The following is a 129,671-nucleotide window of genomic DNA, read 5'->3' as shown; positions in this document are numbered from 1 at the left end:
GCAAGAAAAGGCTGATGTGCTGTCCTCCTCCTGCAAGGACTCCCTACTGGAGTCTGCCTCCCACACTTTTTCCCAAAGCAGGGCACTGGACACGAGGCAGTGAGCAGGCAGGGACAAACATGGCAGTTGGTCTTGGGCTGGACCAATTTCTTGTCCCAATGCCACCCTGACAGGCTGTTAGCACACCCCCATGATGCCATTTTCCCTCTGCCTCCTGTGCCAGCCACCTGCCCGTTCACAGGTAGAAGAGCCGTACACACCCGCTTGGGTGAAACCCTTCCAACCCAGCCTTCCAGTGTGCCAAGTGCCTGCAGCTGGGCATGGAGCAGGCTGCTGCAAGCCAGGGGACCACAGCTGTCACAGAGCCCTGCACGCATGCCATCACCTCTGCAGGTCTCAGAGCCCAGCAGGCCAGGTTCCCCACAGGAAGGAGAATGGGCACGTGTTTGTCTCACCTCTTTCCGGCCCTCCAAAGATTTCAGCTTCACTTGGGACACATGAGCTGGAGATCCACATTTCTGTAACTGGACAAGAGAGGGGAACAGGAATAGGGTTAGGGGATGGAGTGGCATCTACAGTCTTCCCTGGGAGCAGCCTGTACCACCAGAGAGCAGCTACCACCCAAATCCACTCTTGGTTTGTCTGGGGCATGGGACAGCCCTACCAGGCAGCAGGCTCTGGAAAACTTGTGGAGGAGCGTGGGAGAGAAAGAAGGGGGCACAAGCCAATGCCCCAGGGCAGAAAGACAGCCAGAGGGACAAGACTGGAGTGGAGGCCCCGTGCTGCCACCCCTGTCCCGATGCTGCCCTTGTCATCTGCTCTGCTCTCAAAACAGCTTCCTAAGACCTTATTTGATCATACAGGAGAAACTTGGAAACCTTCTCTTGGAAAGAGAACAGCGAGCAGTCCCCCAAGGATCGCCGAAATGAGTACCCAAGTTGCACTTAAACTCCCCCCACATGCTCCCCCACCAGCAGCTTCAGCGGCGCTGGGAGCAGCTCTTACCAGGTGGACATTCTCTTTGCTGACTCGCTCAGGCTCTGGTGTAGCATCCCTGCTCTTCCTCTCCAGGATAACCGGGGTTCCCAAAACTTTCCGCTGCCGTAAGAAGAGAGGGCTGTTGGCTAGTGCTTAGAGCACAAAGGGGAAAAGAAAAGGAAGGAGCAGGATGCATTGCTGGTAAGCACTTGAATGCTGGGAAAGAAAAAAGGAAGCCAAGCTGGGACAAAGATTGCAAAGCAGAACCACCTGAAATACCATGCCACTAGGCTGAGCCTGCCTGATCATAAAGGGTTTGGGAGCTGACCCGAGGCCTGGCCGGGAGCCCAGCCTGGCAGAAGCAGGAACGTGCTGCTGTAAGGCAGCCTCCGGTGTGCTAACACCTGCGCTAACAGGCTCGACTACACAACCTGCTCCCCATCGGTCCTCATCTCATCTCAGGCAGCAGCCAATCCTTCAGAAACATGCAGAGATCCTACAGACACGCATTTCATAGATAATTACACTTTAGAATAACAAGGCTTATTCTCACTGTGCTGCTTTTTCTGTCCTCAGTGGATCTGTGTTCTTTGGCAGCCAATACTTTGAACGGTCCCCAGCTTTGACGGCCTCATTCAAGCCAGGGCAAGGCAGAAGCAGAGAGCAAGATCAGAGTCTCACAGCAGAGAGCATGGGTCAGAGGCTGCCTTTACCTTAATGAGGCCGCTGAAAGAGCGCGAGCGGGTGCGTCGTGGTGCTGGGGATGTGGGTACATCAGAGCCAGGAGTGAGAGCTGTAGGATGCTTATTAAACTAGGAGGAAACAGGCGGGCAGTATGTTAACATGGTTACTGTACAGTTACACCCCTCCCTTGCTACTGCGTGCTGCTCTACCAACTGCCCACTGCCTAGACCGCAGCTTGGCTCCTTCACACCCCAAGAGGGAAGAGCAGCTCAGAGCTGCAGGGATTCATAGATTCATAGATTGGTCCAGGCCGGAAGGGACCTCCAAAGGTCATCTAGTCCGACCTCCCCGCAGTCAGCAGGGACACCTCCTACTAGACCAGGTTGCCCAGGGCCTCGTCGAGCTTCACCTTGAATATCTCAAGGGAAGGGGCCTCAACCACCTCCCTGGGCAACCTGTTCCAGTGTTCCACCACCCTCATGGTAAGGAATTTTTTCCTAATATCCAATCTAAATCTCCCCTTCTCCAGCTTAAAACCATTGCCCCTCGTCCTGTCACTGCAGGCCTTTGGAAACAGACCCTCCCCAGCCTTCCTGTAGCCCCCCTCAGGTACTGGAAGGCCGCTATGAGGTCTCCCCGGAGCCTCCTCTTCTCCAAGCTAAACAACCCCAGCTCCCTCAGCCTATCCTCATAGGAGAGGTGCTCCAGCCCCCTGATCATTTTGGTGGCCCTCCTCTGGACCCGCTCTATCAGGTCCATGTCCTTTCTATATTGAGGGCTCCAGACCTGCACACAGTGCTCCAGGTGAGGTCTCACCAGAGCAGAGTAAAGTGGCAGAATCACCTCTCTGGATCTGCTGGCAACACTTCTTTTGATGCAGCCCAGGATGTGATTGGCCTTTTGGGCTGCGAGAGCACATTGCCTGCTCATGTCCAGCTTCTCGTCCATCAGCACCCCCAAGTCCCTTTCCTCAGGGCTGCTTTCTAATACCTCATCCCCCAGGCTGTATTTATACTGAGGATTGTTTCTTCCCAGGTGCAGAATCCTGCACTTGCTTTTGTTGAACCTCATGAGGTTCATCTGGGCCCACCTCTCCAGCCTGTCCAGATCCCCCTGAATGACATCCCGTCCCTCCGGTGTATCGACAACACCACACAGCTTGGTGTCATCTGCAAACTTGCTGATGGTGCTCTCAATAAGAAAACAGAGGAGGGCCACATCTCCCACCCAGGATTACATGGAGCTCAGGTGTGAGGCTGCTTTGTGCTAGCTACCAGGTTAGCCAAAAGCACCAACTGTTGGAGCAGAAAGGGGTTTGGACAGGAGCTGGAGGCTGGCAGCCAAGACTGGTGCTGACCATGCTGCCCAGTCTCTCTGGAGCAGCAGGTTGGCTGGGAACGCTCACCGGACCAAGAGGAGACCAGTTTGTCCACTCCCCACAGGCAAGAGGGAACAGGACTTTTCCCTTTCTGAGGGAGGAAGCTCAACAAGGCCACGATCAATACTGAGGAACTGCTGGCTGGCAAGTCCTTGGCCTGGAAAACAGAGAGCTCGAAGCACAGGTTGGTGCAGCAAGCTCCACTGTCAGCCACATCCCGGATAGGCCTCCTCCTCCCCTGCCTTCTTACAGCTCTGCCTCTTACAAAGCCCACTCTCCCCAGCCTGCCCAGGACAAGGAGCAGCTCTCAAGCAGGCCCTGCCTTTAGCCCCGTGCCCAGGATTGTGCCCCAAAGATATCTTTTTCCTCCCCACACTACCTGCCGGATAAGCTTCTTCTTCTTTGCAGAGTCAGGCATATTGTGGACATGGCGGAAGAGCTCCTTCAGTGCCTCCTCCGTGCGCTGCTGGGTCTCCTCCTGATGGCAAGTGTCCAGCCGGCTTCGCTTCTGAGACTTGAGGGGCTGCAGCTCTTTGGAGCTAGGAGACGTCAGCAAATCCAGGTCGTCCTGGGAAAGTGGAGACAGCAGTCGTTTGCCATGCTTTAATCCAAATGAGCCACCCATCTGAGCCAGGCTGGGAAGAGTCTCGTGAGCTGCCTCAACCCCAGTGAATTCTGTGCTTTCCCTACCCCTCTGCAGCAGCACTGCACCAGCAGGCCCTGTGCCAGGAAGAGGTGACAGCAACACAAAGGTGACCCCATTGCTTCTTCCCTCCCCTCCCGGATGCCAGCTGCAGAAGCCCTTCCAGGCTTGAGAAGGGTCAGTGCAGCTCCTTTGCAATGCATCTTCCCTCTTCTGCATCTTCCCTTCTGCAGGGAATCATTTGCTGGCAAGGCACAGACAAACCTTGTCCCGGTGGCAGCAAGTAGCCTTTATCCCAGCCCCTTTTCCAAGCAGCCTGGCCACGGCAGCAGGCGCGTCTGTCTGTTTGGAAGGCAAACCCCATGAAGGAGCAGGTGCTGCATGTACTGGGCACAGGGAGCAGGTTTGCTGCTAAACAGGGACTGGTAGCTTTCCCTCTGCTTTTGATTAACAGATGCTTCAACTCTGCCCAATTTCCCTAATGCAGCCGCCTGCACTACCACACCATATGGTTCCCTCACTCCTGCTCTCTGACAGATCCTATTTCGTGACTTGGTTTGTTTTCAGCTTCCTTCACTCACAAGGACCCCTTCATAGTAACATCGCCTCTGCCCTTTCCTGGAGGGCAGGCGCAGCATTTGCTGGCCTTACCTTTGATGTATGCGCTCTGGATCCCAGATAGTGCAGCCTGGCACACTCTCGGATGTACGCTGGGGCCTGTGAGGATGAGCAGAGAAATGCCATGTGTACGTTTAGAATATTTGGCCCAGGGGCAAGAGTGGTCCCAGCAAGAGCTGCTCTTCAATCATACCACACAAGCCATTTCCATCAAGACTCATCCGGTTAGGGCAGACAATGGGATTTCATGTCCCCAGCGCAGTCCCTGTTCATAGTTTCCCTTTGACGCAGGCAACCAGCACAAGTGGAACACAGAGTAAGAGCAAGATTCCACGGGAACTTTTTCTGAGCAATTCCCCCAGCTCTGAGCTGACCAAACAGGGGCCTGACAAAGAGGGCAGGAAGGGAACCTTCTGTGGGAGCACTCTTTGCAGAGAGCAGATGCCTACAGCCACCAGGAAGGCCCTGCGAAGTCAAGAGACCGCCTGTTGCAGAAACACTTTCTTGGGAAAACTTGCAGACAGCCCCACACACCCGAGAGCACCCCACTCTGAGCTAGACAGAAGCCCAAGACTGCAGGCTGTGCTTGTAACCGCCGTGCGTTGTTTACAACTTGCAGAGAAGTTCACAACAAAATGACCCGCCGTATAAGGTATTCAGCTCTTGGCAGTACTCATCCAGGACAAGCCCCTTCAGTTTCCTTACCCTGCCGGAACTCGAGGGCAGCCTGGTGGCTACCTGCCCCAAGGAGCCAGGTTTCCCAGGCGGGCAGTGGGTCCTGGGTGCCCAGCAGAGGGTGGTGTTACACTGCACCGTGCTTCTCCTGACCTGCCCAGGCAAAGCCACCTCCAGGCTGCCTTCCTCCTCCTGGGCCACCTGCCCAGCAAAGACCTCCTCCCTAGTCACTAAAGGAACAGTTTCTTGTAGAAATCCTCCTTCTCCTACCGCAGAAGAGAGCACCCAGAATACACACTGGAAACCTGGGAGCTGTCTGGACAAGAGGCATCCAGTCTCCTGCGGAAGGGGCAGGGAGAGCAAGACCACAAAGTGCACTTACCTTGAAGAGTTTCTGAGAGTGTTTGATCATGAAGGTCACTCCATTGTTTAGCTTCGTGATGTTATCCTGAAGGTCATTTGCTGTCACCTGGCAAAGGGACACAGCCAAAGGGGCAATGGTTAGGAAGGGAGGAGGAAGGGTCTCTGCTGCCCATCCCGTCTCTGGGACACAGAGACACACAGTGCCTCAGCTGGAGACCTGATCTGAGGAGACAGGCAGGCAGGGCTCACAGCACACCAACAAGCAGAGCTCACAGTCAAAGCTGCTCTGAGAAAAGGACAACCAGACAACTCTGGGTCCAAACAGTTCATCAGCTGCACAAGTAACCTTGCAGAAAGACCTGCAAGGTTTGTCTGGTGTCGTGATTCTTAAAAGAAGTTGGACTGTGCTGCGCTTTCAATTTTACTGAAAAAAGATGAAGCATCAGTTGCAAATGAGACCAACGGCAGGTCTGGACTGAACACTAGGACCGAGTCCTGCCAGGAAGCTCCACCTCACCATCCCAGCCTCCAACCTCACATCACAGTATCAATACTTAGTCTTCCCATCTCGGTTCTTCCGCTGCTGGCCTGCCAGCCCGCTGCTTTCTGCCTTGCAATATCCCACCCGCAGATACTGAGGCATCGCTCACATTTCTGGGCCAGAGGATGTGGGGTGCAAACATGAGGGCAAGATTGTGGGCAGACATCTTGTTCTTGTCCTGCTTCTTGGCGGTCTGGTAGAGTAAGTCCAGCAGCAGTTTGAGCAGACTGCGGTTGGGCGCAGGGAGGATCAAAAACAGCAGCTGGAGGGCTTCAATTTGACGCTCTTTGTCTGGAGTGCTGGTCTTATTCCCCTTCTCATCAAACAGCGTCAAGTCTGCCAAATCACAAGGCAGAACGTGAACATACATGATCTTCCCTAACAGCAGCCTACTGCAACCAGTTACCCTGCCGTCTCCATACGGAGATCTCCTCCAAACTCCTGCATAGTTCCTGACCCTTCGTCTCCCTCCCACCAGCTCCCCGACTCCCCAACTGATGCGTTAATCTGTGGTTCTCCTCCCACAGGACAACACAGAGTTGTGATGGGCTGAAGGCAAGACGGAGGAAGTTCACGTAAGGTAGTTTAATAACAGTTATTAACTACATAGAAACCACACCTCAGCTCAGGAGACCCCCCAGGCTTAAAACAGATGGACACCCAGGTTACCCTGCCTTTAAGTATTACACTTCTGCAGCCCAGCGTGCAGCTTTGTAGCATTACCAGCTTTCTGAGAGACTGGCTCCCTTCCTTCTGCTCATCACTGCCTCTTGTTGCTCACTCACCTGCAATTTTGAGGTGGGCATGGAAGTGCTTGTGTGTCAGCAGTGGCTCTGGTAATTCACCCAGGAACATCTTAAGCAGGGTGGCCACATCATTGGAATGAAACTCTCCGGAGTCCAGGTCAATATCTGTACCACTGTTTAAAGCATCCTTTAGGATCTGTTGCCTGATGCTGTTGCCTGGCACCCGAAACAAGCCTTCTGCTCTTAGATCTGCTCGGCAGAGGGAAGAAAAAAGGCCACTGATTAATCAGAGGCTGATTCCCATCTTCTTAGTAAGGAAGTTCCCTCCCCTTTCCGGAGCTTGACAGCAAACCTCAGTGAGCTGCACTGCGAGACATGACTTCAAGCTGGCTCCCATCAGTAGAAAAAGTCCATGCACAGAGGGAAAGAGATTAACATATCTGGTAGGCAGTTCTGGGGAACAGTTGCCTAGTCCAGCCCCAAACTCCTGTTGCTGGAGAGCTCAGAGCTTTTCACTTTCTCTGCACCAGAGACCTCAGGTGGGCCAGAAAGACACCCCTTGGGACAGGAGGGCAGAAAGACAGAGGTACTTACTTTTGTGCAGATACTCGATTAGCTGAGAGACCTGCGCAATGCCTTCTTCTGTCAGTGGTGAGCCAAACACCACGCCTTTCTCTGCAGAACAGAAGATAACGTGTTCAGGCAGCTCAGACCCCAACAGCCAGAGGCAAGTGATCCAAAGAACAGGATCTCAGCACGCAAAGACCAGTGCCCCAAAACGCTAAGGGTGCAGGTCACAAGGACCCCCACAGATGTGAAATATCACAAGCACTCCCAAATAAGTCGCTGCATCTCACCATGCTGTACTTACAACGGCTTCATCATCCTGCTTCTTACCTCAGCTTAATTACAGTTTTTATAGAATCATAGAATGGTTAGAGTTGGAAGGGACCTTAAAGATCATCGAGTTCCAACCCCCCTGCCCTGGGCAGGGACACCTCCGCTAGAGCAGGTTGCTCAAAGCCCCATCCAGCCTGGCCTTAAACACTTCCAGGGATGGGGCATCCACAGCTTCCCTGGGCAATCTGTTCCAGTGCTTCACCACCCTCACAGGAAAGAATTTCCTCCTAATATCTAATCTAAATCTCCCCTCTTCCTATTTAAAACCATTACCCCTTGTCCTGTCGCTACACTTCCTGACAAAGAGTCCCTCTCCGGCTCTCCTGTAGGCTCCCTTCAGATATTGGAAGGCTGCTATGAGGTCTCCCCGGAGCCTTCTCTTCTCCAGGCTGAACACCCCCAGCTCTCTCAGCCTGTCAGCTAAAGCAAACATTCTCTAGCTCCTGAAAAGAAAACAACACCAGAACAGAGGCTTCAGTTTTAAAGGGCATGCCATCTGCAAGCCTGGACCTTACGGAAACAGCAAAGTGGGAAAAGCAGATGTGATAGCCTGGACTACCCAGCTGCCACATTTGCACATTCCACACCTGGGATGGAATGTCCAGATTAATCCTCACTATGGCCTGACATGGAGAGGAGCAGAAGGAAGATGTGCAGCTATGAGACTTACAGGAGAGGGAAACAAGCACTAGTGGGGAGAGCAGACATGATCCAACCGGCTCATGCTGTCCCCCCTTTCAGGGATGGGTAATCCCTGGAATTCCCTAATTCCAGTGAATCTCTCTTCCATGCCAGCTGCCTTGGCCTGAGCACAATAAAGTATGAAAGCTGAACAAGGAAGAGCTAGAAAAAAAGAAGAGTGGCAAAGAAAGGAGCTGGGCCCTTCTCCATATGGAGCACTGACAGCTCCTCTCACTCCTGGAGTTTGCTTTCATCTCATGGGGCTGTTACAGATCAGGCATGAGCTGCCAGCTCCAGAACTCCATTCAGCACAGGCTACAGCCCCAGAAGAAGATATAAGCACCTGAGCTGAGATCCTTGCATGGAAGGAAGCATTAGATGAGAAGCCCATTTAACTGAAAGGCACTTGTTGAACCAATGCAGAAAACTGTTCTTGTTCAGAGAGGGAATTCCCAGGTAAGAGAGTGGTTGTCCAGCAGGACGGTATTTTCTAATAAATGGAATCTTGCTGGTGAGTGGCTTTTCCATCAGACACATGCAGCCAGCAAGCTCTGTCCCTCAGAAAGCTAAGGCAACTCCCAGGGGCTTCACTGACAACAATCCAGAGCAGTGGATGAATGCATGTTTTCACTGCAGCTAGAGACAAGATGCTGGATAGACCGTACCACAACACGCTGACTGGGACTGAGAACTGGAACCAAGTAGGGAGCTGGTTTGCCCTGCTCTTGCACTTAGGCTTCAAAGAGCCAACAGATTTAAGAAAAGAATATTCCTCTCTTCTCCATGAGCAGATTGCCAGGAGCATGGGGCCACTTCTGAGGTCAAGCTGGGCATTCGCACCCCAGCTGTCTGTGGCTGAAGGTTTCCCTCCTTATTGTTATAGCCGACAGCCCAGCAATCCAAGCCGTGCATTGGCTGGTCTGATAAAAGTTATCTCCCCAACAAGCTTTCTCTTGCCTTTTTTTTTTTTCCCCTCATAGCACATTTTGATTTTACAAGCTTTTGGTCTGTTGTACTACAGATCTTACTGCTCTGTGGTGTTGATTCTCACAGCATGTGGGAAAGACCTGGTTAACCCTGTGCAGTTCTCTAGCAGCCTTCCCATGCAACTAAATTTATTCCGCCTGAAGAATGTTCCGCTTTCTTCCAGGACTTCTGAAATATATGGTAAGCCACCAGGAACTCCAGCTTCCCGTTAAATCAAGAACTTTCTGACCTCCCTCTGATAAAGCGTGTGCTTCAGTCTTGCAGAAGAAAGGAGGGCAATGTGACCTCTTGATCCACACGTAAGATCTGAAAGGCTTGAGTGGAAAAGGAGAGAACAGTTGGCAAAAGATTCTTGTCCTTGAAGAAAACTAAACTCATTAGACATTCAACAGATAGAATCAGTAGTGGCCAGGAAGGGAAGAGGAAAATACATCTTGAGACATGCAGGGCCTGACAAATTCGATTTACTTTTGAAGTCAGAAGTTGATATCTGAATGAGAATTTGATTCTCAAAGAAACTCAAAAGAAGCGTCTGGAGAATGGATGCTGAGTTACGAAGGCTTAGATGTTATTGTACAATTGCTTCTGAAACTAAGCAGCAGCATGAGATTGAGTTTCCTGATGCTCAAAGGAGTTGTAAGTATTTGCAGTTCGATCAGCTCTCGGCTCTATGGTCCTTGGCCTCTGGCTTTGAAGAAATAAAACCTGTTTGTTCTAGCTGGTCTATAACATAAAGAAAAACAAATGATGGCTCCAAGATGAAACACGCAGTACATGAAACTGATTTTCTCTGTAGGCACAAACTACTTTTTCTCAGAGTTTGGCCAAGGAGTTCACAGACAGTGCCTGTCAATGCAGGGAGACACTGCCATTGCAGCCTGGGAGTGCAGCCAGCAGACTTGGAAACATCTGCTAGCTGTAGCTGTAGTGAGACACATGGCCATGGAGAAGTCTGAATGGGGGAAGGCAGAGCCCTTGGGGAAGAGAGCTTGCAGGAGACGTCAGGTCTGATAAGAGCAGTGCTCCAGCAGAGTACAGATAATTAAAAAAAAAAAAAACCCAAGCCAGAGAAGGCTCACAAGCCCCTGCTAGAAGGTTTTGACAAGAAGAGGGAAGTTTCCAAACATGCTAGGAAAATGCTTTCAACTTGGTTACTCACTCGCTTCTGTTTGCCAAGTGGCAAGTGTCTGAATTTAAGGTGTCCTGCTACTCTCCTGGAAGAGGCACAGCCTAACCGCAGTTTGGGGGCAGTGTGAAGACCTGTTATTATGGACCAGCAAGGTAAGTCATGGCAATATTGATTAATTCTCACCTAAGGAAGCCGAAGGACTTGATTTGCAGTACTTTCTTTTCCCTTGCAGTGCTGTCCAGCCCAGGGTGAGTGTATCTACCAGGGTTTCCACTGGATAGAGCCAGGAGTGGAGGGCTGAAGCCAGCAGCAGACAATTCAGTCTGAGCAGTGGGGCTGCAGAGCTTGTCCTTACGGAACACAATGGAGGAATAGGTTTGGCAGAATCAAAAATACTTAGAGAAACTGTATAAAAGTTGAAGATGAAAAAAGCTGTATTCGGACATAGCGATAGCTCCCTTCTCAGAGATAAACACCATAGCGGAATTGCTCAAAGGAAGGGGAAGACTAATTAGAAGTGTTCAACCTCAGGCTGCCAACATCTGAAGGCAGCTACCCACAGCTTCTCTGCCAGCAGAGCCAGTCTAGCTAGGAAACCAGAGCTGACGAGGGATGTGAGAGGTGCCCAGATGGAAGCAGTTTCTGTCTAGATAAGTGAAAAGGTTTAACTGAACTTTTCAGGAGAACCAGGCTCCCCTTGAATGTGGGCAGAGGTGGGAGAAGGCAAACATATATCTAGAACAGCCTTTTGGTTACAAGAAAACAGTGGTAAATACCAGCCAGTGAAGAGGAGAGGATCTGAAGACAACTGTGTTCGAAAGCGTATCTCAGACTTCTGAGAAGGGGCCTGGGGCTAGTGTTTCATAACCAAGACAGCTGAACTTGAAAGAGAAGATAAAAATTGTCAGTTTACTGGAAGAAAACTCCAGCTGAATGTTTGTCTCAGAGAAAAAGAGAAATATGTCATCTCCCAGCTTTGCATCTGGGCTTGGTCAGAGTCAGCCTGCAGAGCTTTGTCACTGACTCACTGGATCGGGATGCGGATCAGAGCGGCACTGGCATGCGGATGGACGATGTTTACAGATTTCTGAGCTGCACAGACAAGACCTTCCAGAAAGCTGGGACAACAGCTGAAGGAGACAGGGGACACTGACTGAAATCAATGGCCTGGAAAACCTGGGCATTATTGTTCTTCATGGAACTTGACGCTCTCAGCCTTTACTGATAGTCCATTGCTAAGGAAAACGGAGTATGGACTACCATGGACACAAACAAGCAGAGAGACAAGGACACCTTGGTGTGTACTGGAAGAACCTGCAGCTTGTTCAGGCACCCCTCTCCAGCTCAGCGCTACCCACAGAGCCAGACCAGAAACACCCAGGGACCAAAGCTGTGTCTCTGGTTTGTGCTGCACTGAGCACAGCGAGCAGCAGACCCACCAAGGCCAACCTGACATAAACCACAGCAATAACCTCCAGAAGCAGGGTACTGTAGAAGTGGCAGGGCATTTCCTGGATGAACCTCCTGGCCTCTGTTTTGCTCCTTTCTAGAGCTGGCATCCCCAGAGATTACAAACCTACAGTATTATTATTATTGGAGTACTGTGTCCAGCTCTGGAGTCCTCAGCACAGGAAGGACATGGACCTGTTGGAATGGGTCCAGCGGAGGGCCACAAAAATGCTCCGAGGGCTGGAGCACCTCTGCTGTGAAGACAGGCTGAGAGAGGTGGGGTTGTTCAGCCTGGAGAAGAGAAGGCTCTGGGGAGACCTTATAACGGCCTTCCAGTACCTGAAGGGGCTACAGGAGAGATGGGGAGGGACTCTTGATCAGGGAGTGGAGCCATAGGACAAGGGGTAATGGTTTTAAATTGAAAGAGGGGAGATTTAGATTAGATACTAGAAAGAAATTCTTTGCTGTGAGGGTGATGAGACCCTGGCCCAGGTTGCCCAGAGAAGTTGTGGCTGCCCCATCCCTGGAAGTGTTCAAGGCCAGGCTGGATGGGGCTTTGAGCAACCTGGTCTGGTGGGAGGTGTCCCTGCCCAGGGCAGGGGGGGTGGAACTCGATGATCTTTAAGGTCTCTTCCAACTCTAACCGTTCTATGAATTCTATGATTAAGCATTCAGCACAAGCTCAAAACAACAGGTCTACACTGAAAGTTTTGTAAACTATGTGTAACAGATGATGACAGTCAGCACCACCCTAAAGGTGGACACCAGACCTCGTGCCATACTCACCCTTGCGCTTCAGAGACATCAGAGAACGAAAAAATCCAGCGGCTGTGCCGTTTGCCCCAGGCAGCTTTGGGTCCTCCTCTCCCATTAGCTGGGCCAGCTCTGCCCCAGGCAAGTCAATGAGCCTGGTGATGTTGCTGACTACCAGCTCTGTGAACACCTCTGGTTTTTCATGGCGTAGCTTTTCCACAAAGAAGTCAGGATTGAAGATGATGGGTTGGCTGCGGAGGGAGGAGTCATTGCAAATGACAAAATTGCAGATGGCATCTCTGGAAAAAAAGGGAAGGAGAAAAAAAAAAAAAATAGCGTAACTCCTCATTGCTTTGTTTTTTAGAGCCAGCTGGTCTGCCCTGAAGGAGACATCTGCTGACACAGGAGCTACCAGTCTACACCATCAGCACTGTCTGTCTGCAGTGGGTGTTCAGCACAGCGCAGTTACATTTCCCTTCGGAGGAAAAACATTTCTGGCCTGTTTGTACAACACAGCCCCAGACTAGCACTCTGTAACGTGATGGTAACATATGCAACACATGACAACACCCAACTAAAACCTTCACTATATCTACATCCTACTAGCTCAGGCAGCTATGACATCCAATATTTTACATTAACTTACCACTCTCAGTCATAAATAAGTTTGGTTCTGTCTCCTTTCCTCCCCAGAAATTCAATCCCCATGACCTGAAAGTCTAAAACCCAATCTTTTACACTCATCAGTTCCCATTGCTGTTGCATCACCACCTTCCTATCAACAAATAGAAAGTTTCAGTGTCCTGGGACTTTGTTTTTAAGATCATAAGGGTGCAACACCACCGACCTGCAGTTCTGCTGGGGATGCGGTCAAACGCTCACAGGCGACAAGCCACCAGCTCTTGGTCACTGCTCTCTGCCAGCCACGATGACTGCCCAGCTATGCAGTCTGAGTCTGGAGTGAGTGTGAACCCACCAGTAATAGCACAAGCCACGCAAGACCAGTCCTTGAGGAACTGTTAGTAAACTTCCTCCTAATATATTTCTTTTTGGCTCATCCAGTTCTCGCCTCTTCCTCAGGCTGCCCCTTTATCCGACCTCCCTATTCTCTGCTGACACCTACTTTCTCCATTTCACAGCTTCTCCTGTGGCATGGGAAAAGGGATGCATCTGAGACACTGCTCTGCTATGGGTTATTTATGACAGATACTTAGCCCTATCAGAGGTTAGGTAAGCTACATTTACCATGTCTAAAATCAAAATAAAGAGTTATCAAAGAGAGAACTCAGGTTAATCAGTGCACTTAATGCTCATACTTAAAGCTTATCCCAGTTTCCATTTACCTCTAGGTCTTCCATTACCATCTTCCCACCACTGTTTCAAAGAAGCTTCTGAAGTCAAGCCCACAGGCTACAGTTGCCTAGCTTGCTTCTCCTGCCTCTCTTTTACTTAAATGTGAGGATTAGTGTCATTATTCCCCAGTCACAAGTTACTGCCCGATGTCACACTCAGCTCAGAAGAGCTGGCCCAGCCCTGTGAGTTGGTGTGCCAGTTCTTCCAGGGCTCTGGCTGGAGGCTGCCTACCCACCCAGCTTGCACACACTGCGTGCTTTCACCGCCTGACATTCCCCAGTCCTTTCATCATTCTGGAACTCGTAGATAATACTTTCCTTCCCACTGTTTCAACACCCCTCCTCAGCTGTGAGCTCCCACTGAACTCCGTTTCCCAACAGCAGCTGCCAAGCGGGCAGGTAACAGAAACGCTGTGCTCCTGCATCAGGGATGGCGTCAGTCCCTTCCGTGCGTGGTGGCACCCGGGGGGAAGCACGCTCATCACCTCCAAGGCCACCAAAGGCTTTCCCTCCAAAGCAGGCTCTCCCACGGAAGACCAGAGCACCTTCCTCTTGTCCTCTCGGCTGAGGAGTGGAGGCCACGTCACCGTGTTGGGACCACGCTGGGCATCCATCGGGTCAAGAAACAGAGAGCTTCACCTACTAGTTCAGAGATCTGAGCAACTTATTGTTCTGATGTGAAGCAACAGCAGCTAAGGAAGGGGAGGATATCAAAGCACATACTGGCAAGTCGCCCAACTCCAGCCCACCTCCATGCAGGATCTGTGAACCCAACAGTTATCCCAGATACTGCCGTACATCTTTGACCTGAAAGACCACCTTGGCGTGATTTCCAGGACGCGTGATCAGAGTTAAGAGAATGAAAGCTGGCACTCAGACTACACAAGGAGAAAGATTCTTGCGGAAGTCAGAGGAAACCAGGCTCTCGGCAACACCCGCATCGTGAGAATCCGTACAAACCCCCTCTCCCCTTGCCACTGCTCTCCACGGATGTCAAAGACTTCTCCAAGAGGATGGAGAGGAGGAAGGTCTGCAACGCAGACTGCAAGGCAATCTGCCAGGCCATCTAAAATTTTAGAAAGCTCTTAAAGGCTCCCAGCTGCATGGCTCAGAGTGGCCTAGCGAGCATGCCACTGACTCCAAATGGGGGCCACATTTTCCCGCGTACCTCCCAGTCGGATTTTCAGCAGTTTGTTATCTGCAATAAATCAAGCCCGAAACGCCACAGCTCAGCATCAGCCGCCAAAAAAGCAACTGCCAATCGATCTGATCATATTCGCATCGCATTGCAGAGGGCTACAATGCACAAACAGAGCGCCAGCTCTGCCCATAATGTGGAGCAAGCCCTTTGCCTGAAACCCATGACAACTGATTCGGTGGCAATACAGATCCTGAGAAGGGTTAATAGCAAGTGTATGGGCCCAGTGACCCTGCCTGCAATGATCCGTGCGCTGTTATTCACTCACTAGCAGTTTTGTTTCCCCACAGAGAAGATATGCAAATACTTTGCAGCAGTTACATCAAGCATCACAGATTATCTGCTCCCTCTGACAATTAGATATCTAGATTCAGAGAAAGAAAATTAAACAATTTCATCAACTAGAACTGACTGACGTGACTTCTCTGCACAGCCAGCCTTACAAGTTGCACAAAGTTTAACAACATTTAATGCAAAAGTAAATAGAAAAAAAGTAAATTTCTTACATGAGTGCTGAGAGCTTTTGGAGAGGCATTAGGAAGCAGAGACAGGGAAAAGAACTTGCTCCTTGTTTCCAGCAACAAAAGAAACCTGCCTGTCCCAGCACAGCCTATGCAAATTCCACGCATGCTACGAGACACAAGGGCGCATTATTGGGTCTGAAAGGCCCCCTTGGCACACACTGGGCATCAGCCTTCACACAGAGACAAAACAGAAAAGAAAAGCTGGACAAATTGATTCATGTCTCTTGCCAAAGGCTGCGTAGCTGGAGTTTAACGGCAAATAATTCCTACATAGAAACCGGGGTTTTGAATTAGGACCAGCGTTGTATTAAGTGCTCTCCACCTGTATCCAAGAGGAATCCACAAAACAGCCCCAAATCTACCCTGTGTTTACCATGAGTAAAGCCGTGCAAACACATTCCCGACAGCATCCAAGCACAACCGATGTTTCGGCACCGGCAGGACAATAACCAAGTCCCTTAACTGCACAACCCCGTGCTTAGAAACCTCGCTAGAAACACTCCCTGCCCTCGCCTTTCATACTTTCAGATCCTTTCAGAGACAAAGCACGTAGATGGGACTCTCCAGAGCTGGAAACAGCACCTGGGCATCGGTCTTTGCTACCACCATGTGCTGTTCAGACACTCCAGGTTTCCCGTTCCACGTTTCTCTGGATTCCCACCCAGTTTCCCTGCCTTGCCGCAGCTGGGACCAGCCTTGAACGCTCTTATTGTGGGATGGCCCTTCAATGAGCTACTTAATTTTGAAAGGTCACTTTATTAGCAGCTCCTCCTCGCACAGAAAATTTGCCTTTGTATCATTATCGCTAATCAAAATGGAAATGTGAAGCAAACCCCTATTTCTGAGCAGAGAGAAAGCCCCCACTGGCTTTACACACAATAACCCTGCCAATCCTCGCTGCCGCACGCGCTATAACCTTCAGAGAAAGCCATGTGCCCCATCTGCTGTTTTCCCGTTAAAAAAGGAAGATGGATGTACTCTACCTACACCCACAGTTTATATAACAGCGGCAAAGGGGACACAAACACGTATTCAGGGAATTTATTGCCTTTCTTTTTTACTTTGCTTGCAATCACAGAGTTATATTTTCTATACGCTGTGATCTCAGATTGCTTCATGACACCATCAAAAGACGACAAAATAAAGGAATAAATAGCTTCCTCCCCAATCCCATGAATAAAATCAAATCCCAATGAATAATAAAACCTTGTACTAATAGGGTTGCGATTAAGACGGCAGATTCAAAAAAAGTGGGTCCTATATTGTGCTGAGATTCTTGCCATTCTAGTATCTTTTAGGAGCAAAGCCTGTGATCCCAGCCAAGTCACAAAGAAAGCTGTCTGTCACACACAACGTTCTTGCTTCAGGCATGACAGCCCCATCATTTCATGGGGAGTGGATGGTGCAGGAGGTCAGAATCATGATGGATCAATTAATCCCTAAGGTAACTAGATCCGGGCCAGGGAAATGCCTCGGAAACTAGGGCAAGAAATGAGACTTTGACTGGCAAAACCCGGTGATTGAACCTGTGGTGTGAGAGCTGCGCGAGCAGGCGGATTAGCCCATGTGGCAGCAGGCTCGCATCCGGAGAGGGGAGACCGAACTCCTTTAGTGGCTTTTACAGATTTTAGATTGTTCTAGCTCCACCCGTGCGAAGGCAGAAGAAACAGGTTCAATCACCACGAAATAGAGCATAAGGAGAACACAAGTACGCCGAGAAAGAGCAGGAAGAGGTACCTTTGGGGCAAGGCATTAACCGTATCTGGCTGGGAAAGAGGAGAAGCCAGAAGCTGCAGGTTTCAGAGGAGCCTGATGTACCTCATTCAGAGGGCAAAACCCATCTCTGGTGCCATTTTGCGCACTTTGTATATTGTCACTAAAGAGCTAACACTCCAGACACACCACAGCAGACGAGTCTTACCATACGGGAGTAAAAGGATTACAGAGCTTTTGAAAATAAGGCAGATGATGGAAGAAAATCTCCTTCTATAACACCAAAACCTTTAGACTGTGAGAAACAGCCAGGCTACTACCAACTACTGAGAGCAGGGCGATAAGCAGGCAGTGCTAAAGAACACAAGACGCCAGTGATTCTTCGCCTGGCTAAGCACAAAGGGAGACGGGACAGATGCAGGCAGGCTCGTATTTCCCCAGGGAGAGAGAAGGAGCATCCTTTCCTACGCTGTACCGGAGTAAGGAATCAATTAACGAGGACGTCTGAAGACAGTATTTCCAGAGCCAGATAGGAGCCATCCCAGCTTTTGCAGAGAGATGAAAGAACCGTAATGGAATTCTGTGGAATCATTTTAAGTACAAAAGGACTAGAAGACAAATTATTTCCTAGATTTAAAAAAGAAAAAAAAAAAAAAAAAGGATTTACAGGAGTGTAATGGGAATGGACTGTGGAGACATTAGAAGTGACTTCACAGTTAAGGTTGCTTTGAGGACTGTACTTCAGACCGACATTCTTGTAAGACAGCGTAACAAAGACAGCATTCAGGCCTCAGATTTAGCGCTGTGACTCTTCACAGGATGACCGATTTGCCTCTGAAAAATGTCAAGAAAAAAAAAAAAAGCAGGCAGCAATTTTTGCCTCGGGTTATACTCCTAAGGTCTTTAGGGGCAGAGAGAGTCCTTTTACGATGAGTACACAGCGCTTAGCACCGTGGCTGCTCATCCCTCACCGTGTCTCTAGATTTAATACAAATAAGCCCTACTAGATAACACTGCCTTTTTAATTTTTGCTTTGCTTTCTTCACATTTAAACTGCGAACACAAAGTGATTCAGCCTTTTTGGCTACGGGAACCAGATAATAATATACAATTTAAACAGCAAGAAGCTGGGGAAGAAAGCTGCTATTCTGCCATGGCAGCTTGTGCTGGACAACCTGGAACTACCTTAACACCCGGCCATCTTTTGGCCATCAGGTAAACTGGATATCCGAGTCACAACTGTATTACAAGAGTTGAAATTCTCTCTCAGTGAAGGACTCAAAGCAGACCTCGGCAACATCAGCTGCACATCTGTGATGTGGACCTGGAGACAGACCTATCTGGGAAGATAAAAGGGTTGGAAGTGGAGGAAAGCGTGCTTTGGAAGAAACACAAAGTACAACATACTACCAGCGTCAAAGAAAACTGCGGTAGCAAGACAGCTTGATATATGCGAAACGTCAAAAAATTTGCATTTCAGCATGAAATTTCTCAAGTTTGACCTCAGTGAATTCTTGCGTGATGTCTTTAATAATAGCCACCGGCATATTTTAAAGTCAACAAAGCAGCGCTTCGATCAGCCACCACCACAACATCAGCATATCCAGATGCCTTCTAGTGCTAGAAAGAGGAGAAGGACTAAGAGGCGCCGTAGAGAGGAGTCGCATGTTCCCTGCCATGCTCCTCACCAAGTCTCCTTCCCACAGCTCCGGGTGATCCCACGGCGTGCGGCGGCTCAGCCTCCTACCCGAGGCTCTGTAAAAAAAACGCAGAAACACAGCTACCGCCAGAAAGCCAGTAATTTTACATGAAAGATCTGCAAGCTCCTGTGTCTGCCTTCACATCAGGATAACGCAGTCTAACGGCACTAAATAGCAATGCCGCCCCGATTTCCATGACTTCCAACGCAGTCTGAAGTTTGTGTCTTTTATTTTAATATAAACCCCTACTGGGAGCAACAAGAGAAGAGGAGCCTTACATCCAATCCTGATTTCACTGAAACCAGCACCAAAACTGAATCTTTTTAGATGGCAGCAGCTGCCTCTTCTCATTACGGATCTATTCACTTTTATCACTGTGGCATTGGGAACCTCGGTCACAGCTGGGGACTCCGCTGTGCTCCATGCTGTACAAACACAGAACAAAGGCAATACCCTGTCTTTGGAGGGCTGATAGCTAAATCTGAAATGAATGCTGGAGGGACAGAAAAGAGGAGGAATCCCAAGAGAAGAGGCAGCACTATCAGTCAGCATGACTGATATAACTGAACTCCGCCAGCTTTGCTGTAGACACTATTAAAAAAGGAGGGCAAGGAAGGACAGGAAAAATAATCAGGTCACACTGCAGATATTTAGAAGAAATCCAGCTTCTGCACAAGGGGCGGCATGGGACCGAGCACAAAGGAGCTGGTTTGAAAGCTATCAGGCAGGGACGGCTGGGACGCGGGGCTGAGGAGGCAAGAGCTGAGCTTGGGGCGCTGGCCGGGAGCCACTGGCAAGAGAGGGAGAAGAGGCCAGCAGAGCCCGGGAGCCGGAGGAGCCTGGTGGCACCGCAGGGCACTGTGTGGCTGCATCCAGACCCCCACAGCAGGGTGGGAGGGTGGCACCTGTAGTCACGTCCCAGCACCCAGAACACGCCGGGCAACCATGCTGCCTCCCTCGGGAGAAGGTCACCAGGGCCGGGGGGCTAGTCTGTATAAAAACTAGATTGATGTATTTTCCCTGCCCCGGTCATATAGTTATAATCATGACAAAACAATGCTGTGTCCCATGTCTAGGAAGGGATTCTGGGCCTTTTCTCCCCACCCGCAGCCTTTCACTACAAGTCAAACTAGCAAACTGCAAGGGCACCTCCTCTTTCCATGAACCCTAACACCTTTCTTGTGTAATCTAAAATTCTTTACTGAACGTCTCTCCATGGGTTGTCACCAACTGACTGCTCTTCAGCTTCATTTGTATCCCAGGTAGGAAGTTTCTTCCCACTTTCTTCTGTTTGGTCCTTAGCTGGGTGGCCTGCAAGGTCCACGCGTGTCTGCTCTGTCCTCAAAGGGTGCACGGGTACTTTCCAATCATCAGTAATGATAGCATTCCCTTACTCTCCTCATTTTAAAATGTCTTTAACTTCTTTTCTTCCCCATTTTGAGTGTACTGAAGTCAATAAGAGGCATGGCCCAGTCCTACCTTCACCTCCTTGGCCTCTAGCATGCAGAAATTGCTGTATGCACCTCTGATTGTCACCCTTACACTTGAAGATAAGAGCCCTAAGGCATCCTTCAGTGGCAGGGAAAAATGCAATTCAGAGGCAAGCAAAGATACAGCATATGGAATCATAGAATTGCCTGGATTGGAAGGGGCCTTTCAGATCATCAAGTTCAACCATCAACCCAACACTGACAAAAACCATCACTAACCCATGTTCCTCAGCACCACGTCTGCTTGGCTTTTAAATACCTCCAGGGATGGCGACTCAACCACTGCCCTGGGACGCTTCTCAGTCCAGTAGCTTCAAGCCAGCGTCCAGGCGAGAGAAGAATTACCGTCTAAGAAGAGGAGCCCCACAACAACAAGGCTTACTTCTGACATGAAAAATCGAGCAATTGCACAGCACAGCAAAATTAACAAGCTATTGTAGCAACTAGTCTGGGAACTTAGGGTTGATGATGAGGGGCCAAGAACATCTCTCTGATGAGGAAAGGCTGAGGGACTTGGGTCTTTTTAGTCTGGAAAAGACTGAGGGGGGATCTGATCAACACCTATAAACACTTAAAGGGTGGGTGTCAGGAGGATGGGGCCAGTCTTTTTTCAATGCAGCCCAGTTACAGGACAAGAGGACATAAGAAGTTCCATCTGAACACGAGGAGGAACTTCTTTCCTGTGAGGGTGGCAGAGCCCTGGAAGAGGCTGCCCAGAGAGGTGGTGGAGTCTCCTTCTCTGGAGACATTCAAACCCCACCTGGACACGTTCCTGTGCAACCTGCTGTGGGTGGCCCTGCTTTGGCAGGGGGTTGGACTAGATGATCTCCAGAGGTCCCTTCCAACCCCATATCATTCTGGGATTCTGTAACTCAGAGCAAACCACCAAGGAAAGAAGGATGTTTTCCTCCAGTCTTCCCACAGGATGATAATCACTCAAAACTGGTAGTACCAGCTGGAGCTCAGAACACATTTGGGAACCCCATCCCACCACCAGCTGTCAGCGCTCGGGCAGAGCATCGACATTTGAGTATGGTGTGCTGTAGCACTCACAGGTTGGCTGGACTGCTGCTGTTTTTTCAGGACCAAGGGGATACCAATTCCTGAGTCAGGACCCACAGCCAGCTCCCAACAGGACTGTTGGGGGAGATGCTGTGGTCACAGCCTGGCAAATACAGAGAACAAAGGTACTGGGGAAGTCACAGCTCTTGATTTTGTTCATTACATTTTGGTTAACTCCACAAGGCTCCTTAGCTCTTAGCCTGGAGGAGCGTGTATTTTGTATCATGGTGGTGTCTGCAAAGGATGAGAGCGCATCAAACCCCTTCCCACCAGCAATCCTCCGAGGACACCACTGAGTATGTCAGAGGCCACATCCCATGTTCCAGATGTGTAAACTCTCACAAGCTGGAACTGCAATGAGGCGCACCTGGACGCGGGCCAGCATTTCAATAAGCTGGTGACATCTGGTCAGGGCTGCCGAGGCGCAGGGATAAACAGGCTGGGCCGACCGCCGAGCAGCACAGCGTGCGGTGCCAGAGAGACAGCGACGCACAAAGCAGCCCAATTAACTCACCAAATTGAGCAGAATGGGAGCTTAGTGCTTTTGAAAGGGATTTGGGCAGGCTAGGATGTCAAAAACTGGAATATCGTACCCAGATACCAGAATTTGTGTGATAATAACCCATAATGTCACCTTACACAGCTCCCCCATACCTATCAGAAACTGCTTCTCCCCTCATCCCGCCTGAGAGGTCATCCCTGTCTGGATTCACCCCGTTTCCCTGGTCGACATGCTGGAAGGAAGGGATGCCATCCAGAGGGACCTGGACAGGCTTGAGAGATGGGCTCATGCAAATCGCATGAAGTTCAACCAGGCCAAGTGCAGGGTCCTGCACCTGGGACATGGCAATCCCAGGCACAAATACAGGTTGGGCAGAGAATGGCTGGAGAGCAGCCCTGAGGAGAAGGACTTGGGAGTGTTGGTGGATGAGAAGCTCAACATGAGCCAGCAATGTGCACTGGCAACCCAGAAAGCCAACCGCATCCTGGGCTGCATCAAGAGAAGTGTGGCCAGCAGGTCCATGGAGGTGATTCTGCCCCTCTACTCTGCGCTTGTGAGACCCCACCTGGAGCACTGTGTCCAGCTTTGGAGTCCTCAACACAAGAAGGACATGGACCTGTTGGAACGGGTCCAGCGGAGGGCCACGAAGATGATCAGAGGGATGGAGCACCTCTCCTATGAAGACAGGCTGAGAGAGCTGGGGGTGTTCAGCCTGGAGAAGAGAAGGCTCCGGGGAGACCTCATAGCAGCCTTCCAATATCTGAAGGGGCTACAGGAGAGCTGGAGGGGGACTCTTTGTCAGGAAGTGTAGTGACAGGACAAGGGGTAATGGTTTTAAATAGGAAGAGGGGAGATTTAGATTAGATATTAGGAGGAAGTTCTTTCCTGTGAGGGTGGTGAAGCACTGGAACAGATTGCCCAGGGAAGCCGTGGATGCCCCATCCCTGGAAGTGTTCAAGGCCAGGCTGGATGGGGCTTTGAGCAACCTGGTCTGGTGGGAGGTGTCCCTGCCCAGGGCAGGGGGTTGGAACTCGATGATCTTTAAGGTCCCTTCCAACTCTAATCATTCTATGATTCTATGATATACTTACAGGCTGTGCCAGAGGGTGCGGAGTGGCACACGTGTGAGAGGAGACCTCCCGGCACCCCTGAGAGCTGGTGAAGGATGTCCCCTAAAAAAGGCTTGACACTCCCCAAGGCACGGCCAGCCACAGCACGCGGTCTCCCGCTACGTGACAGCTCACGAGTGGGGCTGGAGGAACGACCCCGTGCAACTCCCAAATCCATAAAGCCACGTTGCAACCTCGAGTCTGTAACTCCAGCAAAACAGAAAAGGGAAACTAATGCCGGGTCCCCCGAGAGCTTCCTGCCTCTGAAAAATCCGAACGGCCGCATTACCGCTCGAGAAGAAAGGATGTTTTTGGCCGGACTCCAAATTATTAGAGCTTTATAGGCCAAAAGCAAACATATTAAAAGTTCTTGTAAGCCAGCTGGCAGGCAATTATTTAAGCAGCTTATCACATTCCCCGCTATCTGCGGTTTCTGAAAAAAAAAAAAAAAAATTATGAGGAAACTTTAGGTAGCTTAATTACAATCACCTAGCGTAGAGGTGAGAAAGGCCAAGAGCCAGGGAGCGAGGCTGTTGCACCTCGGAGAGAAAAGGGCCCAATGCTCTTGTCAGAGATGGCATTAAGTGTAACGCGTCGCTGGGATGAGAGGGCAGGAACGCACCAGACTTCTGAACCTCTGAAACAAAGGGTCGGCCAAATTTATCGCACCCCGGGGCTGTGGTTCTTCCCATTTCTCTCCCCAAACTGGCTCCAAGACCCCAGGGACCTGGGATGGGGGAACCCGCAGCGTCACTCCCCAAGGTCACAGCGTGGGTTTGGCGAGAGCCTGCACACAAAGAGCCCAGCAGGTCCATGCCTGAGCCCAGCAGAGCACAGAGCTTGGAAAGGGCCTCGGCTCCCTCTTCTTGCCTCCAGCTAAAGAGCGAGTGAAAATGAGATCCTATAGAAAGAGCCAACTCTGAAACAAGAGGAAAATACAAGGCCTCTCTGGGCTGTGCCCAGGAGCCGAACCCAGTTTACAGAGGGACAGCATTTCCGAGAGGAACCCGACTTCAGTGCAACCATTTAGATGTCAGCCACCATTTCCACGCTGCCCCGTCTCCTCCCCATCTGTTCATGCCACTTATTAAACCGACACACACTGAAGACCGTTGACCTTTAGGACAAGGAATTTGATTTCCCAGCAGCGTCCAGCACTCGGCGCTTCGGTTCCAGACTGAGCTGAGGCACCTTTAAAGGAGCGATAATGAAGCCCAGTGACATTTTCGTACCCACGTGAATGTGCACACAGCAACAAGGCAACCACCGGGCCGGCAAAGAGACCCAGACGCGGCTTTGGGCTACGTGGGCAAGCAACACTCCCCCTTCACACAAACAGACAATAAACTGAAGCGTAGCAGAACAAGGATCCCGTTGTCCAAGCCCATCCCAGGCCCTGGATGAGAAGAGGACAGGGTGTTACGTGCAAACATATAAAAATACTGCAAATGTAACACAGCCTCGAGTTCCGGGCTTGGATGTGCGGCTGATGGGGCTTGGACTGAGCAGGGGGTTAAAGGCAAGTCGAGGTCTCAAAGATTTTTAGTGAGAGCTGTGGAGAAAGGAATGTTTGAATAAGATTGTCCTCTGCTCCAGGCTATCTTCAGAGAAAAGTAGCCATGTGTTCAAACTTGGCTCTAACGCTGAAATCAACCGTTTTTTCCTGCGTGACCCTCAGCAAGTCACTCTGACTTTTTGCCTTTAAGTCATGTTTACAGTGAATCTTTTCCTATTTGCAGTAAAACATAGATGGTAATTGTGTCTCCTTTCATCGCCGGTTTACGACGTGAGCTCTCCCTGTCCAGTTGTGCAGTTACACTCTATCAAGCCATTTTAGCAAGATGCTTTCGTGCCTTTTTCCAGCACATCCTGCCTTCCAGGCACATTGCTTTTTCCTCATCCCACTCCTGCCATGTCAAACACGTTGTGAACACCGAGTACCGGGCAAAGCGTTTAGGCGCTGCTTGAATTGAACATTACATACATTCATTAAACAGACAGATGTTTCTCTTCCGAAATAGAGCGCTTGGGCACGCTGCGATCATCATTCTCTGTTATGAAGAGTCAGGCAGAGGTTAGAGAGACCACAAACAGAAGAGAGACCCACACAAAACATCTTTTGTCATGTTCGGTAACATTTGGTAAAGAGGTTAAGACAGAGTCAGCACGCTATAAGGCCACACACATAGCACGCGAGCTTTACTGGTAACTTGTGCTTCTCTCCAGGTGAGAGGAAAGAGGGGCAAAAGCACAGTTGTGACACATACTTTACAAAAAAAAATAAAGAAAAAGCAAGCTCTGCGGTGTTTGTGGTAACAGACCTGCAAAGCAAGAGATCGATTTGCCAGCGCTACCTGTGGGTGACAAGAAAGCGTTGGGGTAAAACTTACATTTCAGGCATTGCTTTAACACAATCGCTTGAGGGCAGGAGGGTGGGTAAAGGGCTGGGGGATTGCACCCTAAGGCCAACTGTGAGCCTGTAACAAACTCGGTCATTTGGACTCCATTCAGCCTGGAGAGGGGAAGGCTCCGGGGAGACCTCATAGCAGCCTTCCAATATCTGAAGGGAGCCTACAGGAGAGCCGGAGAGGGACTCTTTGTCAGGAAGTGTAGTGACAGGACAAGGGGTAGTGGTTTTAAATTGGAAGTGGGAAGATTTAGATTAGATATTAGGAGGAAATTCTTTCCTGTGAGGGTGGTGAAGCACTGGAACAGGTTGCCCAGAGAAACTGTGGATGCTCCATCCCTGGAGGGGTTCAAGACCAGGCTGGATGGCGCTTTGAGCAACCTGGTCTGGTGGGAGGTGTCCCTGCCCAGAGCAGGGGGGGTGGAACTCGATGATCTCTAAGGTCCCTTCCAACTCTGACCATTCTGTGATTCTGTGACTGATCCGGTCACATTTAAAATGCTTTATCCAAGGGTGTCGTAAGGATCAGCTGCACGGAGCATACTCATTACCAGGTCCAGCATTTTAGGCACTCCCTGCTCAGACATGCCATGCTGAGCACCATCTCTTCATCCCTCCTTCCACAGCAAGGCTCTGCCCCAACCCAGGCACCACAGCAGTTCCCCCGGAGAAGCACAGCAAGTGCCGTCAGGATGGGTCCCCCCCAGCAGAGAGCAGGGCAACAACACCGTGAATCAGGCTGGGCATCAGCCCTCAACTGAATTTATTTTGCAAGTCCACAAGGATTACCACCCAAAGGGTACTCAAGTTTGCAGCTCCACGTGCAGGGAGAAAAAAAAAAAAAAAAAAAAAAAAAAAGAGGGAAAAAGAGGAAGAGGTATAAGAGGTATTACTGTTGCAGCGAGATGCTCATGCAGTCTCCAATGCTCTATAGGCAGCAGCCACACAACAGTCACGCATCTAGAAGTGCGTGCGCTAAAAAAATTAATTACAGAATCACAGAATCACCTAGGTTGGAAGGGACCTTTTAAGATCATCTAGTCCAACCGATTAAACAAACAAAAAAAAAAAAAACCAAAAAACAAAACAAAAAAAACACAACAACAACAACAATAAAAAAACCACCAACCACCAAACCCAACAAAAAAAACAAACAAAAAAACACACACAAAACACCACCCAACACTAATCCATATCCCTGAGCACCATGTCAACTCCTCTCTTGAATACCTCCAGGGATGGTGCCTCAACCACTTTCCTGGGCAGCCCATTCCAATGTCTGACAACCCTTTCAGTAAAGAAATATTTCCTAATATCCAACCTGAACCTTCCCTGGCGTAACTTGAAGCCATTGCCCCTTGTCCTATCATCTGTAACTTGGGAGAAGAGACCGACCCCCGCCTCTCTACAGCCTCCCTTCAGGTAGTTGTAGAGAGCGATAAGATCTCCCCTCAGTCTCCTCTTCCCCAGACTGAACAACCCCAGCTCCCTCAGCCTCTCCTCGTAAGACCTATTCTCCAGACCCCTCACCAGCTTCGTTGCCCTTCTCTGGACCCGCTCCAGTACCTCAATGTCCTTCTTGTGGTAGGGGGCCCAAAACTGGACACAGTACTCGAGGTGGGGTCTCACCAGTGCTGAGTACAGGGGGACAATCACTTCTCGGGTCCTACTCCCCACGCTATTCCTGATACAGGCCAGGATGCTGTTGGCCTTCTTGGCCACCTGGGCACACTGCTGGCTCATGTTCAGCCCACAGTCGACCAACACCCCCAGGTCCTTTTCTGCCGGGCAGCTCCAGCCACTCTGCCCCCAGCCTGTAGCGCTGCCTGGGGTTGTTGTGACCCAAGTGCAGGACCCGGCACTTGGCCTTGTTGAACCTCATCCCGTTGGTCTCAGCCCATCCATCCAGCCTGCCCAGATCCCTCTGCAAAGCCTCTCTACCCTCCAACAGATCAACACTGCCACCCAACTTAGTGTCATCTGCAAATTTGCTGACGGTGCATTCAATCCCCTCGTCCAGGTCATTGAAAAAGATGTTGAAGAGAACCGGCCCCAATTACGTGAAGGTTACAGCACTTAGAAAGCCAGAATAACACATGCAGGGCGGACAAAGCAAGAGAGAAAAAGGGCTGGATGCGAAGCAAGTCTGTCTAGTGCCATCACCCTACCAAACCCCGCAACTGCCGGGCGCTCGGAGCCGGCTCTCCCTGCGGCCGCGGGGGAGCCCAGCCCGCCCGGCCCCGGCGCGGCACGGCACGGCGGGCCTCCCCGCGGGCACAGCGGCCGGGTGGCCGCTTGGCACGGCCAACCGGAGCGCAGGGACACGCTTGCCCATGGCACAGGCCCCCTGCCCGCGGGCAAGGGGCTGGGAGTGGGATCCCTGCCCCGGCAGGACGGGGCGGGGGGGGGGGGGGGGGGGCGGGCGGCGTGTCCCCCGCAATGCAGCACGGGGAGCCCTCCCCGCCCGACCCGCGGGGCTGAGGGGACCGCAGCGCCGGGGGGCAGCGGGCCAGCACGGAGATACCGCCGGGGGCCCACCCGCGGGGCGGCAGCGGCGCCTCGGGAAGGGGGAGGCCGGCCGGGGCGAGCGGCGAACCCGCCGCAGCAGCGGGGACGGCGAGAGCCCGGCTCCTCAGGGGAAGCACCGCAATGGGCGGGACGAGGGCGAGGTGGGCCAGGCGGCGCTGCGGAGGGATGCGGGGTGCCCGCAGCGGCCGGGACCGGGCCAGGGAGGGACGAGGTCGCCCCGCCGCCCCTATAAGGGTGCGTGTGAGAGGGTGGCGGTCCCCAGGGAGTCCCGCTCCTACCTGCCACCGAGCGCCGGCGCTCCCGCCGCCATCTCATACCTGCCGCTCCGCCTCCCCATTGGCCCGCCGCACCCCTCCCCTGGGCCCGCCCCGCTCGCGATGCGCACCGCCATTGGCTGCAGCCGGCCCCCCCCCCCGTCGCCATTGGCCGGTTCGAACGGACAACAGCCGATCGCAGAGGGGGGAAACGGCGGCCGCTGCCGCGCGCGGCATGCCGGGAGTTGTAGTCTGGCGGTGGGCTCGCCGCCGTCCCCGGTCGGGGCCTGGGGGAGCCTCTGCCGCCTGAGGCCCGGCGGCGGCCGGCCAGCCGTCTCCAGCTGTCCCCGGCCCGGGAGCCGGCAGCATGTGGGGTCTTGCTGTGGGGGGAGGATGAAGGGGGTGAGAAGGTGCAGGGGCCATTTTGGCTACGCTTGAGCGTCCCTGGGGTGGTGGGAGCCACCACAGCTCCTTCCTGGGAGAGGAGAACGGCAGCCACAGGCAGGGCCGGCGCGGGTGAGCAATGGGCCTGTGCACAGCACCAGTCTGGAGCCATGGAAGTTCCTGTGGTGCTTTCAGAGCCTTGTGCAAACCTGACACCCCAAGCCTTAGTATTCAGTAGAAAAATACAAGTTGCAGCCGTTTTATTTCAAGGCCTGAGCATACAGAGACCCCAGGACGTGCTCCAAGAAGCACAAGTTACACCAGCAACCGCAACTCTGCTTGACTATTCTCCACCTTTGCTCACCATCAAGGAGAAGTTAGAGGATCAGAGACCCTGGAAAGGCAGTCTTATTCCTTTGTTTCCTATTTGTGTTTTTTTTCCCTTTGTGTTTGGATGCACCTGCCTTGCCCCGAGCTGTCCCTGTGCACCCGGGTTTGCAAAGAGCTTTCAGGCAGCAACCAAAAAAAGCAACATTTTAGAAGCAGTAAGTGGAACTGTAAATCAGAGTGCTGAGGAGACTAGGAATTAATCTGACTTTTTTTTTTTTAATTTACTAGATTTCAGCTGGAGTGGTCCCTTGGCATATTAAATCTCAACACTTAATTATCTTACTGCCGATCGTTTAAGCACAAACACCAAGATTCCTCTTATACCGCTGCTCCCAGGAGGGTTTTCCCATTCCTGCACCTTGGAGACCTACCAAACTTTGAACTGGGAAGACCCGGGTGTGCCTGTGGGGAGCCCCAAAGGCACCGCAGCGTCCTCGGAAGAGGTGGTGGTCCAGCTGGATGCTGCGTGGGCACAGCCCCACGGGGCATGTCCGTCCCTCTAAGCAGCGTACCACAGTGGACACAGCCTGGGCAGGCAGCATCTACGGTAAGGCAACGATGATGTTTTCCTGCTCCTCCTGATTTTAAGCCTTAAAATTCACGTGGGGCATCTACAACTATCCCAGCCACTCCAGAGGCCACCCAGCCAGTGCTGGGGGGTGCCTGTTGGTCCTCCCAGCCTCTCCTCAAGCGTGTCTCGCACGCCTGCGGCCCCAGCTGGGACATCTCCCACTTTGCAGCTGGTATCTGCAAGGCTAAGAGCCCTTGGTGACAGGTTGCTGCACAAGCAGAGCTGAACACGGGTGCACTGTCAGCGCCTGCTGTATCAACGATCAATGATTATCAATCATCTGGACGAGGGGATCGAGTGCACCCTCAGTAAGTTCACAGATGACACCAAATTGGGTGGGAGTTTTGATCTGCTTGAGGGTAGAAAGGCTTTGCAGAGGGATCTGGACAGGTTGGATCAATGGGCCAAGGCCAATGGGATGAGGTTCAACAAGGCCAAGTGCCGGGTCCTGCCCTTGGGTCACACCAACCCCCTGCAGCGCTACAGGCTGGGGGCAGAGTGGCTGGAGCTGCCTGGCAGAAAAGGACCTGGGGGTGTTGGTCGACTGTGGGCTGAACATGAGCCAGCAGTGTGCCCAGGTGGCCAAGAATGCCAACAGCATCCTGGCCTGGATCAGGAACAGCGTGGTGAGTAGGACTCGGGAGGTGATGGTCCCCCTGGACTGGGCACTGGTGAGGCCCCACCTCGAGGGCTGTGTCCAGTTTTGGGGCCCTCACCACAAAAAAAGACATTGAGGGGCTGGAGCGGGTCCAGAGAAGGGCAACGGAGCTGGTGAGGGCTCTGGAGAATAAGTCTGATGAGGAGAGGCTGAAGGAGCTGGGGGGGTTCAGCCTGGAGAAAAGGAGGCTGAGGGGAGACCTTCTCACTCTCTACAACTCCCTGAAAGGAGGGTGTAGCAAGGGGGGGTCGGTCTCTGCTCCCAAGTCACAGGCGATGGGACAAGAGGAAATGGCCTCAAGTTGCCCCAGGGGAGGTTCAGATTGGAGATTAGGAACAATTATTACAAGGAAAGGGTTCTTAAGCCTTGGAATGGGCTGCCCAGGGAAGTGGTTGAGGCACCATCCCTGGAGGGATTGAAAAGACGGGTTGCCATAGTGCTTAGAGACATGGGTTAGTGATGGTTTTTATCAGTGAGGTTGATGGTTGGACTAGATGATCTCAAAGGTCCCTTCCAACCCAGACAATTCTGTGATTTAATGATTCTGTGTAGCCTGCGGAAAGGAGATGCGTGGTTTAGCAGCGTGCTGGGTCAAGAGCGAGCCTCCAGCCGCCCCTCAGCTTGAGCAACAAAAGCCAGGCATCGCTCCAGGTCCCTGCCTTGCGCTTCTCTGCGGGTAACTGCAAAATATTTTTGGCTGGCACCTGTGTGAGGCAGGAGCCCACCTCACCCTCACCCTGCCCCACAGCAGAGAGCTGTGCTCAGCCTCCTGCGTCCCTGCCAGGGACGGCTGCTGGTGGGGAGCAGGCTTGACTCTCAGCCAGCCTCCCTGGGCAGGATGACGTCGCCTCTCCAAGGGTTTCTATTGCATTACATGATTAATTAGCTGATTAACAAGATGTCGTTGCAGAAGAATCTGTTCTCTGGACACCAGCTCAGGCGAACACCATCCTCTGTGCTAATGAAACTCTTCTGTTCCACGCAGGCATGCACTAATTTAAGCAACAACATGCAAATGAAGAACAATACAGTGAGTAATGTGGAGCTTTTAAATGAATTAGCTACAGCCTTCTCCAGGCCCCGTCTCCAAGGAGAAAGCAGAAAGACAGACAGATAGCTCCAGTGGGCCTGGAGCCGCCTGTTACAGGTGTTGGGGGGCTTGGAAGGCGACTGCTGCCTGTATCCCCCTGTCCTGCCCCCATGAGAAGGAGGGTAACAGGCCAAGGCTACAGGCAGTGGAGGAAGATGGATATAGCTCCTGCTGACTGAACATGGTCAGGAGGTGCTGCTGGAGGTGCCTGTCCTGTAAGCCAGGCTGTGGGCTCCCTTCTGGCAGGATTAGAGCAGCAGCCCCTCGGCATGGCCCTGGGGCTCAAGGGTCAAAGCAAGAGCCCTGGGTGAGGAAGTAGGAAAGGGACAGTGCTCCTTACAAGGCAGGGCCAATACCAGTCCAAGAGCTCCTCCTCCACTCCCTGGCTTTTAAAAGGATCTTGGAAAAAAACCCAAAAAGCACGTTAAGAGCCACAAAACTGGATTTGCAGCCTCCAGAAAGAAGCCTGCAGTAAGAGGCTGAACAAGCACAATCCCTTTAGCTTATTAGGAGACTGAGAAGGGTTGCAATTCCAGCATGTAAGCTACCACGGCAGGAAATGACAAAGGACTAAAGGCTTTTTAATATAGAATAGGAAGGGAGAGCCAGCTACCTTCACAAATACATGTTCTTTACAGTCTGAGCAACAGGACCTGTATCCACGCGCTCAGCTCTATTGGAGTGCTTTAGCCAAACACCATCTTTTGGGCTCCGTGCAGAAATAACTGGGCAAAAACAGATGGTGAGGCCAACCTGAGACGGCTGGGCAGCTAAAAAGGTCAAGGATTATTTGTGCTGCTCAGGCCTAGCTGGCAGGAGGTGACCAGAGCAGGGGAAAGGGATTTTCTCAGCTCTCACAGGTAAGGGAAAGGGGAAGGCATGGAAGTTTGCAGTAGCAGTTTTCCAGCCACTTTGAAGAAGTTTGCAGCGAACTGTTCTGCCCCACAACCAGGCACGGCTGATACGAGAAAAGCAAGAGGCTGCATCAAAAACAGTTACAGGCAAATAGCAGACATTGCCGCCACGGCACAGATCCCCAGGCGGAGAGGAGGGGAGAAGATGCTGCCAAGAAGGAAGCTGCATAAGGAAGCTGGTTGTAGCAAAGGACTTTCCACCGTCTGTGGCTTCTCCCTTTGGCCAACCCCACGAGTCAGCCTGACTGCCTGTCTGCCAGGTGGGCACAGAACACAGCAGAGTGGCCTCACTGCCCTGTGCCACAGCGCTGCTCCTGGCAGCCCCCAAGCGAGCTCCATGCGGGGGAAAGGGCTCCAGCAGGCGTGAGCCCTGTGGGGCGCAGCAGGACCCACTGCACCAGGCAGAGCGCAGAGGACATGGTGTGCACTGCTCTTAGGGGAAGGAGAGGGGGAATCTGGGCTAGGTAAGAACAGTGGGTATTTATCAATATAGAGAATTCATTACATGTTATTTGCTCACACACACGTGCACACACACCCCCCCACACACCCATGCACTAGGTAACCCAGCACCTTTCCTCCAGGCACAGGAGGGCAGGGCTTGGGCCAAGAGTCCGTATTGCCACAGGGTGGCTTCCCACCGAGTCTCAAACAGATGCAGGCCACTTTCTACAGAGGAGTCCCCTCTGCTCCACTCACGAAGCCCCCAGTCCCCGGCGCCCAGAGGCCACACGGTGTTGTCTGTCCTTGGGCAGGGGCAGGCTGAGCACCTGAAGCTCCTCAGGGGCGCTGGGCCTTCAGACGGTTCCTGCGGCCGGCCTTGGCCCCACGCTGGGCTCCCTTCATCAGGCCCTTGAACTGGCCCTGCATTTTCGCCCGCTTCCTGGAGGGAGGAAAGAGCAGGAGGCTGGGTTAGCGTGGGCACTGGGCAGACCTGATGCACAGGGATGCTCCAAGGTCCACAAGGAATGGTGCAGAGGCTGGCAGGGAGTTCCCAGACCCACAAAAAAACCCCAACAAAACGTAACAACAAAAAGCAGGATCAAACCCATGTTTTGGCCCTGTTCCCCAGCCTGTGCCATTCCCAGCCAGTCTCACCTTCTGTTGAGTTTAGCTCTGTTCAGGGGGATATAGGCGTAGGGGTCAAGCTGGCCCTTCTTCTTCACGTCGCCTTTGCCTTTCTGTGGGGAACAGTGACATGGGAGAAGATACAGAACCAGGGGAGATGCACGTGTCTTCTTCTGGTGCAACCCTGGCACTCGGCCACCCCAAAGACCATGTTGGTAGCGGGGGTGCCAGCTGAGCACACGGCCCTCGGAGCCGATTTCCCACCCAGGTGATGCTACAGACACCTGCTTTGAGCAGTGAGCAGCAACTGGCCACACAAGGACTCCAAGATGGGCTGGAAATGTTCACAGGTACTGAATGTTTGACAACTCCTCTTGGAGCAGAGACTTACCTTCCCAGCCTTAACACTGCTGGACCAGACCAGACCCTCAGCAAACACCCAGCTCTTTCTGCCCCCCAGCCCAGCAGCAATCCTGCCCCAGCAGAGCCCCAGGCATCTCCCCACCCATCTCCCGCCACCCCTCAGATCCCTCACCTTGGATCTGTACTCTGCACCGATGGCTGGCTCCTTGCCCAGCTGCCGGTGGATTCCAGAGCCTCCAGCTGGAAAACAAGGAGTGTGTGTTGAAAAGGGGTCCTGGGGCTCCCCTTTCCCATTTCCTATGCTAGAATGCAGCAGGGCTGGGGAACCTGTTCCTGTTTTTGCCTCCAGCTCTTGGGTGCGAGGACAGCAGAGAAGGGTGACCATTTCCCACAAGCACAGATTTCTGCTCCGGCTGCCCTGGAGCACCCCAATAAGAGGGGTACATGGTTCTGGCCCCCCGGGGAGCCCCAGACTGGGCACAGGTGAAGGACTTACCTCTGTACTGAGGGTAGGTCCCAGCCTCAGCTTCTTCATCGTCTGGCTCCTCTCTGAACCGACGCTTCTGGCTTTTCTTCTGCAGAAGAAGGCAGTGGGGACCCTGCAGCTGGCTTGTCCTTACATTTCTGCCCTCCCATGGACCCCTGAGCTCCTCCTTCCTCCCACGGGGGCCCAGGGGCACATATACTGTCCCCAGCCAGCCTCTCACACCCCTCCAAGCAGCTGGCGCTTGCCTGGTGTCCCCACTGGCCCCTTGGGCAGAGCTCTGCAGCTGCTGTGGCACAGGCAGGGGTTTGGCACAGCCGAGTTCCCCCAGCATCTCCTCAGGACCACGAGCCCCATACTCACACTGCGGAGTCCCACATCTTGCAGCACATCTGCCATCTCCTCATCTGTTCCTACGGTACAGGACAAGAGGGTCAGTGCAGGGTGCAGGATGCAGGAGCAGGTTGCCCCTGCTGAACAGGCACTGGTGGCCATGTCCGCTTCCAGCCTCCTCCTGGCGATGGACGGGGCTGCCTTCCCTGGGTGGCAATGGCCCAGAAAAGAGCCACTGGGTGTGACACACGGCCACATCAACCCCTTGCTGCTTCCACCCACATTTTCCCCAAGCTTCCACGTATGGGTGGCAGGAAGAAAACCATTCAGAGTACCAGAGCAAGTCTAGCGTGGCCCTCCAGCAGCCCAGGCAGTACCTTTGGCTTCATCATCGTCCACCTCATCGTCCTCTTCATGGATGATCAGACGCCCATCCTCAGACACTTGGAAGTCATGGCTCACTCCTCTGGACCGCTTGGGGCCTGGCTTGGTGGCTGCTCACAAAGAGGTGGGTCAGGGCCTGGGGAAGGACCCACTCCTGGGGGCAGTTGTACCCCCAGAGCCCCTGTGCATCACACCAGCTCCCGCCCCGTCCATCCCATCCCAGTCACATCCGAAGCTCCACTCCTTACCCAGCACCCGCTGGGACACGTTGGGGTCCAGGAAGTTGAGGGGCTCATCCTCTTCCCCTTCCTTCAGCCAGGCCTGTCCCTTCTGCCGTGCTTGCTTCCTCCTCTCCTTGCTCCGCTGCCGTTCCTCCTCTTCCTCCTCCTCATCCTCTGAGTCAGCCAGGATCTCCTCCATGCTGGTCAAGATGCAGAGGATGATGGAAACAGAACAAACCCAGGGGCGCAGACCCCAGCCTGCCCCACAGTGGCCAGCAGCCCCGGAGATGTCCCCACCATCTCTAGAGGCACGAGCTGAGCAGAGCAGATCCAGCATCAAGCTCTCTGTGAGGGCTGCTCCTTCTTCATCCCTGGCCCATCTTTACCTCTCTCCTCTGGGCTGTGCAGGTGGTGCCTCCTCTTCATCCGTATTCGCAGCCGCCTGCCTCAGGGCGCGCTGCTTGCGGTTTCGGGCTTCTGCCTTGCGGATGTTCACCAGCACCTTGTGGTACTCAGCTGGCAGCAGCCCCTTCACCAGCTCAAAGCTGAGGAGCATAGAGAAAGTGGTCAGTGCCCACTTCCCACACTGCTTCCCAGGGATCTCCCCCGCTGCCCCAGCATGTCTCCAGCACAACCCAGGAGCCCCCAGCTCACCCAAACTTGCGGATGAACCTGGTGAAGAGGTTTCGTAGCTTCATACGGAAGTGGCGTCTCATGTCATCCGAAAGATTCCCCACGGCCTCCAGCTGCCAGGACAGAGACCCTCAAGACCAAAGCACCCCTGCCCTGGGCACCCAGTCTCCCACCCTTTCCCTGCATGGCCACCTTGCTCACCCTGGTGCCGACTCCCCATGGCTGTCCCAGGCAGGGCCATGGGGACGTCTACCTGGCTTGGCAGGGCCAGTTCATGGGGGTTCTCTGGCAGGTCCATGCCAGCATTGAGAGGGACCCCCTCACCCTCACTCCTTCTCAGCCACCAAGATCAAGGTTGTGCCCCTGGCTCCCGGACAGAAGCAGGGTGCAGGTGGAGATGCTCTCGGCTGCCCAAGGCAGCCCCAGCTCTGTCCCATTGCCTTCCTCAGGGCACCCCACGTGGGATCTTACCATCGTCTGGACATGCTTGGCCAGCAGCTTGGGGTCCACCAGCAGCAGTGTGACTTTGAGGAAGCCCAGGGCCGCCTTCACCACATCCCGTGTGCGGGAGGCCAGCAGCAGGCAGATGTTCTGCAGGAGCTGCTCCACCACACTCAGCTCCAGGTGATCTGCAACGACGGCAGGGCTCAGCCACAGCCAGCCTCTTCCCAGCACCCACCTTTCCCGGGGGGTGATGCCCCTGTGCCCCCATCCCTCCTGCTCACCTTTGAACTCGAAGAACAAGCGGGTCAACGCCAGGACTGTGCAGCTGATCATGGTGACGGAGCCCGTGAGCCCTGCGTAGACCAGGAGCAGGAACCGCTGCATGCCCTCTGCAGGAGGAGAATGACTCAGGCCTCACTCGCTCCCGGCTCAGCATGATCCCTGGCCCGTTCCGGTGGGGTGCGGGGCAGGGCTCCGATCCCTCTGGGGCCGGAGCAGCTGTGGGACTGAGCTAGCAGAGCAGGAGCTCACCTTGGGGTGTGGGCCCGAAGCGGATGAAGGCATGCCCCATCTCCACGAGCAACACGAAGGCATTCTTGCGAGCCCCCACCGACACCTCCTTGGTGCAGAGGATGACCTGGAGGCACATGGGCACATCACAACCCTGTCGTCCCCCGCCATGGCCAGAATCAGTTGGATCCTCCCAGGGACCACACTCACCTCCGGGACCAGGGCAGTGACAAAGGGCTCGTGCTCTGCGGAGAGCTGCTTCACAATGTGGAACAGGCACTTCAGCCGGGGCTGTGGGAAGGAACAGCCCAACGCTGGTACACCCAGGGACACACACCTGGCTGCCCGCACCCTGTCCCCTCCTGGCAGGAGCCAAGCTCGGCCGCCACAGCCCTTGCTCTCACCCTCTTGGCCGGGGACGCTGCGCTCTTGAGTGAGTCCAGGAGCGCTGTCTGCAGATCCTGCAGGTGGGAGCGGATGAAGGCCTGGCAGGGGGCATGGGGAGCGGCGCACACCTCCTCCAGCACACGGTATGCCTTCTTCTGCATGCTGCGTTCCTTGCTCTGCAGGGACAGCCAACACAACCCCACCATCAGGGCAGCCTCTCGCCAAGGCGTCTGAAGGGACCCCCACAGCACCAAACGCCACCCAGCGGGGACCTGTCCCCTACAGCAGCTGCTCAGCACCCCAGAGCGCAGGTCCAAGCTGGCAGCAAGCAGACAGTGCCCCACTGCACCCCTGTGCCTGTCGGGGCTGGGGGCCGACTCACCTGGAGGGAAGGCTGGATGGTGCGGTACAGGGAACTCAGGGACTGCTCATCAGCGTAGGGTGCCATTGCCACCACCAGGTCCAGGATGGACAGCCTGCAGCAGAGAAGGACACTGCAGCATCACTAACACTGTCCAACCAAGCTGGGACTCCGGCTGCAAGTCTCGCTGGATGCACGAGAGTTCCATCCCACGTGGGATGGGACAGTATGAGTGCCTCGCACTGCTCACCAGGAGAAAGCCAGCAGCTTTACCCATTAGGGTGTTACCTGGCAAACTCAGAGCTCTCAGGACTGGTCAGCTTCTCACTGGCTTTCTGCAGGAACCCACAGACCATCTGCAAGGCAGGCACACAGAGCAGGATCAGAACGGGCTGAAGGGAGCGCTTTTACAAGAGTTTGTAATCCACCTGGCAGATGCCTTGCCACAGGACTTTGTCAAGACCAGACGCACGACAGGTCCAGAAAGAGCTAGACAAATTCCCAAAGGGCTTGTGCACAATGTGCCAGATGCACTTGCAAGACTGGAAAATCCCAGACCTCTGGCTGGGAAGGGATCCCTCCTTGCGAGGGCAAGGAAGGGCTGCTCTCTTCCCAGCTTCTTTCTTCTTGTCCTCTCCAGTCAGGCACCCACCACAACCCCATCAAACTGGGCCAAATGGGAGATGCTGGCCCGAGCCAGCACAACCTGCCCCACCACCCTCTCACCTGGGGATCGGTGATGGTCAAGTAAGCTCGGACAGTGTCCAGCACGGAGCGGCGCTGAGCACTGCTGCCCCCGTCCTCCTCGGACTGGCTGTACACGTTGAACAGGATGGGCAAGAAATTTTTGGCAAAGCGACCAACTTCTGCCCGCTCCGCATCTAGGGAGAGGATGACAAAGGGGTGCGGGTCAGCATCTTCCCCCTCTGGGTCACTCCAGGGGACAAGGACCCACCACGAGGATCTGTCTCTCCTTCAACCTGTCTCGCATCCTTTGTGGATGAGGGTGCGCAAGGCTTGGCACACGGTGGGGCGCAGGTCCGGACGCTCGCTGATGGCCATGCCCAGGGTGCGGGCCAGCCCCTTGAAGGACCCCAGCACATCTGTGGGGTGAGTGCAGAAGCCAGGCAGCAGGGTCCAGACCTGGAAGGCAAAGGATAAGGTGGGAGGCCACTACCCTTCACCCGAGTCACCGCTCCCCAGCCTGGCACCACGGATATGCCACAGCAGGGCTCCCGGGCACTCCTCGTTACCTGCCACTGCAATGTGTCGTAGATCTTGGCCTCCACGTTCTTCCCAGCCTGGGTAAACTCCGTGGCTGGAGAAAAGAAGGGGGAGATGAGCAGAGCAGCAGAGTTGGCAAAGCCCTGCTCCATCCCGGGGAAGGAAGAAGTGGGGAAGGAGGAAGGGGGGAAGGAGGTCCCATGGAGCACCCTGGGGACTGCACCTGCCGGGACCCTACCATGCCATCCTTCTCACCTCTGCTCTTCAGAGTAGCTGCCAAGGGCAAGAAGTAGCTGGTGAAGAAGCCAAGCCGCGCACCCTGCACATAGTCCCGCAGCACTGGCAGGAGCCAGCTGCGGGGGAAATCCAGTGTCTCCCTGGGGAGGGAAGGCAGAGGTCAGGGGAGCGGTGGGTGCTCCTGGCATCAGCCCCTGGGCATGGGGCACCTCCACCCAGCCCCAAAGCCAGACACAGGGATGCTTGGCAGAGCCAAACACCTCCAACACTGCGTGGAGGCTGAACAGGAATGTAACAAACAGCTGCAAAATTGCCAGTATCACAGACAGACTGGCAGCTGGTAAGTTCCCAGTACGAGAACTGGGGGGAAATAGAGAAAATATTCCCCAAGCTACAGGCTTGGGGAAGAGTGGCTGGAGAGCTGCCCAGCAGAAAAGGACCTGGGGGTGGTGGTGGACAGCCGGCTGAACATGAGCCAGCAGTGTGCCCAGGTGGCCAAGAAGGCCAACAGCATCCTGGCCTGTGTCAGGAACAGCGTGGCCAGCAGGAGTAGGGCAGTGATGGTGCCTCTGTACTGGGCACTGGTGAGGCCTCACCTCGAGGGCTGTGTTCAGTTCTGGGCCCCTCACTACAGGAAGGACATTGAGCTGCTGGAGCGTGTCCAGAGGAGAGCCACCAAGCTGGTGAGGGGTCTGGAGAACAAGTCATATGAGGAGAGGCTGAGGGAACTGGGCATGTTTAGTTTGGAGAAGAGGAGGCTGAGGGGGGACCTCATTGCCCTCTACAACTACCTGAGAAGAGGGTGTAGAGAGGTGGGTGTTGGCCTCTTCTCCCAAGGGAATAATGACAGGACCAGAGGAAATGGTCTGAAGTTGGGGCAGGGGAGGTTTAGATTAGATATTAGGAAGAATGACTTTACTGAGAGGGTGGTCAGGCACTGGCACAGCCTGCCCAGGGAGGTGGTGGAGTCGCCATCCCTGGAGGTATTTAAGGAACGTGTAGACATGGCACTTCAGGGCATGCTCTAGTGCCCGAGACTATTGGGTTGTGTCTGTTTGTGGGTGGGGTGTGGTGTGGTTGTGGGTGTTTGTTTTGGTTTGGTTTTGGTGTTTGGTGTTCTGGGATTTTTTTGGTTGGTTTTTTTGTTTTGTTTTGGTGGTGGTTTTTTTTGTTTGTTTGTTTTGTTTTGTTTTCATGGTTGGACTCGATGATCTCAAAGGTCCCATCCAACCAAAAATATTCTGTGATTCTGTGAAATATGAGCCGAAAGGATAGCACTCCACTAAGGGTGCTGGGGGTACCGGTCATTTACACTGGCTCATTGAGAGGTCAGAGAAGATGCAGATGAGAAAGGTACAAGAGGAAAATGGTTTCTCAGCTGGAGATCAGTGTCCTTTGCTGCTGGGAGCGGGTACAGGACCTGCTGCCCCACGGCTGTACTCACTCCTTGCCGTCGATCTCCAGCGGCACGGCTTCCAGCACCACCTCAGGGCCCATGGCACTCACGGCAGCCCCCACTGCCTGGTCCACTTCAGCGGTGTAGGGAAAGTGTGGGGAGAGACGTAGGTCACACAGCGACCGGAGACACTGTGGGGACAGGGTAGGTCAGTCACAGAGGAGCCACGGAGGCAGGTCCAGCGTGTCTCACTCACTATTCCTGCCCAGGGATGCCAGCTGCCCTGCACGTTCCCATGCCGAGTGCCAGAGCTACACACACCCTGCCCAAGCACAGGCAGGACAGTGGGCACTGGGACAGCCCTGCTGCACAGCCAGAGAGGGCAACACAGCCCAGGCAGCAGCGCTGCCACCCCACCTGCCTCCGTGCATGAGCCTGACACCTCTGGGCCCGCCCGGACTGGCTCACCTTCCTCATGATGGGGTGGCACTGCTTCCCACATGTCTCGAAGAAGACCTCCAGCACCCGCAGCACCTTGTCCCACGCTGCGTGGAAACGATATGTCAGGCCCTCCTCCACTGATCTAAGGAGGAGAGAGGAGACGGTCACGCTGGCAGGGACCGGCACCGATCAGGGACTGGGCAGAGGCTGCTCAGAGCTCAGCCAGACCCTCGGGGACAGCCTCTCCCACACCACCGCTCCTCACCTGAACATCTTGCAGAGGTAGCTGGCAGGGGCTGGGGCAGATGCAGAGACGGTGCCCAGGTCATCCATGTGGGGAACGACGCACTCGCTCAGAACTGTCTGCAAGGACAAACAGGGAAAATAAGGCAGCAGTGGGAAGTGCCTGGGAAGCACAGAGGGGCACACCGCCCCCCAGCAAGCTCCAAACCCCCAGGCAGAGCCCCCAGCGAGGACCAGGGCACCCAGGCACAGTACCTCCAGGGTCTGTGCTGCCGCCGACACCACCTGGGAGTGCGGGGAGAGGAAGCAGTTCATGGCAGCTGAGAAGAGCCGGGGGAGGTGAGCCCAGCACAAGTCCTTCTGCAGCCTGGAGAAGAGAGACTGGGCGAGTGAGAGAACAAGCAGCCGCTTCTCCCCCTGCCCAGTTATGGCCCTTGCCCACACCTGCCCAGGTTGGTGTGTGCCCGCTCCATGGTGGACAGCCAGGTCAGCAGCGGCTGCAGGTCACTCGTGCTAGGCACATAGTCGTAGAGGGCCTGGGGAAGCAGAGGGTGGGTAAGCGGGTGCTGCAGCACTGCCAGCCCCATCCCTCCCCATGCCGGCGCCCCACACTCACGGTGATGATCTGGGCGTTCAGTTCAGCCGGCAGGCAGGTCACACTGGCCTGGGCACTGAAGAGGCTGTGGAAGGCTTGCATGGCACACGCCGTCACTAGCTGTGAAGGACACGGCATCAGGATGGGGGCTCCATGACAGGCAGCACCCCTTCACACCCTCTGCCCTCTACCCCAAAGCAGGCTCTGGCCGGGGAAGCCCAGCGCTGCTGCAACTACACTCTTTTTTCAGCCTTCCTCTCCCACGGCAGGCAGGCCAGCAAGACCAGTTCCTCCGGGCTCCTCTGCATTTGCATCCTGCATTTCCAGGCTCCCAGCCAGCAGCTGAGGGGGTTTGAGCCCTTCCAAGGTGCAGCTGAGGGGGAGCCGCCCTCGCCACCCCTGGCACAGGGACACTCACCACGTGGCTGAGAGTCATGACTCGCAGCAAGGTCTCGCAGCAGGTCTTCACCACGGCTGCGGGGAAGCAGGGCAGCAGGTCCCGCAGCAGGGTGAGGACGTGGAGGGTGGTGGTGGCCTCCTTGGTGCCTGTAGGAGCAGAGCAGAGCAGTTCCTGAGCCCATGGCACCCCATGGCAAAGCCCTGCCAGAGGCAAAGCCACTTGTGACAGCACTGGGGCCGGGCCATGTAACTGGGGTGAACACCCCCTGACTTCTGGGAAGGGCAGAGCAACACACAGATGGCTGAGGGCCCCCTAAAACACTTTAGGCGCCCCACCAGCATCTCATACTCTCCCCAGAAATCCAAGGTACTGCACCCTCCCTCTTTCCCTTCAAGTCCCTATTCTCCCATGGAGAGAGAGAAAGAATGGGAGCCAAGCCACAGCCCCCCCCCTGCACTCAGTTGCAGACCCCTTGCTCCAGCACCCCATACCTCCAGCTTTTTCGATCTCCTGCACACAGAATTTGGCAGTGGAAGGTGCCGCGGGGTGATGTTCAGGGGCCGTGTCTCCAAACATGAACTCGCTACCCCTCAGGACGGAGCACACACCGTGCTGTGCTGCTTTCCGCACCTGGGAGAAGGAGAGCCCAGCTGGGTAGGAGCCACAGACCCCGGGCACACAGCCAGCCTCAGAAACGAGCCCCAAAGGCAGCATCACCCCTTGTCAGGGGAAGCGGGAGCTCACCTTGGGCTTGGTATGAACGCAGAAGCTCAGCAAGCCGTGATAGACCTGGAGGGTGACGGGGTAGCTCCAGGCTGCCAAGTCCTGCTTCCGCAGCAGCGTGGCCAGGCAAGAGAGGACCTACAACAAGGGAGCAGCAGGGCTGTCAGCATCACCCCCCAGAGACCCCCTCTCATTGCAACAGCCTCAGGCCGAGCACCCAGCACCACCCCACAGCAGCAGGTCCCACCCAGCTCTCAGCAGGCCCCTGGCCAGAGCTGGCACTGCTGGCTGCCTCTTGGCTACTCACCCATCGCAGGGCAGAGGTGGAGCTGCTGCAGGCCTGCGAGGAGACGATACCCATGAAGGCTTTTGAGGCATCCGAGAACTTTTTTATAAGCACAGGGCTTGGGACCCTGCCGGGAAAAAGAGGTGTGTCAGCAGTGCAGCCAGTGGGCAGTCTCGCAGGGAACCGCGTCCCCAGCCCACTCTGGTTGGGTCATTTCCCCAGCCTGGCGAGGGGGACAGTGCCAACCCCTCTTCCAAGACGGGCATGGGCAGCTCTCCCTGCTCCTCTACCAGCGACTCACCGCTTTAGGACGAGGTTAAGCAGGTAGGCAACAGCAGCCAGCGACTCGGGGGACTCCACCGCCTCCAGTGTGGTCATCTGGGAACAGAGGAGGGACAAGTGAGGGGGAGCGGGGGTTTGCACCAGCCCTTCCTCTTCCCCAACACTTAGGGAGGAGGGCAAAGAAACCAGGAGCAACGCAACACCTGAAGGGCCTCAGCTACGAGCACAGCACCTTCCACCGCCAACCACCCCAAGAATCCACCCGTGCTCGTGCTTCCTCCCACCACCAGCACTCACCAGCGTGGCAAAGTACTCCGTCTCACTCTCCTTGCCCCCCCGCGAGCGGATCACCTCCGTCACAGCCGCCAGCACGGCGCAGATCTACGAGCGGCAAGCGGAGCAGGTCAGCACCCTCACTCTGACAACTGGGGGGGCCATCGCCACTGGACACCCACCCCCCAGCCCTGCTCCCGCCTTGTGACAGTGTGCTCTCCCTGTTTCCCGCCCCCCCAGCTCCTGCTCGGGCCACGGCCACCATGGCCATCACAACACCAGTTGCGATAACTTGCACCTGGACTTTGGGGGATGGCTGGCAACCCAGCCAAAACACTGTCTGGAGCGGGGACCTAGAAATTTTGTTCCCATGAGAATATGATTATAGGTCAATTATCTCACTCTATTTATAGCAGACAGCCCAAGAGCCCTTTGAGCTCTCTTGCAGGGCAGCGGCTGCACGCCAGGATCTCCCCTTTTGCGAGGACGCTCGCTTACGGATCTACTCCTCGAGGCTGAGAGATTCCTTGCCGCAACAGATTCTCAGTAAGTGACCAACAGCATGCTAAACCTTGAAATCTTAGCTAAGTAATATAAAGGGTTGATTGCACACATCTAATCCTTTAGCCATAAACTGTTGACCAAGTCTGGGACTAGGATTGGATCCAGCCACACCCAGACTCCTCTCTGAGTTTAGAAAGCCAGGGGGTCCTTTCTGAACCTTGTGACTCAACGGGAGGGTCTCCCTGGCAGCTTGTCTGACCCTGTCCTCTGTGCAGTAAATAACAGAGTGTGTCTCGACATCCAATCTCGTAAAACACTGTCGCATTTACTACTGGTTTTATCGCACTTAGTAATGATTTTGTTAAATCACTGTTTCACCTTAATAAATATTTCACTACTTCACTCTAACTAGTGAAGGTGATCACTCCGTCCGCGACACGCCTGTACCTCTTTGTGAGCGGCAGAGTTGGACTGCCAGAAGCGCTGCACCTTGCTGAAGGTGACGTTGGTGCAGTCGCTCAGTCCGCTCAGGAAGGTGCCAGAGGACTTCTCCGTGGCAGCCTCCCCGGCGTCGTCCTCCTCCATGCGGAGCTGAGCGCTGTCACTCGGCCGCTCCACACGCGAGGACCCCGACTGCAGCTCATTGTGCAGCTTCACCGCATCCACCGTCAGGTTGCTCTTCTCTGCGGGGTTGGAGAGGCACAGTCAGGACCCCAGGGTCGCCTTGCTCCGCCATTCACCGCAACCCCCCCCCAACACCTCTCCTCCTTCCCCTCCCAGCCAGCCCAGCTCAGCTGGAGCTCATCTCCAGCACACGGGACACGGATGCTGCTTCCCCCCAGCATGGGAAGGTACAGCAATAAGTGGAGAGAGCTCCTAATTCCTGTGAAAATAAACCAGGGCACAGTCCAGCTCTGACTGACAGGAGACCATCACGCCCTCACAAACATGCCCTCGGTTGTACCGGGGCTTTAACGCTGAGGTGCTCCCTGTGCTCTGCCCCGTTTATCTTCTGCTTGGAACCCTGGCAACCAGACAGCCGAGGCACACGCTCGGTGTCCCTCTGAGTCCCAGACACCAGCGTGCGGCCAGCTGTGAGAGGACGGTGCCCGCTGCGAGACACGTCTCTTTATCTGCAGGAGAAGGATCTCCCTGTCCAGCAGCAGCCAGGGCCGTGGAACTCCGGCCCCTCACACACCGCCATGCCCCGACGCTTGTCTTCCCCATCGTGAGGCCTTCCGAGGAGCCGTGTGCTGAGCTCCTCTCCCTGCCGGACACCGCAGCAGCACTGACCGGCGCGGCCACGGGCTTTTGGGAACGGAGGACACGCTCGTTAGGCCGCGGGCTCGGTTCTGCTCCCCGGGCTGCTGCCTCTGCCTCTGCCTCCTGGGGCCGCAGCTCTCGGCTCGGCGGCTCCAGGCCCTCTTGCCCCCAAAGGCTCTCCCCGCAGCCCCCGCCGGGCACACGGCAGGGAGCCGCCCGTACCGGGGGCCGCCGCCCTCCCGCCCGCCTCCCCGCTCTCACCCGCCGGCCGGCTGTAGAAGCGGCTGCGGGCTGCCAGGCGGTGCTGGCGGGTCTCCGGGTTGCAGTCGCTGCTGTGGCCCTTCCGCCACCGCTTCAGCTTAGCGGCGGCGCCCGAGCGGAGCCGCCCGCTCCGCGCCATGCTGGAACCGGCTCCACGTGCTACCCCTTCCCACACGCCCACCCCCTCCCTTTTCCGCTTCCGGCGCCCGCCGCCATCTTGAGTGAGGGCACGGCTGCCCTCACAGGGCTCTCCGCCTACCAGCGGGGCGGGTGGGGAGCGGGGTCGGGGAAGCTAAGCAGGGTCGCGCCCAGCTGGGGCTTGGATGGGAGACCTGAGGGGCCTAGAGGCTGCTGTCAGCAAGAGAGGCTGCCTGACACCCCCATACAGGGGGGAGAAGGCAGTGCCGGCGCCGCACCCGTACGGAATGGGTGTAATTGCGTACAATGCGTATGCGTTACGTCGCGGTGACGTCACGAGCCTGAAGGTCGTGCCGCCCTTCGCGGCCGCGCCATGCGCTACGTGCGCCTCCGCCCGCCCGACGCTTTGCGCATGCGCGCCAGCCCCCCTCCCTCCTCCCCGTTCCGCGCGGCGAGGGGCGGGGCAGCGCCGGCAGCGTCAGTCGCGCGCGGCAGCGTGAGGAGAGAGCGCGCGAGCCCCGGCCTCCCCTCAGCTCCGCTCCTCCGCCATGGCCGCCTACCGCCTCGTCCTCGTCCGCCACGGCGAGAGCGCCTGGAACCTGGAGAATCGCTTCAGCGGTTGGTACGATGCCGATCTCAGCCCTGCCGGTCAGCAGGAGGCGCGGCGCGGCGGCGAGGCCCTACGAGGTACCGGTCACCGGCGAAGGGGGGGGGGGTTGGCCGTGAGGGTGGGGTGCGGCCTAGTGCGGCCGCCTCGGGCCTAAGGAGGTCATTTTGGAGCTTTGGGGCCCTCTGGTGCCGGATGGTGGTCTCCGGTACCGAGGGGACAGCCTCTGGTACCTGGCTGAGGCGGGGACGGGGGGGAGGCGGTTCTCCGGTACCGGTCCGGGTACCCGCTGCAGCTAGCCCGCCCTTAGGTCGGGCCGGCAGCGGCGGGGACGCTACCGGTACCGGCGTGGGGACGCCACCGCCCTTGGCCCTTCACCGGTTGCGTAAGGCCCGGCATTCACCTCCCCGGTGTTCCTCCCCCTCGTCTTTTTTCAGATGCCGGCTACGAGTTCGATATTTGCTTCACCTCGGTACAGAAACGGGCCATCCGTACCCTGTGGACCGTTCTGGATGCTATCGATCAGATGTGGTTACCCGTTATCCGAACCTGGCGCCTGAATGAGAGGCACTACGGGGCTCTCACCGGTTTGAATAAGGCCGAGACGGCGGCAAAGCATGGCGAGGCGCAGGTGAAGATCTGGAGGCGCTCGTACGACATCCCTCCACCTCCCATGCAGTCCGATCACCCCTTCTACAGCACCATCAGCAAGGTAAGGCCCATTGTTCTTCAGCCACCTTACTGGGAGGCTCCTAAAAGTCACCTTGGATCCCTGCAGTGTGGTCTGGGCTCCTCTGCATGGTCTGGTTTCCTCTGCATGGTCTCCTCTGCAGCAGCCAGTACTGCATGATGCATGGTGCTGGCTGGCATTGGGCTAAGTTTGTCCCGCTCTCTCCCTGGGGAGCTGAACCCCTGGGCACTGCAGGGACAGATTCAAAGCCAGGGGAAGGGAGGTGGACATGGGATGGGACGGGATGGGACAACACCTCTGTTAATCATTAGTCCCATGACCTGTGCATGGATGTTTGCTCTGGTCTCTTCATCCAGAGCAAGCAACGTGTGGCTTTCCCCAGGAGGGGCTTGCTGCCACAACTGTGGCTGATTGTAGCCTCAAACCTCAAAGGTGCTTCCTTGCTTCCAAGCCCAACTTTGCCTACACGTAGCAGGTCCTCAGGCAGAGAATTTGGGATGAGGGGGATGAAGGCCCCGCTTCTGCCTTCCCACTGCGTTTGGCTGCTGCGTGAACGTGGTTGTTCCCCCAGGACCGTCGCTATGCTGACCTGACGGAGGACCAGCTGCCGACATGTGAGAGTCTAAAGGACACCATCGCCCGGGCTCTGCCTTTCTGGAATGAGGAAATCGTCCCGCAGATCAAAGAGGGAAAGCGAGTCCTTATTGCTGCCCACGGCAATAGCCTGCGTGGGATCGTCAAGCACCTGGAAGGTACGTCAGCCCTGCTGGGGATCTCCCCACTGCCCCAGCTGGCACTCTGTGAGCAGGGCCACAAGTGATAGCACTCTCTCTGTGTTCGCAGGCATGTCAGAAGAGGCCATCATGGAGCTGAACCTGCCCACCGGCATCCCTATCGTCTATGAGCTGGACAAGAACCTGAAACCCATCAAACCCATGCAGTTCCTGGGGGACGAGGAGACAGTGCGCAAGGCCATGGAGGCTGTCGCTGCTCAGGGCAAGGTCAAGAAGTGAGGGCGGGCAGCAGGCTAGCACGTAGTAGAGCCCCCCGCTGTCCCCCACCCCTCTGTGCACACCCCCCCACAGCCGTAGGAACTTGGAGCTGCGGAGCTGGAGCAGCTCCTCAGGATTAGGCCCGTTCCCTCGGGACCAGGCTCCCCTCTGCAGACAGCCTGGGGGCGAGGGGCCAAGCACGGAGGTTTGGCGTGAAGGGGAGCCCTGGCTCTGCCAGGCAGCACCCACACACCTCTCTGTGCCAAGATCCCAGTCCTCAGGCCCCGTCTGCAGGGGGACGCATTGAGCGATCCCTTGCCGTGCCAGGCTCCTCCTTTGCTTTGCTTCCCCGGCAGCTCTCGTCACCCAGTTACTGTAGTTTTTGTTGCTTGATTTAGTCATCTCGGGAGCAGCGGGATGAGTGCAAGACAGGCAGTGACAAAGATGGGTACCCCATCCCCTCGGGGGTGCGTGACACAAGGACTGGGATGCGTAGATGCTGAAAGGGTTGTATTTTGGTGCATGCAGTACAGCACCCAAGGGTGGTACCCGCCACTCTGGACCTAGCTCTGCTTTAACTTATTGCCTTTGGACAAGGGCAAAGGAGGGAGCCTGTTGTCTGGAGGCCCGTGTCCGCCACATACTTCCCCCAGCAAAGTCCATCCTGGTCCTGCTGGTGAAGCAGGTGCCGTTGTGCCCTATCCCACTGTCGCTGTGGCCTCCCCCCCTCTGCCGGCGCCGCGAGCCTGGGCTTGCACAGGGTCAGTGTTAACTGTTCAACCATAGCAGCTGTCTTGTTCCGGTTCAATAAAAGAGTCATGCGCAATAACGAGGTGCCTGCTCTTTCCTCCGCCGTGTGCCCCAGGGCTGCCTCGCCCAGCGCCTCCCTCGGGCCCCCATCACGTGCCTGTGAGGCAGCAGTGGATACCGGGCACAGTCGTGGGGTAGAGAAGGCATTCTGGGGGAGCAAAGCACAGCTCCCCAATCCCTGCCACGGGGGTGACGCCCTGCCGCTGGTGATTGTAAAGGCTCTGGGTGGGGCAGGCCCTCGGTCCCCAGAGGCAGGCAGGCAGGCCGCGTGTGGCTGAGGAGATGTGGCGCCCCGGGGTCCAGCACCGGTTATCGGTGCAGGGAGCCGCGCTGTTCTCCACGCTTGACACGGATGTGGGGAAACCAGCACCATCCAGCCACAAACCAGCGCTCTGGGCGGCTGCTCTCACTGCGGCAAAGCTGCTGGGTTGTTCCCCTTTCCCGGCACTAACACGTGCTTCCAGCCGCAGCGCTGGGGAAGCCGTTCCCCCTCCCACAGCCCCATGACGGGAGCCAGACCCTGGGGGGCAGCCCCGGCCCCCCACTCTGGGCTGTAACCGAGCAGAGCGCACAGCTCTCAAAATATATTTATTATCCACAAACAGAAAATCCATCCTGCCAGCGAAAGGCCCGTCCAGCCGCTCTGGCCTCTTGCACACGTGGAGGAGGCTGGAGCCCCGGGGCTGCTCTGGCCCCGCAGACCCCAGCCCCGGCAGCCCCTCGCCCCGCAGGGCCCCCGCTAGGTCTGGAGGAACTGGGGCTGCACGCGGGCCACCTTACGGAAGTCCTTGGTGTGTGTCCGTGGGCACTGCATCTCGCACCAGCTGATGGGCACCATCTGCACCCCTGGGGACACCACCCGTCAGGGGTCCACCTTCCCGAAATCCCATTCCTCCATGCGGAAAGGGAGGAGGCCGCATCAGCTGCCCCTCAGGTGGGGCTGAGGCAGACCCCTCCGAGCCCTACCTGCCTCGCTGCGCGCCACCACCACCCCCAGCTCGTTCTCCGCCGTGCTCAGCAGGTAGTTGGACTGTGCATCCCCCAGCGAGATCTGGTTGGAGAGGGGTTAAGGGAAAGGTCTCCTCAAGGGGACTCGAGCAAACCCTCAGCCCTCCTGGTGTGAGGGAAAAGGATACGACTTTGGCCAGGACTATGTCACCAGGGCGGAAACTCTTGTACACTTCTACCTGCGCGGGAGAGAGCCGGCAAAACCCCGCAGTGTGTCAGGCCACTCGTCAGCGGTGGGACAAGTGTCCCCCACCAGCAGAAAGCAGGGGCAGCTGCAGGAGCAGAGTCACCGGTGGTGCCTCACTGACCTTATCTTTCTCCGTGGCTCGAATGTCTTCTCTCCTGAAAAAGGAGACGGAGGGATCTGAGCGAAGGCGACTCCAGGAGCTCCCCTGGGCGCTCGCCAGGACGTGCTGGACACCTGCCCGGTGCTCGGGGCAGAGATCCTGCAGGGGCAGCCAGCTGCACCCCCCAGAAAAGCCTTCCCCCACCCTCCAGGATGGGGAACTGGGGCACCTGTGGGGAACCCAGCCCTCTCCCTACCGTATGGTCCCCCGGAAGGTGGACTTCAGCGGGGTGGAGCCGACGTACAGGATGTGCACCTTGGCAAAGCGGGAGTTAATGCTGCAAACCTGCCCCGGGGGGGGAAAGGGGGATCGGTGCTGGCCCTGCTCACACCCCAGCGCTCCCCGCTGCCGGCGGTGAAAGGGCAGGGCTCGCTCCTGTCTCACTTGGCATCCTCCTTGTCACCAAAGGAGTGGTGGCAGCGAGCCAGGCGAGCAAGATGACACTTGTGCAACTCAAGACCCACGAGTAAGGCCATAAGGCCGAGACCTGCTGTGACCCCAGTCCCTCTCCCACCATCAGGACCATATGGAAACTAATCCCTGCTCTGTGCCACCCTTCCTCTGAGCTGCCCCTGGCGCTGCCCTCCCCACACCCTGCCCCAGAAAGAGTTCTGGAAGGGAGAGCAAAAAAACCCTCCCCGTCAGCCCACCTCAGCCTCAGGGCAGGCAGTAAAGGTAGGGAATGTGGAGAGGCAGGTGTCCCCCATACCAGTATGGCTTCTTTGTGAATGAGGGACCCCAGGGATCCACTGGGCTACCTCTGCCCTGCCGGGAGTCATGCAGAAAGTATCAATGGCCTCCTCCTAAGCTCCTCATCACACCCCATACGTGTGAAGACCCCATATGGGAAGAAAGGTCAGCACGAGGCAGAGAACACAAAGGCTGAGAGGTCTGCCATCGACCCCAGTGCAAGCCAGTGCCCTACCTTGCATGTCACCACGGCCCCCACGTCGGGCAGGAGCTGGGACTCGGCATCTCTCACCACTGACACGACAGGCAGCTGTGGGGCAGCAGATAGGAGGGTTAGCTCGGGGCAGGGCCCAGCACCAGATCACAGGGGGCACCATCGGAGCCTGGTTCCCCCACCCGGGAAAGGGCTGTGCAGCCTCAGCGCCCTGGGGAAGGGTGATGCGTGCCGTGGCCGTGCTCACCCCGCTGTCCTCGCTCTTCTTCTCCAGGCAGCCAGCCAGCGAGGAAAAGATGAAGCCGTGGCGGGTGTACGTCCCGCTGCCAGCCGTGGCCTCCTCCGCACTGCACAGCCGCTCGCCTAAGGGACGGGGGCTCAGGGGCTGGCGCTGCCAGGGGGCCCAGCGTCCCCATCCCGCTCCTGGAGTCCCGGGATCCGCTCGCGTCTGGCCCAACGCGGCGGGGCAGCCCCCCTCGGCCCCGGGGCAGCCCCTTCCTGCCCCCCTCGGCCCCGGGGCAGGCCCCCTCGGCCCCCCTCGGCCCCGGGGCAGCCCCCTCCTGCACCCACCCCCGGGGCAAACCCCCTCCCGCAGCCCCTCGGCTCCAGGCCGGCCCCTCCCGTACTCCTCGCCTGGGCAATCCCTACCCCAGGCACTCCCCTCTCCTGCTCCGGGTACCCTGCCCCTGCCACCACCGGCACCTCGTCGTACTCGTACTCCTCCTCCTCTTCCCCTCACTCACCGGGGACGCAGTAGCGGGCAGGAGGCGCCATGTTCACCACCAGGAGTGCGCCTGCAGAAAGCCCTCACCCTATTGGTCCCCGGTAGCAGGGCCGCGCTGTAAGCGGCGGGGCTATTGGTTCTCCCCTACCCGGCGCGGCACGCGGGCGCGCTGCCCGCTGGGAGTTGTAGTCCGGCGCCGACAGGAAGGCGCTTCCCGGCATGCTCTGTGCGGGCCGGGCGCAGGCGCAGTGCGCGGGGCAACGGGCGCTGCCCGTGGGGGCCGTGAGGGCGGCGGGCCGCCGGGCATGGAGGCGGCCGGCGGCGGGGCGCGGGCGGCAGGTCAGCGGCGCCTGGGGATGGGGGTGTTGCTGCGGGGTATCGTGGGCCTGGGATGGGCCAGGGGGCTGGGAGGCGGTGGCGGGGTGCTGTGGGGCTGGAGAGGCTGGGAGGCAGTGGGGGGATGCAGTGGGGCTGGGAGGCAGTGGGGGGATGCTGTGGGGCTGGAGAGGCTGGGAGGCAGTGGGGGATGCCATGGGGCTGGAGAGGTTGGGAGGCAGTGGAGGGATGCCGTGGGGCTGGAGAGGTTGGGAGGCAGTGGAGGGATGCTGTGGGGCTGAAGACACTGGGAGGCAGTGGGGGGATACTGGGCAGTGGAGGGATGCTGTGAGCCTCGAGGGGCTGGGAGGCAGTGGGGGAAGCACTGGGGCTGGAGAGGCTGGGAGGCAGTGGGGGGATGTAGTGGGGTTGGAGAGGTTGGGAGGCAGTGGCGGGATGCCGTGGGGCTGGAAGGCAGTGGGGGGATGCTGTGGGGCTGGAAGGCAGTGGGGGGATGCCGTGGGGCTGAAGAGGCTGGGAGGCAGTGGGGGGATGCCATGGGGCTGGGAGGCAGTGGGGGGATGCAGTGGGGTTGGAGAGGTTGGGAGGCAGTGGGGGGATGCAGTGGGGTTGGAGAGGTTGGGAGGCAGTGGGGGGATGTAGTGGGGTTGGAGAGGTTGGGAGGCAGTGGGGGGATGCCATGGGGCTGGGAGGCAGTGGGGGGTTGTAGTGGGGCTGAAGAGGCTGGGAGGCAGTGGGGGGATGCTGTGGCGCTGGGGGTGCTATGGAGTTTGGGGGGGGGGGGGGGGGAATGCTGTAGGCTTGGAGGGTCTGGGGGTGCTGTGAGGTCGGGGATCCTGGGCGTTACGGGGCTGGGTGCAGTGGGGCTGAATGGCTTTTTGCTATTGGAACGGGCAGCCTTGGCGTGATGGGGCTGGGTGCCAGAGAATGTCTCGGCGCTGTGGGGCTGGGTGCTGCCAAACTGGGGAGCTGGGCGTTGTGGGGCTGGGCGCCACTGGAGGGTGCCACAGGACTGGGGCTGGGCGGCTGGAGCCTGGCGGGAGCGGGGCCCTGGCGGTGGCTGGGGTAGGCCCAGATCTAAGGTTCCCATGTTGCCTGTGCTCTTGGCTGTGCCGGTGGTTGCACCTGTCCCATCCCATCCCATCCCATCCCATCCCATCCCATCCCATCCCATCCCATCCCATCCCATCCCTGTGGGCTCAGTGCCCCACTGGGATGTGGGGAGGTCCATGGGCAGGGTGAGGGCTGGTACCTGACTGGGCCAGGGAGGGTGCGTGGCTCTGCTGGAGCCTCATCCCTGTGGCTGTGCTGCTGCCTGGAGGCAGAGCGGGGGGGGTCCTGCCCTGTCCCCGGCAGCGTGGGCAGGCTGCCCGCCTGCCCTCTCAGCTCTCTGCTCAGCAGCCACCAGCTGTCGTAGGCAAAGAAACCTCTTTGATTGGCGCTGGCAGTCTCGGGCAGGGGAGAGCCAGCTGGGTGAGGAGGTGCTGTGTTTTTGGAGAGGACCCCAAGACCTGCTGCTGGCAGCGTTTTGTCTCTTACCACACCGACAACATGGGGATGGGTGCCACCCGAAGGCTGCACAGCAGGAAATTGTTATTCTGCTTTGTACCTGGTGTGTTTCAGAGGAAAACCCTTGACAGAGTGAAGGGGAAATGTGGGGAAGGGGGTGGCACTGGGGTTTGCACACCCCACCTCCCCCTTACCAGGGTCCATCTTACAGGACACCTGGGCAGGAACCAGGCAGGGGCCCACCTCCCCCTTACCAGGGTCCATCTTACAGGACACCTGGGCAGGAACCAGGCAGGGGCTGGGCTGGTGGGTCTGGTCTCCCCGTGTCCAGCTGCTCCCAGCCTTGGGGTCAGCCTCAAGCTGGTCTGGCGGGGTAGAGGGGAACCCCTGGCTCTTTGGCCAGTCCATCTTTGGATGCTGCAGCTCCTGCGCTTACCTTCCCTGCCGCTACCCGAGGGCTGTGCGGTTGGTACAGCAGCACAGAGAGCCAGTCCTCACCGGAGGGACTCTGTGGTGTGGCACCACTGCCTGGCACCGTGCCGAGGCCAGCGCTTGGCCCAGGTTCAGAACGTGCCTTGGCAGGACCCCGAGGCAGCCTCACTGCTTAATATTGATGGGCACTGCCTGCGTGCAGGCCTGGGGGCCTCAGCCCTGCAGATCGTTTTCCTGGCTGCTGGGCCGGCTCAGGTTCCTCCTTGCTCCCAGAGCAGCTCTGGGGTGGGACGAGGGGCTCAGGGGGCAGGGGCTGTACCACATTGCCTGGTCCTGCGGCTGCCTCTGGGCTGCTCCTTAACTGGTACATGGCATTGTCTGACGTGGATCCAGACAAGGAGAAGAAGGAAGTGTTGGGACTCGGAGTGGGGCTGTGAGGTTGGGAAAGGTGCAGGGTGGCCTCTGCAGCTTGGTCCAAAGGTTGAGGTGAAGGGAATTAGCATCCAGGCCCTGCTTTTTGGGAGTGAGAAGGGACTAGGGGAGGAGGGGTAATCCTGGCCTGGCTCCTCTGCATGCATCTGGTCTGGATTCCCCCATACCCGAACCTGTCGGGAAAGACTGTGTCTGGGATCGTCCCTGGAACCGGCGCAGCATCCTGGATGCTCATGCCTTCTCTGGTTTCCTCTGAGTCAGACTCTCCGTGTCGCTCCCCCGGCCCCCTCCCCGCCAGGAAAGACGAGATGGGTCCAGAGAGCATCTGAGCCCAGACGCCAAGGGGCCTGTGCCCCCTGCTCCATGCAGAGAGCCATCCCAGCGACAGTGGCCCCACCGGCCTCCGGGAGTCTGAGCTCAGCTCCCCCTGCTCTGCATTCCTGTGCAGGGCGAAGGAGAGGTCCCTGCCCCGCTGTACAGGCAGGTGTCCAGCAGACTCGGTGCCAGGAGCTGCACGACCTCCATCAGCACGTCTGGGAGGGGAGACCCTTCCTGAGGGACAGCCGGGCAGTGGGGTGGCCTGCCCACGCTGAGCTCCTCTTCCCCCCAGGTGTGGCATGGCAGGGATGAGGAGCCGGCAGCGGATGTTTGCCGCGGTGATGCGCCTGCTCCTCAAGTGCCTGCGGCTGGGCCGGCGGCGGCGTTTTAAGCTGTTGCGGCAGGCGGAGCAGCTGTGGCACTACGGGCACCTCTGCCTCCGCTCCTTGCTCTACAACTCCTTCACCAACGGCGACGTGGTGCTCGACTCCCTGTTTGAGCCAGTCTACTGGCTGGTGGACCACGTCACCCGGTGGTTTGGTGTGGTGAGTACCCTCACCGGGCAGGGGGGCACCTGGCTCGGGGGCTGGGGCAAGTGTGCTGCTGGGACAACTGAGTCTCAGGGCTGCCTGTTCTCTAGGCAGGAAGGGAGCGGGGACCTCAGCCTGTGGTTCAGCTTGTTTTCCTGTAGCTGTATCCTGCCCGTGCCTCTCCCCAGGCAGCGAGGGGCAGGTGCTGCCTGCTCTGGTGACCCAAGCCCCTTTCCTGTAGGTGTTTGTGGCACTGGTGATCGGGCTGACGAGCTCCATTGTGGCCATCGTGTACATCTGCCTGCTGCCCCTCATCCTGCAGACCTACACACCTGCCTGGATCTGCTGGCACCTCGCCTACGGACACTGGAACCTCATCATGATTGTCTTCCACTACTACATGGCCATCACCACCTCACCCGGGCACCCACCGCAGGTGAGGCACTGACTGGCAGTCCAGCCTCTCCCAGCTGGGCACTGGGGACCAGCTGCAGAGAGTCACTGGGGACAGCTAAACCAGCCTGGTGGCGTCGTTGCAGGAGTCCTCCTCCAGACTGGGGCAGCGATGCTGGGCAGCACAGGAAGGGGAGGCGGGGGGGTCACAAGGGAGATGAGGAGCGTGGGGAGCAGGGATTGGGTGCACCAATCTCTTCTGACCTGTGCGCAGGCCAAGGATGATCTCACCGGCGTCTCCATCTGCAGGAAATGCATTGCCCCCAAGCCAGCTCGCACCCACCACTGCAGCATCTGCAACAGGTAGGGCTCCCTCCCTCTGCCCCACCGCAGCACTGGGGGCAGCCTCAGGGACCCCTCTCTTTGTCCCCCACCACGCTGTGAGACTGGGGCCCCTTCCCCTCTGCTCTGCCGGCTTTTTGCCTCGCCCCTCGCACAGCCCACAGGGCCAGGGGGGCTGCCTGCCTCCTCCCGAACACGGTGCTTGCGCTAACACTGGCACTGCTCTCCTCCCTCCCAGGTGCGTGCTGAAGATGGACCACCACTGCCGTATCCTTCTGCCGTACTAACCCGTGGTGCTCTCCCGGGGGGAACTGGCCCTGCTTCCCCCCTTCTCTCCCTGATCTGCTCCTCTCCCGGGTCAGCCAGCACGGGGAAGGGTGCTGAGCCCAGAAGAACCGCCCTGGTCCCTGGGGTGGGGTTGGACCCACGGTCTGTCATGGTTACATACCTTTACCCCCAGAGGCAGCCTGGCTAAACAACTGTGTGGGACACTACAACCATCGCTACTTCTTCTCTTTCTGCCTGTTCATGACCATGGGCTGCATCTACTGCAGCATCAGCGGCTGGGAGATGTTCCGGGACGCCTACGCAGCCATCGAGGTGAGAGGCGGGCTCCAGCCCTCGCCCTGCTGCACACCGAGGCTGCCTGGGCTCCCCAGGCTGAGCTTGCAGAACAAGGTTGAGGCCAGGCCTGGCCTTGTAGTGACTTGGCTTCCCCTCTCCCTCCTCCTGCGAAAACCCCAGCTGCCCTGGTCCCGCGTGGGGGGTGAGAGGGAAGGGCCCCCTCCTCTGAGACACGTAACTGGTGCCCTGTTTTCCATCCCCCTAGAGAATGAAACTGCTTGAGAAGGAGAGACTGCAGGTGGCTGCCAACCAGGTGGGACATCCCTGCCCCCAGCTGCTCCAGGCAGAGCGGAGCAGAGCTGCGTCCCGCTTGGGGCCCTGCTCCAAAGGAGCGCCCCACAGCCAGAGCCAGCCCTCGTGCTCACCTCCTGTCGGAGAGCCGGGGCTGGTCGGGCAGCTCTGCTACAGGCACTGCCTCCAGCAGCTCGGGGTCTGCTTCCCTGCGCACCCAGCTTCCAGAGGCTTTGGCTGGTGGCAGCTGCTTGGCATGTGCCGCCCAGGCCCTGCTCTCCTGGGGAAGCTGCAGCAGTGCGTTCATGTCTCACCGTGAGCATCAGCTGCGGTGCGGTGTCCTGACCGGTCCCACGGCTGCTCCCTGTCTCTTTACCTCCACCCCATTGCTTCTCCCCCGTGTGCCCGCTCTCAGGTGTCTGTCTCCTGGCTGTCTCAGGCTGCCTCCCCATCGCCCTGGCTGTTGTGTTGGTTCCAGCCACAGTCCATTCTAGCTGCCCGAGCTCTGCATCACTGAGGGGTGCAGCAGTCTCCCTGTCTGGCTCTAAGCTACAAAGCAGCTTCGGTAATTCCACCCCACTCTCTGGTCCTTTTTCAGACGTACTACCAGACTCCACCACCCACCTTCACCTTCCGCCAGCGAGCTTTCCACAAGAGCGTGGTCTACCTCTGGGTACTGTGCAGGTAAGGGGTCCCAGGGGCTGGGAGCAAAGGTGGGGGAAGGTCATCCTCTACCTCCCCGGGGCTGGGCTGGCTTGCTCTTGGACACAGATGAACCTGCCACTTCTTGGGCCACAGAGGAGAGATTTTGGCACTCTGTCACAGGGGATTGGATGAGCTGACCCACCTACACAGCTGTGGGTCATAGAATCATAGCATGGTCAGAGTTGGAAGGGACCTTAAAGATCATCCAGTTCCAACCCCCCTGCCCTGGGCAGGGACATCTCCCACCAGACCAGGTTGCTCAAAGCCCCATCCAGCCTGGTCTTGACCCCCTCCAGGGATGGGGCAGCCACAGCTTCTCTGGGCAACCTGTTCCAGGGTCTCACCCCCCTCACACTGAAAAATTTCTTCCCGATATCTAAATCTCCCCTCTTTCAGTTTGAAGCCGCTACCCCTCATCCTATTGCTACACACCCTTCTAAAAAGTCCCTCCCCAGGTGCAGAGAGGCAGCCTCAGCCCCCACAGCTGTGGCACCAGGCGAGGAAGGCCTGTGTGCAACCTCCTGTCGCTTCTGTCCCCAGCTCGGTTGCGTTGGCGCTGGGTGCCCTCACGCTGTGGCATGCGGCCCTCATCACCCGTGGGGAAACCAGCATCGAGCGGCACATCAACAAGAAGGAGAGGCAGAGACTGCAGAAGAAAGGCAAGGTGAGTGCATCCCGCAGGGCGGGAGGGCTGGCCGGGGCAGAGCCAGACATGATGCGCATCTCCCCGGCCTGCAGGTCTTCAGGAACCCCTACAGTTACGGTGGCTGGGATAACTGGAAGGTGTTCCTGGGCGTGGACGTGCCAAGGTAATGCCCCGGGGAAGCCCCTGCCCAGGAAAGTGGTGGCTCAGCAGCAGGTGGGGTTGCTGGGACACTGGGGCTCTCCTTGGGCAGCTGGGGCAGAGCAGGAGAGCGAGCATCCCATGCTCTGTGCTGCTCCAGGCTTTGCAAGGCACGGAGAACCTGGGCATCAGCTGCCTTGTGGCTCCTCAGCCCTGCCCCGTGGCAAGCTCTGGGCTACACAGTACCCCTTCGCCACGAGAGTCCCAGCTGAGGAGCTTGGCCGTTGCGGCAGCTTAGGGACACAGGCTCACAGCCCTGGAGAGCCGAGAAGCGCCAAGACTTCAGCTTTTTTTGCTTTGGCCTCACTCTTCCCCCACAGGCACTGGCTTACCCGCGTCCTGCTGCCCTCTCCTCACCTGCCCCACGGGACAGGCCTGAGCTGGGACCTGCCTCCCTGCGTGACCAAGCAGCGCGCGCCGCTCCTGGCCATCTGAAGCCCCGGGTGCTGCAGATGTCCCTCCCCGCAGGCTGGGGAGTGCACAGGGGCCCTGCTCCACCACTGTGGCTCCCGCTGGCCCAAGTGCCTGGCAGAAGACGGGTGCTGGCACACATCGCTGACCGGAGCCAGAGCCACGGGAAACTGTTTGGACAGTGTCAGTGCCTGGATGTCTGCTCTCTTGGCTCCTTGGGGGCTGCAGGCAGTCCTGGGGGAGAGGCGGTAGAGCTGCTGCTTCCTGCTCCAGCTGAAGGTGCTGCCCTCGCTAGCACAGGTACGGCCCAGCACACAGCCCAGCTGGCTCTCTCCGGCAGGGCTGGGCACACAGGATGGCACCCCTGTCCCCACGCACTCCCCAGGGAGCCTTTTTAAGACCATCCAATAAATATTTTTTGGTTTTTTTAAGGGAGCGTGGCTCTTTTCCCTGGTGGGAAGTGCAGACTTCTGGGCAGAAGAGGGGACCCCCTGTGATTCCCAAAGGTGGCAGGAGAAGTAAGGGCCTGTAAACAGCAGCACCTTTAGCTGCTCAACATACTGAAGGGCACTGGGGTCCCAGTCTGAGCTGCGTGGAGACCATTACCAAAACAGATAAATTTATTCCTCTGGCATGTGGGTTGCCACACACCGTACGCGTGTGCACAGGCCTGCCCTCTCCACACACACGTGGCGAGTCTGTCCATCACTGTCCCTGGCTGCCGCAGAGGCTGGGCAAGCCACCAGCAGCACAGATCCTTCCCTCCGGCGGGTGCTGCCGGGAAGGGGGTGGGTGTGCGGGGAAGGTGCTGCAGTGAGGGGTGCTGTCTGCCGGCCCCCACGCTCCAGCCCCAGCACTTGGGGCAGTACTGGGCTCCGAGGGTCCGTGGCATCAGTTGGATGGCTCGGTGGGGGCCCGATCAGATTGTCGGTCAGCGCAGGGAGGGGACGCAGGGTGTTCACCTGCCTGGGCTCCCCAGCAGAAACCTGTGGGGACAGAGATGGTGCCATCAGCCATGTCCCCAACGGGCCAGCGCTCCAACAGCTCCAGCCACACACACTCACCATTCCCCCCGTGCTGCTACCGCCTCCTTCCGCACCAGCCTCTTCTTGTCATCCAAAGGCTTGGCCAGCGCTCGGATAACTTGAGCCTTGTACGGGAGCAGCTGTAGGATAAAAAGGTCTCTTAGTGAGAGAGCTGGGTGCTGGCTGCCCCCCAGGAGGAGGTTTGGGACCCCCTTGCCCCTCTAGGTGCAGGAGCAGGCAGCAGGCCGCTGCAGGAGCACTCACCACTGTTGTGGGCAGGCTGGTAAGCGCATGGGCACAGCGCAGGGCGGCGATGCGGACAGCCTGGAACAGAGAGGGGTGAGGGCCGCGGAAGGGGCAGAGGAGAGGGACGTGTGGGGGAAGGAGGGGGCACACGCACCATGGTGGGGCTGGAGGTGAGGCTGAGGAACTTGGTGACCAGTGTGTCGATGTGCAGGCTCATGATCTGGGGAGCTTCGAGCAGCAGCGGCTGGAGGCAGCTTAGCGTGGAGAGCTGCACCACGCGATCTGAGCAGGACAAGGCTTCGAGCAGGAGGGAAAGCAGCTGTGGGTGGGGAGGACACAGGAGACATGAGTAACTCTCAGCCGTGCGCTCTGCACTGCCACAATCACAGAAGCATAGAATTGTCTGGGTTGGAAGGGACCTTTAAGGTCACCTAGTCCAACCACCAACCCAACTCTGATAAAAACCATCACTAAACCATGTCACTAAGCACTATGTCAACCCGTCTTTTAAATCCCTCCAGGGATGGTGCCTCAACCCCTTCCCTGGGCAGCCCATTCCAAGGCTTAAGAACCCTTTCCTTGTAATAACTGTTCCTAATCTCCAATCTGAACCTCCCCTGGTGCAACTTGAGGCCATTTCCTCTTGTCCCATCGCCTGTGACTTGGGAGCAGAGACCGACCCCCCCGGCTACACCCTCCTTTCAGGGAGTTGTAGAGAGCGAGGTCTCCCCTCAGCCTCCTTTTCTCCAGGCTGAACCCCCCCAGCTCCCTCAGCCTCTCCTCATCAGACTTATTCTCCAGCCCCCTCACCAGCTTTGTTGCCCTTCCCCCTGGCCAAGGCTGGCTCTCACCGTGGGCAGCTCCGTCACCAGCACGGGCTTGGGGAGGTGGTTGAGCACATGGGACAGGCCCTTCAGGTAATTGGCCTTCACATCTGTGGGGAGCAGAGGTGGTTACAGGCAGCCAGGGGAAGGAGGGGGTGCCGACTCAGGCCCCCTGGGTAAGGGGATCACAGGGTGGTGAGGCCGGGCTGAGGGTGGCCACTCACCGGGGCCAGCCCCGTGGAAGCCCTGCACCAGCTTGGGGACGTTGTCGGTGAAGAAGCGCTGGCGGAACATGATGCGCACGTCGGCGTGGCAGCCCTTGTGCAGCACGTCCGGGGACTCGGCCATCAGCAGGGAGAAGCCGTCGGCCGCGGCCGGGCCCAGCTCTGTGTCGCTCAGCAGGGCCAGCAGCTGTGAGGGAGAGAGCCCTGAGACGGGGTGCCCCGCCACCAGGGGTGTCCCGCTGGCTGGGGGGACAGACAGGCTCCTCGGCCATCACCCAGCCCCACCGCTGCCCACCTTATCCGTCAGTCGGGAGCTCAGGGGGTGGTAGCGCAGCACCAGGGCTTTAGTCACCTGTTCAGGCAAAGCAGAGTCAGCGACAGGTCAGGCCTCCCGCTCCCGGCTCTCCCCCCATCCTGTGCCCGGGGTGGGCCTTACCCAGAGCAGCAGGGTGAGCGCCTGCATCCTGCGGGACCCCTCCGCGAGGCTGGGCTCCATCCTATTCACTGCAAGCTGCAGGATCTCATCCAGCTGCTGCCCTGGGGACACAGAAGGGACAGGCTGAGCCCCTCCTCTGCCAGCAGTGGTCAGGGACCCACGGCGTTCTGCCCAGCCCCCTTACCTGCCAGGTGCTTGTTGACCAGCCCTGCAAAGCACTTGGCAGCTGTGGTAGCCGTGAAGGGGCAGTCGCAGGAGCAGCTCAACGCCAGCAGCTCCCGGAGAAGCCGATCCTGCTGAGGAATTGCCACCTGGAAGAGACAGGGAGCGTGTTACAGCCTGGGGCTGCGGATGCTCCCTTCCTCAGCCCCTGGGGCTTGCTGTGGACCCAAGGCAGAAGGCCACTCAGTCACGGCCCCTCTCCATCCTGCTCCCCACCAACTTACATTGCGGGGCAAGGAGCAGACAAAGGCCATGAGGAGGGCAACCAGGCGTCTCTGTGCCTCCAAGCACTCCCCGTCCTGCAGGGGAAGAACAGTGCCCGTGTCATCGTGGTCCTTGCTGCCAGCCTGTGCAGCCTCATTTCCTGCCTCCCAGCCCACAGCACCCAACGTACCTCAAAGGGCTGGAACAAGCAGGGAAAACTGTTCTGGGGCAAGAAGGAGACCTCTCCATCCAGGAAGAGGGGCACCACATGAGACACACTCTGGGCAGCCAGCCTAGGAGAAAGAAGGCATCACAATGTGCTGCTCTGGGAGGGTCAGCAGAGAGCTCCTGGGTACTTCGCAGGAGGCACAGGGCCTCCCTGTACGGACAGCAGCAAGGGGGATACAGCCTGCCCCCTCCCCATGATGCAGTGCCTGGTGTCCTGCCCCAGCATCACTCACTCAGGGCTCAGGTGAGTGGTGGCCGCGCTGATGACTGGAACCATGGCAGCCAGCACCTCCTCCTCCAGCAGTGCCTTGCCCAGCAGCGGTTGGGTGCTCTCTGCAGGCAGTGGGAGGAAAGGTACATGCTGGAGCCCGCTAGCCAGAGAGAGGAGACAGGCACAGCCTCCTGACCCACACCAGCCGTGGGGCTGCTCTCCCTCTGGCAGGGGTCAGCGGGGCTGGCAGTGCCTGCCGTTGCCGGAGGGCGGCAGCAGCAGCACTGGCTGTGGGTCGGGGAGCCCAGGGGAGCTGCCCGCTCTCCACGCTCGCACCTACCTTGCATGGCAGCCTGCACAGCCATGGCCAGCAGGCACGGCACCACCGTCTGGTGGTAGTACCAGCAGCCCTCCGCGTCCTGCTGGCACTGCAGGGCCACGCGGTGCAGGCTCTGGCACACGGAGACCAGGTCCTGGGCGTTCCCAGCCTCGCTCCCTGCAGGGCACAGTCACCATCACATCCAACAGCCACAGCACTCGCCCCCCTGACCTGCGCTGGGATCCTGGGGCGATGCAGCCCTCCCTACTCCCGTGCCAGCGGTGGGATTCACAGCCCAACCCTAGGCTCCTTGCACCACTGCCATCCCCGCTCTATCCCAGCCATCCCCAGTAACACAGGCAGCTGCTGCCCAGCCGCACTCCGTGGAGCTGCCTGCTGTGGGCTGCCTTACCTTTCTGCACCTTCCGGAGATGCTGCAGCAGGACAGGGACGGTCTCCCTCACGATGCTGGTGTGGGTGGACACGGCTGCCAGGGCCTGCAGGCAGCGCTGCTGCAGAGAGTGGTGGTCACGGGAGCCCTCCTCCCCCGGCTCTGAAGAGGAAACACACCTCAGTGGGGTGCTGGGGTGACCCCAGGCCCCCTCGCCCAAGGACATTCAGGGCCCAGTCCCTGCCAGGGTGGATGGGGCGAAGCAGCACAGCAGAAGTAGCCTGTGCCAGGCCCAAGGCACTCTGCCTGCTCTGTGGCTCGGCACCTCCTTCCCATAAGGGTGATCCTTGCCACACAGGCTGGTTGCCAGCACCAGGCATGGCCTTCCCTGTGCCGGCACCACATTGCCTGCCCTGGGAATCTCCCAAGGAGATCCACCAACCCACAGCCCCACTACATGGCAAGAGCTGAAAGGGGATGGGACAGGCTTCACCCCAAAACCAGACATCGCTCCCTTCCCCAGGCTACCAGCCCTACCTGACTGCAGCTCCTCCTCAAGCCTGGGTACCATGCGTCCAGAGAAAACCTTTGGGTAGATGGGGGCCAGAGATCCAGCTGCCTCCATTGCTGCTTCGCTGCCAGGGGGGGAAGACAGAGAGAGGAGTGATATGAGTGAGCACTGCAAACCTGGGGATGCTTGTACACCACCGGCACAGACCCGGGCTAGAAGGTGTCTCCAGAACCCTGTTTCTCAGCAACCTGACTTTTTCACCCTACTGGCAGGCAGAGCCAAACCCCCTACTTTGACAGGCTCAGACTTTCTAATTTCCAGCCCATAAATCACCTGGTTTATCCCTTTGCTCTTATATCCGTGTGGACTTTTATTTCAGACAGTTCCCCTGCCTTCCCCCAGACTACAGCCCCTCTCTGCAGCAAAGCCAGGCTTTGTTCCTCTCCCCAGAGCGTGGGGGACTGCAGCAGTGCCAGCCTGCCCCTCACCTGCTCTGGGAATCCTCCCCACGCAGAGCGAGATGGATGAGGTGATCCACAACCAGCTCCAGGTCGGAGGGAGACAGGAAGCCTGGAACAAAAGCTGTAGAGGAATCCTGCCCTTGGCCAAAGGCAAAGATGCCGGTGTTCTGGCCAGCATCCTTCCCTCTCATCCAGGCTAGAGCAACGCAGCAGCTACAAAGTGCCCAGCACAAACAGGCAAGAGAGAGACCAAGTGTCCCTGGAGCTTATGGCCTGCGTAGAAAATGCTGCTGCTGCTCCTGTGCAGCTACAAGCGGCAGGCAAGGATGTCCCAGCAGCCACGTGGCACCTTGTCTCCCAGAACAGGGTGACACCTCCCTCTGCCTCCCCAAAGGAAACAAGGCACCAACCTTGCAGGGAGCCCAAGACAGTCAGTGCCCTGATCCCCACCAGCTGCAGCTGCACACTGGGATCTGTCAGTGCCGAGAACACCACAGAGCACACGGGGGCTTGGAGCGACAGCGCAGTGCTCTCATCTGGGGAGAGAAGCACGGGGTCACTGCCTGTGCCTGGCTGTCACCACACAGCCACCACCACAGCACCTGATGGACCCTTGCTGGGTCCCTGCCAGTTGACACCCAACCATGCAGGGTGCCTGGGACATGGCAGGGTGTTGCAATGCAGCTGCCCAGGTCAGTGAGCTTCCCTTTTCTGTCAGCATACGGGAAGATGAGGTCAGAGCCAGCAGCCCCACGGGACACGGGTGCCTCCAGAGGGACCAACCATGCTCACCTTCATCCACATGTCCCCACTTTTGCTGCAACTCTAGGAAGCCCAGCAGCATTTCCAAGATTGTCCTCCTCTGGCTGCTCTGCAGGGACACAAAGGCGTAACCCAGATCACCATCACTGCTGGGACACAGCTACACCTCAGCCCAGCGCTGCGAGACCAGAGGGTCACCACTCACAGCCAGGGAAGGACACCTACTTTGACACCCTGCTCCCACCAAGCCCTGCAGAGCCAGCGAGCACGCTCGGTCCTGCTGTCTGTGACGGCAGAGCCCGGGGTGTCCCTCACCTGGGGGTGCTTGGTGTACTGCTCCAGCAGCAGGGGCAGGACGCTGCGGGTGACGCAGTGGTAGGCGCGGAGGGAGGCACCCGCTGCTGCCTGCAGGAGTTTGGCACTTGGCCACACCAGCTTCATGTCGGGCTCACAGAGATGGTGCCTGCAGTCTGAGATAGGCTGGGCGTCAGCGGCAGAGCTCCTCTGCCTCGCGTGCGGGGACGCAGCTGATATCTGGGCTGGGACATGCTGCCAGGGTGCAGCTCTGAGCTGCAGCACAACCCCCCTAACAGAGCTGCTTCCCCCAGCTCCGAGAGCACAGCACAGGTTTGGATGCCCCAATCCCAGCAGAGGTGCAATCTGCTCTGGGTGGACCTGCTTTGGCAGGGGGCTTGGACTGGATGATCTCCAGAGGTCCCTTCCAACCCCATATCATTCTGTGATTCTGTGAATCAAAATGAGAAGAGGCTGTGCTGCACTGAGTATCCTTTGCCATCCTAGCCTTTTGACATATAACATTGCACAGTACTCAAAGAAAGGAGTCAAGCCCATCATCTCCCCTCCCCTGTTATGGGCAACTAAACAATGGCATTGTCTATTCGTTCCTGTGAGATACTGCAATATGTGTTCATCCAGGAAGAACTCAAGAAAGAGTAGGTCTCTTCCCTATAAGGCATTTTCCCTTTTTGCTCCAACAAACAGAAATCACAGGTGATAATTTCAAGTTTGCCTCACAGCTATCCTTCATTTTGGGAATTCACATTGTGCCAATGTGGATCTGCTGCAGGACCATGCAAGCGAGAGAGGGAAGCACCTCAATCCAGCAGGCATTTCCTACTGTGCCCCTTCTCCTCCCTTCCTGCAGCCAATCACCTTGAGAAGCCAAGAGTGGCTGTGAGGGCTAGAAAAAGAAAGGAAGGTGGATCTCTAGCTAGGAGGATGTTTGCAGGCCTGGCTGCTTGGGGCAGGGAAGGTTTCTCTGCTACCTACCTTGCAGGATGCTGCTGAGGAAGGAATCCAGCAGATCCTCGGTGCCAGAGTGGAGCACGGAGCGGGAGAGGCAGGCAGAGAGGGCGTGCAGTGCGGCCAGACATTCCGCCTCAACCTTCTCGCTCGCTGTCTGGAACACCTGCAGGAGAGGCCATAGGATGAGCTAAGCTCCGTGCCAACCCCAACCGCAGGCTTCACGCTCCCAACGTGTGCTGAAGGGCTCAGGCTCCTGCCTCACTTGCCACATGCTTTGAACATGCAATGTGGCACATCCAAGCCCCAGGGACATGCTGACAGGGCTGGCCTGTCCCCCCACTTTTCAGCTGGGGCTGACCCAGGCCACAGGTGGAGCTTGCTGGGAGATATGGGGCCCCCCGGTCTGGCTGTGAACTTCTGCTCAGCAGGAGGCCAACTGTGGTGGAGCATTTGTTAGGGGCCCTGCAGTACTCACCTCCCTGCGCAGCGATGACCAGAGGCTGGGGAGGAATTCCTGCAGCTCCTTCTGCCCGTAGATGGCACAGCAGGCAGTCTGCAAGAGGGAGTCAGTAGAACGCATCAGAGAGAAGCCAGTACCAGGAGGACACAGAGCAGGGACGCTGCCCACCCTGGCAGGCTCCTGCTGAACTGCACAAACCACTCATGGGACAGAAAAAGAGGAAAGAGTCACGCGGGCCAAACTAGGACCCTGGAAATTGTGGCTCTGCAAGGGAGTCTCTGGCTGGCAGGGAGAAGGGCTCAGAGGTGTCTGGTGGCTGCTGCTGCCACAGGCCAGCTGTGAGCTGAAGGGAGTAGGGGATCCCTCCTTACCAGAGTCTGCAGGGAGTCAAGCTTGGCACTTTGCAGGTCTGAGTCCATCTTCTCAATGAGCAGAGGGAGCAGGAACTGCAGAGAGAGGTACTTAGACTCAGCCCACCCCTTGCACCACCTTGTCCACGGCCCTGCAGGGCTGCAAGCTCAGCCTCTGCCAGGAGAGCAGAGATAGAGGGATACCTGCTACAGGCACCCCCTTCCCAGGATGTCCGTGTCAGCACCCTCTCTATGCCCACCCCAGCAGGAGACAGGGCTACCCTAATGCAGGCTCCTGGTCCCAGTTGTTCCCATCCCACAGATCCACAGCAGGAGCTGCAGTACTACAAAGTGCAGCCTGGGCTCAGAGAACAATGGGGTGTTCAAGATGCCCCTAGGAGCTTCCTACCTCAGCAAATTGGGGCGTGGAGGCCAGTACAGCCCGGAGGCTCAGGATCAGGTCTTCTCTCTGGATGCCATGAGGGTCATTGGGTGGCTGGAAAGGAATCAGAGAACAGGTCATTACCCACCGGTCAGGAAACCTCCCAACCCAGCCTTCAGCTGAGGCTGCATCATCTCATCTCCAGCAAGGCAGCAGCAATGCCAGTCATTGCAGCCAGCTTGGCACCAGCCGCCCGAGTACCACAGCTTGCAGCTCAACACTGCCCAGCCAAGACTCCTGCCCGCCCTCTCCTCCCATTCCCTGGAGGGGACACAACCCCCTGAGAAAACACCAGAAGGAATAGGCTGTGGCACGGGACAGACTCACTCACTGGAGTAAAATCAATGGGGAAGTAGCAGGATGTAACTTCAAACAGCTCCTCCACAAAAGGACCTGCAGGGAGAGGAGAGAGGGAGTGCACAGAGATGCTGAGCAAAGGAGGCACAGCAGCTATGCCTTAGCACCCATGACAGCCTGGCTCTGCAGCTCCTGAAGCCTGTCAGAGACCATCCCAGCCCTTGTCAGACCCAAGAGCCATCCCTCCAATAGCTCGAACAAAAGCAACATGTCTCCCAGTCAGCTCTTCACAGCCAGCACAGGCTCACCCAGGGAGTAGTTCTTGGCAATGAGGTCACGCACAATCTGGAAAGCCACCAGCAGATTGCGGGGATCCTTTTCCCCGTCCATCACCTGGATGAAGCCGAAGGTGAAGTCAGCACCCAGGCCCTTCAGCTCTGCAGAAATAAGGAGCAGGACACCAGACCTCACCAACATGGCATGAAATCAGCCCAGTTTCCCCAGCCCTGCAGCTTTTCCACTCTCCCCAGGCAGAACCACGGAGCCCTCAGAGAAGGCAAAAGCGAGCCATTTTCCCAGCCTGGATAACCCCAGAGCGATTCTGGCATCTACCCCCTCACCTTCCTCCCTGGTGCCCATGAAGTTGGTGATGATGCTGTAGACTGTGTGGCGGTCCAGCTGCAGCAGGGACTGGAAGGAGGAGCAGAGCAATCAAAACAAGCCTCTGCATGTGGCAGCATTGTTACTCACCACCCAAGGGCAGAACCCCCAGCAGCTCAGCTGCTGCTGCCTGGCATGCAGATCCCATTTATCACATGCAAAGTGTGCACATGCCTATGCAATGGCACCTGAACACGACTGTGTCCATCACTCCATGAATGCACCCCCACAGCCACACATGCTGCCCAAGGCCCTGCCAGCATAAACAATCTTAAATCGGAGGAGAATCTGGGGACTGGCAGCACTTAAACACAGCCTGGAGGATAGAGCAAAGGAAATAATTCTCCCAGGGCTGAGAGATAAGAGGTCACGGGCCAAGCAGGATCCTCAGCTGCTGTTGGCTTCTCACTCTGCAGCGAGCCACGCAGTCTCTGAGCTCTGCAGAAGCACCGCGCTGCTGCTGAAGGATGTACTACACCGCTGCTGAGGGTGCTCAGTTCCCACAGCGGACAAGCCATCCCCAGGCACCCAGGGAGCAGGGATACGAGGATGCAAAAATCACATTGCTCACCTGCACGTGTACCTCCTGGAAGATGGCCTTGAGCACAGACACTGCCAGCCCTGGGGCCAGCACCTCGCACATGCTCTGGACACAGGAAAAGAAAAGCAAGAATAGAAAACCACAATGGCAGCCATATAACAGAACTCCTGCCTCTGTACAGCAGCCACCTGCAGAATCCTCTCCTACAACAGGGAGAGCTCACCAACCCCACAGAGAGGACAGGAAAGGACAAGATGCTTATAATCTGTGCTGCTCCCCCAGGGTGGCCAGAAAATCCTTGCCCCAGCACGGGGTAGGAAATCAAGGCAGTCTCCTCTCCCCTGCCCCTCTGCAAGGGGCACAGCAGGAGCACGGAGGAGACAGGGCAACGCCACTGGGCAGGAGCTCACAGCCCAGCCAGGCCCTGCTCGACGTGCTGCTCCAACCTGTACCCAGGTGCTGCACCTCCCCAGCACTGTTTTGGAGCACATCCCGGCACTGCGAGCTCACCAGCGCTCGGAGTCCCTGGAGCACCGAGGGGATCACAAGGTGATGATCTTGCAGCCGGTTCTCATAGAACAGGACCAGATGCAGCACTGAGAGAAACAGACACCAATGCGTGTTAGTCCCAGGAAACGCAACCGTGGGGCGCTGGCCCCAGCTCTGCCGAAAGCAGCTGCCGGATGAAGAGCGAGCACATCTTGCACTGGTGGATGGAACGAGCTGCCACTGTTGGGTGCACCCACCTGGCTCCAATGCCTTTGCCCTCTCTTCGTGAGCAACCCACGCTTGACCACAGCGGGGCAGCACCCACCTCTGGCCGCTGCAGAGGCGCTGGAGCTACCCCAGAGGCATTTGCCCTGGCGTGTCCAGACACATGGGTGCAGACACCAGCAGGGAAGCAGCAGACGCCTGCTCAGCAGAGGCTGGAGGATGTCATGGGGTGGGGCACAGGGCCGGAGCGGGAGCTCCGGCTTCCCCGCTCTCAGCTCCACAACACGTTCCCGCTCCCTGAGTCACGACCACGGGCGCCTGCACACCCCGGCCCTGGGGAGTGGCAGCAGGAAGCAGACTGGAAGAGCCGGCTAGCAGCATCCTGCGCCCACAGCTGCTGCAGAAACTCACCCCCCCAGGAGGCAGCCTGACGCAGCACTTGGGAAATGAACTGCGTGAGGAGGGACACGAAGGCAGACGAGGCCAGCTGGGGGTGTCACAGCACCCACTCGCATCCTGCCAGGGAACTGGCTGAGCCCACCCTCCTCCAGAGCTCCTGGTGACTTGGTTCTAGCCCAGCTCACTCAGCTGCCCTGACTCCACCAGGCATCCCCACTGAACCTCCCCACCTCCGGCTGCTCCTCTGGAGCACCCCAGTCCCCACCACACCTGACTCCAGCTACCCCAGTAGCCAGTCTGTGTGTATTCTCTCCTCACAGCCGCTCTCGGCCCTGCCTGGCACCAGTCTGAGACCTACAGAGAGCCAAACGCCAAGGACTAAGCACATTTACTTCCACCCTTTCGTTCCTCCACCTCACTTACTAGCTGGGCCCCTCTGCCTTGCCAGTCTGCTGGCACAGCTTCAGCTACCCATCAGCAAGGCCCCCAGTCCAAATCAAAGTTTGGCAGCACTTACTGGCTTCCCCCACTGTCAGCCAGTTGCTATGGGGCATTTAACACAGCCAAACCTTCTCTTTCTCTCCACAAATGGGGCATCTTCCTCTCCGCACCCTTGTCCTTCCCTCCCCTCCTTCCCAAGCCCCAAGGTTCCCCCAGAGTTAACTTGGGCAGGCCACAGGGCTGCGGCGTGACTCGCTTTGTGAATGACGGTTTTCCTGCACTGAATCACCACCCAAGGATTTTGACATACAGATGTGTCCCCAAGGTGTCCCACGTGGTGCTGAGCACACCTGGGTGTGCAACACCCACACACTGCCAGGGGCACCAGCTGCAGCCCAGGGCTTCGGCGTGTTCAGGGAGTGACCAAATTGCATGGTGAGGTCGGCAAAAAGGCTGTAGCGTGAGGCCCTGTGCCCTCCTTGGACTTTGACTCTTGAGAGACATGTACAAAGGTGTCACGGTGCTAAATCAATCCCGTTGCCAACTGCAGGACAGACACTCAAACAGCACAGGCTTTGCCCCCAACCTGCCAGCAGGCACCCCAGGGCCCAGAGCAGTCCTTACCTTCCTTCTCGTGGAGCAGGGAGTAACACTGGAGCAGGACTTGTGACAGCAGCTGGATCCCTCGCCCTCGCGTCCGAGGATCCGTGTTCTCCAGGCAAGACCTAGCCCAAGTGTGGAGAAAGCCCAAAGAGGCCTGCTGTGAGCAGGGACACCCAAGCAGGAAGTACATCCTGAGCAGACACATTACAAAACCAAAGAGGTTTTGGGGCAGGGGGGCGGGTGGCCCAGTCCTGCCTGACCCGGAGCCACACGGCAACAAATCCACGTTCTCAAGTCAGACCAGAGAAATTGCTCTTGCACCATGCTCTGCACCTGAAACTCGGGCTCCCAAGATCACAAGGGCCAAAACACAGCAAAGCCCCTGAAACAAGGCAAACCCAGCTCCCAGCTTGGGAGAAACGAGCCTCCCCGGGTCTGAGACCATGACAGCTTGGAGACAGAAGCAAAAGCTGAGCGCCAGCCAACTCGTGGCGTGGTGATGTGCAGCTGTGTACTCAGGCTGCGTCCTCCTGCTGGGGACAGTCCCAGCTGAGAAGTGCCCTGAGTCTCACTGCCTGCCACAACACCTCTCCTCAGTCCTGGGAGGGCACCAAGAGCTGCTCTGGCCCTACTCTTTCCCAAACAGCTCCCAAGTCCTGGGAGGGCAAAGCACCGCTCAGGCCTCAAGCTGCGAGCAGAAAACATCCTTGCAGGCTTGCGCGCTGCGGCGTACCCACCAGCGCTGAAGCTAGCTCATCCTAGATGAGCCCACTTCTCCTTCTCACTGCCCCTCCTTGGGGGAATCTCTGTAAGGCCCTCATGCGATGTATAACATGTATAAGGCTTTTCTTACCCCAGGGCTTCCACAAGCTGCAGCACAGTCCAGCTTCCATCTTTCACCCCTGGAGAAAGGAGGTAAAAAGAGTGAACCAAAGAGACTCCCAGACCCTTGGTCAGGCATGGCGCTGGAGATGGATGCTGGGAAGGGTCCCAGCACCACAGCGGGAAAGGCTGGCTGGGTGCTGGCACCTCACTAAGCACCAAAGGAGCCATGTGCACTTAGTTGGTGGAGCTGCCTCCAGCCCTGCCTGCGAACACATCTGGGACCGAGAGCTGCCTCGACTGGATCAGAGCTGAGAGCAGGCAGCAATGAACTTGTCTGCACTTTGCCTCTGCCCTCTCCCAGCAGCCTGGCTGCATCCGTGACCAACACGTGGCTCCAGAATGAGCCTTGCTGTGCTCCGCTTTGCTGAGACACCAAAAAGCACTTCTCTAATGTGAGAAAGCTGGGAGGAGACAGAGGGCAGCTCCCCAGGTGCTTCCTGAGGGAGAACTGGCCGAGCAAACAGCCCAGACACTAGTGATCACCCAGCTTCCCACCTTGGCTCCGCCGCCTCCACAGTGTGCCGAGCAAGACCTGCACAAATGCCTGCCCTCCAAGATGGAGGGCAGGGGGAAAGGCGGCTTTGTGGTCAGAGGAAGACGAAGCGTTGGGACTCCTGGAGTCTATTTCCAGCCCTGACTCAGACACCCTGCCAGGTTGCCTCACTCACCTCCTGCTTCAATATTCTTGCAACTCAACTGGGGGAAGAGTCAGGAGGCGTTAGTAAAGACCTGCTGCATCCTACAAAAGCCTTGGCAGAAGGGCAGGTTCTCCACTCCCGCCACCCACCGCCATCGTGACGCCTTCCCAGTAGGAAAGTTCTGTGTGTGCTCTGTGGTCAGACACGGGGAGGGGGGAAAGGGGCTGCCTTACCTTCAGCCCTCTAACCTGTCGCTCAGGTGGCAAGGGACATTGCTGGGAAACAAGCAGCACCCCTCACTCTCTACCTGGGCAAAACAGCTTTCCAGCACAAAAAAAAAAAAAGCACCTTCCAGTCACCGAGACTCACTGTCTTTGCCCAGGAGCACTTCTGGGCACCACAGAAGGTCCTGTTCATCCCTCTGCCCTGATGAAGTCTTGCCTACACATGACAAGGCACCCACCCCCTCAGAAGCCTAAAGGTTTCATTTGGGGCTTTCCCAGGCCTTGTCTCAGCTCGTGTCTTCTGCTGTTGCAAGCATTTACTGGCTCTTCCTAGGCAGTTATTTCCAGTATTAAGTCACACTGTTCATCAGAGAGGGGTCCCCGGGGACAGGAGAAGGGTTAACAGTGTTTTCTGACAGCAGGCAGCCCCGGCTCCAGAGACAGAGCTTCCAATCCTGCCTGGAACAGCAGGGAGAGGGAGCATGGACTGAGGGACAGAACAGATAAGGGGAGCTGTGAGGAAGAGGAGGGACCCAGCATGTCATGGGGTCGGAGAGGCACAGACTGAACAGGGGGAGTCTTGAGTGGGAACAGGGGGTGCACCTGAGCCGTGAGGTGCCAGCAAAATTTATTGCAGAACAACAGTGCAGCAGCAAGCAGGTGCTGTGCACTGGCATGAAGCACAGTGGGCTGCTGGGAGAGCTCGTACAGCCCCTTCCCACCCAGCACCCCAATATCCTGCTCCGCAAGCTCATGAGAAGCCCTCGTGCCTCTCAACCACCACGGAGAAGGTCTGAGACACAGGCTGTCTCTGCAGCCAAGCCTCTCCGCGTTTTCAGAGCTGAAAGCAGCATCTACCCGAAGCTGCTGGTTTCCTAATCAACAGGAAAGAGCCGAGGTGCACTGATGAAACCACAGATGGTTATTGATGCTCCCCACGGTTAGCAGCCCCTTCACTCTGCTGCAGCGAGAGAACTCGCTCTGTTCGTGGGGACCTGGGGGTGCAATCAGCTTCACCTCGCGTGGAGTCACCACGCCAGCCCCGACAGCACGACCTGCGAGTCATGCACAGGCCAGGCAGAGCCGCACAGGCTGTGGCGTAAGTGCAAGAACAGCTATAATTGGACCTAGGTGCCTCATCAGCACGGCAGGCACAGTGGTGAGCCCGTGAAACTTCTGCCTCCACATCTGGCAGCAGCACGTCCCCAAGGTTAATTATGCACCTTGAACACCAGCATTCCCTTTACCAGGAGGGGCTGCCCTCCTATACTGGTGTTCCTGTAGTCCCAGAGGCTAAACAGAAGCAAGCTATCTACCCTTTGCTGCATTAGTAGTTGGAATCAATCTGCTCCCTTTCCTGACATGTGTCTCCCTTTCACGCAGTGTCCTAGTCTCTAATCCCTTCTGCAGGCTTTCCATCCTTGTCTCCTCCACACCCTCAAAACCTGAGCACAGCATTCACGGGGAACGTGTGATGGATTTCTGGAACAGCAACGTCCTTCTCTCCGCATCTTTTAATACAAAACAAGTTGAGCCTCCTTCTGCCACCCACCGACCCGTGCAGCCCAAGCTGCCCGTGACAGCAGCAAGGCCTTTCCTCCACTCGCCAAGTCACACTCCATTTAGTGCTCGGCAACACACGGGAGAAGCTCAGCGCGTGTCTTCCAACAATTACACAACAGCCACAAGGTTAGAAAAAACCTCCCCTTTCGCTCAAGGATAAGTGATGCAACTTAATACTTTCTGATGGGTGATTCTACAGGAGGTCAGAGGGACAAAGGACACTTGCTGGCTCCCTCGCTCGTCAAGGAAAGTTTGTCACCGATGCCATATGGCTGACGAGAGCTGAGGGTAGGGGGGGAGACAGGGGTGGCTCGTCACTTTGTATGTCTTTGAAGAGACAAAGCTTTCTCTGGGCACTTCTGTAACGTGACCATAGATGACAACAGCACTTGTAAGGTTATCCTTCCCCATGCCTATCCCAAACATGCTGGAGGCTTCGTGCAACTCTTCTGCAACATCTTGAATGTCACAGGGTTTAGTGAATTTCTCCAAATTTCCTTGGCATTTTCTTCACTCCGTGTCACACGGCCCACTGGGTTACCTTCCCGTTTTGCCAGCTCATCTCATCACCAAGACACCATGGATCAGTTCACAATCCATCAGTCTTGGGAAAGGTCTATAAGCTGTGTAACAGAACCTACTTAGTCCTTGTCTGCTCTCTCGACTCCTTCCCAAAATGCGCTGAAGCCATTGCCTAGAAACACAAACGTGCCACCTTATCCTTAGAAAGCCATGTTCCTGAAGCTGCAAATTCCCTAATGTAACAGTGTCACCAAAGAGCTGCTCCGAGCGGAAAGACAAATCACCCAAGGAAACCAAATGCCTCAAGCGCTGCCAGGAAAGGAGGAGAAACCACGGTGAGGAAGGACAGTCAGAGCCTGGGCTCCAGAAAGCAGGGGCCAGTAAAGCCAGCACATCAGTCATCTCCCACAGCATCTCAGCAAGGCCAGGGGCTGCCTTCCCACTGGTGCCTTCTCTGCCACCCAGCCTTACCCAGTACCACCCACAGCAGCTCCCACTGCACCCCAAACCTCCGGTGCCGAGGCCTGCAGCTTTGTGCTCCCGTCGGCTCACAAATCCCATGCTGTATCCCCCACCCCGAAGCCCCGTTCCCTGGTCTAGGCCAGGCCCTGTAGCTCCATCACCTTCGATCCCACTCCATGGGATCTAGATCAGTCATCTAAAACCCTGACCCACCCCACAACTCTGCCTTCGCCCCAGCTCCCAACAGCCCCACATCTGCCCACAGCCACCTCTGCCTAGAGCCCCTCACCCTACCCCCTGCCCCACACCTACCCCACAGCCTCGTCCCCCCTTTCAATGCCCAGCTCACTGCTGCAGGACCTACCCATTCCCCCATCCCCTGCCCCGCACCGCAGCTCCATGCCCCAGCCCCACAAACCACGACCACACTCTCCCACATTCCCACGCCCTCCCATGCCCTGCCCCACAGTCGGGCCTGTGCCCAGCCCCACATCCAGGCCCACATCCCCACAGCCAACCCCACATCCAGGCCCGCATCCCTACAGCCAGCCCCACATCCAGGCCCGCATCCCCACATCCAGCCCCACATCCAGGCCCGCATCCCTACAGCCTGCCCCACATCCCTACAGCCAGCCCCACATCCAGGCCCACATCCCTACAGCCTGCCCCACATCCAGGCCCACATCCCCACAGCCAACCCCACACCCCTACAGCCAGCCCCACATCCTGGCCCACATCCCCACATCCTGGCCCACAGCCAGCCCCACATCCCTACAGCCAGCCCCACATCCTGGCCCACATCCCTACAGCCAGCCCCACAACCAGGCCCACATCCCTACAGCCTGCCCCACATCCAGGCCCACATCCCTACAGCCAGCCCCACATTCTGGCCCATATCCCCACAGCCTGCCCCACATTCTGGCCCACATCCCCACAGCCAGCCCCACATCCCCACAGCCAGCCCCACATCCAGGCCCACGTCCCTACAACCAGCCCCACATCCAGGCCCACATCCCTACAGCCTGCCCCACATCCAGGCCCGCATCCCTACAGCCTGCCCCACAACCAGGCCCGCATCCCTACAGCCTGCCCCACATCCAGGCCCACAACCAGGCCCACATCCCCACAGCCAGCCCCACATCCCCGCAGCCTGCCCTACAGCCCGCCCCACAGCCCCACGCTCACCCTCAAAGCCCACCCCCCACTCCTACGGCCCGCCCCACCACCCCGCCACCGCGCCCACGCCCGGCCCGGCCCGGCCCGGCCCCGCCCCACCGCCGCGCCCGCCCGGTACCTGCCGCCACCTCCTCGGCACGCCGGTCCTGCTGCCCGGCCACGAAATCCTGGACGGAGCCGGCGAGCGCCGCAACTGCCGCCCCAGACCCAGGCCCGGCCCCGGCCGCCGCCATGACTCCCCGCGCCCAGGGCCGCGGCCGCCGGCCTTCCCGCCGTGCGCATGCGCCGGGCCGTGACCAGTGGGGGGGCGGGGGGGGGGGGCACGGCGGGGGCCGCCAGGGGGCGGGGCCGGGGCCGGAGCGGTACGGTGGGGCGGAGGGGACAAAAGGGCGGCGGCGCGCGGGCACGTGGGCGGTGCCGGTGGCGGCGCCGGTGGCGGTACCGGTACCGGTGCGGGCGGTCACATGCGCACCTGGGGAGGCGGGGCCTGTCGCGACGCGGGGTGTCTCCCGGCGGCGGGGCCGCCCCGGCGCTCAGAGCCGGGCGGGGCGGCTGCACGGCGCCGGGCCCCCGCGGTCGGGCGCAGCGCGGAACCGTCCCGGCCCCATGCCGAGCGCCGCCGTCGTTAAGCCCCGCCATGGGCGGCTGCGTGGGGCGGCAGCGCCGGGAACGGCCCGCCGCCGGGAACCCCCGCAAAAGAGCAGGTGAGCGGGGCCGGGGCCGCCGGGGCGCCCTCGGGATCGCGGGCACCGGGGGGGGTCCCCGTGCACCCTGGGGGGTGGCGGGCGCGGGGGCAGCGTGGGCACCGGAGAGACACAGTCCGTGGGCGCGGGGGGGGACCTATCCCGTGCACACCCCCGGGAGCCGTTCTGTGCCCCCGGGGTTCCCCGGGCACCGGGGGTTCCGGTCCGGGAGAGGGCAGGTACCGCGGCGCCCCGGGAGGTTTGCAGGGTCAGGGCCGGGGAGCACGGAGCGTCCTGCCCGGTCCCTGGCTCCTCCCGGGGAGGGGGGTGGCCCCGGTTTGTGCTCGGTAGTGTACCCCGGCGCCCTGGCCGCTCGGGGCCGGTGCTACCCGTGCATCGGGGCGCTGCCGACGGGCACAACCCCGGCCTCGCTCCCCCAGGGCTTCGGGAAATGCCGGGAACCGGGAAGGGAGCGGCTGCGCCCGTCCGAAGGGGGTGTTAGAGCCTCCCCGGGGTTACCGGCAGCCGAATACCCGGGTGCTGTGAGGTGCCTCCCCGGGATGCTGCCCCGGAGGGTCCCGGAGGCCACGGGGATGGGCACGGCTACCTGCCGGCAGAGGGGACGTGGGCCGGTGGGGTGAATCACGCCTGCCTTCCCCTCGCCCTCCTCCCCGGTCGGTGCAATCGCAGCCGGTAATTACCGTGTTTATGGCAAAGCAGTGGTAGGCGGCGGGAGAGGAGGAGCAGGAAGCGTGTGCCCGGGAACGGGGCGCCCTGGCCCTCGCCCGCAGCTGGGATGCAGGCGGGAGGGAGGGAGTTCTTCCCGTGGGATGGTGCCTGCTCCGGCAACATGCCTGGGGTGCCGTGGTTGCTGGCTCGGATTGGGGTGATGGCCCCTTGTGCAGCCCCCCAGCCTGCTGTCCCAGCACGCTCTGGCACCCAGGGGTGCAGGTGCCAGCGAGTCCTGGGGTCTCCAGCTATTGCCTCCTACCTCAGGGCTGCCGTGGCTGCGGGGGTTGGATCCCAACATCTGGATCCGTGTGCTCATCTCCTGTGCCAGGCAAAGGCTGGCCTCAGAGCCTGCATCTCCGTCACGGCTACTCACTCCCTGCCAGGCTCTCCTGGGATGGGCCATGGTCCCCTCCTGGTGCCCCTGTGTCCACAGTAGCTGCCACTTTCTCACAGTGTGTCCCCTCCTGGGGAAGCAGGGCTGTCCCCGGTGCCGGGGTGCTCAGACTGGCTCCTGTTCTTGCTTGCGTGGTTCCACCGGCCCGCGAGAGCCGCTCGACAGGCAGTGGAGGATGAAGGTGAGCTGCCCTCACCCGCAGTGTGGGGACACAGCCCTGGGCCAGCAGGTCCCAGCACGTGAGGACCTGTCATCGGTGGGGAGGGTGCTCTGCCTGTTTGCCTCGGCTGCTGCGGGGGCCCTGCCAAGGAGCCCTCCTGCCCTGGCTGGGGCTTGCTGTGAACCCCCTCCAGAGGGGTCCTGCTAGGGCTCCCCGCAGCAGGTGACAGCATTGTCCCTGGGGCGGCCAGCCTGCTGCAGCAGGAGGAGCAGGGGATGCTGGTGGCATGCAGCATCCCAGCCCTGCCTGGCCCAGGAGGGGACCAGCTGGCACCACTGGAAGTGATGCCATCTAGCTGGCAACTCCTCCAGGACCCGCCAGCTGGGGCTACCCGAGGCTCTGGCCGAGGCAGGGGACACCCTGGGGCGCAGCCTTCTTCCTGGGGGGTCCTCACTCTGGGGCACCACGGCGGGGGGGACGGTGCTGCAGGCACAGGGCAGGAGGCAGGCAGGCTGCCAGCCAGATCCTGTTGGCTCGAGCCTGGGTGCAGCGAGTGGCCGGACCTGTCCGGCGATGCTGCCGTGGAGAGTTGCACAAGGGGCCAGGAAGAGAGAGTGGCAGGAGGTGATTAGAGGCTGCGGGGCCTGGCTGGGTGGCAGCAATAAATAGACGAGGCTTAAGTCCCTGCCTACCTGGGCAAGGCTGCCAGGCACGCCTGCTCGTGTGGGGCAGCCACAACCTGTCCCCTCTCCCTGCCATAGCCTAGCCCCGCGGCTCCGATCCTGCTGCCTTCCCCCGGGGCCAGTCTCTTCCTATTGCCACCAGCGAAGCCAGAGGGATGGTGCCGGCTGGTAGTCCCGCCGTGCATGACGGTCTCAGCCACGAGGATGCCTGCCCGGGCTTGGTGGCCGCAGCAACGTGGAGACGCAGTCCCATCAGTGTCCTTTGGGCTGGCCGTGACCGCTGCTCTGCCGCCCTCCCAGGGCAGGTGCTGCCTCCGACCTTGTTCTATCCTGCGGTGCTGCAAATCCCTCCTGCCCGGCACCGTGACTGCTGAATCAGCAGTGCTGGCTGCGGCCGGCTGCCCTCGCTCCTCTTGGGATGATGCTACCCGTCAGGGATGCTCAGTGTCCAGCCCTGGGGTGGCTGAGCTCCTGTGCCCCATGGGGACCCCTGGGGTGGGTACCATGTGTTGTATCCAACTCTGGAACAGGCGCTTGCTGGGAAGGCGGGTGCCGTGCTGGTTCCAGTGGTCTTGGATGGGGTGGGACAGGGCTGGTACAAAATAAAGGTTATGTAGTGCCTTGTGTCACCGCACACTTGCCCAGGAAAAGCTGCCTGGGGAAGGTGGCTCAGCCTGCAGTGGTGGCTCTGCCCAGTGGCCGGGGTGTGTGGCATCACCTTGCCTGGCAGGTCATGGTGTCCTTCCTGCCCATCTGGGGCTCCGCATCCCCCATGTCCCGTCCCTGCAGGAAGGGTGCTGGCTGGCCACTCCAGAGAGAGGGGCGACAGGAAGGAGCTGTTGTCACTCATTGTCCCCTGCTCAGCTGGGAGTGACAACAGCTCCTTCCTGCCCCACACTTCCGGCCCAGCTGTGGGGCTGACAGGGTGGGGCTGTTCCCATGGGGCTGCAGGGTGGCGTGGGGCTGGCATGGGGGTAGGTGGGTACAAGGTTGGGGGCTGTTTCATGGAGAGCCTGCTCAGTTCAGCTGCAGGCTGGCAGCCCCCCTACCCTAGTGATTCCCCCTGCCCTCTTGGTGCTCTGGGTGCTGTGTGCCTGCTGTCTTGTCCAGAGCTGGTCCCTGTCACCCTGGGGTGGGCAGAGAGGACCGAGAAGTCCTGCCCCTTGCCCTGCCAGGGCTGCAGCTCAGCCCCTGTAATCCCCTTCCCACTCCGACTCACCAGCTTATTTCCTGGCTAATTCCACAGGCTATAAATACTGCTCTGCCTCAAAGGGCCCCGAGGCCCTACGGCCACCTCATGGGGCAGGGGCTGGTCCCCTTACCATGTGGGCAAGAGCCTGTGTCCCTCCTGGGGGCAAGGGATGCCACTTGGGAGGGCAGCTGCTATGGAGCCAGTGAGACCTTGGGCAGGTTTCCCCTGGCTGTGCTGGGCAAGGTGGTCCCTTGGATGCTGCTGTGCATGGTACAAGGGGTCCCCAGGAGCCCCTGGGGAGATGGGGGACTTGGGGTCCAAGGGGGACCCTCTCCCTTGGCTGAACATCCCCCTCCCCTCCCCAGGCCGCAATGAGCCCCTGAAGAAGGAGCGTCCAAAGTGGAAGAGCGACTACCCCATGACGGATGGGCAGCTGCGTAGCAAGCGGGATGAGTTTTGGGACACGGCGCCCGCCTTTGAGGGCCGCAAGGAGATCTGGGATGCCCTAAAGGCAGCTGCCTATGCCGTGGAGGCCAATGACCACAGCCTGGCCCAGGCCATCCTCGATGGAGCAAGCATCACCCTGCCCCACGGTGAGGAATGGCACCGGGGGTGTGGGTGGGATGGGTGCTGCCCCATATCTGGGCACGTGGGGGTCCCAGTTTGGAGAGGAGAGTGGTTCCCAGCTGCCATCCATGGAGCTCAGTTCAGCCAAGGATGGCAAGGCAGGCTCTGCTCCACTGCCTGGGGTGTCCCTGTCCCCATTTGGGTGGTCTCTGGGGATGCCCACCCAAAGCATCTCACCCTGCTATCCCCAGGGTCCCTGACGGAGTGCTACGATGAGCTGGGCAACCGGTACCAGCTGCCCGTCTACTGCCTGGCTCCTCCGGTCAACCTGATCCTGGAACGGAGTGAGGAGGAGGCAGCAGAGCCAGCCGAGCCCCTGCCCAACGCCCGGCGGGAGTTCGCCCTCAAGGTGCGTCTCTCCACTGGCAAGGACCTACGGCTCAGCGCCAGCATGGGCGACACCATCGGGCAGCTGAAGAAGCAGCTGCAGGCACAGGAGGGCATCGACCTGGCCTGGCAGCGCTGGTTCTTCTCGGGCAAGCTGCTCACCGACCGCACGCGGCTGCAGGAGACCAAGATCCAGAAGGATTTTGTCGTGCAAGTGATCGTCAACCAGCCCCTGCCACCAAGGAACTGACACCCCCCCCCCCCCCCAACACTGGTTGCAGGGAGGGGGCTGGGGGCAGTGGCACCTCTGGGGATGCACCGTGCTGTGTCCCAGCCCTGCGAGAGTAGGGGCAGCCCCTGCTCCCCCCCCGCCAGGCTGCCCCCAAACCTGGGTGACCCCCCAGGAAGGAGTGTGTGGGGCTGTGCTGCTGCGGTGGCCCCTTTCAGCTGGGGACATGGGCAGGTGCTGCATTTGCTGCAAGAGGTTTGAGACCAAATGTCTCGGGGGGGGGGTCGGTGCAGCTGGGGCCCTGCTGCTGGGCTGTGCCGGTGGGGAGAGGCCATGACCTGCTGGGCTCCAGCTCCCCCTGGCCAGGAGGCCCTGGGGTGCTGGGCTTGGTGGAGATGTCTCCCCTCTGTACATAGTCTGTATTTATCAATAAAGCCTTTTCATCCTTCCTTTGTCCCTGGGGAGGCTGGGGGCCTGTCACCCACAGCCACAGGAGGTCCCAGTGCCTGTCCTACATCTGTTTCCCATGTCAGCCTGGGCACAGGGTGGCCAGGGAGAGCCTGGTTCCCCTGCCTCTGCTCCCCAGTGCCACCCTGCCCGTCCTGCCAGCCCCAACTCTGCCTGCCTGGACCCTTCCCCAGAGCCGCTGGCATTGTCCCATTGCCATCCTGCCTGCGTGCTGGGAAGGGGCTACCACCTCCCTTTCCGGGTGCTCCTCTCCGGAGGTTTCAGCCTGTGCCTGTCCCGGGGCTGGGTGGGATAGTCCACAGAGAGGGATGGTTCCAGGACCACCTTTGCAGCTGCCGTTGCCTGTCTGGGTGAAAACGGCACGTTTCTGCAGCCGGAGGCTGGGACACCCAAGGGTGTCACTGGGAACTGCCCGAGAGGGTGACAGTGACGTGTCGCCATCTGTCCTTCCCCCAGGTCTTGTGCTGGGAGCTGGTGCCCAGCGCATTAACTGTCCCGGCACAGGGAAGCACCGGCCTCATCTTACAAAGGGGGAGAGCAAAGCCCAAGGGGGACTGAATGATGTCCCTGCTGCCGGGAATAGCTGCCGGCTCTGCCTGCTGGCCCCACGTGAGCCTGGCCAGGCTGCCCGTGCGTGGCGGGGGAGGCCAGGCACCCACCGGGACCCTGGCAGGGCTGTTGGGGATGCTCCACACCTGAGGTCATCCTCCAAAATGGTGTGGATGGGCTACAGCTCCTGGTGTCACATGCTGCCTGCTGCTGGCTGAGAGGTTTGGGGGGGCCCCATTGCCTCTCTTTGTGGTGGGCAGCAACCCCCCCCAGGTGTCAGGGAGCTATGGGAGATGCCAGTGTGTGCTGCAGCATCTGGTTGCATGGGGATGAGGTGACAAGAGACATGGGGAGCATCCCAGCCACCTGGGGTGGGTGGCACAGAGCCCGCAAGATGACCCTGGACCGTGTCTCTGCTCTATTGAGCCTCTCTGGAGTGGCTGCTATGGGCACCCCAGCTCCCCACAGCCAGCATGGGGGTCCTGGGCAGCCTGTGGGGGGGCCATGGGTCTCTTTAAGAGGGTGCCAGACCAGGGAGGTGAGCCAGGGCCACCAGAAAGCAGGAGGGTGAGCTCATGGCAAAGCTGCCCCAGTCATGTGGAGCAGCCACAGCTGTCAGTGCCCTTGGGCCGCGGGACAGAGGGGCCGGCGGCATAAAGCTCCACGGCCAGCGGAGCCACCAGCAGCACTGGGAGCCAGGGCTGGGTGCTCCCTGCCCGTGGTGGTGGGGAGGAGAAGACGCATCCTGCACGGGGTTGTGCACTGCGGGTAGACATGGAGCTGGATGTGCAACGGGCCAAGGAGATCATCGAGCAGAAGCTGGCAGAAGAGGAGGAGGAGAAGAAGGTGGGTCCGTAGGGCAGGGCGACCTGCCCGGGCTGCAGAAGGGACCTGCTTTGTGCTGTGTCCATCCTTAGGGACTCGGATGTGAGGAGGCTGGCAGCAACGCTGCCATCCTGGGGGATGTAGCACGGTGGCCAAGGGCTCTCCGGGGCATCAGGTTCCACACCCGGGAGCTCTTGCCCAAGGCAGAGCCAAGCAGCAGGCAGGTGCCCAGCTTGCCATATAGAACAGGCGGGCAAGCGCAAGCCCAGGGGCTGCCGGGCATCCTGTAGACCTCAGCAGGGAGCTGCGAGCCGTGCCCAGAGCCATCTCTACCGATGGGCTGGGGACAGTGGTGGTGGGGTGGCTCCGTGCCCAGCCAGGACCATGCAGCCCCCCCCCCCACCCCATGCCCATGCAGCAACTCCAAGTGGATGGCGCACGGGAGCCACCGGCCGTGGAGCGGATGAGCACACCTGAGCTGGAGGAGGAGAAACACCGTGGCCCCAGGAACCGGGGCCTCGAGGCTGTCAAGGTGAGGGACGTTGGGGTGTAGGGGGATCAGGGGACAGCTGGGCATGGAAAAGGCAAATGGGGTGCTGCATGTTGCCCCCCAGGGCCAGGAGCGGGTGCGGAAGAGCTCGGTGGACCTGCGGCGGGAGATCATCGATGTGGGGAGCATCCAGCGCCTCATTGAGCTCCGCAAGCAGCGCCGGCAGCGCCGGGAGGAGCGGGCAGCCACCCCCGAACCCCCCCCGCCACCTGAGCCTCTGGAGATCGTACGTCGGGGGATCCCAGGGTGCGGGAGGGAGGCTGCTGGGACAGAGGCTGGAGCTCCCTGGGCCAGCCCCTGGGTCACCCTGCCAGCTGGGGACCTCCCTGGGGAAGCAGGGCAGGGGGCCTCCCGTATTGTCCCCTCTCCCGCACCCCTGCGATGCCCCAGCCCTGAGCCCATCCTGCCACCAGGATGGTCCCGTGGAGCCAGAGACCTTCCTGCGAGCTGCCGTCCAGGGCAAGATGCACATCATCGAGAAGTTTCTGGCAGATGGTGGCCCCCCTGACACATGTGATGAGGTAGCAACCCGCCCCCCACCTGCCACCGTGCCATGCCCCCCGTGCCTGCTGGTGGTGGCTACCCCCCCCACCCCGGGATGGGGTACAGCCAAGCTGGGACAGGGAAATGGATCCGACCACCCAGGCGGCACCTCATCCCCCAGTTCCACCGCACGGCCCTGCACCGCTCCTCGCTGGAGGGACACATGGACATCCTGCAGAAGCTGCTGGACAGTGGGGCAAGCGTTGACTTCAGGGACCGGGTGAGGTTGGATCCTGCCCCCGGCTCCGTGCCAGCCCAAGTCTCCGGGCATGGCATAGCTGGAACAACAGCAGTGCTGGGGTCCCTGCAGCGGAGCAGTGCTGTCCCCACTGCTGAGGTGGCCTCGGGCAGAGCTTTGCCAGCCCAGCCTGGGCACGGGAACCTGCTGGGGAGGGGAATGGACACGGGGTGGGGGTTTTCCCTGCCGTGACGTGGCTCTGTGTGCGCAGCTGGACTGCACTGCCGTGCACTGGGCCTGCCGGGGAGGGCACCTGGACGCCGTCAAGCTGCTGCAGGACCGTGGGGCAGACCTCAACCTGAAGGACAAGGTGTGCGGGGCAGAGCCTGGGGGTACAGGGCTGTGCCAGGGGCATGGGCATGCCCGGGGAGCCGGAGCTGGCCCTGTGTTGGGTTAGCAGGGGTGGGTGCTGATTCCTTCTGGTGTCCATCTCCTTTCCCCAAAGCTGCTCAGCACCCCCCTCCACGTGGCCACCCGGACCGGGCACCCTGACATTGTGGAGCACCTCATCCACTGTGGTGTGGACATCAACTCCCCAGACAGGGTGAGTGCTGCGGCCACGCAGCCAGAACTAGGAAGGCAACGCCGATCCCCCTTCCCTCAACTGACCCCTCCAGGGGCTCCCAGCACCCACAGCAGGGCACGTCCCTGCCCTGGGGTGCCAGCAGTTGCAGCCAGGGCTGGGGTGGGCACTGTCCCCCTTGTCCCCATCAAATGTCGAGTGTGCAGGGAGCTGGGGAGCAGTTCTGGGGACAGGCAGGGGGTCCCTGTCCTCAGCCAGGCCATGTCTCTCACAGGAAGGTGACACAGCGCTGCACGATGCCACACGGCTCAGCCGCTATAAGATCATTAAAATGCTGATCCTGCATGGGGCCGACATGATGGCCAAGAACCAGGTGAGCGGTGGGGACCAGCACAAGGGGCCATTTGCTGCCCCACCACACCGCGCCACCCCGGTCCCAGCCTCTCTCTGCCCGCTCTTGCAGGCTGGCAAGACCCCGACGGACTTGGTGCAGCAGTGGCAGGTGGACACGCGCCAGGCACTGGAGACCAAGGAGCAGCCACAGAGGGAGATGGAGGTTGTTGCCTGATGGCGCTGGGCAGGGACCAGGGGCTGGGCTTGGCTCCAAGCAGCAAGATCCAGCCAAGACTTGCCCATGTCTTAGCTGCTTAGTAATATGGTTTAGTGATGTTTTTTTTGTCAGTGTTAGGTCGGTGGTTGGACTAGATGATCTGAAAGGTCCCTTCCAACCCAGACAATTCTGTGATTCTATGATTCTATGTCAATAAAAGCCAACGAAGAGCAGCATTTGGCTCCTGGGGGCTGTTGGGGCTGGGTTAGCCAGCAGCATGGACGATCCCTGCATCCTAGAATAGGGACTCCTGTGTCAGTGACACCACGGGGCCAGGACGCGAGTGGTTCACGGGCTGGACTCCTCACTGTGGGATGCCCTGGTTGCTCGCAGTGCTTCAAAGCCCCACCTGGGCAAACTCGGGGAGGAAAATTACATTTAGGGCAGCTCAGCCCGGCTCCACGCTGTACTGGGGGCTGGGGTTGCGTCGGAGAGCAGCAGTTGGACCCTGCTTGGAGCCATCCCCGGGGAGACACAGCAGCCCTTTCTGCTGAGTGTCATGCTCATTGCTCCCGACCCAGAAATGCTCCCGCTCGCCCCAGGGGCGGGAGCATTTCTGGGTCTCGGGAGCAATGAGCACTACAGGCACTCAGTGAGCACCCCTTTACAGGGGCGAGAGGGAGCATTTTTGGGTAGGGAGCATCAACACCCAGAGCAGGCAAACCCTGCCCACAGCCCTGGGACTCCCTGCAATGCCTGGTCCCTTCCTGGCCATGCAGCCCGACCCCGTTGGTGGCAGACGGACGGCTGCCAGGGCTGGCAAGTGGAAGGGAAAGCAACCAGGGCTCACTCAGAGGGGTGCCGAGCTCCCGTGGCCAGCTCCTGGAGGGGAGTGAGAGCACCCTGAGCTCACCCAGTACCACCCCCCACGTTGTCCACCCAGCCGGGTCGCAGTCCCTCACGTGCCCCATCAAACATTAACAGCCCCTCAGCAGGACGGGCGGCACAGCCGGCAGCAGCACCCAGCTACCATGGTGGTGCTCAGCACCCGCCTCCTCTCTCCCCTCTGGCCCACCCTGGCAGCTCTGTGCCGGGCAGTCCCCAGGCACCACCGGGGGCTCAGCAGCCCCTCTGGACCGGGGCATTCGCTCAACCTCGGGGGCATCTTCCCACCCCTCGCCACCCCCTTCTCACCCACGCAGGAGGTGGACTATGCCCAGCTGGAGGGCAACCTGCGCCGCTACGCCAGCATCCCCTTCCGAGGTAAGCGCTGCCCACTGCCCCTCTCCATGCAGGCTCCTGCCAGACCCCTGCCCGCCAGAGGGGCTGTGTGGCAGCAGGCAGGCAGCCTGCTGGCTTCCCAAGGGTGCTCAGCCCCTCAGGTGACACACCTGGGGCTCTTCGCACGGCCAGTGCCCAGGCCCACGTGTGTGTCCTTGCACCCCCCCTGCCACACTCCAGTGCATGCTTGCACACACACTCCACGTGCGCACAGCTGCAGGCTTGCACACACAGCTGCAGGCTTGCACCTACCCTCTCTGCCCCATAGGTGTGTTTGCCTGGCTGCAGGGACAGGGACAGGAGAAGGCACAGTGTGGCTTGTAGAGCCCTGTTCGTGTTCCCAGGGGCAAGGAAGAGAGGGATGATGATGGGGACACCCAACCCTCCTGGTACCCTGGAGCCCTGGATGCTGCGGCAGAGCCCGGCAGCACCGGGTTGGAGCTGGCCTGTCTGTGCCAGTGACACTGGCAGGGTCCCAAGGAAGGAGTCTGTGTGTCCCAGCCAGGGACAGGGTGGCACAGCCTGGCTGCGGTCACCAATAAACTCTTCGCTAGCGATGCTGTGTGGGGTGGTTCCTGGGGATGGAGTGTGCTCAGCCCACAGGGCGCGTGCATGGCACGCAAGAGGGTGCCTGGGGAGGGGGTGGCACCACCACCCCCTGCACTGCTCAGCGCAGGGAGGGTGGGCACTGTGATCTGGGGGACACATACCAACCTGTGCCCTTTGTGGGGGAGCCCAGGATTTGTGTGGCACCCGTGGGAGTCTCCTGGCCCAAGGGGGCTGCTGGACACCGGCACGAGGCTGCTCTGAGTGCCTGGTCTCCACCCAGAAGTGGGATGTAGAGAGGGCAGGGACGGCCACCCTGTGGGCACCCTGCTCCCATGCCCAAGCACTGCCCTGCCCACACTTGTGTTTCAGGGCTGGTAGCACTGGGCTCCAACGGGGAGTACCCCTACCTGGCACCCCGGGAACGGCTGGAGGTGGTGAGCTGTGTGCGCCGGGCTCTGCCCAGGGACCGCCTGCTGCTGGCCGGCTCGGGCTGCGAATGTGAGTGCCTGCACGGGCAGTGTGGGGGCCGTGCCTCCCCTCCAGGGCTTCCCTCACCCCTCTGCCTCCTCCCCAGCCACCCAGGCCACCATCAAGCTGACGGTCAGCATGGCAGAGGCAGGGGCTGACGTGGCGCTGGTCGTGACACCCTGCTATTACCGGGGGGGCATGACCAGTGCTGCCCTGGTCCAGCACTACACGGAGGTGAGCCATGCCCGGTGCCCACTGGCAGTCCCGGCCGGGGCAGTGGGATGGGGAGCATGTGGCTCTTGTCTCCAACCCACCCCAGCTGCTGAGCTCTGCCCGGCTGCCCACAGGTTGCCGACGCATCCCCCATCCCCGTGGTGCTCTACAGTGTCCCTGCCAACACCGGCCTGGACCTGCCCCTGGAGGCTGTCCTCACCCTGGCTCAGCACCCCAACATCGTCGGGATCAAGGACAGCGGTGGGGACGTGAGTGGGGCAAGGCTTTCCTGGGGCTGGCTGCCACCAAACCTGGCCCCGAGCTGGGAACAGGGGAGCTGACACTTGCAGCCCTTCCATGGGCCTCAGGGATGCCGCACGAGACCCACGGGGGGCGACGGGGTGATGCCCACCCTGGGGCACAGCATCTCTCTCCCCAGATCACCCGCATGGGGCTGATGGTCCACAAGACACGGCAGGAGGATTTCCAGGTGCTGGCAGGATCAGCTGGTTTCTTGCTGGCGAGCTATGCCCTGGGTAGGTGCTGCAGCCCCTGCTTGGCCCGGGGGCATGGTGTGCTTGTCCTTGGGGGCACTGGTAGGGACTGGCAGCCAGGCAGGGGGAGGCAGGCAAGAGGTGGCGATGCCTGGGAGATGCTGGCTGGGCACGGCATGCCGAGCTGGCTGCCAATGTACCCTGGTGTCCCCAGGTGCCTCTGGGGGGATCTGCGCCCTCGCCAATGTCCTGGGGGCCCCACTGTGCCAGCTGGACCGTCTGTGCCGCGAGGGCCACTGGCAGGAGGCCCGCAACCTGCAGCACCGGCTCATTGAGCCCAACATGGCGGTGAGCGAGCATCACTCCCCGGGATGCTGAGGGGTCAGGGTGCTGGGCCACGGCTGAGCTGGGGGCAAAGGATGGAGGTCCCTGGGGCTGTGGGGGGTTGGAGTGGTGGTCCAGGGGGGACAGGATGGCACAGCACCCACTTGGCGAGCCAAGCCGGGCTGGAGGCAGTGGGGTGGGGAATGCCAGCCTTGTCGTGCCAGGAACAGAGTGTCCACTGGCAGCAAGCACCTGCCCGGCCCCCGGCGGGAGCCTTGCCGGCTATTTATAGGCAGTGATGTGGGGAAGAGCAACTCCTCCCCAGGGCCCCCACCGCACTGCAGGGTGGCTCATCCCTGCCACAAAGAGCTCGCCGTGCCCCAGGGATGCTCCCCTGCGTGGCCGTGCTCTGCGCCCTTACCCTCCATGGGGGGCTCTCCATGGGGGGCTGCAGCCGCTCTGCACCCTGCCCAGCCCTGCGGCCCCCCCATGGGGCCAGTGTGGGAGCCCAGGGAGCATACCAGCCCATCCCAGGGAGCCACCAAGCCCCTCCACACCCTCCTTCCCGCAGGTCACACGCCGGTTTGGGATCCCGGGGCTGAAGAAGGCCATGGAGTGGTTTGGCTATTACGGGGGTCCCTGCCGCGCACCCCTGGCCCCGCTGAGCCCCGCACAGGTTGAGGAGCTGAGAGGCACCTTCAGAGCCAACGGCTGGTTGTGAGGGGTTTGCGCTGGGAAGGCATGGGAGCCAGGGACCCTGGGAACTGGGGACCTGGTGGGGCCACTGAGATGTGGCCAGGAGAAAGCCACCCACCACTCCTTCCTGCTGGACAGGGCTGCCCTGAGCAGAGCGGGCAGGGGGGATGCCCAGCACCCCCTGGCCACCTCTGCGTCCCCCACCAGCCCTCAGGATCCTGCCATCCCCACCTGGAAAGGCATGGATCCCAGTGCCATGAGCCAGGAATAAACCTGCTGCTTCCCCTCCGTGTCTGCAGTCCTGCCCGTGCAAGCAGCCCCCCCACCCGGTCCCTGCTCCTGGCAAAAAGGACACAGCCCCAGTGTTTGGCAACGTGGTTTACTCAGCTGAGGCCCATGCAGGCGGCAGCACAAGGCAGGGTCACGGCAAGGCACGGGACCGGTGCGGGCAGAGACTGGCAGGGAGGGCACAGCCCCTGCAGCCCACCACCGGGCTGCAAGGGCTGCCGGGACCCCCGTGCCACGGCCAGCCAGACCACACCAGGGGTGAAGGTGAGCACACAGATGAAGGATGCATGCTGGGGGGTAAGACGGGAAGCTGTGTGCCCCCTGCCCACCCTGTCTGCCCCCATCACCATGCCCCTATCCCCACCTGCCCTTCTCAGGTCCCCTGCTCCAGCCATGGCACCCCAAGCAGCCCTGCTCGTGCACCTCATCCCAGGCTCCGGCTGACCCTGCTCCTTGCTTGCCACTGCTCCTGCCTGCTCCCAGTGTGCAGCAGACATGGGCCAGGCTGGGCATCCCCTGGTCCCCCTTGGTAGGGATGCTGCTGCGGATGTCCCCTAGGCAGTGGGTGGGCTGGATTGGCACAGGGATGAGGGGGACACAGCCCATCAGCTGGCCCTGAGAGCAGGCTGGGTCCTTTGGAGGCACCATGTCACCCTGCCCAAGGCAGGCCAGGGGATGGCCGGTCACCCGGAGCTGAGGGCACAGGCCATGGGGTGCCCACCCTGCCTCGGGACCAGGGTAGCGAAGCAAGCCAGGAGCTGCCCCTCTGCGGGCATGTGGTCCAGCCAGCAACCCACGGCCAAGGCACCCTGGCAGTGGGGTCAGGGCCCAGCCCCAGCCCCTACACCCCAACTCTGTCCCCCGTGGCTGGCTGGCAGCCCCGGTGGACTGCAGCCTTCCCAAGGGGGCAGAAGGGCTGGGCCCTGGCTGCTCCAGCAGGTGCCAGGGCTACAGTCAGAGAGAGAAGGCACCACGGCGCTTGGGTGGAGAGCGGGGGGCCCTGTCCCCCCCACTGGCAGGGGTTCAGCAAGGGGGCTCGGTGTGGACACCTGGCCTCGCCAAGGCTGGGCGGCCAGCAAGCAGAGGGCAGGGGAGACACCCAGCGGTGTCACATCCCTGGTCCAGGGAAGCGGGGCCAGCCAGTGCCCAGTGTGGGGGTCCCCACCGCAGCAGGAGGGGGACGCAGGGCATTGTCAAGCCATCAGGTTGTGGGCAGACTTGGAGGCGCCCTGGGCCCTCTGGATGATGGCCGGACACTTCTCCCTCCGCAGCAGCTTGTTGTTCTCGAAGAAGCCCTCGTTGCGGGGCACCCCGTGGGAGCCGTCAGGGAAGGTCAGGAGACCTGGGGAGGGAAGGGCCGGGAGTGACGGGACAGGGAGCAGCACCCACCGGGGCTGGGGCTGGAGGGACGGAGCAGGAGATGCCGGATGGGGCCATGCTGAGCCGGGACCGCGCAGGGCTGTGGCTGCCACACTGTTCTGCCGGGCACTCACCAAAACCATACACACGCCCGCCCTTGAACTCGCCCTCAAAGGTCATGTTGTCACAGCGGGTGAAGACGCCGACGCCGTTGAACTTGCCCTGCACAAACTCCCCCTCGTACCTGCGCGGGAGCAGCTCCTGAGGCAGCAGCTCCCCGTGGCAAGCGGGGATGCCCAGGGGTGCGTACATGGGGGTGCCACGCTCACCTGGAGCCGTCAGAGAAGGTGAGCACCCCGCAGCCGTGGAAGAGCCCGTTCTCGAAGTGCCCCACGTAAGCGGTGCCATCAGCAAACGTCAGCTGCCCGATGCCGTGCCTGCGACCTAGGAGAGGACGGAAAATGGGCAGCGCCGGATGGAGAGAGGCAGGGATTGCCCCAGCGTGGTGCTGGGCAGGGACGTGGGGGTTGCTGGGCCCCCGGTGCAGGCAGCACCATCCCCTCCCACCCTGTCTCACCTTCCTTCCACTCGCCGCGATACTCCTCTCCATTGGAATAAGTGAAGGAGCCTTTGGTGAGGGTCATGGCGACAGCCTACGGCAGCGCAGGACAAGAGCTGGCAAGGAGAGGTGCAGAGGGGGGCTGCTGGGTGGGGGTAAGAGCCCAGCTCATCCAGCGCCCCCGTGTCCCCTCGGCTCATGGGGAGACACGTGTCTGCCCAGGGGATGGCTCTGCTGGGGCAGACGGCAGATGAGGAGGTGACCCCAGGAGCTCGACCGCCCTGCCCTGCCTCTGAAACTCCAGCCGCCAGGTTCGGGTTGCTGCCCGCCCCACCGCAGGGCTCGGGGCGATGTGAGACCCTGGGGGTCACAGCCCCGTGAAACGTGAGCGAGCGGTAGGAAGAGGAGCCCGGTCGGAGCTGGCTGCCTGCAGCATGGCTCCCCGGTAGGACCTGGGGGGGTCCTGCGTTGCAGCAGGCTCAGGCCAGGGGCCAACCCAGCTCTGCTAGGGCAGCCCAGGGAAGAAACAGGCATTTGGACAGGAGACACTTGCCGGGTTGTGCTCTTCAGGGGAGGGAGCAGAGAGCTTGTGGGGTTTCGAGTTCCAGTGTGGAGGACGAGCAGACCCAGCTCACCCCCCAGGGATGAAGCGGCCACTCCTCCTAAGAGGGACAGCAGAGAGAGGAGCCTGGGGCTCCAGGGCTTTGCTCAGCCACCAAGGGTTTGCAAACCCGCCTGCTGACAGCAAGCAGCCTCCAGAGCCCTGCACTCCCCCAGAGCTGCTCCTGCATAGCACAGCTCTCCCCAGCACCCGGGAAGGCACCAGTACGGAGCTGGCCCTGTAGGTGGGCTGGGAACTGCCTCTCTGGGGGCTCCCGGTGCAGCTCAGGCAGTGTCTGGGATGGGAAGGGGCTCCCCGCTTCAAAAGGGGGTATCCCTGCTCACAGCGGGCTGTGCATCCCTGGAGAGACGGGCGCTGCGCCACGCTAACCGGGCAGATGCGGCACCCGGGAGCACCGCAGGGAACTTGCAAGGGCTTTGTGTCCAGAGGAGAAATGGCCCCACGCCAAGCCCAGCAGTGACTGAACAGTGCTCTCTGCTGATGGTAGAGACCAGGAGCTCAGCACCAGCTCCCCAGCCCGCAGCCTGCCCAGCACCGCTGGGGACACCTTCGGCAGTGCCAGGAGGAGGAGAACGCGCTGCTGCGGGGCCGTTAGTGCCTGCTGTGGGGGAGTGCTCGGACCTGCAACTTCATCCAGCGTTTGCCCTGTGAGCAACCCAGATGCCCAGCACCTGGACGTCCCCCCGCTGGCACCCACACACACCAGAGCCCTGCATGTGCGACACCCACGGCAAGCAGGGACGATGCCACGCACACAACTCTGAACCCATGACCTGCCCAGGCCATGCAGCCACAGGCTGGAGCCATGCACAGGGGTGAGGGGTGCACAGCCCACGCACCCATGGGGTACACGCACACCCCACCTGGGTAGTGTGCCCAGAGGTGGTGATTGCACCCACAGGCGATGTGTGCACACCCCGCCGTGTCCATGCACCCACAGCTGGTGGACACACACCCTGCCATGTCCATGCACCCACGGCTGATGGACGCACACCCCACCGTGTCCATGCAGCCATGGTTGATGGACGCACACCCCACCATGTCCATGCATCCACGGGTGATGTGTGCATGCCCCACCGTGTCCACACACCCACGGCTGATGGATGCACACCCCGCCGTGTCCATGCACCCACAGGCGGTGGACACACACCCCACCATGTCCATGCACCCACGGCTGATGGATGCACACCCCGCCATGTCCGTGCACCCACGGGCAATGCAGGCACACCCCGCCGTGTCCATGCACCCACAGGCGGTGGACACACACCCCGCCATGTCCACGCACCCACGGCTGATGGACGCACACCCCGCCGTGTCCATGCAGCCATGGTTGATGGACGCACACCCCACCATGTCCATGCATCCACGGGTGATGTGTGCATGCCCCACCGTGTCCACACACCCACGGCTGATGGACGCACACCCTGCTGTGTCCACGCACCCACAGCTGATGGATGCACACCCCGCCGTGTCCATGCACCCACAGGCGGTGGACACACACCCCACCATGTCCATGCACCCACGGCTGATGGATGCACACCCCACTGTGTCCATGCATTCACGGCTGACGTGTGCACGCCCCGCCGTGTCCACGCACCCACGGCTGATGGACGCACACCCCGCCGTGTCCACGCACCCACAGGTGATGCAGGCACACCCTGCCGTGTCCATGCACCCACGGGCGGTGGACGCACGCCCCCTCACCGGGACACCCGTGGCGGTGCCTGCAGGCCCGGTGCCCGCCCAGGGGCGGTGCGGGCGGCGCAGGGACCCGCTGCCCGCGCTCACCTGGCTCGGCGCCGGCCGCCCGCACCGTTCCCCAGGGGTGTCCCGCCGAGGGGCGGTGGCACGGCCACCTCCCCTGCCAGTCCCCCGCCCCGCCGCGGGCGGTGCCACGCCGCCAGCCTCCATGCGCGCCCTGCCGTTGGCTGTCTCCACAGCAACTGCTAGCAAGGCGGCCGCTCATTGGCCAGCTTCGCGGCACGCCCTCGCCAGCCGCCATCTTTGTGTGGGGCAAGGAGGTCTCCTCCCCGGGCGTGTCAGCAGTTGGGGCAGCGCCCCGCCCTGCCGCCATCTTTGCGAAGGGCAGCGGGGCCCACTGCCGCTCCCGAGCGGCCATCTTTGTGCGGGGCACAGGGCGGGGGGCGTGGGGCCGGCGGATTTCCCCCCACGGCACCCACGGGCCGGCAGTGCGAGGCGTGGCGGGGGGGGGGGCGCTTCGGTCCCGCCTCCCCCGGCGGGCGCAGTTCCCATGGCAACGCCGGGCGGATGGGGGCGGGGCGTGGGCGGAGCAGCCAATGGGGCGTGGCGGCGCAGTGACGCGAGCGGAAGCGGCGGGCGCGGGCGGCGCGGCGGGGCCGGGCGGGCGCGATGGACGAGACGAGCCCGCTGGTGTCGCCGGAGCGGGCGCAGGCCCCCGACTACGGGCTGCCGGGCGGCGCCGTGCGCGCCCTCCCGCCCGCCGCACCTCCCCCGCCACCGCCCTCCCCTCCCGGTTCCCCCGGCGGCCGCGACCGCGAGCGGCAGCCGCTGCTGGAGCGCGGGGCGCGGGGCCCGGCGGCGGCGGCGGCGCAGGCGCAGGCCCAGGCGGCGGCCCAGGCCCAGGCCCAGGCCCAGGCGGCGGTGCAGCGGGAGCGTAACGACTTCCCCGAGGACCCCGAGTTCGCCGAGGTGGTGCGGCGGGCCGAGCTGGCCAGCGAGCGCGGCATCTTCCCCGAGCGCATCTCGCAGGGCTCCAGCGGCAGCTACTTCGTCAAGGACCCGCAGGGGGTGAGCCGGCCCAGCGTGTCCGTCCCGGGGGGGAACTGGGGATGCTGGCCCGGGGGCTGGTAGGAGCGGCTGGAGCCGCCCTGGGCTTCCCCGGGGAGAAATGCGGTGGGACCAGCAGCAAGCGGAGGGGGCGGCTGTGTCCAAGTGCTGCTCCAGCCTCTCCTGTGGCTCATCCTCTCCCCCAGGACTGCATCAGCGTCTCCTGACCACGGTGACTCCAGCGTCAGGGCTGCGACTCTCGAGAGCTGAGCTGGTTTTTGGCCTGTGAGCTGTCTCCTCTGGGGCTGCGCGGTTGATATAATCCAGGAAAAGTCCTTGGCCGTGTAGCTGGTCGCCATCGATCTGGTCAGCCGTGTGGCAGCCGCCTCCACACCGCTGGCTGGATGAGCGTGCAGCATGGGGCGGCTTGTCTTGTGACCTGCAGCGCCCAGCCCAATTACTTGAGCTGTTGCTGCTTCCCGTGACTCCCCTTGCTGCGTGTGTGCCGGGATGCTTCCGGGGAAGCAGGACTGGGCTCACTGCTCTCTGGTGTGCCCTACTTTTCCTGCCCTGGTGGAGTATGGCATCCGGGAGCTGTGGCAGGCAGACATCCCATCTGAGCTCGAGGACTGTGGGGCAATACACGCTTCCTGCCTTCGTGCTCCCTACCGTTGCCCAATATGAGATGTGGTGTTGCTGGGGAGGGGTGGCTGGATGAGCTGCACTGGGGGTGGCCAGGCAGAGGCTGCCTGGCTGTAGAAGATCTGAACTTGGTAGTGGCTGGTGGAGGATGTGTGCAAGGAGCCAAAGTCCGAGTACTCCTGGCCATGTCACCTGGCAGGTTCCCTGACCTGCCCTGCCATCAGCGAATGTGATGTGTGTCTAGTGTCTGTGGCTTGCTGCCCAGGGTCACCAAAATCTCCCCAGTGCTGGCACAGGAGGGAGCGCAGTGTGTTGCTGTTGTGGGCAGGGGGTAAGCGCATCAGGGGAAAAAACTCCTCTCTTGTGTCTGCTTCCCTTTGGGCTGCCAGGGCCCAAGCTGCCCTAGCTGGGATGTGCTTCCCCAGCCCTGGCAGCTGCAGTCATCCCAAGCGGTGGTTGTGCCTCTGGGCTGGCCCAGTTCCCTGTACCCTGCTGCTGGTGCCAGGCAGACCTGTTTTCCCTGCCAGTGCTGCTCCCAGCACAAGTCTGTCTGGGAGGGGATGCTGTGCTGCCAGGCCTCTGGCCTCCGCTCCCACACTGTCCCTGCCCGGCTGGGCCTTGCTCAACTGAACTGGATCTGTGGCCACAGGGCTCCGTGCTGCCAGAGCTCCAGGCAAGCCTCTTGCAGGCTCTAATCCAAGGATGTGTTGGCAGTTGTGTGCCTTCACGTGGGGCTGATGAGGGTATTGCCTTCCTGCCGGCTCAGGGGAAGTGGCTTCTCTGTGTGATCTGGGGATTGCTGAAATGCTCCTGTTCTGTCAAACCCATCCTCTTCCTGGTGGACAAAACCTTGCTCCTGCCTGCCCTGGGCTGGCTTCTGGCTCCTGGCAGACTGAGATTGCACTGGGGTTTCCCGCTGAGGTGCTGGGATGCATGTCCCACTTCCACATAGTGGCATGAGCTAGGCTTGGGGAAGTGCCACCCACTCAGGCTGGGGCTGGTGCCAGCCATGGGGAGGAGGGTTGGTCGCATGTGCTAAGTCACCTCAGGGCAGGGGTTGCCAGCCTGGAGCTGTTCTGCAGCCCCCCAGGGATGCCTGGCACATGAGGGCAGGTGGCCTTGCTCCTTGCCCTAGCCCTTGTCTCAGCTGTGTGGCTTGGCAATGCTGGCTTGGTGGCGGTGCAGCACCTAGTACGAGTCTTCTGTGCCCTTTGCAGCAGTGGGGTACCTGTGTTGGTGTCCCTGCTGTTGGGCTGTGCTGCTGGTACCAGCTGGTGGCCAGTTTGGAACTGCCTGTGCCCGCTTGCCCACAGTGTATGCAGAGAGCCGGCCCCTCTGCTGTCCCTAGCTGCCCCCCCACCCCCAGCACAAAGCCCAGGGCTCCTTGGGGGTCCTCCAGCTGCTCGGCTGTTCTGGTCCCTTTTACTCTGGCTGGTTTGGGATCAGCTCCATTCAATGGAATCAGGGCAGAGATCACTATTCCCCTCCCTCTCCTGTGTGGAGGTAACGAGCAGCAGTGAGCAGTAACTTTCCAGCCATCCAAAGGTTGCTGAGATGGGACTGGAATGTTTACCGGGGGACAGCATCATCACTGGTGTCTTTTGGGACAAGGATGGTTGTTTCCAAGTGCTTGAGCTGGGTATGAAGGTCTTTGGGCAGCACCCTGCTCTCGTGGGACGGGACACTGGCTGGGGAAGGGTCCCTCCCGGCTCCTGCCTTGCCTCTTTCCCAGGAGCTGGTTATTGCCCTGGTGAGGGGTTGTTCTGGGCCCATTCGTGAGTGTCCCCAACGCGGGCTGGCTTGGGGGAAGTGTCCCGACTCTGCCAACTGCCTTGAGTCAGCCTTCCTCTCTCCTGCTTACAGAAAATCATTGGCGTCTTCAAGCCCAAGAATGAGGAGCCTTACGGGCAGCTGAACCCCAAGTGGACCAAGTGGCTGCAGAAGTTGTGCTGCCCGTGCTGCTTTGGGAGAGACTGCCTTGTCCTCAACCAGGGATACCTGTCAGAGGCGGGTGCCAGCCTGGTGGACCAGAAACTGGAACTCAACATTGTTCCCCGCACAAAGGTGAGGGGACAGCTGCTGGGATCTCATCCCGGGGAGGCTTTCGTGTGCACAGCTCTGCTTGCACCTTGTCTTGTGGCACTGCTGACCTCGGAGATGTTGTGTTGAGAGCTCTAGACCAGGACGGCTGTCACTCAAGCCATGGGGATCCTCGTGCTGGGCAGAGCTATGGGAAGTGTGGTGTCTTGGTTTTAGCAGCCAGTCCTGTGACAGTTGCCTGGTGCCCCTGCTGATGTCTGCGCTCCTGTCCCCCCAGGTGGTGTATCTGGCCAGTGAAACCTTTAACTACAGTGCCATCGACAGGGTAAAGTCCAGAGGAAAAAGGCTGGCTCTGGAGAAGGTGCCGAAAGTTGGCCAGCGCTTCAACCGCATTGGTCTGCCGCCTAAGGTAGGGTTGCCGGCCTCTGCACTTGGCTGTTTCTCCCTTCTCTGTGGCCCCCTGTAACACAGCCTCTCCTTGCTTCAGGTGGGCTCCTTCCAGCTCTTTGTGGAAGGCTACAAGGATGCCGACTACTGGCTGCGGCGGTTTGAAGCTGAGCCGCTCCCGGAGAACACCAACCGGCAGCTGCTGCTGCAGTTCGAGCGGCTGGTGGTGCTGGACTACATCATCAGGAACACAGGTAGGGCCTGTGCTTGGTGTGGGACGCTGCCTGCTCCTTCACGTCCTGCCAGAAAGAGGAGGGGGGCAGGGGCTTGGCATCTCTTCCCGGCCCCCAAAACTCCTCTCAACACCGTTTGGTTGCTGCCAGGTGGGTAGAGGGCAGCTGCTGTGGCTGCCCATCACCGTGGCTGTGCTCTGGCTGCGGGCCAGCATTCTGGGAGATCTGAATTCACCACGGTGCTGGGGTGAAAGTTTGCCAGCTGCGAGGACCTAGGGACATCCGGAGATGCAGCACCTGACTGTGCCCCTGTATCCCATTTCACGCTGGGCTTCCGAGTTCCTGCCAAGCTGGTAGGGTTTGGGGTAGCACTCTGGCGCTTGCAGGCTGACCTTTCTCTCCAGGGCTGGTTGTGTGGGGGTTGATGTGGCTTCCCAGGCCTGAAGCAAGCTCACGGGCTCTGGGGTAGAGTTTGGGCCCAAAACTGGTCTGTCTCACTTTTGGATCAGAGGAGTAACCTGCCCGGCGTGGTGCAGGCAGGCCCTGGCACTGACACAGCTGCTTTTATCTCCCTGCAGATCGGGGCAATGACAACTGGCTCATCAAGTACGACTGTCCCCTGGACAGCGCGGGCGTGCGGGTGAGTGGTTCTTCCCGAGGGGCTCCACGAGGGACCCTGTTCCTGCAGGCTGCCTGCCTGCCGGGTGGCCTGGGGATTTCCCAGCTGGCTTGGATTTCTGAGTGTGCGGAGGCCTGACATCTTGTCTCTCGGGCCTTTTGTTGCCCTCTGCGTTGGTGGTTTGTGGCCTAGTGGGACTTTGTGAGGATGCAGCTGAGCTCTATGGGGGAAACTGGTTTTGCTGGTCCCGTGCATCCTTGAGATGAGGCCTGGCAAAGGGAGAAGCTTTGTCCCCGTCCCATGCAAAGCAGGCAGTGTTTCCCTGTGGACAAGGGGCCACATTACAGGTGAGAGGCTACTGTGCCTCTGCAGTAGCCAGGGCAAAGATCCCGGCAGTGGGGCTGCAGGAGGTGGGAGAAGGACTGTTCCTGCTGGGGAAGCCTCCTTGTGACAAGCTCTGCTTCCTTCCAGGACAGTGACTGGGTAGTGGTGAAGGAGCCCATCATCAAGCTGGCTGCTATAGACAACGGTTTGGCCTTTCCCTTGAAACACCCGGACTCCTGGAGAGCATGTGAGTCTCTCGGGCTGTGCCAGGGCACCCTGGCGAGCCATACAACTCTGCACTTGGGCATCTTCCTCAAGGGCTGTAGAGGAGAGAGCTAGGGCTGTCCCTCTGCACATCTTCTGGGTTCACAGGCAGCTCCACCTCAGCAGAAGCTGTAGGAAGTGGGTGCTGGACCCTTTGTCCCAGATGCAGGTGATCTGGCACGCAGGGGCATGTGGCACCATCTTTTGCCTTCCCCGGATCTAATGTCTCATGCTTTCTCCCACAGATCCATTCTACTGGGCATGGCTGCCCCAGGCCAAAATCCCCTTTTCACAGGAGATCAAGGACCTGATTCTTCCCAAGATCTCAGACCCCAACTTTGTCAAAGACCTGGAGGAAGATCTGTATGAGCTCTTCAAGGTGAGCTGAGGAAGTGGGTGAGGATGGCTTGGGAGAAAGAGAAGCGGGGGGGTGTGTTGGGGACCTCCTTGTCAAGGCTGCGGGGGACAGAAAGGTGGCCAAGCTCCTGACAGTTTCTGGGCTGAGCCATACCAGGGTTATCCCTTTGCCAGGAGCTGAAGATTCAGTGTGGGGAGAAGCAGGAAACCTGTGGGACAGGAGGACAGAGGCTTGCTTGGGGAACAGGCATCTCTTGCACGTTGTGGGGCAGCAGGTGGATCCCACTGTGTTCTCTGCTCTCTGTCTTGCAGAAAGACCCTGGCTTTGACAGGGGACAGTTTCACAAGCAGATTGCTGTCATGAGAGGCCAGGTAAGCTGTGTGTAGGGAAGGCAGATGGACGAGGCTGTGTGCCTCGTCCTGCCTGTGTGGCAGGAGGGATGCTGGGGTGGATGCTCCCTGTCGCTCTGGTGGGGCAGCTCAGGCATTGCTCTGTTGTGCCGTACAGATCCTGAACCTGACTCAGGCACTGAAAGATGGAAAGAGCCCCCTGCACCTGGTTCAGATGCCGCCTGTGATTGTGGAAACAGCGCGTTCCCACCAGCGCACCACCAGCGAGTCCTACACGCAGAGCTTCCAGAGCCGGAAGCCCTTCTTCTCATGGTGGTAGCTGTGGGAGCTGTGGGCAGGGCTTGGCCACCTTGGACTAGCACTGCGAGAGGAGCTGGGCCACCGCCGGCTCCTGTGGCTGGGACTCGACCTGCTGGGGAGAGCGAGCAGGTGCAGCTGGAGGAACCTGCAGCTGAACTGGAGGAGCCAGGCAGGACGGGCACCATCCCTCTGTCGGAGCTCGGTGCCCTGCCTGGCGGAGAGCCTGGGGGGTGGCGTGGGAATCCACCGGGAGCCGTGGCGTGGCTGGGACCCTGCCCCTGCTTCCCTCCCTCGGCCTGCATGCAGTTCTGAGCACCCCTGCTTGGGGCTGGGGTGAGCAGGCTGCCCAGGTCAGGATCCATACAGCCCTTTACACCCCTCACTGGGGCTTTTCTTCCACACCGTGCTGGCTGCTGGGCTGGGAAGGCCTGTAATGGGTTATACTCCCTCCCTTTCCCCGAAGGTGTGCTGTACTCCTCCACTGTCCCTCCTCTGCCCCAACCCCGTGCACGCTGCTTTCCTCAGGGGGAGTTCCTGCTGGTGCAGCAGGGACCGCAATGAACGGCTGTTCTCTGGCTGGGGGCTCAAGGAGGGGACACGAGGGACAACTCACAGGGCTGGCTTGTGGTGCGTTTAGACACTAAGGGGAAAGAGGTGCTGGCTTGTCCTTGTGAAGAGCGGGTGGCTCTGGGAGGAGCTGTAGAGTGGTGCCTCCTTTCATGGGAGCCCCCGCCAGCTGGAAAGGGCTGAGGGTGGGTGCAAGTGGCCTGTCCCTCCTCCTCTGTCCCGGTCCATTCCTCCTGCCAGGTCTCCATGGCTGCTCTTGCTTGGCTTTTGCCCCTGCTCCCAGCAAGCTCCCTGGCTGCTGTGCAGCCAGCATGGTGCCAGCCTTGTCTGTGCCTAGGGCCCCCTTGAGGGGCAGGGGGCTGCCGGGAAAGAGGAAGGGCTGGAGGGGCTCTTCTGCTGTGTGGGCGGGAGGTGTGATGGGAGCACAGAGCGGGAGCCGGCGTGGGCTCCCGGCTGCTCTGGTGCTGACAATCTCACGGGCCTGCTGTGGGTGGGTGAGGCAGTGTGCCCCTCTCTCCCCAGAAGCTGCCGAGCTTGTGTTGTATAAAACGGTACCAGGGCTGCTGCCTGCGTCTGCTTGCCTTGAGCTGCACCTTCTCCTGCTGCTGGGGGAAACTGGTGTTGGGTCTCACTGTCCTGTTAGCCCATCTTTGGGGGGTGGGGGAGAACGAAGGTGGGTTGGGGCTCTGCTGCTTGAGCCTGGGAGGGGAGAGCAGCTCCCTTGTCTCCTGTGTAGGGAGGGGGGGCTCAGCACTGGCTGTGCAAGTACAGGGTGGGCAGCAGTGAGATCCCAGCTCACCGGCCAGGCCCAGCTGCATCTCCAACTGACCCAAAATGTATTGTTCTAATGCACTGTAGAAATGTATGTAATGTATTTAAATCATACAACTGTCTGAATAACAGAGCTACCCTTCAGCTGGCCGCCTGCGTTTCTCCGCAGCACCCGAGAGCAGATTGGGGCTGTTCCCTTGCACTGGTTCCAGTACAACAGCCCAGACCAAGGTCCTGCGGCCCTGGGGGATGGCCAGGGGTGGGCAGGATGCAGCCAGAGCCTCACACAGCCACCACTGTCCGCCCTTTATTAGCTATTGCACCCAGTCCAGTCCACTTAGTGTCCTCGGAGAGCCTGGCTGTCCCGGTACCTGTAGTCCAGCAGCCCCGGCTCCTCCAGGGCTCCGCTACGTAGACCCCGAGGGTTCCTTGGTCCCGCAGCCGCCCTCCGGCTCCTTCTCCGCGATCCTGCGGGGAAGAGGCCCGTGTTAGCGGTGCGTCCCGGCCGCGCTTCCCTCGTCCCCCCCCCCCGGTTCCCCCGGCCCGCACCTACCGCAGGCGGCCGAAACGCCGCAGCCCCACCATTCCGCCGCCGGGCTGGGCCGGCCGCCGCCGCCGGAGCCGCCGCAGGGCCCGGGCCATGCGCCGCTGGCCCCCGTACCGCCAGACGAGGCGGGCGCGCTCCTCGGGCCGCTCGGCCCCGCCGCTCCGGAACAGGCTCCGCAGCTCCTGCAGCCCCACGCCCTGGAAGATGTTGGCCGAGGCCCGTTTGCGGGAACGGGCCGCGGGCACCGCCCCCCCCGAAGGGTCGCTCACCACCGAGGCCGGAGTCCCCATGGCCCCGGCCGTTGCGGGAACCGGAGAGGCGGTGTCAAACTCCGCTCCCGCCGGCCGGCCGGCCAGCCCGCTTCCCCCGGGATCCGGTCAGGAAGGGCGGGGGAAGGACGCGCCGCGGTCGCAGGGAGAGAGAGGGCGGGCCGGGGCGGCGGGCAGGAGGCCAACGGCGCGGGTGGGGCCGCCCGGGAACGCGGGAGGCGGCTTATCCCGGTCCGGTCCGGTCCCGCCCCGTGGTTGCCTGGGGCTCTAGGCCCCGCCGTGACTCGTTTTCCCTCGTACAGACCCGGCGATGTCTAGCGGGCGAGGGTCCGCCGGTGACCGCCGTTACCGGGGTCCCGCCGGTGGCCGGCGCCCTCCCTTCATTCACCCGCCCCGCGCCCCCGTTCATTCACCCGCCCCGCTCCCTCCCTTCATTCACCCGCCCCGCCCCTCTACCAATCAGCGCCAGCCTCGCCGCCGCCGGGACCAATCGGCGCCTGAGGGGCGGGGTCACACCGCCCTCTCGGAAGGAGCCGGGAGGGAGGGCGGGACACGTGGCGCAAATGACGTCACTAGGCGGGAGGGCGCGGAGCCCCGGCGCTCGTCACACCGAGGGGGGGAATCCCGGGTGACGTAAAGGGGAGCCCCGGAGGGCGCGGGGTCCCGGTGCACGGCCGCCGCCGCCGCCGCCACCGACCGCCTCCTCCTGCCGCCGCGCCCCTCCCGGGGCGCGGCGGCAGGAGGAGGCGGTCGGTGGCGGCGGCGGCGGCCGGCGGGTGTCCGGCGGGAGGCGTGGCGGGGAGGAGAGAGAGGCCCCGCGCGGGGAGGGAGGACCGTTAGGAGCCAGATGTTTGGCACCGACCGGCGAGAGGAAGTCGTTGCCCGGGGCCCCGAGTCCCGCCCGATCCTCGCCGGAGCCAAAAAAAAAAAAAAAAAAAGAAAAAAAAAGGCAGGGGCCCCCCGCCGCCATGGCCCGCACGGTTCCCCCGGTAACTCCGCCACCCCCGGGACCGCCGGCCCGCGGTTCTCTCAGCCTTCACCGCGCCTACCTGCGAAGCCCGCTGGGGTTGCTGCGGCTGGGGCAGCTGGGGCTGGGTGCTGCTTTCTGGGTGACGGTGGCGGCTCACAAGTACGAGGGGGCGGCCCACTTCGCCCTCTTCGCCGCCGTCCTGGTCTGGCTCCTCACGCTGGCTCTCTTCGGGCTGAGCCTGCTGGGGCGCTGGGAGCTGGTACCCTGGCTGGGCTCTCGCTGGCTCCTCACCAACCTGATTCATGACCTGGCACTGGGTGTCGGGCTCTACGCGGCCGCCACCGGCATCATGGGCTACAAAGCCGGACGGAAAAGCTATTGCAACCTGCCGGGCTACAGCCAGCACTGCCTCTACGGTGCCTACCTGAGCGCCTCCATCTGTGGGGGCATCGCCGCCTGCCTGTACCTCTTCTCCGGGATCTATTGCCTGTCACGGCGCTGCCGGGACCAGCGTGACATCATCTGAGACCCCACGGCGCTCGGCTCCCCTTCTCCTCACCCGCGGACGGAGCGCAGCCCCCGCCTTGGGGACGAAGTGACCCTGCTGCCCTATTTCCTCCTGGCTGACTGCACCACGCTTCCTCCGGAGACTCCTGCACAGACGGATGGACAGACAGAAGCCTTCCCTGAGCACGGCTTCCCCTGCATCCCACCGAGACAGCATGGACACCCAGCCGCTGCACAGGCCCCTCTCCCACCCCCGGACAGATGTAGGCCATTGCAAGTGGAAGGACCCAAGCGGAGTGCCCCTAAGAGGGGCTCTAATCTCTGGAAGCTCCTCCAGGGCCCCGGCCCGACTCTCCTGCCCCCGGCCTTGCAGATGCTGTGTGCTCAGGTGGGTGCTGACCTGTCCCTGGGGAGGAGGGGGACTGGCCTGGGGGAGCTGAGCTGGGGGAGGTGGTGCATAGTGGGGTTAGGTGGGCATAACTCCCCCACCCCGACCCGCTGGCGGTCCCCTCCTGCCATTCCCAACTTTGTGGCGCCTCTGCAATTGCCTAATGGAGGCTCTGATCTCGGCTTCCCCAGCCCAGGCCCCTCCTTCTGTCTGGCCTGAACATGTCCGCTGTCTTGCCGGAGCCCGCGGGGCTCAGCCCCTCCCTGCCCTGCGCTCTGGGGGTGTGGAGACACCCCAGTCCTGCACCAAGGGCTGGGCACGGCATCACTCTGGCCCCCCGGACACCCTGTCCCGCTTGGGGGCCGAGCCCACGCAGGGCAGTGGGGCGAGGGGAACGGAGAGTGGGGCCACAGCCTGGTCCTGTGACCCTGGGCTGGGCGTAAGTTCCTCTGTCGTACTGCCCCGGCAGGGAGCCGGGTGCCCCTGGGGTTGAAGGAAGCTGGGCACTGGGTCGTTCTCTCCCTCTGCCCCCCTGCAGCGAGCTTTGTGGCTCTGAGCCACCGAGCCTGCCCCCGGGGCCTGGCTGCTCCAGCAGAGACAGGCACGGCCCTGCCAGCGGCACTGGAGACTGGCCTGCGCAGCCCTGCCTGGCTCCGTGGCGCTTGGTTTATCATCCCGGAAAACTCTCGTCTCGGGATTTTTCCAGCTGCATCTTGGGGCCCTTCGCTGCCCTGAGACCGCGGTGAGGCTGAGGGGAAGGGTGAGCGTGGCAGCATGGCGGTGCTGGGCTTCCACTGGCACGGTGGCCCTGGGGGAGCTGGGGACAGGGACACTGCTCGTCTCGGGGAACAGGAGAAGAGGATGCTGGCAGCGGAGTCAGCCTGGCCCTGGATCAGCCTCCACAGCCCACCAGGTGCCAAGCCCTGAGGATGCCATGCAGAGACAACTGGAGTAACGGGGAGCCAGACACTGGGAATTTTTGGAGAAGCACCACACCAGCGCTGCCCTGCCATGAGCCCTCCTCGCCCTGCCTTGGGGCAGGACCTCTCCATCACTGTCTGCCCCAGTCTGTGTTGGCCCAGATCAGCGAGACGGGTGTCTCCAGGAGTTGGCCATGGGCTCTGGCTGTCGCCTGGGGTTCCCTGGTGCCTTTTTTGCAGTGGAGAGCAGCAGCCTGGAGGCACGGAAGGGTCTGCTGTTGGCGCTGAGTCACCGCTTCCATCATGAGGTGCTGTCCTGGTCAATCCCCCCTCGTGCTTGGGGGCCCTGCCAGCTCCTGGGCCATCTACCCCTTCCCTGGGGAGGTGCTGTCCCTGCCCCCTGTCAGGGCTGGTCCCTGACACTGCCTGCCCCTGCCTGCTCCAGTGCAGCCCTTGGCCCGGGCTGCCCCAGACGCTCAGCGGGGCTTCTGCCACCACAAGTGCCTTTCCCTGGCTTCCCGCAGCCCTGCCTGTCATGCCGGTTCTGTCCCCTTCCAGCCCGCTCTTCGGTGCCTATGGATTCACCTTCCAAATAAAGCAACGTTGGCGCTCACTGGGTGTCTGGGGCTTTGTGCAGGGGCTGGGACCTGCTGGGGACGGGGTTTGAGCTGAGGTCACACCCAGCTCTGTCACCCTGTGCCCTGCGGCCTCCCTGCCTGGACCTTCCGGCCATGGTCACAATGTCCTGGTGTGCCCTGGGGTCATGGGCAGGTTCCCCGACACTGAGCCACCCCTCCTGGTAAAGAGGCTTACACCCCTTGGGGACAGGGGCTGTTCCCGGCCCCGCTGTCCCCTCCAGAGACTGGGCATAGCCGGGTGCTCGCGTGGGAGCACCCCCCGCAGCCTGGCGGTGCAGAGGGAGGCCAAGTCCCTGGGGCTGTGTGGCTGCAGGGACAAGATGAGGACAGGATGGAGCTGCATTCCTATGATCTTCGTCACTGTGGGGCTGAAAGGGCTCTCTGTCCTGGGGCGCTGCTGGGCAGTTGTGCCCATGCTGCTGGGTCCCTGGAGAGCCAGGGGCAGGCTGGGGGCAGGCGGCATCTCCCAGGGCTGGCTCTGGCCCTGGGACACACTCTGCAGACAAGGATCAGCTCTACCCGCAGCTGGAGTGTCACTGGCCCCCCCCAGCCCTCTGCCCATGGGGCACGTGCCCTGCTTGCCAGATACTCTGGGCGGTCAGCAGCAGCAGCGTTGAGCCTCACACTGCCCTCATAGCCGGAGAGCAAGAATAGGTTTAACAAGGTTGCATGGAGTATTATGGAATGGCACCCCTTGGCTTTTGGCATTGGACAGAGTCCGGGGTCCCCAGAGCATCCCAGGGAGGCAGCAGCCCTGCCGTACCCCAGGCACCTGGTGGGACAGCCTGTGGTGGCCAGGGTGGTGGGAGCAGCACCACAGGCTACTGGGCTGGGCTGCGCCCGGGGCATGGAGGGCAGCAGATGAGCTGCCAGCCGCTCTCACAGGCCTGGGAGGAACACCCTGCTCCCTCCCAGGGACCCCCGGTGCAGGGCTGGAACCCGGTCTCTCCTCGTGGAGAGGTGTCCCAGCAATGGAGCCCATGGGGACAAACCCACAGTGCCCTGGTATGGCTGGGAGCAGGCCCTGCCGAGACCCGGAGTGGGAATGAGCCCTCAACCGGCCCAGACCCGGGTCAGGGTCAGACCCAGAGTGGGACTGAGCCCTCGACTGGCCCAGACCCGGCCCGGCCCAGAAGGCAGATCAGCCTCACCTCTGTGCCTGGGAAGATCATGGAACAGATCCTTCTAGATGCCATGCTTGGGCACATGGAGGACACGGAGATGATTCAAGATAGCCAGCATGGCTTTACTAGGGGCCGGTCCTGCCTGCCTAACCTAGTGGCCTTCTATGATAGAGTGACTAGGTCAGTAGATAAGGGATGACCTATCGACGTGATCTATCTGGACTTCAGTAAGGCCTTTGACACGGTCCCTCACAACATCCTGCTTGCCAAATTGGAGGGATACAGATTTGATGGGTGGACTGTTCAGTGGATAAGGAATTGGCTGGATGGTCGCACCCAGAGGGTGGTACTCAATGGCTTGAAGTCCAGATGGAGAGCAGTGACAAGTGGTGTCCCTCAAGGGTCCGTGCTGGGATCAGTACTGTTTAACATTTTTATCAAAGACATAGAGGGATTGAGAGCACCATCAGCAAGTTTGCAGATGACACCAAGCTGTGCGGTGTTGTCGATACACCAGAGGGACAGGATGTCATTCAGAGGGACCTGGACAGGCTGGAGAGGTGGGCCCAGATGAACCTCATGAGGTTCAACAAAAGCAAGTGCAGGGTCCTGCACCCGGGCCGAAACAATCCTCAGTATAAATACAGCCTGGGGGATGAGGTGTTAGAAAGCAGCCCTGAGGAAAGGGACTTGGGGGTGCTGATGGACGAGAAGCTGGACATGAGCAGGCAATGTGCTCTCGCAGCCCAGAAGGCCAATCGCATCCTGGGCTGCATCAAAAGAAGTGTTGCCAGCAGATCCAGAGAGGGGATTCTGCCACTTTGCTCTGCTCTGGTGAGACCTCACCTGGAGCACTGTGTGCAGGTCTGGAGCCCTCAATAGAGAAAGGACATGGACCTGATGGAGCGGGTCCAGAGGAGGGCCACCAAAATGATCAGGGGGCTGGAGCACCTCCCCTATGAGGACAGGCTGAGGGAGCTGGGGTTGTTCAGCCTGGAGAAAAGGAGGCTCCGGGGAGACCTCATAGCGGCCTTCCAGTCCCTGAGGGGGGCTACAGGAAGGCTGGGGAGGGTCTGTTTCCAAAGGCCTGCAGTGACAGGACGAGGGGCAATGGTTTTAAGCTGGAGAAGGGGAGATTTAGATTGGATATTAGGAAAAAGTTCTTTACTCTGAAGGTGGTGGAACACTGGAACAGGTTGCCCAGGGAGGTGGTTGAGGCCCCTTCCCTTGAGATATTCAAGGTGAAGCTCGACGAGGCCCTGGGCAACCTGGTCTAGTTGGGGGTGTCCCTGCTGGCTGCGGGGAGGTCGGACTAGATGACCTTTGGGGGTCCCTTCCGGCCTGGACCCATCTATGAATCTATGAATCAGCCTCAGGTCAGGGCCGAGCCCCGAATCCAGACGGGACCCACCGGGCCCGAGTCCCGGCCCTGGGCCGGCCCGAGCCGCACGCCCAGGCGGGTGGCAGGTCTCAGAGCGCACCCACGGGCCCGGCCCCGCCGCCGATGGACCACCCCCCCCGGGCCGGGCGGAACCGAACAGCCGCCGCTTCCGGGGCGGGGCCCCTTTAGGGGCGGGGCTTCTGCGTGTGATTCCTAGCCCGGCTGTTCTGATTGGCTACGGTGCCAGCGCCGGGGGTGAGGTCACGGCGCACCTGGCTGCCTCCCGGAAGCGGGGCGCAGCGTAGGGCTCAGCTCGGCGGCGGCAGCGGGCCCGGCCCGGCCCGGCTCCGCTCCCCCGGCCCGGCTCGTCATGCAGGCGATGGAGCGGGACGCGGCGGCGGGCGGCCCCGAGGGGGCGGCAGGGGGAGGTGAGGCCCCACCGGAGCCGCCGCCGCCGCCGCCCCCCCCCAAGGCCGCCGCCGCTTTCGACTTGCTGGAGCTGGTGCGGAGCTACCGTCGGCTGGAGCTCTACCTGGAGCCGGTGCGGGACGCCGCCGAGGGCGTCCGCTCCCTCCTCCGGTAGGTGCGGGCAGGGATCGGGACCGGGAGCGTCCCCGGGGCATCACGTCCCTTACCCTCCCTCCCTCCCTCCCCTCCGCAGGTGGCAGCGGCCCATGTGCTCCCTCCTCGTCTGCCTCGGCCTCAACTTCCTCCTGCTCACCCTCGGCCAAGGTGCGTGTGGTGGGGACGGGGTCGGTCTCCTCCCTCCCCTGACCCCCGGGGCTGATGTTCTCCCCTCCTCTTCCAGCTGCCTGGTACTCGGTGCTCGCCCTGTTGGTGGTAGTGCCAGCCCTGCTGGGCTACCTGCAGGAGACGTGCCGTGCCCGCCCCTCGGAGATGGAGCTGGTGCGCAGGAGGTACCACAGCGTCCGGCGAGAGGACTTGCGGAGGGTGCAGCTCTCGCGGCAGGAGGCCATCACCCAGGTCAAGAGCTTGTGAGTCTCTGGAGAGCCTGCCTGGCTGTGGGGTTCCTGGGGCCTCTGCAGCTGGAAAGGCTTCTCTGTGGCTTTGGAGGGCCTGGGTTTGTGCCAGCTTGGCCCTTGTAAAGCATATGAATGTGGGGCAGCCAGGGTGTGTGTTTGTGGGGCCTTTTTGTGACTGTGAGGTCTCATTCACAGCCTTATCCAGCTGGAGGAATTCCTGAGCGGGATGTGCTGCAGCTGCGAAGCAGTGTACCGTGTACTGTACTGGGAGAACCCCACAGTCTCTTCCCAGTGAGTAGTACTGGGTCAGGGATCCTGCGGTTGGCTCAGCAGGGAGAGGGGCCTGGCCTGTGGAGCTGTGTTTGATGTGTTTGGTACTCGGAGGGAGCAGGCGGAAGACCAGGCGAAGGATTTGGGCTTGTGCTTGTGGCATGAGTTGCTTTTTCTTGATCGCTATGTCCTGCTGCTCCTTCCCAGGTTTTATGGGGCGCTGCTGGGCTCTGTCTGCATCCTTTACCTGCTGCCCCTCTGCTGGGTCTTGGCCATCCTCAACAGCACCCTGTTCCTGGGCAATACCCAGTTCTACCAAGGTAAGAGGCCTCCCTGGAAGTGGCTTGTGTGGGGTGGGTTGGGGAAAGGCCCTCTGAAGCCAGGGATCCTGCCCTGGACCTCTCCCAGCACCCTTAGGTGAGCACAGTGTCCTGTGTCAGGCTCTGCTGTGGGACCTGACCCCGCAGTGATGTCCTGGGGGTGGTGTTCAGCAGCCCAGGTTGGGTGGTGGGGCTTGGATGTGAGAGGTGAGGCTCTCTCCTGGTGTGTGTGTCCTGCCCTGGGTGCTATTTCCTGCTCTCCTCTGTCCTGTGGCAAACTGGGACCTGGCAACGCAGCCTGCGCATGAGTGTCACCACCCCTCTCGCTCCCTGACCCTGCTCTGCAGGACCTGAAGCACTCTTGTTGCCTGTGGCAATGTATGACGCAGGTTTGAAAATTTGCTGTCAGAGAGGAGGAGAAGAGCTGGAGATGCCCTCTGTTCTGTCGCATGTGCTGGAGGAGAGTTGGAGGAGATGTGTGTGGTTGAGCCATGGCTAAGGCCCCTGCTGTTCCTTATCCTGAGCTGGGGCAGGTGGTGGGGAGTTCCTTGCTGCCCTACCTTTGATATGTGAGCAGAGGAGGGCTCAGGGTACCTAATGGGTGAAGGCTGTATGTGCCAGTGTTCCACCCTGAGAACTGGAGATAGGTTCTTGCAGCTGGCTTTTGTGTGGTGGGGCTGGGAGAAGGGAAGTGCCACCCTGCTCTAGTTGTGTTCCCCTCTTACCAGTAATAAAGGAGCTCAAGGCCTCGGTTGAGCAGTGTGTGGGCACCAAACCCCTTGAGAGCGCTCCAGAGCCTCCTGAACCCCTGCCAGCTGCTGCCCCCCTGGATCGGACCCCCACACCCACCAGCACAGAGGTGAGATAGGGGCAGGGCTGGCAGTTGTGGGGTGGGAGCTGCAGGGTCAGCCTTTTGGTCTGACTGCCTATATCCCTCTACCTGCAAGCTCCTTCCAGATGCCAGCTTTGCTGGAAGCCCCTCCTGAGTTACTGGGGGGTTGTCCTGCTGCACTGCAGGCTTGCCTCAGTCCTTTTGCGATGTGTACGGGCTCAGCCTGGGGAGGCAGGGGTTCACCTTGCCTTCTGATGCTCCTGTCTTCTCAGGGAGCTGCTGGAGGGCTGGTTCTTTGTCCTGGAACCTGCCACAGAAGTGTGCCCCCCACCCTTGAACAAGGGTTGAGGGTACAGCAGGACTAGCTCTGTGCATCTCTTGCAGGACCTTACCCCTGGCAGCGTGGAGGAGGCGGAGGAGGCAGAGCCTGATGAAGAGTTCAAAGATGCTATTGAGGTTTGAGGCTGGTGGGGGTGGGTTGTGCCCGCAGGGCAGCTGTGGTAGGAAGGGGCAGGGGCCTTGGTGGGCAAGCTGGGTGCTTGGGGAGGGCGAGTGTGGGGCTGGTTGCCTCTGACTTCATCTGTACTGCCTCTCCTCTCTGTCCCATGCTGCTGGAGAAGGAGAACCAGCTGCTGGTCATGGTGAGTACTACCATGCCAAGGTGTGCATGAGGGGCATCTCCTCCCAGCTGGAGCTGGCAGCCTTTGCTTGGTTTGCTGGTGGCTTGTGGTGATACCAGGTGGAGCATCCTGCTTGTTGGGCGCCCATCTCTGGGGCGGTCTGCCCTGCAGCCCCTGACCATGCTCCCAGCCACCCCTCTGCATTCAGCTGGCTCTGTTCTCTGCAGGAGGATGACGAAAGCTCTCAGTGTTCAGCAGATTTTGACCTCAGCCTCCCGGACAATGGTTTTATGAGCAAAAATGAGGTCATCCGCAGCAAGGTGTCACGCCTGACTGAGCGCCTGCGCAAGCGCTACCCCAGCAACAACTTCGGTAAGGCCGGGAGTGGGTGCTGCTTGGGGAAGCCCAGCAGAGCTGGGTTTGTGCTGCTCCCAGTGGCAACCACTGAACTGGGAGTGGACAGAGTGGTGTGGTGCCTCCTAGGCTGACACTTCCAATGACCTCTCTCCTCCGTGGGAGGGATGTTCCCAGCTTTCCTGGGAAGCGCAGGGGTGGGAGAGTGCAGCGGTGTGGTCTCCAGGCTGAGCCTTTGCAATAGGCATCATGGGTGCTCCTGTGCCTCTCACAGTCCGAGGCAGCAGAGCCCTGTCTGACTCCTGCTCTCTTTCTTCCAGGGAGCTGCACGGGCTGCGCAGCCACCTTCTCTGTGCTCAAGAAGAGGGTGAGTCTTCAGCTTCTGCCCCAGCTCGCCGCTTCCACCTGGGGCGGAGGTGTTGTGTGTGTCTGGCTCTCCCTGGCATTCTTCGGCAGCTGGAGTGGCTGGCCTCGGTCACAGCCCAGCAGTAGATGACCTCAGCTAAGTGCTGGGTGTTGTTGCGTGCCTAATGGTGCCAGGGATCCCTTGTGTTGTGGAGCCTTTGTGCCTTTTGCTCTTTCGGAAGCTGCCTGAGGCCAAACCTCTGTGTGTTGGTGTACAGGGCACCTGCTCTGTGTCCTGGTTTAGCCCATTTCTCATGGCCTGAGAGCTTTCTGGTGAAGCAGAGCATGGGTCTGCTTGTGGGTATTGGGGAAGCAAAGGCCACCCCTGTTGTCCTGTCTGAGCCACTGTGCGTGATGCTTGGCACTCGGTCCCCTGGGCGGTTCTGCAAAGGATGTCTGTCTTGCCCCCTCCAGACTTGCTTTGCTCTCTTCCTGCTGCCTCTTGTTCTTCAGACTTGTGGCCTCCTCCCCTTCCTCCTGGGTTAGCCTGATATCTCTGCAGCTTACTTCCCTCCAGTTACAGCACAGGAAGTGATAGTGTCCTTAAACCTCCTGAAGCTTGTGTTCACGGTGCTTTCCTAGGCTGGGTGCAGGCTGCCTGTCATGTTAGAGTCTATTTGCCCGCAGATCCAGCATTGGGCCTGGGCGATTTGTCCAGGTGCTGTTAGCAGATGGCCCCTGTGCTACTGCTGTGGGGGCTTAGGGCTTGCACTCACTCCCCGTCAGCAGGGAACACTGTGGAGTTTTCTGGCACTGAACTTTGCTGGGGAGGGCTGGAGTGTGCCCCGAGTAGTGTCTCACCTCCCTCTCTCTCTCTCTCTCTCTCTCCACAGCGGAGCTGCAGTAATTGTGGGAACAGCTTCTGCTCCAGGTGTTGCTCCTTCAAAGTCCCCAAGGCTGTGATGGGAGCTACGGGTGAGTGCAAAGGTGGAGGAGGGGGGGGCTCTCGCTCCCACCTGCGCTGTCTGCTGCGGGGATTTGCCCCAGCGCTGGTGGAGAAGGTGGGCAGGACCTGCCCAGTACTGCCTGGCTCGGATCAGAGCAGTGATGGGTTTGCAGCTCTCGGAGCAGCTCCGTGGCTGGGGTCCCTATCCCGTGGGTGAACGGTGTGTTGGGGAAGGGGAGCATCTCTGACACCTGCTTTCCTTTCCAGCCCCGGAGGCTCAGAGGGAGACAGTGTTCGTGTGTGCGCTGTGCAACCAGGTGCTCATCAAATGACTGAGACAGGCCCAGCCAGCTCCTGGGTCCTGCGCTGCCTGACACCTGTGACAGCGGGTACCCTGCCCTTGCTCGATGGCAGCCTGGGCTGCTTGGTTCCCAGCGTGGTGTCACCCTGCCAGAGGGCACTTGTGCTCATGGCTCCTCCTGCCAGCGCCTGGCTGGGGCAGACCAGCCCTTGCACTGCAGCATCTGCTGCACCAGCTGGGTCCCTGCGGTGGACCATTACCCACAGCTGTACCCTCATCCCTGCAGCTGCTCCCTGGCACTCACTACGCCCTGCCACGTACTTGCCCAGGCCTTGTGGTCTGGCTCAGTGATGGAGGAGCCATCCTTCCTACTTGTGGTCTTATCCCCACCTCCTGTATGGGGCAGAACAGCCTCGGAGCTCTGTCCCTATGTTTCCCAGCACTGTGCTAGGTGACTGTATTTTTGGGATCAAGTCAGAGCTTTACTTGCATTCCCAGGAGATGTGGTCTTTGGTCCTGGCTCGGCTGAGACCCTGCTGGTCACTCCTGTGCTCTGGGACCTCACTGCCTGCAGGTTTAGTCTTTTCCCCTCCATATTTGGCTCTAGCACAGAGGAAGCAGGAGGGTAAGTTTGGGCTGGGCTCTGTGGCCAGATCTCTGGCTGCAGCGTGAGAAGACGCACAAGCTGGTGCTGCTCTGTGCACTTAGTGACTGCTGCTTTCTAATACAGATTAATATATAAGTGTATATAGAGAATGACCAATAAATCTCTTGCCCTCAGCTGGCTCATGTCTTGCCCAGGGAAAGCTGTCCCAGGCCCAGGTCACCCCTGCACCTCTGTGGCCTTGGCCCTGCTGTCCTGCAGGTGGTCATGGAGGAAAGGGTGAGTCTGCCATCAGCTCCCACTGCTTACTGGGGTTTCCATCTTTGGTCATCCTGTGGCCTTGTTCGCCTCCTGCTGAGGGCTGCCTGCCGCTGTGCCAGGGCTGGATGCTGCTGGGTTGGAGCCAGCGAGAAGCTCAGCTCTGGCAGGAGCTTCTGGGTTCCCTCTCTGCCTCCTGGGGCTGCTCCTTCCCCTGCCCTGCCCAGGCGGTGGTCCCGGCAGCTGCCTGCGCGCACAAGGGTGACCTTTCCCTGTGTGAACAGCAAAGCTCCCAGCTATCCCAGGAATGTGACCCTGGCTGCTGTGCAGCTGGGAACGGCCATGGCCTGGGTCCCTGCCATCCAGCTGCAGCTCCCCCCACCGCGGGGGCTGGGAGGGCCGGTGCTCTTGGGCTGTCATTGCCCAGTGCCCACTGGGCCATGGCACCCACCAGCCTGGGAGGGCGCTGGGGGCTGATCATACACCCCACCAGCGTGGGAGCTTGCGTGGGGCAGCCTGAGCCCTCCTCTCAGCCGTGGGCTCAAAACCCCCTTTCTCAAGCTGGGCCCTATGGAAATCTGGGGGAAAAGCTGGAGTGGACAGTGATGATGGGGGGTGTCTGAGTTGTGCCGGGTGTGCTCCAAGGCCAGGGTGTGTGTGGAGGGGCTGCTCAGTGGTTACTGTGGGCGGTGGAGCAGCTGTAACACTGGGGAGGGGGCTGCGTAGCACCCCAAGATGTGGGGTGGTGGTTGTGGGTGAGGGTTTATCTTGCAATGGGGTGACCGCTGGTCTGCGAGGGGCTGGGGGGAGGGGGTTGAGCTGTGGAGCTCAGACGGATGGCGGCGGGAGGCAGAAGAGAAGTTACTTGTTTTTCCAGAGAAAACAGGGAGCAATGAGTGTGATGGCCATGTATGTCTAAGCGCTCCCTGGAAAGATGCTAATGACGCAAAATACAGAGGGCTACAGATAAACTTGGGCTGTGGGAGGTGGGATTTTATTTGCGTTCTTTAAGTTTTGCAGTAAAATGACATAACTGATGATGTTTATTCCTGTGGCAGTGTGCTCAGCAGTCTCGCTCCGAACATTCCTACTAACAATATTTGATATTTTTTCCCTAGGTTTTTTTTCCATATTGTCCAGGGTGGAGGCGGTAACTGCCTGCCTCTAGTGAGAGGCTGTGGCAGGGGCTGGCTGCCCCCTGTCCCTGGCTGCCTGTGGGGCAGGGGCACGTTCCCCTGGCTGGAATGGGGTGCCCCTTTGGAGCTCTGGGAGGTGGGGAGCAGCCAGTGGGGTCGAGGCAATGCCCAAGGAGGGGCAGAGGGAGCGGGGATCACCCTGGTGCGGGGCAGGTGCCTGGTGGCCTCATCAGCCGGGAGGAGGGTGGGTGCAAGGCATCCTGCAGCCTCAATTCCCATCTTGTCCCGGGAGGCTCCCCTGCGGCGGGGCCAGCTCCGGTGAGAAGCCGCAGCGTCGGGCAGCCGGGCCTTGGGTAAATATCCCCATGGCCGCCTTCGTGCCTCCCTCACCCGTCGGGATAGGCAGACGCAAGAATGTGCTGGGTAAACAGGGCTGGAGCGAGACTGGGGTGGGTGGGCTGCTCCTCTTGCCTGCTGCTGGGGCAGAAGCAGCCTCTGCTGAGGGGCAGCACCCTGAGGGTCCAGCCTGAGGGCTGCGCCTGGTCCCAGTGCTGCTTGGGGGGGTCCTGGCTGGTGCTGGTGGGTGTCCCCGGGGAACCTTTTGGGAGGAGGTTGGAGGCTGTGGAGTGGGAGGTCTGGCAGCCGGGCAGGGTTGGCTGGGAGCCGCAGACAGGGCTTTCAGGCGGTGTACAGGTGGGGTGCCCAGGGATGGAGGCAGGGATCCTGGCCCAGGATTTGGCCCCCACTATGCTCAGGCTCCCCACATGCGTTGCCAACTCCCAGCCTGCAGATCCATCCCCCAGGGATGATGGAGGGAGAAACCTGTCTGCCAAACACCACCAGACTCAGCTGTGGGGCTCCCCTGTCCCACCCCCCCACCCCCCCCATCCTCCTGATCTCACCCCCCTCCCAGGGTCCCTGAAGCAGCAGGGATGCCCGTGTCTCCAGCAATGCCTGTGACCACTGGGAACGTCGTCCCTCAACTTGGCCAGGCTGCCCAGCTTTGGGCATGGAGCCTGGAGCAGGGCTAGAGCCGGAGCCCAGGGTGACCCCACTCCCTTGGATTACCCCACTCAGTAGCCAGGACTGGGTGCCCCCTCCCATCCTTCCTGGGGTCCCTGACTGAACCCCAGGGGGAGGCTGTCCATGAACCACAGGGATCCGGCCACAGGCTTCTCTGAGGTGACATATTTTACTGCAGTAAATACTGTGGATGGGCAAAGGGTACCTGGGCTGCGTCTTGGCAAGAGTGTGTGAGGGATGCAGCAGGGCTGGTCTGGAGGGGCTGGGAAGTGGAAAACCCCCAGTGAGCCATGTGGGATGGGAAGGGTGGGGGAGCCCAGACAGGGGCCGTGCTGCTCTGGGCACTTAGTCTTGAGCAGGGCACTGGGGCAGGAGAGACCTGCTTTGGCTGGGGTCTATCCCTGCGAAGGTGGGATAATCCAGGGCTGGGGTGAGGGTATGGGATGCTTTGGGCTGGAGCATGGATTTGAGGGGTCTGGGGCCGGGGACACAGGGGTGCAGGGTAGGGGTCTTGGGTGCAGCCAAGGGGTTCCAAGAGGGCCAAGCAGGGATTCTAAGTGCATGCAAGGGTCCCTGGGGTGCCGGGGAGAGGGCTTGGGGGTATCCAAGGGGATGCTCACAAGCATGCAGAGCAAGGGTCCTGGGTGCAGCCTTAGCTCCTGGGTGTGGGGAGGGATCCCGGGAGGAGAGCAGAGGTCCCAGGGTTGAAGGGCAGAGCTCTTGGGACAGGGCAGGGGTCCTGGCTGTGGATCCAGGCTCCAAGAATGCAGCTGGGAATCCTGGGAGTGCAGAGCAAGGTCCTGGGGCACAGTTAAGGGGCTGAGGGGAGCAGAGCTGGGGTCCTGGGGTGCAGCGTCAGGCCAGTGCAGGAGTCCCAGGGCAGAGTGGGCAGAGCCCTAGTGCTGCCCGGCCCCATAGAGCAGGGGGTGGTAGAGGGGGCAGGGGTAGGAGAACATGAACTTGACGGCGAACTTCATCTCCTTGTTGTGCTTCTGCCAGGGGTAGATGGCGAGGAGGAGCAGGCGGCCGCCCACCTTGCGGCCCATCACCAGGAAGCTGCCGCTGAGGCTGTCGAGCTGGGGGCAGGGGCAGGTGCCCGCGTTCCTCATGTGCAGCACCATCTTCTTGGTGTCCTTGCGCTTGAGCGGGCCCAGCTTCAGCACCTTCTTCTTCTGGGCAGCCACCAGCCGCCGCTCCCCGTTCTCCTCTGTCATCTCCTTGATACGCATCTTCACCACTGTGTGGGGCACAGTTGGGGAGGGGGTAACACTGACCTGGGGGTGCTGCTGGGGGTGGGTCTGGGCTAGGCATCTGTACAGGACAGGGTGCAGCCTGGCCCTGGGGTGGGACCCAGAAGCAGGGTTTCTGGGGAATTTACTGTGCGGGGAGGGGAAGGGGCTGTTGGTGAGGGGTTCAGCGGAGGCCCCCAGTGACCCTCCCAAATGTCCTATTCTGCCTATCCCCCCACCCATGTCTTCTCCTTTGGTGCACCCATCCCATCCACACAGGGTCCAAGGGAAGGGCTCTGGAGGGTCTCCCATGAGGATGTCCCTGTAAAGCCGTGCCCTTCACCCGACCCTCGCCTGGGCTGTCAGAGCTGGGGGAGGGCTGCCCCTTGCCAAGGGGTGACCAGGAAGGGGACCCCAGCACTCACCGAAGTCACTGGAGCACATCTGCTCCATCATGCCGTCTGCCTTGTGCTCCATCTCGCACTGGGTGCAGATCTTGGACACTGTGGTGAAAGACCAGGCGCTGTCACATCTCTGTTGCTGCTGCCTGTCACCCAGGCCAGCTCTGCGGGGAGAGGCTGGGAGAGTCCCAACACCCCCCTGCTCCCTCCCCAGCTGTGTCAGGGTGATGCAGGGGACACAGATCACCTAGCCGGCTGGCATCCCAGCACCCCCATGGAGGAGCGGCATATGGGGACACCCCCTGTCCACCTGCCAATATTTTGGGGCACAGCAGCAGTAGTGAGGGTGGCCCCAGCCTGAAGGGTGTCACAGCCCTGATCCTGACTCTTGGCTGCCTTTGGGTGATGTCCCCTCTCCTGCCTGAGGGGACAGCCACCCCCTGACAGCAGCGTGGGGTTGATACCCACAGGTGCAGGATGCTCTTTGCTGCTGGGATGGGACCCAGCGGGAGGAGAGGGACACAGCTCTGCCATGTGTCCCCAGCAACTCCCGCCTCGTCCCACGTTCACCCCGAGTGCTGCTCCCATGGCTGCTCTGCTCTCCCCTGTCCTGGGGCAGGTCTGTGCGGGCAGCTGGATGCCTGGCTCCCCAGACAGCGAGGGCTCCCCAGCCAAAGCAACTGATGCTGCTGGTACTGTGCCCACTCCTGTCCTGCTGCAGACAGAGGGTCCTTGGCCGGTGCCAGCACCCTAGGCCCTGCTTCCAGGGGTGCAGGGGCTCTGCAGGAGGACCCTGCATGCGGGTCCCTGGCTGCGTGGGGACATACTGCTGGCAGGTGCCATGCGTGCATCCCCATCCCATTGCAGTGCCCTTCCTGCTTACCTGGCGGTGGGGTAACCTTGCTGTTCCCAAACTGGACGGCGATGCAAAGCTCATGGTCGGAGGGGAACTTGCCACAGTGCAGCATCTCGGGCCAGGGGAAGCCGTAGGACTCCATGACGGGGGCGCAGGAGTCACGCACCACCTCGCAGAGGGAGCGGCAGGGATAGACGGGCCGGTCGAGGCAGACGGGGGCGAAGAGGGAGCAGAGGAAGAGCTGGGTGTCGGTGTGGCACTGCTTGGCAAGCAGGGGCACCCAGCTGCTGGCCTGCTGCTTGGCCTCAGCCATGGTGTCGTGCTCCAGCAGGTTGGGCAGCCGCATGCGCTTGTAGCCCACGTCGCGACAGAGCTGCATGTCGGGTGGGATGTCGAGGCACTGCGGCTCCCTCCCGTAGAAGCGCCCGTGGGGCTGGCTCTCGGGCTGCCAGCCGTAGTAGTCGTAGTGCTGTCCGCCGCCCGGGGACCCCGCCAGCGCCAGCGCCAGGGCCAGCAGCGCCGTGCCCCGGACCCCCGGGGGGCCGCCTGCCCGGGGCATCGCCGCCGCCGCCGCCGGCCGTGCCTGCCGAGCGGGACGGGAGCGGGACGGGGCGGGCTGCATGCTTGCCCTTAGCGCCTCCCACGCCCGCAGCCCTTTCTAAGGAGCCCGGGGAGGCCTCGCCGGCAGCCAATCTGCTCCGGCTGCCGGGCCACCCCCCGGGGCTGGCCCCCCCCCCCCCCCGGCCCCACGCCAGCCTGCCCCGACGGCCACCGGGCTGCCGCTTGCCCTCCCGCCCCGCTGGGGTGGCCGGCTGGGTGCCATCTGCGTGCAGCCTCCCCAGCCCACCCCAGCTCCGTGTGCCCCCTGGGGTGATGCCACCTGGCAGAGCTGGCTCACCTGCCCCATGGGGGTGTGTGTTGTGGGTGCAAGGTGCCCCCTTTGTCCACCAGCCCCTCTGCCCCCATCCCCCCCCGGCATCCCAAAGGTACGCCCTGGCATAGGGCAGGGGACACTGATTTCTACTCTATGCTCCCCCCCCCGGTCTCCTGTGCCCCATAGCGTATGGGTTTGGGGGTGCTTGAGGTGCAGATGATGGAGGAGCAGGACACCCCAGAGGCTTCATGCTGCAGCACTGGGGGGCAGCTGGGGCACCCACGTGCTAGGTGCCACATGTGGCATCAATGCCAAGGTGATGTCATGGGCACAGGTCCTTATTCCTCATGGATGGCAGCATGCACCCTGGGCAGCCCATGGTCTGTTGGGGACAGGCATAGCTGGGGTTACACCTCCCAGCAAAGGGCTTGTACCCAGGCACTGCCTGGGGCACAGGCAGAGCTGGAGCCTGAGAGGGGTGAGGGAGGGCAGCTCTGGGGCCACATTCCCCCATCCACTGGTTGCAAGGCTCAAGAGCCCATTAGAAACCCATTTGTCTGCAGGGGTTATCTGGGACACCTCCTCCGCTTCCCACGATCGATGCCCCTGCCTGGCCAGCGGGCTCTGGGCTGCCTCTGGCCCCTGCCCGCCGGATAAGGCAGCTCTGTTAATGGGCGACAGAGCAAACAGCCTGGTGCAGGCAGGTGATAGCAGCTGCCCTTTGCCCTGAGCTGGGGGGCAGGGACTGTCCCCCCAACCCCAGTGGGATCCATCTGCTTTTGGGCCATGTTGGAAGCCTCACCTGCACACCCTGCAGTTGCCTGCAGCCTGCCTGCCCTCCTCATGCCCTCCGAGCCGGGCACAGCGCCTGGCACTGCATCACGCAGGGATGCTCGCTGATGGACCAAGAGTGGGCTGAGCTCATCCTGCCCCAGCCAAGCCCCAGAGATGACACCATTAATGTGTAACTGCCGGGAGCACGATAAGATACAGCTGCGCTTTATCGGGGCTGCCCGGTAGCATGAGGGAGGGTGCTGGAGGCATCAGACTGTCACAGGAGGAGTGAGATTGCCTGGAGATAAACGCTGTTAGAAAATAACTAATCCGTGATGGATGGGCCGTAGCAGGGCAGCCGGGGGAGCTCAGCTAATTGCCATGGGAGCCGGGCTGGGGTGGGTGAGACCTGAGAGCCAGAGGAGGGAGGTGGAGGCACGGGGAGCCTGTGTGTGCAGGACGGAGCTGCCAGTGTGTGGGATGCAGAGCAAACCTTGCCCCGTGGGTGCGCAGTGTCCCAGGGCTGTCCCTGTGGCACTACCAGCAATGATGCTGTCCTGCTCTTGGCCACAGACCAGTTCCTGGCTCTCAGCCCACCCTGTCCCCCAGCCCAGTTCAGCCCCTAGCACCCACAGTTCCTCGCAGGAAGGTACTGGGAGTGCCGAGCACCCTGCGCTGGCTGGCACTCCACCAGGTGAAAGTAAAGTGGCTGGCAGGGCTGGGGGACAGCAGGGGGAATGACGGGCTCCCTGCCAGCTGGCCTGCCCCCCCGTCTGTCACGACGCCTTCATTAGAGCCACTGAGTCACCTCTTGGCGGCATTGCCACGCTGGGGGGAGCAAGGCTGGCACCTGGAGGGGGGTGTCCAACCTCTGCTCCTGCCCTGCCAGGTGTCCTGGCAGCCTTGTCCCTGTGCTGAGACCTTGCCTCTGCCCTTCGGGGGTTCTTGCTGCACCCACATTGCTTCCTTAACCCTTCCCCACCCAGGCTGTCCCAGGGCTGGGGGAAGACATAGCCAGGGGAGGTAGATCTGGGCTGTACCCCAGGGAAAGGGATGGTCCCAGGGCAGCTGGAGGTGGCATCCTTCCCTGTGCCCTGTCTGCGCAGGCTGCTCTGGTGCCTGCGTCCCCATCCTGCGCCCATGCAGCTGGCTGGAGGACTGACACTTGCGCCTGTCACTCCGAGGAGCCGGCTGTGCTACCGCCTGTGTCACCTGTCACAGCAGCGAGTCCGGAAGCGGAGCCATGGGGGCTGCCCCCTCCACGGTGGGGACCTCGGGGATGGCCAGCCAGGGTGGCATGGTAAGAGGACATCCCCTGGGGGTGCCCCTTCGCCACTCTGGGCCCTCCCCAGGGACTTGTGCCTGGCTATAGCACAGAGCAGATCTGAGCTGGGGGAGCAGGAGACTCCCAGGAAATGAAATGCTGAGCAGGGTCCTGATCACCCCTTCCTGTCCTCTCCCGTCATATCCCTGCTTCATCTCCTGCCGTAGCTTTGGGTGCTGCCGACCTTTTTCTGTGGGCAGAGATGCACTCCCTGGGGCTGAGCGGGCTCCCTCCCATCCTCCTGTCCCCCCCACCTTCTTGTCCTCCCTGTCCCAGCCCCATCCCAGGCTCCCGGGACTCCTGGCTCCCAGGCTGCACCAGCGCCAGGCATGGAGTGCGCCTGCTGCGGAGCAGGGACCCTCGGGGACTGGCCATGCAGGGACATGTGTCCTGGTGTGTCTGGCAGCTCCTGAGAGAGAGCACCCTGGCATGGGGGGCAATGTGGGGTTGGCACCACGGCTCTGTGGGGGTGGCCCTGCCTGGGGGTGGCTGAGGGAGACTGGGGCACAGCTGGGGGCACCGTGGGGCTGAGCTGGCCTGGTGGTGCGGAGGTGCCCGGCGGGGCAGGCAGTGGGCAGGGGCAATGGTGGTCGTGCACTTGCCCTGCGCCCACACACGCTCCCGCTTGCCCGGCAGCCCCAGGAATGTGGCTGGCAGTGCTCCCGGCCCAGCTGCGGGGCCGAGGCCACCCTGGCGCCCTCCCAGCCCCCTGGGCAGCTCCTGGCCCTGGCCGGCTCCCGCCAGCCTGCACACAGACACCCTGTTTGCTGCTGGCCCCCCTGGCTCCGGCCCCAGCCCCCCCTCTGCGGGACAGGGAGGGGGCACCACGCTCTGTGTGGGGATCCCTCTGGGAAAGAGCCCCTTCGCATGGCACTGTGCATGGGGACACGGGGACATGGGGACCCTCTCTGCAGTGCTGCTGCTCCCCTGCCCCACTGGGGAGCTGGGAAAAGCCACCCACCTCTGCTCTGTCGACGGCGCAGGGGCAATCCTCGCACAGCCACGGCTCCCAGCTGGCACCTTTGCCAAAGCTGGACCTTGGCACCTTGCTCCCAAACCGCATCGCCCTCTGCTTGCCTGTTTGCAGGAGGATGCTGGCCTCCCTCCCTCCCCACCATGCACTCCTGCGGGGTGGGCTGGGGGGGCTGCCCCCACCCTCTCTGCGGGGGCACCCAGCGGAAACGGGTCCTGGCACCACCCATTAGGAAGGACGCAGCTGGATGCAGTGGTGCTGCGGGTGCCCTGGAGGGGTTCCTGGGCTGTAGGGCTGATGAACCCCAGGCCGGAGCATTCTCCGTGCCCTGCATGAAGGGGCAGAGCTGGGGCACTGGGAGCCGTTTTCCAGTGGCTCCGAGTGTGGGGGATGTGCCCCCTCCTCATACTGGTGCACACACCTGGCGTCTCCCAGGAAAGGTTATCAGCTAATCACCCTGCCCCGCTGGCTCTGCACGCCTCCAAATGTCACCGTTGTCCTCGCTGGGGTGGTGAGCTCATTCTCACCCCCACTGTTGATGAAAGCCCCCCCAGTACCATGTGAAGCAGCCGCCAGGGCCCGGCCCTGCCATGGCCCTTTTGAAGCAGAGCCAGAACTGCTGACAGCCCTGACGGGCTGGGGAGGGGGCTTGGCATGCAGTGGGTGCAGGATGGGGCCCCAGAGGTTGGTCCCGGGCTAGTCACAGGGCTCCATCTGTCCTCCATGGCCCACAGCCACCGTGCCAGGACTGTAGGGAGGGCCGGGGTGCATGGACACGCTGGGGACAGACCCCAGTCCTGGCCTGGGAGCCAAGCACAGGGGCTGGACCAGCGGTATTGTTGGGGCATGGCTACCACACTGCGATGGGCATGGGCACGCTGGCTGCACGGGCCTGGCTGCAGGGGCCCCAAGCGCACCCCATGCCTGTCCCGTGGGGCCAGGGGCAGGAGCTCTGGGTGCTCAGCCAGAGCCATGGGTCAAGGGGAGGTCTGTGGGGTCTGTCTGCGGGACACGTCAGAGCCCCCTTGCTCCAGGTGCAGGGGAGGACCCAAGCAGGAGAGCAAAAGCAGCTCTGGCAGCAGACGTGTGGTGGCCACCCGCTCTGCCAGGCAGCCTAAAAATAGACCCTCAGGGCTCAGCAGATAGAGCAGAAGAGCCAGAGCCCTGTTGCTGCAGGCACCCTGCCAGCCCCCACCCCAACATACAGTGCCAAGGGCTGGGGGGGCGGCAGGGCCACGCAGCACTTTGGAGCTGCCCTGAGCCCCGACTGCCCCTGTTCCTACTGCCTGGGATCCTATCAACTACACCAGCCCCCCCTCCACCTCTGCCCTGCCCTTCTGGGAGCCATGGCACAGCGTGGCCCTGGTGGGCTCCAGGTATGCTGGGGGCTGCAGGAACCTCAGGGAAGGCCAGGAGCCACGCAGGGAGGGGGAGAACGGCGGGGTCCGGGCTGTTCCTGTCCTGCCTGCCACTGGGCAAGGCTTGCTCCTGGGTATTATGGCTGGCAGAAGATGGCTCCCCATGATGGGGTGAAGATGTCCCACCAATGGACATCCTTGACGTGTGCCCTGGTCCTGCAAACAACAGGTCTGTGTCTTGTGAGGCAGCTGGAGCCCAGGACTGAGGGTCCAACTCCTGGGCTGGGTTGGTGCAGCCAGAGAAGGGGCATCGCTGGAGCAGCACCACAAGGCGTAGGTAGATGGGCAGAACCTGGGGTGGCAGGGACAGCTGGGCTCCCCCGGCTGCTCTCGGCCCCTCTCTGTGGAGTGGGAGAGCAAACTTCATCTGCTGGCAGGCACAGCATCGCCATGGCAACTGGCAGGGTGCGGGCAGGCGAGCCCTGACGTGGCGGTGACAGCAGCACGGGAAGGAGCCGGGATGCAGAGCCTGGTCTTGGGGGCATCTGGGGACACGCTTGGGCATGTGAGTGTGGGCATGTGCATGCCTGGGGGTGCACAAGGGTGCAGGCGGATGCATGCATGCACAAATGCCTGTGTTGGTGTGTACGTGTGTGTGTACATGGGAGAGCACCCCCACTTCCCTCCCAGGGGGGCTTTGGCTCTGTGGCACTGGGTGTACCCCACTGCTCTGGCAGGGAGGCTCTGGATTCCAGGAGCAGCAGGATTGCCCCCAAAAATATGGGATCTGTAGCTTTGCATTTGATGTAGAGATGCACCCTATGACTTAGGTCCCTGCCTGCACATGTCCCTTGCTCATAAATGCTGCCACACTCCAGCATGCCAGGGCTGCCCACCAGGATACCTCCCGCCCCCAGGGCTCTGTCTCTCCTCACACTGGTTCTCAGGGCAGGGAGCGGGAGTCAGCCGGAGCTGCCCCTGTTTCGTCAGGGCGGCTGTGGTGCAGGCAGCCGGCCGTGCTGTGTTAGCAGCCCGAGCAGACACGCTGGCAGGGGCCCACACTGCCTTCAGCATCGCCCAGGTGTTGAGGGAAGGGCTGGCTGGCTGCTCTCCTGCCTGACAAGGGCCCTGTGCCCAGTCACTGCATCCCTCCCGCCGCATCCTGGCCCCAGCTGTGAGCACCCCCTCCTTCGTCTCTCTCGAGAGCCTCTGTTCCCCCTGCTTGGCATTTCCCCGGCTTTAATTGAGCTGTCAATAGGCAGAGATAACAGGGAATTCGTTAGCTCCCCTCTTTGATGTCTTCGACCGCAGCACCCGCTCCAGCCAGCTGCAAACCCTTCGCAAACAAACACCTTCAGAGGAGGCCCTTTGGCACGGCGGGCTGCCAGCCCCACGGCCGGCCCCTCAAATCCCCACGGGGCCACCGCCCCGGCTACCTCCAGCAGCACCCCCTCGGCACCCAATCCTTTCCCCCGGGGACCTACAGCCCGCACCCCTCGGCTGACGGGCCCCCTGTGCTGGCCGGACCGCCGGGACATACAGCAGCTCTGTGTGTGTGTGTGTGTGTGTGTGTGTGTCCCTCCCCCGGGGCAGCCGGACCCCGGTACCGCCGTCCCCAGGGGTTCCGTGCCGGTATCGGCGGGCGCCCATCCCCGCCGCCTCGGGGCGGGCCGTGGCGGGGCCGGGCGGCTGCGCACACGGGGCGGCCGGGCCCGCCTCCGCCGCTCGGCACGGCAGCACCGCGGACAGCGCCGGTGTCCCCGCGCCGCTCGGCACGGCCCCGGTGACAGCGCCGGTGTCTCCCCGTCCCCCCCCCGTCCCCCTCTCTCCCCGCCCCGCCTCGGCACAGCCCGGCCCGGCCATGGCCACGGAGGTGGGTGAGCGGCGGCACGGCGGGGGCCATCCCGGCAGCAGGCACCTCCCGGAGCCGGGCTGCGGCGGAGCCCTCCCGCTCTGCCCTCCCCTCCCGCCGCCGCCACCGGCTGGCTGGGAGCGGGGGAAATGGGGCCAGCGGGGAGCGCGGTGGTGTGGGAGGGCTGCGTGGGGCTGGGGTCCGCCGTGGGGTGCACTGGAGGGGGGGGGGGGGGTGTCAGTGTGGGGCTGGGAGGGGTGCGCGGCCCTGTGTGCACAGAAAGGACAGTGTGTGGGGGGTGCCAGGGGAGGGGGGTAAAGGGAGGTGCCCTTGTTGGAGGGAGCACCCTTGTTGGGTCTGGGGTGGGATGCCCCGGGAGGAGGAGGGGGGGGGGGCGGGGGGGGAAGCTGTGGGTCCCTCTCCCGGGTGCTGTGGGTGGGAGCTGGGAGAGGGGCAGATGGTCTGTGGGGCACACGGCAGGGGTGGCCCCGTGTCACTCACGGGGAAGCACAGGGAGGGGTTTGACACCCGCCCTTGGCACAGCCTGGCCCCTGCATCCTCCCATCCTCCTCTCCAGCCCCCTGCAGCTGCCCCACGGCTCAGAGCCCAGGGAGCTCGTGTTCGCCCTTGTACCCCGGGGGGTGCCAGGGCTGGCGGGGCTGGGCTGAGCGCCTGCCACCGCTGTTGTTGCCCATCCCTTTTGTGCAGCTGCCCCACTGCAGCCTGCCCAACCGTTGTGCTGCCACTGCAGGCTCGCTGCCGGTGGCCTCCTGCTCTACTCACTTCCCTCCTCCTGCCTGGGAGCTGCTGGGGTGGCTTCATGCTCAGGCGCTGCCAGGGACAGAGGGCTGTCCTCTCCCCGGGCTGTGGCCCTCCAGGGGCACACACCCAAGCATGCATCATGGGCCAGGTGCCAGCCTGGGGCACGAAGTACACACACATGCCCATGCCCCAAGCAGGGAGCGCTGCTGTGACATCCTCCCCTTGCTGCCATCCTCCCCTCACCCCTGGCCTCACACCTCCTGCACCAAGCTCTGCTCGTGGCATGACACAGCCCATGCCAGGGTCTTCCTGCCTTGGGGTTCGTGAGCCTGCAGCCTCCATGCCCTGACGTTGGGGGAATGGCACTGCTCCCGGGGTCCCCATCCTCCAGCAGGGATGCTCCACACCTCCACAATGCGCTCCCCCCAGCTCACCTCCTTGCTCCCCAGGTGCACAGTCTGCAGGAACTGCGGCGTAGTGCATCCCTGGCCACCAAGGTCTTTGTGCAGCGGGATTACAGCGAAGGAACCACGTGCCAGTTCCAGACGAAGTTCCCTGCCGAGCTGGAGAGCCGGGTAGGGAGCCTAGCAGGCCAACAGGGTGGGAGGTACCCTATGTTGGTGCCCTGTGGGGAAAGGGGTCTGAAGTCATGGGGCCTCCATAGCTGGCCCCAGGCCAGCCAATGCTGCTGGGTGCATGCTATCACAGCCACCTTGTCCATTGTGTGAGGGCTTGGGTGCTCCTGGGGACCAGGAGGCTCTGGTGCAGAGCTGCAGGTTCAGCAGGTCTTGGCATGGTGGTGGAGGTGGGCAGGGGTCAGGAAGCTGAGGGTTAAGTGCTGGGCAGGGAGGAGAGAGTTAAGTGCTCCCCAAGTTGCTCTGGGGATGGGGACAGGAGACTGCAGGGGGTCAGTCTCTGGCTGGACTCTTCTTCACCCCATTTTCTGCTCTAGATCGAGCGGCAGCTCTTCGAGGAAACTGTGAAAACCCTTAACAGCTTCTACGCCGAGGCAGAGAAGATCGGGGGCAGCTCGTACCTGGAGGGGTGCCTGGCCTGTGCTACTGCCTATTTCATCTTCCTCTGTATGGAGACACACTATGAGAAGGTGCTGAGCCCCAGGGGAGGGCTCGGGATGGGCATGGCTGCAGGCCTGGTGGTGGGCACAGGGATGGCACAAGGGGCAGGGGGCTGGAGGCCAGAGCTGGCATCAGGGCTGGCAGGTGCTGAGTGTCGTTCTGCTGACAGGTCCTGAAGAAGATCTCCAAGTACATCCAGGAGCAGAACGAGAAGATCTATGCTCCGCGGGGGCTGCTGCTCACCGACCCCCTGGAGCGTGGCATGAGGGTCGTATCCTCTGGGCAGCGTGGAGCTGGGGAGACAACAAGGGTGAGGGATGGGGGTGGAAACTGGGGGTGGGTGCTGGGCAATTAGATTTGTGGCTGGCACATCCCACTGATGATCCTTAGCAGGGCCCAGATCGAAATCTCCATCTACGAGGACCGGTGCAGCAGTGGCAGCTCCAGCAGCGGCAGCTCCAGCAGCAGCAGCGGTGGTGGGGGTGGCGGGGTGGGGGGCCGGTGACTGGCAGGGAGTCCCTGCAGGGACTCGTACTGCCGGGACAGTGGCCTTTCCGAGCTCCGCAGGCTGCACTACCAGAGCACCCGCTTCTGAGCCCAGGGTGGGTGGGAGGGGGAGGCTGGGGGCTGCCCAGCGGGGCTGCCCACCCCCCTCTGCTCTGTGCCCCCCGCAGTGGCTCTGCCCCTGCTCAGACCCACTGTGGGCAGGGGCTGGTGCTGGGGTGTCCCACATGCTTTCCACTGAGCCTAACTGGTGCCAAGGGTCTCCCGCAACCCTCCCAGGCACTCTGTGCTGCTGCCCCTGCCCCAAGCGAAGGAGCTTGCCCTGCTGCAGGCAACCCCAGCTGGCAGCACCCTGTGTGCCATGTACTGGGGAGCAAAGCCCCAGGAAGTGCTAAGGCGGGGGCGGGGGACACGCTTATCCCTTGCTGCACCCCCTCCCTGGGGTGTCCTGCTCTTGGTCCTGCAGGGTGGGCTCAGCCGCTGCATGCCCACCGCCCAGG

At 60.4% G+C, this 129,671-nt stretch overlaps 16 protein-coding genes across 25 annotated transcripts in view; 9 read left to right on the top strand and 7 right to left on the bottom strand.

Moving 5' to 3' along the window:
• Positions 1-15,610, bottom strand: part of ARHGAP19 (Rho GTPase activating protein 19) — a 19,117-nt gene extending 3,507 nt beyond the window's left edge. Inside the window, exons 1-11 of the mRNA XM_074159075.1 lie at positions 15,582-15,610; positions 12,559-12,824; positions 7,221-7,301; positions 6,666-6,875; positions 5,990-6,216; positions 5,359-5,445; positions 4,335-4,400; positions 3,420-3,608; positions 1,692-1,790; positions 1,006-1,098; positions 456-524 (exon numbers count right to left, since the gene is read on the bottom strand). Of these exons, the coding sequence (XP_074015176.1) occupies positions 456-524; positions 1,006-1,098; positions 1,692-1,790; positions 3,420-3,608; positions 4,335-4,400; positions 5,359-5,445; positions 5,990-6,216; positions 6,666-6,875; positions 7,221-7,301; positions 12,559-12,824; positions 15,582-15,610 (1,416 nt within the window). The remainder of the gene's footprint in view (positions 1-455; positions 525-1,005; positions 1,099-1,691; positions 1,791-3,419; positions 3,609-4,334; positions 4,401-5,358; positions 5,446-5,989; positions 6,217-6,665; positions 6,876-7,220; positions 7,302-12,558; positions 12,825-15,581) is intronic.
• Positions 15,611-32,019: 16,409 nt separating this feature from the next.
• Positions 32,020-45,904, bottom strand: RRP12 (ribosomal RNA processing 12 homolog). 3 transcript variants are annotated; one of them, XM_074158864.1, is made up of 34 exons: positions 45,689-45,904; positions 44,612-44,847; positions 43,685-43,768; positions 43,407-43,483; positions 43,127-43,232; positions 42,841-42,957; positions 42,588-42,726; positions 42,115-42,242; positions 41,718-41,816; positions 41,546-41,637; positions 41,357-41,468; positions 41,124-41,221; positions 40,886-41,000; positions 40,466-40,608; positions 39,040-39,161; positions 38,814-38,878; positions 38,541-38,703; positions 38,287-38,441; positions 37,849-37,916; positions 37,582-37,675; positions 37,217-37,375; positions 37,023-37,103; positions 36,834-36,939; positions 36,584-36,691; positions 36,330-36,487; positions 35,880-35,971; positions 35,612-35,770; positions 35,253-35,425; positions 34,998-35,114; positions 34,651-34,700; positions 34,300-34,378; positions 33,976-34,043; positions 33,471-33,553; positions 32,020-33,255 (listed from the first exon to the last, which is right to left on the bottom strand). In XM_074158864.1, exons 1-34 carry the CDS (start codon positions 45,825-45,827, stop codon positions 33,153-33,155), a joined length of 3,888 nt encoding a protein of 1,295 aa, XP_074014965.1. In that variant the 5' UTR covers positions 45,828-45,904; the 3' UTR covers positions 32,020-33,152. The 3 variants fall into 3 exon arrangements, with proteins under 3 accessions (XP_074014965.1, XP_074014966.1, XP_074014967.1); XM_074158865.1 differs by lacking the exons at positions 43,127-43,232; positions 43,407-43,483 and having other exon boundaries at positions 45,689-45,827; XM_074158866.1 differs by lacking the exons at positions 42,841-42,957; positions 43,127-43,232; positions 43,407-43,483 and having other exon boundaries at positions 45,689-45,827.
• Positions 45,905-46,272: 368 nt separating this feature from the next.
• PGAM1 (phosphoglycerate mutase 1) lies at positions 46,273-48,940 on the top strand. The gene is made up of 4 exons (XM_074158887.1): positions 46,273-46,513; positions 46,871-47,145; positions 47,696-47,876; positions 47,968-48,940. The coding sequence occupies exons 1-4, from the start codon at positions 46,375-46,377 to the stop codon at positions 48,135-48,137; spliced, it is 765 nt and encodes a 254-aa protein (XP_074014988.1). The 5' UTR covers positions 46,273-46,374; the 3' UTR covers positions 48,138-48,940.
• Positions 48,941-49,479: 539 nt separating this feature from the next.
• Positions 49,480-51,985, bottom strand: EXOSC1 (exosome component 1). Of its 3 annotated transcripts, XM_074158939.1 has the most exons (8): positions 51,929-51,985; positions 51,433-51,548; positions 51,207-51,281; positions 50,478-50,566; positions 50,243-50,276; positions 50,063-50,113; positions 49,893-49,977; positions 49,480-49,772 (listed from the first exon to the last, which is right to left on the bottom strand). In XM_074158939.1, the coding sequence occupies exons 1-8, from the start codon at positions 51,957-51,959 to the stop codon at positions 49,666-49,668; spliced, it is 588 nt and encodes a 195-aa protein (XP_074015040.1). In that variant the 5' UTR covers positions 51,960-51,985; the 3' UTR covers positions 49,480-49,665. The 3 variants fall into 3 exon arrangements, with proteins under 3 accessions (XP_074015040.1, XP_074015041.1, XP_074015042.1); XM_074158940.1 differs by lacking the exon at positions 51,207-51,281 and having other exon boundaries at positions 49,500-49,772; positions 51,929-51,971; XM_074158941.1 differs by lacking the exons at positions 50,243-50,276; positions 50,478-50,566; positions 51,207-51,281 and having other exon boundaries at positions 49,500-49,772; positions 51,929-51,971.
• Positions 51,986-54,879: 2,894 nt separating this feature from the next.
• Positions 54,880-59,445, top strand: ZDHHC16 (zDHHC palmitoyltransferase 16). Its single transcript, XM_074159140.1, has 11 exons — positions 54,880-55,098; positions 55,229-55,481; positions 55,708-55,902; positions 56,134-56,222; positions 56,440-56,468; positions 56,668-56,801; positions 57,031-57,078; positions 57,655-57,740; positions 58,302-58,425; positions 58,500-58,570; positions 58,926-59,445. Exons 2-11 carry the CDS (start codon positions 55,236-55,238, stop codon positions 59,038-59,040), a joined length of 1,137 nt encoding a protein of 378 aa, XP_074015241.1. The 5' UTR covers positions 54,880-55,098; positions 55,229-55,235; the 3' UTR covers positions 59,041-59,445.
• A 161-nt stretch (positions 59,446-59,606) lies between these two features.
• MMS19 (MMS19 homolog, cytosolic iron-sulfur assembly component) lies at positions 59,607-76,956 on the bottom strand. Of its 4 annotated transcripts, none has more exons than XM_074159136.1 (31): positions 76,842-76,956; positions 72,107-72,155; positions 71,275-71,375; positions 69,607-69,692; positions 69,127-69,201; positions 68,516-68,585; positions 68,204-68,332; positions 67,930-67,991; positions 67,566-67,652; positions 67,178-67,252; positions 66,822-66,899; positions 66,371-66,509; positions 65,396-65,550; positions 65,111-65,189; positions 64,729-64,854; positions 64,346-64,439; positions 63,884-63,981; positions 63,368-63,508; positions 62,977-63,132; positions 62,659-62,758; positions 62,388-62,490; positions 62,218-62,292; positions 61,956-62,082; positions 61,772-61,872; positions 61,631-61,687; positions 61,336-61,522; positions 61,139-61,221; positions 60,442-60,606; positions 60,306-60,365; positions 60,081-60,181; positions 59,607-60,002 (listed from the first exon to the last, which is right to left on the bottom strand). In XM_074159136.1, the coding sequence occupies exons 1-31, from the start codon at positions 76,954-76,956 to the stop codon at positions 59,975-59,977; spliced, it is 3,102 nt and encodes a 1,033-aa protein (XP_074015237.1). In that variant the 3' UTR covers positions 59,607-59,974. The 4 variants fall into 4 exon arrangements, with proteins under 4 accessions (XP_074015237.1, XP_074015238.1, XP_074015239.1 ...); XM_074159137.1 differs by having other exon boundaries at positions 63,875-63,981; positions 64,346-64,427; XM_074159138.1 differs by having other exon boundaries at positions 64,346-64,427.
• A 308-nt stretch (positions 76,957-77,264) lies between these two features.
• On the top strand, positions 77,265-82,199 carry UBTD1 (ubiquitin domain containing 1). The gene is made up of 3 exons (XM_074159093.1): positions 77,265-77,427; positions 80,933-81,160; positions 81,386-82,199. Exons 1-3 carry the CDS (start codon positions 77,361-77,363, stop codon positions 81,769-81,771), a joined length of 681 nt encoding a protein of 226 aa, XP_074015194.1. The 5' UTR covers positions 77,265-77,360; the 3' UTR covers positions 81,772-82,199.
• Positions 82,200-83,362: 1,163 nt separating this feature from the next.
• On the top strand, positions 83,363-86,228 carry ANKRD2 (ankyrin repeat domain 2). Its single transcript, XM_074158956.1, is given in 10 exon segments — positions 83,363-83,534; positions 83,537-83,613; positions 84,011-84,124; positions 84,207-84,368; positions 84,556-84,663; positions 84,807-84,905; positions 85,135-85,233; positions 85,369-85,467; positions 85,721-85,819; positions 85,910-86,228. Coding segments are annotated over 10 exon segments (1,134 nt in total). The 3' UTR covers positions 86,015-86,228.
• A 799-nt stretch (positions 86,229-87,027) lies between these two features.
• On the top strand, positions 87,028-90,046 carry HOGA1 (4-hydroxy-2-oxoglutarate aldolase 1). The gene is made up of 7 exons (XM_074159106.1): positions 87,028-87,259; positions 88,196-88,324; positions 88,401-88,528; positions 88,642-88,776; positions 88,947-89,043; positions 89,216-89,349; positions 89,897-90,046. The coding sequence occupies exons 1-7, from the start codon at positions 87,028-87,030 to the stop codon at positions 90,044-90,046; spliced, it is 1,005 nt and encodes a 334-aa protein (XP_074015207.1).
• A 343-nt stretch (positions 90,047-90,389) lies between these two features.
• On the bottom strand, positions 90,390-94,719 carry MORN4 (MORN repeat containing 4). 2 transcript variants are annotated; one of them, XM_074159113.1, is made up of 5 exons: positions 94,638-94,719; positions 92,246-92,343; positions 91,998-92,112; positions 91,803-91,912; positions 90,390-91,651 (listed from the first exon to the last, which is right to left on the bottom strand). In XM_074159113.1, the coding sequence occupies exons 2-5, from the start codon at positions 92,310-92,312 to the stop codon at positions 91,503-91,505; spliced, it is 441 nt and encodes a 146-aa protein (XP_074015214.1). In that variant the 5' UTR covers positions 92,313-92,343; positions 94,638-94,719; the 3' UTR covers positions 90,390-91,502. The 2 variants fall into 2 exon arrangements, with proteins under 2 accessions (XP_074015214.1, XP_074015213.1); XM_074159112.1 differs by having other exon boundaries at positions 94,447-94,681.
• Positions 94,720-95,146: 427 nt separating this feature from the next.
• Positions 95,147-102,595, top strand: PI4K2A (phosphatidylinositol 4-kinase type 2 alpha). The gene is made up of 9 exons (XM_074158999.1): positions 95,147-95,618; positions 98,103-98,303; positions 98,557-98,688; positions 98,767-98,920; positions 99,478-99,539; positions 99,990-100,089; positions 100,352-100,485; positions 100,776-100,835; positions 100,972-102,595. The coding sequence occupies exons 1-9, from the start codon at positions 95,220-95,222 to the stop codon at positions 101,131-101,133; spliced, it is 1,404 nt and encodes a 467-aa protein (XP_074015100.1). The 5' UTR covers positions 95,147-95,219; the 3' UTR covers positions 101,134-102,595.
• Positions 102,596-102,859: 264 nt separating this feature from the next.
• AVPI1 (arginine vasopressin induced 1) lies at positions 102,860-103,289 on the bottom strand. Its single transcript, XM_074159197.1, has 2 exons — positions 103,006-103,289; positions 102,860-102,920 (listed from the first exon to the last, which is right to left on the bottom strand). Exons 1-2 carry the CDS (start codon positions 103,287-103,289, stop codon positions 102,860-102,862), a joined length of 345 nt encoding a protein of 114 aa, XP_074015298.1.
• Positions 103,290-104,236: 947 nt separating this feature from the next.
• Positions 104,237-104,764, top strand: MARVELD1 (MARVEL domain containing 1). The gene has a single exon (XM_074159118.1). The coding sequence runs from the start codon at positions 104,237-104,239 to the stop codon at positions 104,762-104,764; it is 528 nt and encodes a 175-aa protein (XP_074015219.1).
• Positions 104,765-109,566: 4,802 nt separating this feature from the next.
• ZFYVE27 (zinc finger FYVE-type containing 27) lies at positions 109,567-114,946 on the top strand. 2 transcript variants are annotated; one of them, XM_074158879.1, is made up of 12 exons: positions 109,567-109,775; positions 109,858-109,928; positions 110,005-110,191; positions 110,375-110,470; positions 110,657-110,769; positions 111,498-111,628; positions 111,986-112,057; positions 112,222-112,242; positions 112,449-112,593; positions 112,896-112,942; positions 113,814-113,895; positions 114,134-114,946. In XM_074158879.1, exons 1-12 carry the CDS (start codon positions 109,567-109,569, stop codon positions 114,196-114,198), a joined length of 1,239 nt encoding a protein of 412 aa, XP_074014980.1. In that variant the 3' UTR covers positions 114,199-114,946. The 2 variants fall into 2 exon arrangements, with proteins under 2 accessions (XP_074014980.1, XP_074014981.1); XM_074158880.1 differs by lacking the exon at positions 112,222-112,242.
• Positions 114,947-118,084: 3,138 nt separating this feature from the next.
• On the bottom strand, positions 118,085-120,233 carry SFRP5 (secreted frizzled related protein 5). Its single transcript, XM_074159026.1, has 3 exons — positions 119,702-120,233; positions 118,843-118,920; positions 118,085-118,425 (listed from the first exon to the last, which is right to left on the bottom strand). The coding sequence occupies exons 1-3, from the start codon at positions 120,231-120,233 to the stop codon at positions 118,085-118,087; spliced, it is 951 nt and encodes a 316-aa protein (XP_074015127.1).
• Positions 120,234-122,565: 2,332 nt separating this feature from the next.
• On the top strand, positions 122,566-129,172 carry GOLGA7B (golgin A7 family member B). Its single transcript, XM_074158997.1, has 5 exons — positions 122,566-122,622; positions 128,041-128,166; positions 128,544-128,696; positions 128,837-128,938; positions 129,068-129,172. Exons 1-5 carry the CDS (start codon positions 122,566-122,568, stop codon positions 129,170-129,172), a joined length of 543 nt encoding a protein of 180 aa, XP_074015098.1.
• Positions 129,173-129,671: the final 499 nt, after the last annotated feature.

Source organism: Numenius arquata, chromosome 15, assembly GCF_964106895.1.
Source record: "Numenius arquata chromosome 15, bNumArq3.hap1.1, whole genome shotgun sequence".
Classification (NCBI taxonomy): Eukaryota; Metazoa; Chordata; class Aves; order Charadriiformes; family Scolopacidae; genus Numenius; species Numenius arquata.
This window is presented reverse-complemented; position numbering and strand designations above follow the sequence as displayed.

Excerpts from the sequence above, each read along its gene's own strand:
- RRP12 (XM_074158864.1), bottom strand. The coding sequence starts at position 45,827 with ATGGCGCGGAGCGGGCGGCTCCGCTCGGGCGCCGCCGCTAAGCTGAAG. Across the intron at positions 37,104-37,216 it reads CAGCGTCCCCGGCCAAGAGG|CCCCGGCTGAAGTGCCTGTT; the intron begins GTGAGAGCAAGG and ends TCCTTCCCACAG. Across the intron at positions 35,771-35,879 it reads AGGTTCATCCGCAAGTTTGG|CTTTGAGCTGGTGAAGGGGC; the intron begins GTGAGCTGGGGG and ends TATGCTCCTCAG.
- UBTD1 (XM_074159093.1), top strand. The coding sequence starts at position 77,361 with ATGGGCGGCTGCGTGGGGCGGCAGCGCCGGGAACGGCCCGCCGCCGGG. Across the intron at positions 77,428-80,932 it reads GAACCCCCGCAAAAGAGCAG|GCCGCAATGAGCCCCTGAAG; the intron begins GTGAGCGGGGCC and ends TCCCCTCCCCAG. Across the intron at positions 81,161-81,385 it reads AAGCATCACCCTGCCCCACG|GGTCCCTGACGGAGTGCTAC; the intron begins GTGAGGAATGGC and ends TGCTATCCCCAG.
- MMS19 (XM_074159136.1), bottom strand. The coding sequence starts at position 76,956 with ATGGCGGCGGCCGGGGCCGGGCCTGGGTCTGGGGCGGCAGTTGCGGCG. Across the intron at positions 66,510-66,821 it reads GGTCATCGCTGCGCAGGGAG|GTGTTCCAGACAGCGAGCGA; the intron begins GTGAGTACTGCA and ends CCTCTCCTGCAG. Across the intron at positions 64,440-64,728 it reads TGTCTTGGGCTCCCTGCAAG|CTTTTGTTCCAGGCTTCCTG; the intron begins GTTGGTGCCTTG and ends ATTCCTCTACAG.
- AVPI1 (XM_074159197.1), bottom strand. The coding sequence starts at position 103,289 with ATGGGGACTCCGGCCTCGGTGGTGAGCGACCCTTCGGGGGGGGCGGTG. Across the intron at positions 102,921-103,005 it reads CGGCGTTTCGGCCGCCTGCG|GATCGCGGAGAAGGAGCCGG; the intron begins GTAGGTGCGGGC and ends TCTTCCCCGCAG.
- GOLGA7B (XM_074158997.1), top strand. The coding sequence starts at position 122,566 with ATGGGGGCTGCCCCCTCCACGGTGGGGACCTCGGGGATGGCCAGCCAG. Across the intron at positions 122,623-128,040 it reads TGGCCAGCCAGGGTGGCATG|GTGCACAGTCTGCAGGAACT; the intron begins GTAAGAGGACAT and ends CTTGCTCCCCAG. Across the intron at positions 128,167-128,543 it reads CTGCCGAGCTGGAGAGCCGG|ATCGAGCGGCAGCTCTTCGA; the intron begins GTAGGGAGCCTA and ends TTTCTGCTCTAG.
- MORN4 (XM_074159113.1), bottom strand. The coding sequence starts at position 92,312 with ATGACCCTCACCAAAGGCTCCTTCACTTATTCCAATGGAGAGGAGTAT. Across the intron at positions 92,113-92,245 it reads TCGCGGCGAGTGGAAGGAAG|GTCGCAGGCACGGCATCGGG; the intron begins GTGAGACAGGGT and ends GTCCTCTCCTAG. Across the intron at positions 91,913-91,997 it reads ACCTTCTCTGACGGCTCCAG|GTACGAGGGGGAGTTTGTGC; the intron begins GTGAGCGTGGCA and ends GCTCCCGCGCAG.
- PGAM1 (XM_074158887.1), top strand. The coding sequence starts at position 46,375 with ATGGCCGCCTACCGCCTCGTCCTCGTCCGCCACGGCGAGAGCGCCTGG. Across the intron at positions 46,514-46,870 it reads CGGCGGCGAGGCCCTACGAG|ATGCCGGCTACGAGTTCGAT; the intron begins GTACCGGTCACC and ends GTCTTTTTTCAG. Across the intron at positions 47,877-47,967 it reads GATCGTCAAGCACCTGGAAG|GCATGTCAGAAGAGGCCATC; the intron begins GTACGTCAGCCC and ends CTGTGTTCGCAG.
- ZFYVE27 (XM_074158879.1), top strand. The coding sequence starts at position 109,567 with ATGCAGGCGATGGAGCGGGACGCGGCGGCGGGCGGCCCCGAGGGGGCG. Across the intron at positions 111,629-111,985 it reads CCACACCCACCAGCACAGAG|GACCTTACCCCTGGCAGCGT; the intron begins GTGAGATAGGGG and ends CATCTCTTGCAG. Across the intron at positions 113,896-114,133 it reads GGCTGTGATGGGAGCTACGG|CCCCGGAGGCTCAGAGGGAG; the intron begins GTGAGTGCAAAG and ends TTTCCTTTCCAG.
- ZDHHC16 (XM_074159140.1), top strand. The coding sequence starts at position 55,236 with ATGGCAGGGATGAGGAGCCGGCAGCGGATGTTTGCCGCGGTGATGCGC. Across the intron at positions 55,482-55,707 it reads TCACCCGGTGGTTTGGTGTG|GTGTTTGTGGCACTGGTGAT; the intron begins GTGAGTACCCTC and ends CCTTTCCTGTAG. Across the intron at positions 57,741-58,301 it reads TACCTCTGGGTACTGTGCAG|CTCGGTTGCGTTGGCGCTGG; the intron begins GTAAGGGGTCCC and ends TTCTGTCCCCAG.
- EXOSC1 (XM_074158939.1), bottom strand. The coding sequence starts at position 51,959 with ATGGCGCCTCCTGCCCGCTACTGCGTCCCCG. Across the intron at positions 51,282-51,432 it reads AGAAGAGCGAGGACAGCGGG|CTGCCTGTCGTGTCAGTGGT; the intron begins GTGAGCACGGCC and ends GCTGCCCCACAG. Across the intron at positions 50,277-50,477 it reads ACCTTCCGGGGGACCATACG|GAGAGAAGACATTCGAGCCA; the intron begins GTAGGGAGAGGG and ends CTCCTTTTTCAG.
- SFRP5 (XM_074159026.1), bottom strand. The coding sequence starts at position 120,233 with ATGCCCCGGGCAGGCGGCCCCCCGGGGGTCCGGGGCACGGCGCTGCTG. Across the intron at positions 118,921-119,701 it reads CAAGGTTACCCCACCGCCAG|TGTCCAAGATCTGCACCCAG; the intron begins GTAAGCAGGAAG and ends CTTTCACCACAG. Across the intron at positions 118,426-118,842 it reads GATGTGCTCCAGTGACTTCG|TGGTGAAGATGCGTATCAAG; the intron begins GTGAGTGCTGGG and ends TGCCCCACACAG.
- PI4K2A (XM_074158999.1), top strand. The coding sequence starts at position 95,220 with ATGGACGAGACGAGCCCGCTGGTGTCGCCGGAGCGGGCGCAGGCCCCC. Across the intron at positions 98,304-98,556 it reads ACATTGTTCCCCGCACAAAG|GTGGTGTATCTGGCCAGTGA; the intron begins GTGAGGGGACAG and ends CTGTCCCCCCAG. Across the intron at positions 100,486-100,775 it reads ATCTGTATGAGCTCTTCAAG|AAAGACCCTGGCTTTGACAG; the intron begins GTGAGCTGAGGA and ends TCTGTCTTGCAG.
- HOGA1 (XM_074159106.1), top strand. The coding sequence starts at position 87,028 with ATGGTGGTGCTCAGCACCCGCCTCCTCTCTCCCCTCTGGCCCACCCTG. Across the intron at positions 87,260-88,195 it reads CGCCAGCATCCCCTTCCGAG|GGCTGGTAGCACTGGGCTCC; the intron begins GTAAGCGCTGCC and ends CTTGTGTTTCAG. Across the intron at positions 89,044-89,215 it reads GCTGGCGAGCTATGCCCTGG|GTGCCTCTGGGGGGATCTGC; the intron begins GTAGGTGCTGCA and ends TGGTGTCCCCAG.
- MARVELD1 (XM_074159118.1), top strand. The coding sequence starts at position 104,237 with ATGGCCCGCACGGTTCCCCCGGTAACTCCGCCACCCCCGGGACCGCCG.